This window comes from Aristolochia californica, unplaced genomic scaffold (genome assembly GCF_029961685.1).
Source record: "Aristolochia californica isolate CCGP_79_NKW_82.1479 unplaced genomic scaffold, dmAriCali1.0.hap1 SCAF_7, whole genome shotgun sequence".
Lineage (NCBI taxonomy): Eukaryota > Viridiplantae > Streptophyta > Magnoliopsida > Piperales > Aristolochiaceae > Aristolochia > Aristolochia californica.
This window is the reverse complement of record NW_027182268.1, coordinates 23,416,300-23,560,478: the sequence shown is the minus strand read 5'-3', so window position 1 is coordinate 23,560,478 and position 144,179 is coordinate 23,416,300.

Below are 144,179 nucleotides of genomic sequence, written 5' to 3'. Positions count from 1 at the left end.
CGTAAACAAAAAAGGCAAATAGATCACAACAAATTGAAAATTTTATAGTTGATGTACGGAAAAAATTTAAAACAATAAAAAAAGTAAATAAATAAAATTTATTCACACACCACAAATGAACACAAAAGTTTTGTTATCCAAGGTTGGGAAATTCCACTGGTCCAACCCTAATATCTTGGAATTTTACATGAAGGAGATTTTTTCTACACATGTTTTAAAAATGGATATGCATGCTAGAAACATGTTAAAGATTCAAATGAACTATGCATCCAAAGTTTTTAAAGAGAATAAAAAACGCTCATTATATTCTCAAGTGAACGTGCGGTGGATATTTGCCCGAGTCAAACAAGCCATTATTTTGCCCATTTGCAGAGTGTTAACCTAACAATCATAGATGATTGTAAACTGATTTATTATGCGTAACGGGCTATATTTTTGTACGAAATGACTTATGGATTGGAAGTCAACACTTAGTTAAAAATCGTTCGCCTCCCCTTTTTCCGATGAATGTAAAACCTCAGATATAAAAACAAAAAATTGCTTACAATCCCTAAAAGTTACAGACACTCTTTGGAATTATCTGTCTCTACATTTGTGCAATTTGCATTTCCATTTTAGATGTACACTTTTTTCTTAAATAAGAACTTTGTGTTTTCGCTCTCCCTTCATCCCGTAAAAAAAAAAGCCAAATAGAACACAACAAAATGAAAATTTTATAGTTGATGTATGGAAAAAATTTAAAACAGTAACAAATGTAAATAAATAAAATTTATGCACACACCACAAATGAACACAAAATTTTTGTTATCCAAGTTTAGGAAATTCCACTAGTCCAACCCTAATAGCTTGGAATTTTACATGAAGGAGATTTTTTCTACACATGTATTAAAAATGGATATGCATGCTTGAAACATGTTAAAGATTCAAATGACCTATGGATCCAAAGCTTTTAAAGAGAATAACAAACGCTCATTAAATTCTTAAGTGAACTTGCGGTGGGATATTTACCCCAGTCAAACATGCCATTATTTTGCCCATATGCAAAAGGCTGACATAACAATTATAGATGGTAGTAAAGTGATTTATCATGCGTCATGGGCTTTATTCTTTTAAAAAATGACTTATGGATTGAGAGTCAACACTCAGTTAAAAATCCCCTGCCTCCCCCTTTTCCCGACGATTGTAAAATCTCAGATATAAAAATGAAAAAGTGCCTACAATCCCTAAAAATTACAGACACTCTTTGGAATTATCTCTCTCTACATTTGTACATTGTACATTTCCATTTTAGATGTATACTTTTTTCTTAAATCAAAACATTGAGTTTTTTGCTCTCCCTTCATCCCGTGAACAAAAAAAAAAGTAAATAAAGAAAATTTAGTCACACACCACAAATGAACACAAAATCTTTGTTATCCAAGTTTTGGAAATTCCACTATTGCAACCCTAATAGCTTGGAATTTTACATGAAGGTGGATTTTTCTACACGTTTTGAAGATGGATATGCATGCTAGAAACATGTTAAAAATTCATATGACCTATAGATGCAAAGCTTTTAAAGAGAATAAAAAACGCTCATTAAATTCTGAAGTGAACGTGTGGTGGGATATTTACCGTAGTCTAACAAGTCATTAATTTTCCCAATTTCAAAAAGTTGACCTAACAATGATAGATGATTTTAAAGTAATTTATCATGCATAACGTGCTATATTATTGTAGGAAATGACACTTTTTTCTTAAATGAAACTTTTATAGTTGATGAATCGAAAAAATTTAAAACTATAAAAAATTTCTATAAAGAAAATTTATTCCCACACCACAAATGAACACAAAAGTGTTGTTATCCAAGTTTGGGAAATTCCACTAGTTTAACCCTAATTTCAAGGAATTTTACTAGAAAGAGATTTCTTCTACACATGTTTTAAAAATGGATATGCACATTTGAAACATGTTAAAGATGCAAATGAGCTATGGATGCAAAGCTTTTAAAGAGAATAAAAAACGCTCATTAAATTCTCAAGTGAACTTGCGGTGGGATATTTACCCGAGTCAAACTTGCCATTATTTTGCCCATTTAAAAAAGCCGACATACTAATCATAGATGATTGTAAAGTGACATGTCATTTGTAACGGGCTATAATTTTGTAAGAAATGACTTTTGGATTGGGAGTCAACACTCAGTTAAAAATCCCCAGCCTCCCCCTTTTCCCAACGATTGCAAAACCTGAGATATAAAAACAAAAAAGTGCTTACAATCCCTTAAAATTACAGAAACTCTTTGGAATTATCTCTCTCTACATTTGTGCATTGTGCTTTTCCATTTTCGTTGTACAGTTTTTTGTTAAATCAAAACATCGAGTTTTTCGCTCTCCCTTCATCCCGTAAACAAAAAAGGCAAATAGATCACAACAAAATGAAAATTTTATTGTTGATGGACGGAAAAAATTTAAAACAATAAAAAATAAAGTAAATATATTCACACACCACAAATGAACACAAAAGTTTTGTTATCCAAGTTAGGGAAATTCCACTAGTCCAACACTAATATCTTGGAATTTTACATAAAGGAGATTTTTTCTACACGTTTTAAAAATTGATATGCATACTAGAAACATGTTAAAGATTCAAATGACCTATGGATCCATAGCTTTTAAAGTGAATAACAAACGCTCATTAAATTCTCAAGTGAACGTGCGGTGGGCTATTTGCCTGAGTCAAACAAGCCATTATTTTGCCCATTTGCAAAAAGTTGACCTAACAATCATAGATGATTGTAAAGTTATTTGTCATGCATAACAGGGTATATTTTTGTAAGAAATGACTTATGGATTGGAAGTCAACAGTCAGTTAAAAATCCACCGCCTCCCCCTTTTCCCGACGATTGGAAAACCTTAGATTTAAAAAAGAAAAATTGCTTACGATCCGTAAAAATTACAGACAATCTTTGGAATTGTCTCTCTCTACATTTGTGCATTGTGCATTTCCATTTTAGATGTACACTTTTATCTTAAATAAGAACTTTGAGTTTTCGCTCTCCCTTCATCCCCTAGACAAAAATGGCAAATAGATGACAACAAAATAAAATTTTATAGTTGATGTGTGGAAAAAATTTAAGACAATAACTAATGTAAATAAAAAAATTTATTCACACACCACAAATGAACACAAAAGTTTTGTTATCCAATGTTGGAAAATTCCACTTGTCCAACCCTATTAGCTTGGAATTTTACATGAAGGAGATTTTTTCTACACATGTTTTAAAAATGGATATGCATGCTTGAAACATGTTAAACATTCAAATGACCTATGGATCCAAAGCTTTTAAACAGAATAACAAATGCTCATTAAATTCTCAAGTGAACGTGTGGTGGGATATTTACCCAAGTCTAACAAGTCATTATTTTGCCCTTTTTCAAAAATTTGACATAACAATCATAGATGATTGTAAAGTGATTTATCATGCGTAATGGGCTATATTTTTGTAAGAAATGACTTATGGATTGCAATTCAACATGCAGTTAAAAATCCCCCGCCACCCCCTTTTCCTAACGATTGCAAAACCTGAGATATAAAAACTACAAAGAACTTACAGTCCCTAAAAAGTACAGACACTCTTCGAAATTATCACCCTCTACATTTGTCCATTCTGCTTTTCCATTTTAGATGTACACTTTTTTCTTAAATCAAAATATTAAGTTTTTGCTCTCCCTTCATCCCAAAAACAAAATAGGCTTAAACCTCACAACAAAATGAAAATTTTAAAGTTGATGTATGGAAAAAATTGAAAAAAATAACAAATGTAAATAAAGAAAATTTATTCACACTCCACAACTGAACACAAAAGTTTTGTTATCCAAGTTTGGGAAATTCCACTAGTTTAACCCCAGTAGCTTGGAATTTTGCAAGAAAGAGATTTCTTCAACACATGTTTTAAAAATGGATATGCATGTTTGAAACATGTGAAAGATGAAAATGAGCAATGGATGCAAATCTTTTAATGAGAATAACAAACGCTAATTAAATTCTCAAGTGAACTTGCGGTGGGATATTTACCTGAGTCTAACAAGTCATTATTTTGCCCATTTTCAAAAAGTTAACCTAACAAAGATAGATGATTGTAAAGTGATTTTTCATGCATAACGGGTTATATTTTGGTAGGAAATGATTTATGGATTGCAAATCAACACTTAGTTAAAAATCCCCTGCCCCCCCTTTCCCGACGATTGTAAAACCTGAGATATAAAAATGAAAAAGAGCTTACAATCCCTAAAAAATACAGACACTCTTTGGAATTATCTCTCTGTACATTTGTGCATTGGGCTTTTCCATTTTAGATGTACACTTTTTTCTTAAATCAAAACATTAAGTTTTCGCTCTCCCTTCATCCCGAAAAGCAAAAAGGCAAAAACCTCACAACAAAATGAAAATTTTATAGTTGATGTATGGGAAAAATTTAAAACAATAACAAATGTAAATAAAGAAAATTTATTCACACTCCACAAATGAACACAAAAGTTTCGTTATCCAAGTTTGGGAAATTTCACTTGTTTAACCCTAATAGCTTGGAATTTTGCAAGAAAGAGATATCTTCTACCCATGTTTTAAAAATGGATATGCAAGTTTGAAACATGTTAAAGATGGAAACAAGCAATGGATGAAAAGCTTTTAAAGAGAAAAAAAAATGCTCATTAAATTCTCAAGTGAACTTGCGGTGGGATATTTACTCGAGTCAAACATGCCATAATTTTGCCCACTTACAAAAGGCTGACATAACAATCATAGATGATTGTAAAGTGATTTACCATGCATAACGGTCTATATTTTTGTAACCATTGACTTTTGGATTGGGAGTCAACACTCAGTTAAAAATCTCCTGCCTCCCCCTTTTCCCGACGATTGCAAAACCTGAGATATTAAAACGAAAAAGTGCTTACAATCCCTAAAAATTACAGACACTCTTTGGAATTCTCTCCATCTATATTTGTGCATTGTGCATTTCCATTTTAGATAACACTTTTTTCTTAAATCAAAATATTCAGTTTTTCGCTCTCCCTTCATCCTGTAAACAAAAAAGTGAAATAGATCACAACAAAATGAAATTTTTTTTGTTGATGTATGGAAAAAATTTAAAACAATAAAAAAAAGTAAATAAAGAAAATTTATTCACACACCACAAATCAACAAAAAAGTTTTGTTATCCTAGTTTATGAAATTCCACTAGTCCAACCCTAATATAGTGGAATTTTACATGAAGGAGATTTTTTGTACACATGTTTTAAAAATGGATATGCATGCTAGAAACATGTTTTAGATTCAAATGACCTATGGATCCAAAGCTTGTAAAGAGAATAAAAAACGCTCATTAAATTCTCATGTGAACGTGCGGTGGAATATTTGTCCGAGTCAAACAAACCATTATTTTCCTCTTTTTCAAAGAGTTGACGTAACAATCATAGATGATTGTAAAGTGATTTATCATGCATAACGGGCTATATTTTTGTAAGAAATGACTTATGGATTGGAAGTCAACACTCAGTTAAAAATCCCCCACCTCCCCCTTTTTCCCAATGATTGCAAAACCTTAGATATAAAAACGAAAAAGTGCTTACAATCCCTAAAAATTATAGACACTTTTTGGAATTATCTCTCTCTCCATTTTTGTATTTTGCATTTCCATTTTAGATATATACTTTTTTCTTTAATCAGAACTTTGAGTTTTCGCTCTCCCTTCATCTCAAAAACAAAAAAGGCAAATAGATCACAACAAAATAAAAATTTTATAGTTGATGTGTGGAAAAAATTTAAAACAATAACTAATGTAAATAAAGAAAATTTATTCACACACCACAAATGAACACAAAAGTTTTTTTTTCCAAGTTTTGAAAATTCCACTTGTCCAACCCTAATAGCTTGCAATTTTACATGAATTGAGATTTTTTCTACACATATTTTAAAAATGGATATGCATGCTTGAAACATGTTAAAGATTCAAATGACCTACGGATCAAAAGCTTTTAAAGAGAATAACAAACACTCATTAATTTCTCAAGTGAACGTGCGGTGGGATATTTACCCAGAGTCTAACAAATCATTATTTTGCCCATTTTCAAAAATTTGACCTAACAATCATAGATGATTGTAAAGTGATTGATCATGCGTAACGGGCTATATTTTTTTCAGAAATGACTAATGGATTGCAATTCAACACTCAGTTAAAAATCCCCCACCACCCCCTTTTTCTGACGATTGCAAAACCTGAGATATAAAAACTAAAAAGAGCTTACAATCCCTAAAAAATACAGACAGTCTTTGGAATTACCTCTCTCTACATTTGTGCATTGTGCTTTTCCATTTTATATGTACACTTTTTTCTTAAATCAAAACTTTCAGTTTTCGCTCTCCCTTCATCCTGAAAACAAAAAAGGCAAAAACCTCACAACAAAATAAAAATTTTATAGTTGATGTGTGGAAAAATTTTAAAACTATAACTAATGCAAATAATGAAATTTTATTCACACACCACAAATGAACACAAAAGTTTTGTTATCCAAGTTTGGGAAATTCCACTTGTCCAACCCTAATAGCTTTGAATTTGACATGAAGGAGATTTTTTCTACACATGTTTTAAAAATGGATATGCATGCTTGAAACATGTTAAAGATTCAAATGACCTATGGATCCAAAGCTTTTAAAGAGAATAACAAACGCTCATTAAATTCTCAAGTGAACTTGCGGGGCGATATTTACACGAGTCGAACAAGTCATTATTTTGCCCATTTTCAAAAATTTGACCTAACAATCATAGATGATTTTAAAGTGATTTATCATGCGTAACGGGCTATATGTTTGTAAGAAATGACTTTTGGATTGGGAGTCAACACACAGTTAAAAATTCCCCGCCTCCCCCTTTTCTCGACGATTGCAAAACTGAGATATAAAAACAAAAAACAGCTTACAATCCCTAAAAATTACAGACACTCTTTGGAATTATCTCTCTCTCCATTTGTGCATTGTGCATGTCCATTTTAGTTGTACACTTTTTTCTGAAATCAAAACTTTGATTTTTTTGCTTTCCCTTCATCCCATAAACAAAAAAGGCAAATAGATCACAACAAAATGAAAATTTTATTGTTGATGTACAGAAAAAATTAAAAATATAAAAAAAGTAAATAAAGAAAATTTATTCACACCCCATAAATGAACACAAAAGTTTTGTTATCCAAGTTTGGGAAAGTCCACTAGTCCAACACTAATATCTTGGAATTTTACAAGAAGGAGATTTTTTTTACACCTGTTTTAAAAATGGATATGCATGCTAGAAACATGTTAAAGATTCAAATGACCTATGGATCCAAATATTTTAAAGAGAATAATAAACGGTCATTAAATTCTCAAGTGAACGTGTGATAGATGCCATATTCTGACATGAGAACTAGGTTAATTATAATAGAATAACCTTTATAATTGTGTTATAGGTGGTTATTTATCGGTTTTCAAATGAAACGTGCATTTATTGAATTTGGCATTAATCACTGTCGATATTGCATATTTTTCTCTCCTGAATTATATTTCATTGTTTTGAAGGTTTATTTCTTTCTTAAATGATTTTTATGGATTCAATTATGGAATTTCAGGAGAATTTTGGTGGAGAAGGAGATATTTACCAAAATGCCCTTAGTAAAATGGAGGTATTTTTTGAGCGCAAATCATATTAAAAGAAAAGGAAAAATCATATTAAAGGGGGAGAGCATCGAGAGAAGAGGGGGGCCATCGACCAAAACAGAGGACGAGGGGACCGAAATAGGGGAAAACCCGAGAGAAGTTTGCCACCGTCGTTCGCCACGCCACTGTCGTCCACTGCCATCCGGCAACCGAGAATAGACCCGAAGAGAGCTCGATAGAGTCTCCGTCGCGGTGAGTTCGAATGTGCCAATTTCGTCTCACCAGGCTGAGAGGTGATCCAAGAGGGCTTCTCCGGTGCCAATCCCGCATTTCGACCATCCTCCAATGTCGATTACGTATTTCTGACCATTCCCGGAGCTATTTCGACTCCGACCGAGACTCGTGAGAGCCGGTTAGAGGACTTCAGCTCTGTTTCGTTCTTCACCAGACGTCACGTCCGTCCGTCGACTTCTATCCTTCGTTGTCAGCGTCGTCTCTACCTTCAGCCACTCACTCTTGCTACCTGAAGCCATCAATTTCAGGAAATTACAGCACCCGTGAGAACGAGTCTGCTGCCCGAGCGAGAGGAAGGAGAAGGGGAGTAATTCGTCATTTTTGAATTTAAGTTTTCTATAGTTTGAACTTAGGTCTTGAATGTTTATTAAATGTGATTTGATAATTAATGTTTATTGAATATTCGTTTTCCGAATATTTGATTAAATTAGCTAGTTAGGGTAGGATTATAATTTAGGTTGGATTTTGGTATTTTAATCCGATTTTTGTCTTTCACTCAATGCGCTTGAGAGAGGCACGAATCACCGTAAAATCCAGAGTTGACGTTTCCTATTGTGCAAGTAGTTAAAAAGATGATTGCTTGATAATTTAGGATATAATTAGTGTTTAGTTCAGATTAATTCATCATATTTGGTTAGGCTAGTTGACTGAACAATACACAAATTTCAGTCCTCCCTGTGGATATGACCCTCGCTTCCTACTAAATTACATGAACGATTCATACGCTTACGAGGTATAAAAGTTGATGTAATTAAATTTTACATCAACGTGCGGTGGGATATTTGCCAGAGTTAAACAAGCCATTAATTTGCCCATTTTCAAAAAATTGACCTAACAATCAAGATGATTGTAAAGTGATTTTTCAAGCGCAACGGGCTATATTTTTTTAAGAAATGACTTACGGATTGGAAGTCAACACTCAGTTAAAAATCCCCCGCCTCCCCCTTTTCCAGACGATTGCAAAAACTTAGATATAAAAACGAAAAAGTGCTTACGATCCCTAAAAATTACAAACACACTATGGAATTATCTCACTCTACATTTGTGCATTGTGCTTTTCCATTTTAAATGTACACTTTTTTCTTAAATCAAAACTTTGAATTTTCCCTCTCCCTTCATCCCGAAAACAAAAAAGGCAAAAACCTCACAACAAAATGAAAATTTTGTAGTTGATGTATGGAAAAAATTTAAAACAATAACAAATGTAAATAAAGAAAATTTATTCACAAAACACAAATGAACCGAAAAGTTTTGTTATCCAATTTTGGGAAATTCCACTAGTTTAACCCTAATAGCTAGGAATTTTACAAGAAAGAGATTTCTTCTACACATGTTTTAAAAATGGATATGCATGTTTGAAACATGTTCAAGATGCAAATGAGCTATGAATGCAAAGTTTTTAAAGTGAATAACAAACGCTCATTAAATTCTCAAGTAAACTTGCGGTGGGATATTTACCCCAGTCAAACATGCCATTATTTTGCCCATTTGTAAAAAGTTGACATAACAATCATAGATGATTGTAAAGTGATTTATCATCAGTAATGGCTATATTTTTTTAAGAAATGAGCTATGGATTGGAAGTCAACACTCAGTTAAAAATCCCCCGCTTCCTCCTTTTCCCAACGATTGCAAAACCTTAGATTTAAAAAACAAAAAGTGCTTACAATCCCTAAAAATTACAGACACACTTTGGAATTATCTCTCTCTACATTTGTGCATTGTGCATTTCAATTTTAGATGGACACTTTTTTCTTAAATCAGAACTTTGAGTTTTCGCTCTCCCTTCATCCTGTAAACAAAATAGGCAAATTGATTACAACAAAATGAAAATTTTATAGTTGATATATGGAAAAAATTTAAAATAATAAAAAATTTAAATAAATAAAATTTATTCACACACCACAAATGAACACAAAAGTTTTGTTATCCATGTTTGGGAAATTCCACTAGTCCAACACTAATATCTTGGAATTTTACATGAAGGAGATTTTTTCTACACCTGTTTTAAAAATGGATATGCATGCTAGAAACATGTTAAAGATTCAAATGACCTATGGATCCAAAGCTTTTAAAGAGAATAACAAATGCTCATTAAATTCTCAAGTGAACGTGCGGTGGGATATTTGCCCGAGTCAAACAAGTCATTATTTTGCCCACTTCGAAAAATTGACCCAACAATCATAAGTGATTGTAAAGTGGTTTGTCATGCGTAACAGGCTATATTTTTTAAAGAAATGACTTATGGATTGGAAATCAACACTCAATTAAAAATCCCCCGCCTCCCCCTTTTCCCGACGATTGCAAAACTTTAGATATAAAAACTAAAAAGTGCTTACGATCCCTAAAAATTACAGACACTCTTTGGAATAATCTCTCTTTAAATTTGTGCATTGTGCGTTTCAATTTTAGATGTACACTTTTTTATTAAATCAAAACTTCGTGTTTTTCGCTCTCCCTTCATCCCGTAAACAAAAAAGGCAAATAGATCTCAACAAAATGAAAATTTTATTGTTTATGTATGGAAAAAATTTAAAACAATATAAAAAGTAAATAACAAAAATTTATTCACACACTACAAATGAACACAAAAGTTTTGTTATCCAAGTTTGGGAAATTCCACTAGTCCAACACTAATATCTTGGAATTTTACATGAAGGAGATTTTTTCTACACCTGTTTTAAAAATGGATATGCATGCTAGAAACATGTTAAAGATTCAAATGACCTATGGATCCAAAGCTTTTAAAGAGAATAACAAACGCACATTAAATTCTCAAGTGAAAGTGCGGTGGGATATTTGCCTGAGTCAAAGAAGCCATTATTTTGCCCATTTTCAAAGGGTTGACCTAATAATCATAGATGATTGTAAACTGATTTATTATGCATAACGGGCTATATTTTTGTAAGAAATGACTTATGGATTGGAAGTCAACACTCAGTTAAAAATCCTATGCCTCCTCCTTTTCCCGACTATTGCAAAAACTTAGATATAAAAATGAAAAAGTGCTTACAATCGCTAAAACTTATAGACACTCTTTGGAATTATCTCTCTCTACATTTGTGCATTGTGCAATTCCATTTTGGAAGTACACTTTTTTCTTAAATCAGAACTTTGAGTATTCACTCTCCCTTCATCCCGTAAACAAAATAGGCAAATAGATCACAACCAAATGAAAATTTTATAGTTGATGTATGGAAAAAATTTAAAACAATAACAAATTTAAATAAAGAAAATTTATTCGCACACCACAAATCATCTCAAAAGTTTTGTTATCCATGTTTGGGAAATTCCACTAGGCCAACCCTAATAGATTGGAATTTTACGTGAAGAAGATTTTTTCTACATATGTTTTAAAAAGGGATATGCATGCTTGAAACATGTTAAATATTCAAATGACCTATGGATCCAAAGCTATTAAAGAGAATAACAAACGCTCATTAAATTCTCAAATGAACGTGTGGTGGGATATTTACCCGAGTCTAACAAGTCATTATTTTTCCCATTTTCAAAAATTTGACCTAAAAATCATAGATGAATGTAAAGTGATTTATCATGCATAAAGGGCAATATTTTTGTATGAAATGACTTATGGATTGCAATTCAAAACTCAGTTAAAAATCCCCCGCCTCCCCCTTTTCCCAACGATTGCAAAACCTGAGATATAAAAACTATAAAGAGCTTACAATCCCAAAAAAATACAGACACTCTTTGGAATTATCTCTTTCTAAATTTGTGCATTGTGATTTTACATTTTAGATGTATACTTTTTTCTTTAATCAAAACTTTAATTTTTCGCTCTCCCTTCATCACGAAAACAAAAAAGGCAAAAAACTCCAAACAAAATGAAAATTTTATAGTTGATGTATAGGAAAAATTTAATAAAATAAAAATGTAAATAAATAAAATTTATTCACACACCACAAATGAACACAAAAGCTTTGTTATCCAAGTTTGGGAAATTCCACTAGTTTAACCCTAATAGCTTGGAATTTTACAAGAAAGAGATTTCTTCTAGACATGTTTTAAAAATGGATAAGCTTGTTTGAAACATGTTAAAGATGCAAAGGAGCTATGGATGCAAAGCTCTTAAAGAGAATAACAAACGCTCATTAAATTCTCAAGTGAACTTGCTGTGGGATATTTACCCGAGTCAAACATGCTATTATTTTGCCCATTTGAAAGAAGCTGACATAACAATCATAGATGATTGTAAAATTATTTATCTTGCATAACGGGCTATATTTTTTGAAGGAAATGACTTTTCGATTTGGAGTCAACCCTCAGTTAAAAATCCCCCGCCTCCCCCTTTTCCCTACGATTACAAAACCTGAGATATATAAACGAAAAACTTCTTACAATCCCTAAAAATTAAAGACACTCTTTGGAATTATCTCTCTCTACATTTGTGCATTGTGCATGTCCATTTTAGATGTACACTTTTTTCTTAAATCAAAACTTTGAGTTTTTCGCTCTCCCTTCATCCCGTAAACAAAAAAGGCAAATAGATCACAACAAAATGAAAATTTTATTGTTGATGTATGGAAAAAATATAAAACAATAATAAAAGTAAATAACAAAAATTTATTTACACACCACAAATGAACACAAAAGTTTTGTTATCCAAGTTTGGGAAATTCCACTAGTCCAACACTAATATCTTTGAATTTTACATGAAGGAGATTTTTTCTACACCAGTTTTAAAAATGGATATGCATGCCAGAAACATGTTAAAGCTTCAAATGACCTATGGATCCAAAACTTTTAAAGAGAATAACAAACACTCATTAAATTCTCAAGTGAACGTGCGGTGGAATATTTTCCTGAGTCAAACAAGCCATTATTTTGCCCACTTTCAAAAAATTGACCCAACAATCATAGATGATTGTAAAGTGGTTTGTCATGCGTAACGGGCTATATTTTTTTACGAAATGACTTATGGATTGGAAATCAACACTCAGTTAAAAATCCTCTGCCTCCCCCTTTTCCCAACGATTGTAAAACCTTAGATATAAAAACTAAAAAGTGCTTACGATCCCTAAAAATTACAGACACTCTTCGGAATAATCTCTCTCTAAATTTGTGCATTGTGCATTTCTATTTTAGATGTACACTTTTTTCTTAAATCAAAACTTCGAGTTTTTCGCTCTCCCTTCATCCCATAAACAAAAAAGGCAAATAGATCACAACAAAATGAAAATTTTATTGTTGATGTATGGAAAAAATTTAAAACAATAAAAAAAGTAAATAACGAAAATTTATTCACACACCCCAAATGACCACAAAAGTTTTGTTATCCAAGTTTGGGAAATTCCACTAGTCCAACACTAATATCTTGGAATTTTACATGAAGGTTTTTTCTACATCTGTTTTAAAAATGGATATGCATGTTAGAAACATGTTAAAGATTCAAATGACCTATGGATCCAAAGCTTTTAAAGAGAATAACAAATGCTCATTAAATTCTCAAGTGAATGTGCGGTGGGATATTTGCCCGAGTCAAACAAGCCATTATTTTGCCCATTTTCAAAGACTTGACCTAACAATCATAGATGATTGTAAACTGATTTATTATGCGTAACGGGCTATATTTTTCTAAGAAATGACTTATGGATTGGATGTCAACACTCAGTTAAAAATCCTCTGCCTCCCCCTTTTCTTGACTATTGCAAAACCTTAGATATAAAAACGAAAAAGTGCTTACAATCGCTAAAAATTATAGACACTCTTTGGAATTATCTCTCTCAACATTTGTGCATTGTGCATTTCAATTTTAGAATTATAATTTTTTCTTAAATCAGAACTTTGAGTTTTCACTCTCCCTTCATCCCGTAAACAAAACAGGCAAATAGATCACAACCAAATGAAAATTTTATAGTTGATGTTTGGAAAAAATTTAAAACTAAAAAATGTAAATAAAGAAATTTTATTCACACACCACAAATGAACACAAAAGTTTTGTTATCCAAGTTTGGGAAATTCCACTAGTTTAAACCTAATAGCTTGGAATTTTACAAGAAAGAGATTTCTTCTACACATGTTTATAAAATGGATATGCATGTTTCAAACATGTCAAAGATGCAATTGAGCTATGGATGCAAAGCTTTTCAAGAGAATAACAAACACTCATTAAATTCTCAAGTGAACTTGCCGTGGGATATTTACCCGAGTCAAACATTCCATTATTTTTCCCATTTGCAAAATGCTGACAAAACAATCATAGTTGATTGCAAAGAGATTTATCATGCATAACGGGCAATATTTTTTTAAGAAATGACTTTTGGATTGGAAGTCAACACTCAGTTCAAAATCCTCCGCCTCCCCCTTTTCCCGACAATTGCAAAACTGTAGATATAAAAACGAAAAAGTGCTCACAATCCCTAAAAAATACAGACACTCTTTGGAATTATCTCTCTCTAAATTTGTGCATTGTGCTTTTCCATTTTAAATGTACACTTTTTTCTTAAATCAAAACTTTAAGTTTTCACTCTCCCCTCATCCAGAAAAGAAAAAAGGCAAAAAGCTCACAACAAAATGAAAATTTTGTAGTTGATGTGAGGAAAAAATATAAAAAAATTAAGAATGTAAATAAAGAAAATTTATTCACACCCCACAAATGAACTCAAAATTTTTGTTATCCATGTTTGGGCAATTCTACTAGTTTAACCCTAATAGCTTGGAATTTTACAAGAAAGAGATTTCTTCTACACATGTTTTAAAAATGGATATGCATGTTTGAAACATGTAAAAGATGCAAATGAGCTATGGATGCAAAGCTCTTAAAGAGAATAAGAAACACTCATTAAATTTTCAAGTGAACTTGCGGTAGGATATTTACCCGTGTTAATCATGCCCTTATTTTTCCCATCTGCAAAAGGGTGACATAACAATCATAGATGATTGTAAAGTGATTTTTCATGCGTAACCGGCTATATTTTTGTAAGAAATGACTTTTGGATTGGGAGTCAACACTCAGTTAAAAATGCCCCGCCTCCTCCTTTTCCCGATGATTGTAAAACCTGAGATATAAAAACGAAAAAGTGCTTACAATTCCTAAAATTTACAGACACTCTTTGGAATTATCTCTCTCTACAATTGTGCATTGTGCAATTCCTTTTTAGATGTACACTTTTTTCTTAAATTTAAACTTTGAGTTTTTCGCACTCCCTTCATCCCGTAAACAAAAAAGGCAAATAGATCACAACAAAATGAAAATTTTATAGTTGATGTATGGAAAAAATTTAAAACAGTAAAAAAAGTAAATAAAGAAAATTTATTCACACACCACAAATGAACACAAAAGTTTTGTTATCCAAGTTTGGGAAATTCCACTGGTCCAACCCTAATATCTTTGAATTTTACATGAAGGAGATTTTTTCTACACATGTCTTAAAAATGGATATGCATGCTAGAAATATGTTAAAGATTCAAATGAACTATGCATCCAAATTTTTTAAAGAGAATAACAAACGCTCATTATATTCTCAAGTGAACGTGCGGTTGATATTTTCCCGAGTCAAACAATATATTATTTTGCCTATTTGCAAAGTGTTGACCTAAGAATCATAGATGATTGAAACTGATTTATTATGCGTGACGGGCTATATTTTTGTAAAAAATTACTTATGCATTGGAAGTCAACACTCAGTTAAAAATCCTTCGCCTCCCCCTTTTCCCGACGATTACAAAACCTTAGATATAAAAACGAAAAAGTGCTTACAATTACTAAAAATTACAGACACTCTTTGGAATTATTTGTCTCTACATTTGTGCAAGGTGCATTTCCATTTTAGACGTACACTTTTTTCTTAAATCCAAACTTTGAGTTTTCGCTATCCCTTCATCCCGTAAAAAAAAAGGTAAATAGATCACAACAAAATGAAAATTTTAAAGTTGATGTATGGAAAAAATTTTAAAAAATAAAAAATGTAAATAAATAAAATTTATTCACACACCACAGATGAACACAAAATTTTTGTTGTCCAAGTTTGGGAAATTCCACTAGTCCAACCCTAATAGCTTGGAATTTTACATGAAGGAGATTTTTTCTACACATGTATTAAAAATGGATATGCATGCTTGAAACATGTTAAAGATTCAAATGACCTATGGATCCAAAGCTTTTAAAGAGAATAACAAACACTCATTAAATTCTCAAGTGAACTTGCGGTGGGATATTTACCCGAGTCAAACATGCCATTATTTTGCCCATTTGCAAAAGGTTGACATAACAATTATAGATGGTAGTAAAGTGATTTATTATGCGCAATGGGTTTTATTTTTTTAAGAAATGACTTTTGGATTGAGAGTCAACACTCAGTTAAAAATCCCCCGCCTCCCCCTTTTCCCGACGATTGTAAAATCTCAGATATAAAAACGAAAAAGTGCCTACAATCCCTAAAAATTACAGACACTCTTTGGAATTATCTCTCTCTACGTTTTTACATTGTGCATTTCCATTTTAGATGTATAGTTTTTTCTTAAATCAAAACTTTGAGTTTTTCGCTCTCCCTTCATCTCGTAAACAAAAAAGACAAATAGCTCACAACACAAGGAAATTTTTTTAGTTGATGAATGGAAAAAATGTCAAACAATAAAAAAACTAAATAAAGAAAATTTATTCACACACCACAAATGAACACAAAAGCTTTGTTATCCAAGTTTTGGAAATTCCACTATTGCAACCCTAAGAGCTTGGAATTTCACATGAAGGTGATTTTTTCTACACGTTTTGAAAATGGATATGCATGCTAGAAACATGTTAAAAATTCAAATGACCTATGGATCCGAAGCTTTTAAAGAGAATAACAAACGCTCATTAAATTCTCAAGTTAACATGTGGTGGGATATTTACCTGAGTCTAACAAGTCATTATTTTTTCCAATTTCAAAAAGTTGACCTAACATTGATAGATGATTGTAAAGTGATTTATCATGTGTAACAGGCTATATTTTTTTAGGAAATGACATATGGATTGCAAATGAACACTCTGTTAAAAATCCCCCACCTCCCCTTTTCCCGACGATTGCAAAACCTGAGATATAAAAATGAAAAAGGTGCTTACAATCCCTAAAAAATACAGACACTCTTTGGAATTATCTCTCTCTATATTTGTACATTGTGCTTTTCCATTTCAGATGTACACTTTTTTCTTAAATCAAAACATTAATTTTTCGCTCTCCCTTCATCCTGAAAACAAAAAAGGCAAAAACCTCACAACAAAATGAAAATTTTATAGTTGATGTATGAAAAAAAAATTAAAACAATAAGAAATGTAAATAAATAAAATTTATTCACACTCCACAAATGAACACAAAAGTTTTGTTATCTAAGTATGGGAAATTCCACTAGTTTAACCCTAATAGCTTGGAATTTTACAAGAAATAAATTTCTTCTACACAATTTTTAAAAATGGATATGCATGTTTGAAATATGTTAAAGATACAAATGAGCTATGGATACAAAGATTTTAAAGAGAATAACAAACACTCATTAAATTCTCAAGTGAACTTGCAGTGGGATATTTACCCGAGTCAAACATGCCATTATTTTGCCCATTTGCAAAAGGTTGACATAACAATTATAGATGGTAGTAAAGTGATTTATCATGCGCAATGGGTTTTATTTTTTTAAGAAATGACTTTTGGATTGAGTGTCAACACTCAGTTAAAAATCCCCCGCCTCCCCCTTTTCCTGACGATTGTAAAATCTCAGATATAAAAACGAAAAAGTGCCTACAATCCCTAAAAATTACAGACACTCTTTGGAATTATCTCTCTCTACATTTGTACATTGTGCATTTCCATTTTAGATGTACAGTTTTTTCTTAAATCAAAACTTTGAGTTTTTCGCTCTCCCTTCATCTCGTAAACAAAAAAGACAAATAGCTCACAACACAAGGAAATTTTTTTAGTTGATGAATGGAAAAAATGTCAAACAATAAAAAAACTAAATAAAGACAATTTATTCACACACCACAAATGAACACAAAAGCTTTGTTATCCAAGTTTTGGAAATTCCACTATTGCAACCCTAAGAGCTTGGAATTTCACATGAAGGTGATTTTTTCTACACGTTTTGAAAATGGATATGCATGCTAGAAACATGTTAAAAATTCAAATGACCTATGGATCCAAAGCTTTTAAAGAGAATAACAAACACTCATTAAATTCTCAAGTTGACATGTGGTGGGATATTTACCTGAGTCTAAAAAGTCATTATTTTTCCCAATTTCAAAAAGTTGACCTAACATTGATAGATGATTTTAAAGTGATTTATCATGTGTAACGGGATATATTTTTTTAGGAAATGACATATGGATTGCAAATCAACACTCTGTTAAAAATCCCCCACCTCCCCTTTTCCCGACGATTGCAAAACCTGAGATATAAAAATGAAAAAGGTGCTTACAATCCCTAAAAAATACAGACACTCTTTGGAATTATCTCTCTCTATATTTGTGCATTGTGCTTTTCCATTTCAGATGTACACTTTTTTCTTAAATCAAAACATTAAGTTTTCGCTCTCCCTTCATCCTGAAAACAAAAAAGCCAAAAACCTCACAACAAAATGAAAATTTTATAGTTGATGTATGAAAAAAATTTAAAACAATAAGAAATGTAAATAAAGAAAATTTATTCACACTCCACAAATGAACACAAAAGTTTTGTTATCCAAGTATGGGAAATTCCACTAGTTTAACCCTAATAGCTTGGAATTTTACAAGAAATAAATTTCTTCTACACAAATTTTAAAAATGGATATGCATGTTTGAATTATGTTAAAGATGCAAATGAGCTATGGATACAAAGATTTTAAAGAGAATAACAAACACTCATTAAATTCTCAAGTGAACTTGCGGTTGGATAATTACCCGAGTCTAACATGGCATTATTTTGCCCATTCGCAAAAGGCTGACACAACAATCATAGATGATTGTAAACTGATTTGTTATGCCAAATGGGCTATATTTTTTTAAGAAATGACTTATGGATTGGAAGTCAACACTCAGTTAAAAGTCCACTGCCTCCCCCTTTTCCCGACTATTGTAAAACCTTAGATATAAAAACGAAAAAGTGCTTACAATCCGTAAAAAATACAGAGACTCTTTGGAATTATCTCTCTCTACATTTGTGCATTGTGTATTTCCATTTTAGATGTACACTTTTTTCTTAAATCAGAACCTTGAGTTTTCGCTCTCCCTTCATCCCGTAAACAAAACAGGCAAATTGATCACAACAAAATGAAAATTTTATAGTTGATGTATGGAAAAAATTTAAAACAATAAAAAATGAAAATAAAGAAAATTTATTCACACACCACAAATGAACACAAAATTTTTGTTATCCAAGTTTGGGAAATTCCACTAGTTTAACCCTAATAGCTTGGAATTTTACAAGAAAGAGATTTCTTCTACACATTTTTTAAAATGGATATGCATGTTTCAAACATGTTAAAGATGCAAATGAGCTATGGATGCAAAGCTTTTCAAGAGAATAACAAACACTCATTAAATTCTCAAGTGAACTTGCAGTGGGATATTTACCCGAGTCAAACATTCCATTACTTTTCCCATTTGCAAAATGCTGACATAACAATCATAGATGATTGTAAAGAGATTTATCATGCGTAACGGGCAATATTTTTTGTAAGAAATGACTTTTGGATTGGAAGTCAACACTCAGTTAAAAATCCTCCGCCACCCCCTTTTCCCGACAATTGCAAAACTGTAGATATAAAAACAAAAAAGTGCTTACAATCCCTAAAAAATACAGACACTCTTTGTAATTATCTCTCTCTAAATTTGTTCATTGTGCTTTTCCATTTTAAATGTACACTTTTTTCTTCAATCAAAACTTTAAGTTTTCGCTCTCCCCTCATCCAGAAAAGAAAAAAGGCAAAAGGCTCACAACAAAATGAAAATTTTGTAGTTGATGTGAGGAAAAAAATATAAAAAAATTAAGAATGTAAATAAAGAAAATTTATTCACACCCCACAAATGAACACAAACGTTTTGTTATCCATGTTTGAGAAATTCTACTAGTTTAACCCTAATAGCTTGGAATTTTACAAGAAAGAGATTTCTTCTACCCATGTTTTAAAAATGGATATGCATGTTTGAAACATGTAAAATATGAAATGAGCTATGGATGCAAAGCTCTTAAAGAGAATAAGAAACACTCATTAAATTTTCAAGTGAACTTGCGGTGGGATATTTACCCGTGTTAATCATGCCCTTATTTTTCCCATCTGCAAAAGGGTGACATAACAATCATAGATGATTGTAAAGTGATTTTTCATGTGTAACGGGCTATATTTTTGTAAGAAATGACTTTTGGATTGGGAGTCAACACTCAGTTAAAAATGCCCCGCCTCCTCCTTTTCCCGATGATTGTAAAACCTAAGATATAAAAACGAAAAAGTGCATACAATTCTTAACATTTACAGACACTCTTTGGAATTATCTCTCTCTACAATTGTGCATTGTGCATTTCCTTTTTAGATGTACACTTTTTTCTTAAATTAAAACTTTGAGTTTTTCGCACTCCCTTCATCCCGTAGACAAAAAAGGCAAATAGATCACAACAAAATGAAAATTTTATAGTTGATGTATGGAAAAAATTTAAAACAATAAAAAAAGTAAATAAAGAAAATTTATTCACACACCACAAATGAACACAAAAGTTTTGTTATCCATGTTTGGGAAATTCCACTGGTCCAACCCCAATATCTTGGAATTTTACATGAAGGAGATTTTTTCTACACATGTTTTAAAAATGGATATGCATGCTAGACACATGTTAAAGATTCAAATGAACTATGCATCCAAATTTTTTAAAGAGAATAACAAACGGTCATTATATTCTCAAGTGAACGTGCGGTTGATATTTGCCCGAGTCAAACAAGCTATTATTTTGCCCATTTGCAAAGTGTTGACCTAAGAATCATAGATGATTGTAAACTGATTTATTATGCGTGACGGCTATATTTTTGTAAAAAATGACTTATGCATTGGAAGTCAACACTCAGTTAAAAATCCTTCGCCTCCCCCTTTTCCTGACGATTGCAAAACCTTATATATAAAAACGAAAAAGTGCTTATAATCCCTAAAAATTACAGACACTTTGGAATCATCTGTCTCTACATTTGGGCAATGTGCATTTCTATTTTAGACGTACACTTTTTTCTTAAATCAGAACTTTGAGTTTTCGCTCTCCCTTCATCCCGTAAAAAAAAAGGTAAATAAATCACAACAAAATGAAAAATTTTAAAGTTGATGTATGGAAAAAATTTTAAAAAATAAAAAATGTAAATAAATAAAATTTATTCACACACCACAGATGAACACAAAATTGTTGTTGTCCAAGTTTGGGAAATTCCACTAGTCCAACCCTAATAGCTTGCAATTTTACATGAAAGAGATTTTTTCTACACATGTATTAAAAATGGATAAGCATGCTTGAAACATGTTAAAGATTCAAATGACCTATGGATCCAAAGATTTTAAAGAGAATAACAAACGCTCATTAAATTCTCAAGTGAACGTGCGGTGGGATATTTGCCCGAGTCAAAGAAGCCATTATTTTGCCCATTTTCAAAGGGTTAACCTACCAATCATAGATGATTGTAAACTGATTTATTATGCGTAACGGGCTATATTTTTGTAAGAAATTACTTATGGATTGGAAGTCAACACTCAGTTAAAAATCCTATGCCTCCTCCTTTCCCCAACTATTGCAAAACCTTAGATATAAAAATGAAAAAGTGCTTACAATCGCTAAAAATTATAGACACTCTTTGGAATTATCTCTCTCTACATTTGTGCATTGTGCATTTCGATTTTAGAACTACACTTTTTTCTTAAATCAGAACTTTGAGTATTCGCTCTCCCTTCATCCCGTAAACAAAACAGGCAAATAGATCACAACCAAATGAAAATCATATAGTTGATGTATGGAAAAAATTTAAAACAATAGCAAATTTAAATAAAGAAAATTTATTCACACACCACAAATCATCTCAAAAGTTTTGTTATCCATGTTTGGGAAATTCCACTAGGCCAACCCTAATAGGTTGGAATTTTACGTGAAGAAGATTTTTTCTACACATGTTTTAAAAAGGGATATGCCTGCTTGTAACATGTTAGAGATTCAAATGACCTATGGATCCAAAGATTTTAAAGAGAATAACAAACGCTCATTAAATTCTCAAGTGAACGTGCGGTGGGATATTTACCCGAGTCTAAAGAGTCATTATTTTGCCCATTCTCAAAAAGTTGACCTAAAAATCATAGATGAATGTAAAGTGATTTATCATGCATTAAGGGCTATATTTCTGTATGAAATGACATATGGATTGCAAATCAACACTCTGTGAAAAATCCCCCACCTCCCCTTTTCACGACGATTGCAAAACCTGAGATATAAAAATGAAAAAGGTGCTTACAATCCCTAAAAAATATAGACACTCATTGGAATTATCTCTCTCTATATTTGTGCATTGTGCTTTTCCATTTCAGATGTACACTTTTTTCTTAAATCAAAACATTAAGTTTTCGCTCTCCCTTCATCCCGAAAACAAAAAAGCCAAAAACCTCACAACAAAATGAAAATTTTATAGTTGATATATGAAAAAAATTTAAAACAATAAGAAATGTAAATAAAGAAAATTTATTCACACTCCACAAATGAACACAAAAGTTTTGTTATCCAAGTATGGGAAATTCCACTAGTTTAACCCTAATAGCTTGGAATTTTACAAGAAATAAATTTCTTCTACACCAGTTATTAAAATGGATATGCATGTTTGAAATATGTTAAAGATGCAAATGAGCTATGGATGCAAAGATTTTAAAGAGAATAACAAACACTCATTAAATTCTCAAGTGAACTTGCGGTTGGATAATTACCCGAGTCTAACATGGCATTATTTTACCCATTTGCAAAAGGCTGACACAACAATCATAGATGATTGTAAAGTTATTTATCATGCGTAACAGGCTATAATTTTGTAAGAATTGACTTTTGGATTGGGAGTCAACACTCAGTTAAAAATCCCCTGCCTCCCACTTTTCCCGACGATTGCAAAACCTGAGATATAAAAACGAAAAAGTGGTTAAAATCCCTAAAAATTATAGACACTCATTGGAATTATCTCTCTCAACATTTGTGCATTGTGCATTTCCATTTTAGATGTACACTTTTTTCATAAACCAAAACTTTGAGTTTTTCGCTCTTCCATCATCCTGTAAACAAAAAAGGGAAATAGATCATAACAAAATGAAAATTTTATAGTTGATGTATGAAAAAAATTAAAAAAAAATTAAAATTAAATAAATAAAATTTATTCACACACCACAAATGATACAAAATTTTTTTTATCCAAGTTTGGGAATATCCACTAGTCCAACCCTAATATCTTGGAATTTTACATGAAGGAGATTTTTTTTACCTATGTTTTGAAAATGGATATGCATGCTAGAAACATGTCAAAGTTTCAAATGACCTATGCATCCATAGCTTTTAAAGAGAATAACAAAAGCACAATAAATTCTCAAGTGAACTTGCGGTGGGATATTGGCCTGAGTCAAACAAGACATTATTTTGCCCATTTTTAAAGAGTTGAACAGACAATCATAGATGATTGTAAACTTATTTATTATGCGAAATGGGCTATATTTTTGTAAGAAATGACTTATGGATTGGAAGTCAACACTCAGTTAAAAGTCCACTGCCTCCCCCTTTTCCCGACTATTGCAAAACCTTAGATATAAAAATGAAAAAGTTCTTACAATCCGTAAAAATTACAGAGACTCTTTGGAATTATCTCTCTCTACATTTGTGATTGTGTATTTCCATTTTAGATGTACACTTTTTTCTTAAATCAGAACTTTGAGTTTTCGCTCTCCCTTCATCCCGTAAACAAAATAGGCAAATTGATCACAACAAAATGAAAATTTTATAGTTGATGTATGGAAAAAATTTAAAACAATAAAAAATATAAATAAATAAAATTTATTCACACACTACAAATGAACACAAAAGTTTTGTTATCCATGTTTGGGAAATTCCACGAGTCCAACACTAATATCTTGGAATTTTACATGAAGGAGATTTTTTCTACACCTGTTTTAAAAATGGATATGCATGCTAGAAACATGTTAAAGATTCAAATGACCTATGGATCCAAAGCTTTTAAAGAGAATAACAAACGCTCATTAAATTCTCAAGTAAACGTGCGGTGGGATATTTGCCCGAGTCAAACAAGCCATTATTTTGCCCACTTTGAAAAAATTGACCCAACAATTTTAGGTGATTGTAAAGTGGTTTGTCATGTGTAACGGGCTATATTTTTGAAAGAAATGACTTATGGATTGGAAATCAACACTCAGTTAAAAATCCCCCGCCTCCCGCTTTTCCCGATGAATGCAAAACCTTAGATATAAAAACTAATAAGTGCTAACAATCCCTAAAAATTACAGACACTCTTTGGAATAATCTCTCTTTAAATTTGTGCATTGTGCATTTCAATTTTAGATGTACACTTTTTTATTATATCAAAACTTCGAGTTTTTTGCTCTCCCTTCATCCCGTAAACAAAAAAGGCAAATAGATCACAACAAAATGAAAATTTTATTGTTGATGTATGGAAAAAATTTAAAACAATATAAAAAGTAAATAACTAAAATTTATTCACACACCACAAATGAACACAAAAGTTTTGTTATCCAAGTTTGGGAAATTCCACTAGTCCAACACTAATATCTTGGAATTTTACATCAAGGAGATTTTTTCTACACCTGTTTTAAAAATGGATATGCATGCTAGAAACATGTTAAAGATTCAAATGACCTATGGATCCAAAGCTTTTAAAAAGAATAACAAACGCTCATTAAATTCTCAAGTGAACGTGCGGTGGGATATTTGCCCGAGTCAAAGAAGCCATTATTTTGCCCATTTTCAAAGGGTTGACCTAAGAATCATAGATGATTGTAAACTGGTTTATTATGCATAACGGGCTATATTTTTGTAAGAAATGACTTATGGATTGGAAGTCAACACTCGGTTAAAAATCCTATGCCTCCTCCTTTTCCCAACTATTGCAAAACCTTAGATATAAAAATGAAAAAGTGCTTACAATCGCTAAAAATTATAGGCACTCTTTGGAATTATCTCTCTCTACATTTGTGCATTGTGCATTTCCATTTTAGAAGTACACTTTTTTCTTAAATCAAAACTTTGAGTATTCGCTCTCCCTTCATCCCGTAAACAAAACAGGCAAATAGATCACAACCAAATGAAAAGTTTATAGTTGATGTATGGAAAAAATTTAAAACAATAACAAATTTAAATAAAGAAAATTTATTCACACACCACAAATCATCTCAAAAGTTTTGTTATCCATGTTTGGGAAATTCCACTAGGCCAACCCTAATAGGTTGGAATTTTACGTGAAGAAGATTTTTTCTACACATGTTTTAAAAAGGGATATGCATGCTTGTAACATATTAAAGATTCAAATGACCTATGGATCCAAAGCTTTTAAAGAGAATAACAAACGCTCATTAAATTCTCAAGTGAACGTGCGGTGGGATATTTACCCGAGTCTAAAGAATCATTATTTTGCCCATTTTCAAAAAGTTGACCTAAAAATCAGAGATGAATGTAAAGTGATTTATCATGCATAAAGGGCTATATTTTTGTATGAAATGACTTCTGGATTGCAATTCAAAACTCAGTTATAAATCCCCCGCCTCCCCCTTTTCCCGATGATTGCAAAACCTGAGATATAAAAACTAAAAAGAGCTTACAATCCCTAAAAAATACAGACACTCTTTGGAATTATCTCTTTCTAAATTTTTTCATTGTGCTTTTCCATTTTAGATGTATACTTTTTTCTTTAATCAAAACTTTAAGTTTTCGCTCTCCCTTCATCCCGAAAACAAAAAAGGCAAAAAACTCAAAACAAAATGAAAATTTTATAGTTGATGTATAGGAAAAATTTTAAAAAATAAAAATGTAAATAAATAAAATTTCTTCACACACCACAAATGAACACAAAAGTTTTGTTATCCAAGTTTGGGAAATTCCACTAGTTTAACCCTAATAGCTTGGAATTTTACAACAAAGAGATTTCTTCTACACATGTTTTAAAAATGGATATGCTTGTTTGAAACATGTTAAAGATGTAAAGCTCTTAAAGAGAATAACAAACGCTCATTAAATTCTCAAGTGAACTTGCGGTGGGATATTTACCCGAGTCAAACATGCCATTATTTTGCCCATTTGGAAAAAGCTGACATAACAATCATAGATGATTGTAAAACTATTTATCTTGCATAACGGGCTATATTTTTGTAAGAAATTACTTATGGATTGAAAGTCAACACTCAGTTAAAAATCCTCTGCCTCCCCCTCTTCCTGACTATTGCAAAACCTTTGATATAAAAACGAAAAAGTGCTTACAATCGCTAAAAATTATAGACACTCTTTGGAATTATCTCTCTCAACATTTGTGCATTGTGCATTTCCATATTAGAAGTATAATTTTTTCTTAAATCAGAACTTTGAGTTTTCGCTCTCCCTTCATCCCGTAAACAAAACAGGCAAATAGATCACAACCAAATGAAAATTTTATAGTTGATGTTTGGAAAAAATTTAGAACAATAACAAATGTAAATAACGCAAGTTTAGTCACACACCACAAATGAAGACAAAAGTTTTGTTATCCAAGTTTGGGAAATTCCACTAGTTTAACCCTAAAAGCTTGGAATTTTACAAGAAAGAGATTTCTTCTACACATTTTTAAAATGGATATGCATGTTTCAAACATGTTAAAGATGAAAATGAGCTATGGATGCAATGCTTTCAAGAGAATAACAAACACTCATTAAATTCTCAAGTGAGCTTGCGGTGGGATATTTACCCGAGTCAAACATTCCATTATTTTTCCCATTTGCAAAATGCTGACATAACAATCATAGATGATTGTAAAGAGATTTATCATGCGTAACGGGCAATATTTTTGGAAGAAATGACTTTTGGATTGGAAGTCAACACTCAGTTAAAAATCCTCCGCCTCCCCCTTTTCCCGACAATTGCAAAACTGTAGATATAAAAACGAAAAAGTGCTTACAATCCCTAAAAAATACAGACACTCTTTTGAATTATCTCTCTCTAAATTTGTGCATTGTGCTTTTCCATTTTAAATGTACACTTTTTTCTTAAATCAAAACTTTAAGTTTTCGCTCTCCCCTCATCCAGAAAAGAAAAAAGGCAAAAAGCTCACAACAAAATGAAAATTTTGTAGTTGATGTGAGGAAAAAATATAAAAAAATTAAGAATGTAAATAAATAAAATTTATTCACACCCCAGAAATGAACAGAAAAGTTTTGTTATCCATGTTTGGGAAATTCTACTAGTTTAACCCTAATTGGTTGGAATTTTACAAGAAAGAGATTTCTTCTACACATGTTTTAAAAATGGATATGCATGTTTGAAACATGTAAAAGATGCAAATGAGCTATGGATGCAAAACTCTTAAAGAGAATAAGAAACACTCATTAAATTTTCAAGTGAACTTGCGGTGGGATATTTACCCGTGTTAATCATGCCCTTATTTTTCCCATCTGCAAAAGGGTGACATAACAATCATAGATGATTGTAAAGTGATTTTTCATGTGTAACGGGCTCTATTTTTGTAAGAAAAGACTTTTGGATTGGGAGTCAACACTCAGTTAAAAATGCCCCGCCTCCTCCTTTTCCCGATGATTGTAAAACCTGAGATATAAAAACGAAAAAGTGCTTACAATTCTTAAAATTTACAGACACTCTTTGGAATTATCTCTCTCTACAGTTGTGCATTGTGCATTTCCTTTTTAGATGTACATTTTTTTCTTAAATTAAAACTTTGAGTTTTTCTCACTCCCTTCATCTCGTAAACAAAAAAGGCAAATAGATCACAACAAAATGAAAATTTTATAGTTGATGTATGGAAAAAATTTAAAAAAATAAAAAAAGTAAATGAAGAAAATTTATTCACACACCACAAATGAACACAAAAGTTTTGTTATCCAAGTTTGGGAAATTCCACTGGTCCAACCCTAATATCTTGGAATTTTACATGAAGGAGTACTTTTTCTACACATGTCTTAAAAATGGATATGCATGCTAGAAACATGTTAAAGATTCAAATGAACTATGAATCCAAATTTTTTAAAGAGAATAACAAACGCTCATTATATTCTCAAGTGAACGTGCGGTTGATATTTGCCCGAGTCAAACAAGCTAATATTTTTCCCATTTGCAAAGTGTTGACCTAAGAATCATAGATGATTGTAAACTGATTTATTATGCCTGACATGCTATATTTTTGTAAAAAATGACTTATGCAATGGAATTAAACACTCAGTTAAAAATCCTTCGCCTCCCCCTTTTCTCGACGATTGCAAAACCTTAGATATAAAAACGAAAAAGTGCTTACAATCCCTAAAAATTACAGACACTCTTTGGAATTATCTGTCTCTACATTTGTGCAATGTGCACTTCCATTTTAGACGTACACTTTTTTCTTAAATCAGAACTTTGAGTTTTTGCTCTCCCTTCATCCCGTAAAAAAAACGATAAATAGATGACAACAAAATGAAAATTTTAAAGTTGATGTGTGGAAAAAATTTTAAACAATAAAAAATGTAAATAAATAAAATTTATTCACACACCACAGATGAACACAAAATTTTTGTCGTCCAAGTTTGGGAAATTCCACTAGTCCAACCCTAATAGCTTTGAATTTTACATGAAGGAGATTTTTTCTACACATGTATTAAAAATGGATATGCATGCTTGAAACATGTTAAAGATTCAAATGACCTATGGATCCAAAGCTTTTAAAGAGAATAACAAACACTCATTAAATTCTCAAGTGACCTTGCGGTGGGATATTTACCCGAGTCAAACATGCCATTATTTTACCCATTTGCAAAAGGTTGACATAAAAATTATAGATGGTAGTAAAGTGATTTATCATGCGCAATGGGTTTTATTTTTTTAAGAAATGACTTTTGGATTGAGAGTCAACACTCAGTTAAATATCCCCCGCCTCCCCCTTTTCCTGACGATTGTAAAATCTCAGATATAAAAACGAAAAGGTGCCTACAATCCCTAAAAATTACAGACACTCTTTGAAATTATCTCTCTCTACATTTGTACATTGTGCATTTCCATTTTAGATGAACAATTTTTTCTTAAATCAAAACTTTGAGTTTTTCGCTCTCCCTTCATCCCGTAAACAAAAAAGACAAATAGCTCACAACACAAGGAAATTTTTTTAGTTGATGAATGGAAAAAATGTAAAACAATAAAAAAAATAAATAAAGAAAATTTATTCACACACCACAAATGAACACAAAAGCTTTGTTATCCAAGTTTTGGAAATTCCACTATTGCAACCCTAAGAGCTTGGAATTTCACATGAAGGTGATTTTTTCTACACGTTTTGAAAATGGATATCCATGCTAGAAACATGTTAAAAATTCAAATGACCTATGGATCCAAAGCTTTTAAAGAGAATAACAAACGCTCATTAAATTCTTAAGTGAACATGTGCTGGGATATTTACCTGAGTCTAACAAGTCATTATTTTTCCCAATTTCAAAAAGTTGACCTAACATTGATAGAGCAAAATGCAAAAATGTAGAGAGAGATAATTCCAAAGAGTTTCTGTATTTTTTAGGGATTGTAAGCTCTTTCTAATTTTTATATCTCAGGTTTGGCAATCGTCGGGAAAACGTGGTGGCGGAGGAATTTTAACTGAGTGTTGAATTGCAAACCATAAGTCATTTCTTACAAAAATATAGCCCGTTAGGCAGGATAAATCACTTTACAATCATTTAGGATTGTTAGGTCAAATTTTTGAAAATGGGAAAAATAATGACTTGTTAGACTCGGGTAAATATCCCACCGCACGTTCACTTGAGAATTTAATGACCGTTTGTTATTCACTTTAAAAGCTTTGGATCCATAGGTCATTTGAATCTTTAACATGTTTCAAGCATGCATATCGATTTTGAAAACATGTGTAGAAAAAATCTCCTTTATGTAAAATTCCAAGCTATTAGGGTTGGACAACTGGAATTTCCCAAACTTGGATAAAAAAACCTTTGTGTTCATTTGTGGTGTGTGAATAAATTTTCTTTATTGACATTAGTTATTGTTTTAAATTTTTTTCACACATCAACTATAAATTTTTTATTTTGTTCTGATCTATTTGCCTTTTTTGTTTACGGGTTGAAGGGAGAGAAAAAACTCAAAGTTCTGATTTAAGAAAAAAGTGTACATCTAAAATGGAAATGCTCAATGCACAAATGTAGAGAGAGATAATTCCAAAGAGTGTCTGTAATTTTTAGGGATCATAAGCACTTTTTCATTTTTATATCTAAGGTTGTGCAATCGTCGGGAAAAGGGGAAGGCGGGGGATTTTTAACTGAGTGTTGAATTCCAATCAATAAGTCATTTCTTTCAAAAATATAGCCCGTTATGCATGAAAAATAACTTTACAATCATCTATTATTGTTAGGTATACTTTTTGAAAATGGGCACAATAATGGCTTGTTTGACTCTGGCAAATATCCCACCGCACGTTCACTTGAGAATTTAATGAGCATTTGCTATTCTCTTTAAAAGCTTTGGATCCATAGGTCATTTGAATCTTTAACATGTTTCTAGCATGCATATCCATTTTTAAAACATGTGTAGAAAAAATCTCCTTCTTGTAAAATTCCAAGATATTAGAGTTGGACTAGTGGAATTTCCCATACTTGGATAACAAAACTTTTGTGTTCATTGGTATTGTCTGAATAAATTTTCTTTATTTACATTAGTTATTGTTTTAAATTTTTTCCATACATCAACTACAAAATTTTCATTTTGTTGTGAGCTTTTTGCCTTTTATGTTTACGGGATGAAGGGAGAGCGAAAACTCTAAGTTTTGATTTAAGAAAAAAGTGTACATCTAAAATTGAAAAGCCCAATGCAAAAATTTAGATAGAGATAATTCAAAAGATTGTCTATATTTTTTAGGTATTGTAAGCTCTTTATTGTTTTTATATCTCAAGTTTTGCGATCATCAGGAAATGGAGGTGGCGGGGGATTTTTAACTGAGTGTTGAATTGCAATCCATAAGTCTTTTCTTACAAAAATATAGCCCTTTATGCATGACAAATCACTTTACAATCATCAATGATTGTTAGGTCAAATTTTTGAAAATGGGCAAAATAATGACTTGTTAGACTCGGGTAAATATCCCACCACACGTTCACTCTAGAATTTAATGACGTTTGTTATTCTCTTTAAAAGCTTTGGATCCATAGGTCATTTGAATCTTTAACAAGTTTCAAGCACGCATATCCATTTTTAAAACATGTGTAGAATAAATCTGTAAAATTCCAAGCTATTAGGGTTGGACATGTGGAATTTCCCAAACTTGGATAACAAAAATTTTGTGTTCATTTGTGGTGTGTGAATAAATTTTCTTTATTGACATTAGTCATTGTTTTAAATATTTTCCACACATCAACTTTTAAATTTTTATTTTGTTGTGATCTATTTGCCTTTTTTGTTTACGGGATGAAGGGAGAGTGAAAACTCAAAGTTCTAATTTAAGAAAATAACTGTACATCTAGAATGGAAATGCACAATGCACAAATGTAGAGAGAGATAAGTCCAAAGAGTGTCTGTAATTTGTAGGTATCGTAAGAAGTTTTTCGTTTTTATATCTAAGGTTTTGAAATCGTCGAGAAAAGGGGGAGGCGGGGGATTTTTAACTGAGTGTTGACTTCCAATCCATAAGCCATTTCATTCAAAAATATAGCCCGTTACGCATGACAAATCCCTTTACAATCATCTATCATTGTTAGGTAAACTTTTTGAAAATGGGCACAATAACGGCTTGTTTGACTCGGGCAAATAACCCACCGCACGTTCACTTGATAATTTAATGAGCGGTTGTTATTCTCTTTAAAAGCTTTGGATCCATAGGTCATTTGAATCTTTAACATGTTTCTTGCATGCATATCCATTTTTAAAACATGTGTAGAAAAAATCTCCTTCATGTAAAATTCCCTGATATTAGTGTTGGACTAGTGGAATTTCCCAAACTTGGATAACAAAACTTTTTTGTTCATTTGTGGTGTGTGAATAAATTTTATTTATTTACTTTTTTTATTGTTTTAAATTTTTTACGTACATCAACAATAAAATTTTCATTTTTTTGTGATCTATTTGCCTTTTTTGTTTACGGGATGAAGGGAGAGCGAAAAACTCGAAGTTTTGATTTAAGAAAAAATTTTACATCTAAAAATGAAATGCACAATGCACAAATGTAGAGAGAGATAATTCCAAAGAGTGTCTGTAATTTTTAGGGATGGTAAGCACTTTTCCATTTTTATATCTCAGGTTTTGCAATCGTCGGGAAATGGGGGAGGCGGGCGATTTTTAATTGAGTGTTGACTCCCAATCCAAAAGTCATTTCGTACAAAAATATAGCCCGTTGCGCATGATAAATCACTTTACAATCATCTATGATTTTTATGTCAGCTTTTTGCAAATGGGTAAAATAATGGATTGTTTGACTCGGATAAAATACACACCAAAAGTTCACTTGAGAATTTAATGAGCGTTTGTTATTCTCTTTAAAAGTTTTCCATCCATAGCTCATTTGCATCTTTAGCATGTTTCAAACATGCATATCCATGTTTAAAACATGTCTAGAAATAATCTTTTTCTTGTAAAACTCCAAGCTATTAGGGTTAAAGTAGTGGAATTTCCCAAACTTGGATAACAAAACTTTTGTGTTGTGTATATAAATTTTCTTTATTTACATTCGTTATTGTTTTAAATCTTTTCCATACATCAACTATAAAATTTTCATTTTGTTGTGAGCTTTTTGCCTTTTTTGTTTTCGGGATGAAGGGAGAGCGAAAACTCAAAGTTTTGATTTAAGAAAAAAGTGTACATCTAAAATGGAAAAGCACATTGCACAATTGTAGGGAGAGATAATTCCAAAGAGTGTCTGTATTTTTTAGGTATTGTAAGCACTTTTATGTTTTTATATGTCAGTTTTGCAATCGTCGGGAAAAGGGGGTGGCGGGGGATTTTTAACTGAGTGTTGAATTGCAATCCATAAGTATTTCCTTAAAAAAATATAGCCCGTTATGCATGATAAATCACTTTACCAACATCTATAATTGTTAGGTCAAATTTTTAAAAATGGGCAAAATAATGACTTGTTAGACTCGGGAATATATCCCACCGCACGTTCACTTGAGAATTTAATGAGCGTTTGTTATTCTCTTTAAAATCTTTGGATCCATAGGTCATTTGAATCTTTAACATGTTTCAACCACGCATATCCATTTTTAAAACATGTGTAGAAAAAATCACCTTCATGTAAAATTCCAAGCTAGTCGGGTTGGACAAGTGGAATTTCCCACATTTGGATAAAAATACTTTGGTGTTCATTTGTGGTGTGTGAATCAATTTTATTTATTGACATTAGTTATTGTTTAAATTTTTTCCACACATTAACTATAGAATTTTTATTTTGTTGTGATCTATTTTCTTTTTTTGTTTACGGGATAAAGGGAGAGCGAAAAACTCGAAGTTTTGATTTAAGAAAAAATTTTACATCTAAAAATGAAATGCACAATGCACAAATGTAGAGACAGATAATTCCAAAGAGTGTCTGTAATTTTTAGGGATTGTAAGTACTTTTCCATTTTTATATCTCAGGTTTTGCAATCGTCGGGAAACGGGGGAGGCGGGCAATTTTTAATTGACTGTTGACTCCCAAACCAAAAGTCATTTCTTACCAAAATATAGCCCGTTACTCACGATAAATCACTTTACAATCATCTATGATTGTTATGGTTGCCTTTTGAAAATGGGCAAAATAATGGCTTGTTTGACTCGGGTAAATATCCCACCGCAAGTTAACTTGAGAAACCTGAGAATTTAATGAGCGTTTGTTATTATCTTTAAAAGCTTTACATCCACAGATCATTTGAATCTTTAACATGTTTCTAGCTTGCACATCCATTTTTAAAACATGTGTAGAAAAAATCTTACTTGTAAAATTCCAAGCTATTAGGATTCAACTAGTGGAATTTTCCAAACTTGGATAGGAAAACTTTTGTGTTCATTTGTGTTGCGTGAATAATTTCTTTATTTACATTAGTTATTGCTTGAAATTTTTTCTATACATCAACTATAAAATTTTCATTATGTTGTGAGCTTTTTGCCTTTTTTGTTTTCGGGATGAAGTGAGAGCGAAAACTCAAAGTTTTGATTTAAGAAAAAAGTGTACATCTAAAATGGAAAAACAATATGCACAAATGTAGAGAGAGATAATTCGAAAGAGTGTCTGAATTTTTTAGGGATTGTAAAGTCTTTTTAATTTTTATATCTCAGGTTTTGCAATCGTCGGGAAAAGGGGGTGGCGGAGGATTTTTAACTGAGTGTTGAATTGCAATCCATAAGTCATTTCTTTAAAAAATATAGCCCGATACGGATGACAAATCACATTACAATCATCTATGATTGTTAGGTATACTTTTTGAAAATGGGCAAAATAATGGCTTGTTTGACTCGAGCAAATATCCCACCGCACATTCACTTCAGAATTTAATGAGCGTTTGTTAATCTCTTTAAAAGCTTTGGATCCATAGATCTTTTGAATCTTTAACATGTTTCTAGCATGCATATCCATTTTTAAAACATGTGTAGAAAAAATCTCCTTCGTGTAAAATTCCAAGAAATTAGTGTTGGACTAGTGGAATTTCCCAAACTTGGATAACAAAACTTTTGTGTACATTTCTGGTGTGTGAATAAATTTTCTTAATTTAATTTTTTTATTGTTTTAAATTTTTTCCGTACATAAACAATAAAATTTTCATTTTGTTGTGATCTATTTTCCTTTTTTGTTTACAGGATGAAGGGAGAGCGAAAAACTCGATGTTTAATTTAAGAAAAAAGTGTACACCTAAAATAGAAATGCACAATGCACAAATGTAGAGAGAGCTAATTCCAAAGAGTGTCTGTAATTTTTAGGGATTGTAAGCACTTTTTCTTTTTTATATCTCAGGTTTTGCAATCGTCGGGAAAAGGGAGAGGCGGGGGATTTTTAATTGAGTGTTAACTCCCAATCCAAAAGTCATTTCTTACAAAAAATATAGCCCGTTACGCTTGATAAATCAATTTACAATCATCTATGATTGTTATGTGAGCTTTTTTTTCAAATGGACAAAATAATGGATTCTTTGACTCGGGTAAATATCCCACCGCTAGTTCACTTGAGAATTTAAAGAGCATTTATTATTCTCTTTAAAAGCTTTGCATCCATAGCTCATTTGCATCTTTAACATGTTTCAAACATGCATATCCATTTTTAAAACATGTGTAGAAGAAATCTCTTTCTTGTAAAATTCCAAGCTATTAGGGTGAAACTAGTGGAATTTCCCAAACTTGGATAACAAAACTTTTGTGTTCATTTGTGTCGTGTGAAAAGAATTTCTTTATTTACATTTGTAATTGTTTTAAATTTTTTCCATACATCAACTAAAAAATTTTCATTTTGTTGTGAGCTTTTTGCCTTTTTTGTTTTTGGGATGAAGGGAGAGTGAAAACTCGAAGTTTTGAATTAAGAAAAAAGTGTACATCTAAAATGGAAAAGCACAATGCACAAATGCAGAGAGAGATAATTCCAAAGAGTGTCTGTATTTTTTAGTGATTGTAAGCTCTTTTTAGTTTTTATATCACAGGTTTTTTGATCGTCGGGAAAAGGGGGTGGGGGGGGGGGGGGGATTTTTAACTCCATGTTGAATTGCAATCCATAAGTCATTTCTTACAAAAATATAGCCCGTTACGCATGATAAATCACTTTACAATCAACTATGATCGTTAGGTCAAATTTTTGTAAATGGGCAAAATAATGACTTGTTAGACTCAGGTAAATATCCCACCGTACGTTCACATGAGAATTTAATGAGCGTTTGTTATTATCTTTAAAAGCATTGGATCAATAGGTCATTTGAATCTTTAACATGTTTCAACCATGCATATCCATTTTTAAAATATGTGTAGAAAAAATCTACTTCATGTAAAATTCCAAGCTATTAAGCTTGGACTAGTGCAATTTCCCAAACATGGATAACAAAAATTTTGTGTTCATTTTTTGTGTGTGAATAAATTTTCTTTATTGACATTAGTTATTGTTTTAAATTTTTTCCACACATGAACTATAAAATTTTTATTTTGTGTTGATCTATTTGCCTTTTTTGTTTACGGGATGAAGGGAGAGCGAAAACTCAAAGTTCTGATTTAAGAAAAAAGTGTACATCTAAAATGGCGATGCACACTGCACAAATGTTGAGAGAGATAATTCCAAAGAGTGTCAGTAATTTTTAGGGATCGTAAGCAATTTTTTGTTTTATATCTAAGGTTTTGCAATCGTCCGGAAGAGGGGCAGGCGGGGGATTTTTAACTGAGTGATGACTTCCAATCCATAAGTGATTTCTTTCAAAAATATAGCCCATTACGCATGACAAATCACTTTACAATCATCTATGATTGTTTGGTCAAATTTTTGAAAATGGGCAAAATAATGTCTTGTTTGACTCGAGAAAATATCCCACCGAATGTTCACTTGAGAATTTAATGTGCGTTTGTTATTCTCTTTAAAAGCTTTGGATCCATAGATCATTTGAATCTTTAACATGTTTCTAGCATGCATATCAATTTTTAAAACATGTGTAGAAAAAATCTCCTTCGTGTAAAATTTCAAAATATTACTGTTGGACTAGTGGAATTTCCCAAACTTGGATAACAAAACTTTTGTGTTCATTTGTGGTGTGTGAATAAATTTTCGTAATTTAATTTTTTTATTGTTTTAAATTTTTACCGTACATCAACAATAAAATTTTCTTTTTGTTGTGATCTATTAGCCTTTTTTGTTTACGGGATGAAGGTAGAGCGAAAAACTCGAAGTTTTGATTTAAGAAAAAAGTGTACATCTAAAACAGAAATGCACAATGCACAAATGTAGAGAGAGATGATTCCACAGAGTGTCTGTAATTTTTAGGAATTGTAAGCACTTTTTTGCTTTTATATCTCAATTTTTGCAAACATCGGGAAAAGGGGGAGGCGGGGGATTTTTTACCGAGTGTTGACTTCCAATCCATTAGTTATTTCTTACAAAAATATAGCCCGTTATGCATGATATATCACTTTACAATCATCTATGATTATTACCTCAGTTTTTTGCAAATGGGCAAAATAATGGACTGTTTGACTCGGGTAAATATCCCACTGCAAGTTCACTTTAGAATTTAATGAGCGTTTGTTATTCTCTTTAAAAGCTTTGCATCCATAGATCATTTGCATCTTTAACATTTTTCAAACATGCATATCCATTTTTAAAACATGTGTAGAAGAAATCTCTTTCTTGTAAAATTCCAAGCTATTAGGGTTAAACTAGTGGAATTTCCCAAACTTGGATAACAAAACTTTTGTGTTCATTTATGTGTGTGAATAAATTTTCTTTATTTACTTTTTTATTTTTTTAAATTTTTTCCTTACATCAACGATAAAATTTTCATTTTGTTGTGATCTATTTGCCTTTTTAATTTACAGGATTAAGGGAGCGCGAAAAACTCAAAGTTTTGATTTAAGAAAAAAGTGTACATCTAAACTGGAAATGCACAATGCACAAATGTAGAAAGAGATAATTCCAAAGAGTGTCTGTAATTTTTAGGGATTGTAAGCACTTTTTTCGTTTTTATATCTCAGGTTTTGCAATCATCGGGAAAAGGGGGAGGCGAGGGATTTTTAACTAGGTGTTGATTACCAATCCAAAAGTCTTTTCTTACAAAAATATAGCCAGTTACGCATGATAAATCACTTTAAAATCATCTATGTTTGTTATGTCAGATTTTTGCAACTGGGCAAAATAATGGATTGTTTGACTCGGGTAAATATCCCACCGCAAGTTCTCTTAAGAATTTAATGAGCGTTTGTTATTCTCTTTAAAAGCATTGGATCAATAGGTCATTTGAATCTTTAACATGTTTCAACCTTGCATATCCATTTTTAAAATATGTGTAGAAAAAATCTCCTTCATGTAAAATTCCAAGTTATTAAGCTTGGACTAGTGCAATTTCCCAAACTTGGATAACAAAACTTTTGTATTCATTTGTAGTGTGTGAATAAATTTTCTTTATTGACATTAGTTATTGTTTTAAATTTTATTCCACACATCAACTATAAATTTTTTATTTTGTGTTGATCTATTTGCCTTTTTGTTTTTGGGATGAAGGGAGAGCGAAAACTCAAAGTTGTGATTTAAGAAAAAAGTGTACATCTAAAATGGCGATGCACACTGCACAAATGTTGAGAGAGATAATTCCAAAGAGTGTCCGTAATTTTTAGGGATCGTAAGCAATTTTTTGTTTTTATATCTAAGGTTTTGCAGTCGTCGGGAAGAGGGGCTGGCGGGGAATTTAATGTGTGTTTGTTATTCTCTTTAAAAGCTTTGGATCCATAGATCATTTGAATTTTTAACATGTTTCTAGAATGCATATAAAATTTAAAAACAAGTGTAGAAAAACTCTCCTTCATGTAAAATTCAAAGATATTAGTGTTGGACTAGTGGAATTTCCCAAACTTGGATAAAAACACTTTTCTGTTTATTTGTGGTGTGTGAATAAATTTTCTTAATTTACTTTTTTTATTGTTTTAAATTTTTTCCGTACATCAACAATAAAATTTTCATTTTGTTGTGATCTATTAGCCTTTTTGGTTTACCGGATGAAGGTAGAGTTTAAGAAAAAAGTGTACATCTAAAATGGAAATGCACAATTCACAAATGTAGAGAGAGATAATTCCATAGAGTGTCTGTAATTTTTAGGGATTGTAAGTACTTTTTCGTTTTTATATCTCAGGTTTTGCAATCGTCGGGAAAAGGGGGAGGCGAGGGATTTTTAACGTGGTTTTGATTACCAATCCAAAAGTCATTTCTTACAAAAATATAGCCCGTTATGCATAATAAATCACTTTAAAATCATCTATGTTTGTTATGTCAGATTTTTGCAAATGGGCAAAATAATGGATTGTTTGACTCGGGTAAATATCCCACCGCAAGTTCACTTGACAATTTAATGATCGTTTGTTATTATCTTTTAAAACTTTGCATCCATAGCTCATTTGCATCTTTAACATATTTCAAACATGCATATCCATTTTTAAAACATGTGTAGAAGAAATCTCTTTCATGTAAAATTTCAAGCTATTAGGGTTAAACTAGTGGAATTTCCCAAACTTGGATAACAAAACTTTTGTGTTCATTTGTGTTGTGTGAATAAATTTTCTTTATTTACATTAGATATTGTTTTAATTTTTTTCAATACACCAACTATAAAATTTTCATTTTGTTGTGAGCTTTTTGCCTTTTTTGTTTTCGGGATGAGGGAGAGCGAAAACTCAAAGTTTTGATTTAAGAAAAAAGTTACATCTAGAATGGAAATGCAATATGCACAAATGTAGAGAGAGATAATCCAAAGAGTGTCTGTATTTTTTAGGGATTGTAAAGTCTTTTTAATTTTTATATCACATGTTTTATAATCGTCGGGAAAAGGGGGTGGCGGAGGATTTTTAACTGAGTGTTGAATTGCAATCCATAAGTCATTTGTTATGTGAGCTTTTTTTTCAAATGGGCAAAATAATTGATTGTTTGACTCGGGTAAATATCCCACCGCAAGTTCACATGAGAATTTAATGAGCATTTGTTATTCTCTTTAAAAGCTTTGCATACATAGCTCATTTGCATCTTTAACATGTTTCAAACATGCATATCCATTTTTAAAACATGTGTAGAAGAAATCTCTTTCTTGTAAAATTCCAAGCTATTAGGGTTAAACTAGTGGAATTTCCCAAACTTGGATAACAAAAATTTTGTGTTCATTTGTGTTGGGTCAAAAAAATTTCTTTATTTACATTTGTAATTGTTTTAAATTTTTTTCATACATCAACTATAAAATTTCCATTTTTTTGTGAGCTTTTTTCCTTTTTTGTTTTCGGGATGAAGGGAGAGTGAAAACTCCAAGTTTTGAATTAAGAAAAAAGGATACATCTAAAATGGAAAAGCACAATGCAAAAATGTAGAGAGAGATATCATAGGTTTTCAAGTATTTTTAGGGATTGTAAGCCCTTTTTAGTTTTTATATCACAGGTTTTGCAATCGTCGGGAAAAGGGGGTGGGGGGGGGGGGGGGGGGGGGGGGGGGATGTTTAACTGAGTGTTGAATTGCAATCCATAAGTCATTTATTACAAAAATATAGCCTGTTACGCATGATAAATCACCTTACAATCATCTATGATTGTTAGGTCAAATTTTTGAAAATGGGCAAAATAATGACTTGTTAGACTCGGGTAAATATCCCACCGTACGTTCACTTGAGAATTTAATGAGCGTTTGTTATTCTCTTTAAAATATTTGGATCAATAGGTCATTTGAATCTTTAACATGTTTCAACAATGCATATGCATTTTTAAAACACGTGTAGAAAAAATCTCCTTCATGTAAAATTCCAAGCTATTAGGGTAAGACTAGTGCAATTTCCCAAACTTGGATAACAAAACTTTTGTGTTCATTTGTGGTGTGTGAATAAATTTTCTTAATTTACTTTTTTTATTGTTTTAAATTTTTTCCGTACATCAACAATAAAATTTTCATTTTGTTGTGATCTATTAGCCTTTTTTGTTTACGGGATGAAGGTAGAGCGAAAAACTCGAAGTTTTTATTTAAGAAAAAATTGTATATCTAAAATAGAAATGCACAATGCACAAATGTAGAGAGAGATAATTCCAGAGAGTATCTGTAATTTTTAGGGATTGTAAGCACTTTTCTGCTTTTATGTCTCAGGTTTTGCAATCGTCAGGAAAATGGGGAGGCGGGGGATTTTTTACTGAGTGTTGACTTCCAATCCATAAGTTATTTCTTAAAAAAATATAGCCCGTTACGCATGATAAAACACTTTAAAATCATCTATGATTGTTATGTCAGCTTTTTGCAAATGGGCAAAATAATCGACTGTTTGACTCAGGTAAATATCCCACTGCAAGTTCACTTGAGAATTTAATGAGCGTTTGTTATTCTCTTTAAAAGCTTTGCATCCATAGCTCATTTGCATCTTTAACATGTTTCAGACATGCATATCCATTTTTAAAACATGTGTAGAAGAAATCTCTTTCTTGTAAAATTTCAAGCTATTAGGGTTAAACTAGTGGAATTTCCCAAACTTGGAGAACAAACTTTTTTGTTCATTTATGTGTGTGTATAAATTTTCTTTATTTAATTTTTTATTGTTTTCAATTTTTTCCGTACATCAACGATAAAATTTTCATTTTGTTGTGATCTATTTGCCTTTTTTGTTTATGGAATGAAGGGAGCGCGAAAAACTCGAAGTTTTGATTTAAAAAAAAAGTGTACTTCTAAAATGGAAATGCACAATGCACAAATGTAGAGAGAGATCATTCCAAAGACTGTCTGTAATTTTTAGGGATTGTAAGCACTTTTTCGTTTTTATATCTCAGGTTTTGCAATCGTGGGGAAAAGGGGGAGGCGGGGGATTTTTAACTGAGTGTTGATTACCAATCCAAAAGTCATTTCTTACAAAAATATAGCCTATTACACTTGATAAATCACTTTAAAATCATCTATGTTTGTTATGTCAGATTTTTGTAAATGGGCAAAATAATGGATTTTTTGACTCGGGTAAATATCCCACCGCAAGTTCACTTGAGAATTTAATGAGCGCATGTTATTCTCTTTTAAAAGCTTTGCATCCATATCTCATTTGCATCCTTAACATGTTTCAAACATGCATATCCATTTTTAAAACATGTGCAGAAGAAATCTCTTTCATGTAAAATTCCAATCTATTAAGGTTAAACTAGAGGAATTTCCCAAACTTGGATAACAAAACTTTTGTGTTCATTTGGGTTTGTGAATAAATTTTCTTTATTTACATTAGTTATTGTTTTAAATTTTTTCAATACATCAACTATAAAATTTTCATTTTGTTGTGAGGTTTTAGCCTTTTTTGTTTTCCGGATGAGGGAGAAAGAAAACTCAAAGTTTTGATTTAAGAAAAAAGTGTACATCTAAAATGGAAAAGCAATATGCACAAATGGAGAGAGAGATAATTCCAAAGAGTGTCCGTATTTTTTAGGGATTGTGAAGTCTTTTTAATTTTTATATCTCAGGTTTTGCAATCGTCGGGAAAAGGGGGTGGCGGAGGATTTTTAACTGCGTGTTGAATTGCAATCCATAAGTCATTTCTTAAAAAAATATAGCCTGTTACGCATGACAAACCACATTACAAGCATCTATGATTGTTAGGTCAACTTTTTGAAAATTGGCAAAATAATGGCTTGTTTGACTCGGGCAAATATCCCACCGCACATTCACTAGAGAATTTAATGACCGTTTGTTATTCTCTTTAAAACCTTTGGATCCTTAGATCATTTGAATTTTTAACATGTTTCTGGCATCCATATCCATTTTCAAAACATGTGTAGAAAAAATCTCCTTCGTGTAAAATTCCAAGAAATTAGTGTTGGACTAGTGGAATTTCCCAAACTTGGATAACAAAACCTTTGTGTTCATTTGTGGTGTGTGAATAAATTTTCTTAATTTACTTTTTTTATTTCTTTAAATTTTTTCCGTACGTAAACAATAAAATTTTCATTTTGTTGTGATCTATTTGCCTTTTTTGTTTACGGGATGAAGGTAGAGCGAAAAACTCGATGTTTTTATTTTAGAAAAAAGTGTACAACTAAAATAGAAATGCACAATGCACAAATGTAGAGAGAGATAATTCCAAAGAGTGTCTGTAATTTTTAGGAATTTTAAGCTCTTTTTTGCTTTTATATCTCAGGTTTTTCAATCGTGGGGAAAAGGGGGAGGCGAGGGATTTTTTACTGGGTGTTGACTTCCAATCCATTAGTTATTTCTTACAAAAATATAGCTCATTACGCATGATAAATCACTTTACAATCATCTATGATTGTTATGTCTGCTTTTTGCAAATGGACAAAATAATGGACTGTTTGACTCGGGTAAATATCCCACTCCAAGTTCACTTTAGAATTTAATGAGCGTTGTTATTCTCTTTAAAAGATTTGCATCCATAGCTCATTTGAATCTTTAACATGTTTCAAACATACATATCCATTTTTAAAACATGTGTACAAGAAATCTCTTTCTTGTAAAATTCCAAGCTATTAGGGTTAAACTAGTGGAATTTCCCAAACTTGGATAACAAAACTTTTGTGTTCATTTGTGTTGTGTGAATAAATTTTATTTATTTACATTAGTTATTGCTTTAAATTTATTCAATACATCTACTATAAAATTTTCATTTTGTTGTGAGCTTTTTGGCTTTTTTTTTTCGGGATGAGGGAGTGCGAAAACTCAAATTTTTTATTTAAGAAAAAAGTGTACATCTAAAATGGAAATGAACAATGCACAAATGTAGAGAGAGATAATTTCAAAGAGTGTCTGTAATTTTTAGGGCTTGTAAGCACTTTTTCGTTTTTATATCTCAGGTTTTCCAATCGTCGGGAAAAGAGGGAAGCGGGGGATTTTTAACTGAGTGTTGATTACCAATCCAAAATTCATTTGTTACAAAAATATAGCCCATTACGCATGATAAATCACTTTAAAATCATCTATGTTTTTTATGTCAGATTTTTGCTAATGGGCAAAATATTGGATTGTTCGACTCGGGTAAATATCCCACCGCAAGTTCACTTGAGAATTTAATGTGTTTGTTATTCTCTTTTAAAAGCTTTGCATCCACAGCTCATTTGCATATTTAACATGTTTCAAACATTCTTGTCCATTTTTAAAACATGTGTAGAAAAAATCTCTTTCTGGTAAAATTCCAAGCTATTAGGGTTAAACTAGTGGAATTTCCCAAACTTGGATAACAAAACTTTTGTGTTCATTTGTGTTGTGTGAATAAATTTTCTTTATTTACATTATTTATTGTTTTAAATTTTTTCTATAAATCAACTATAAAATTTTCATTTTTTTGTGAGCTTTTTGTCTTTTTTGTTTTCGGGATGAGGGAGAGCGAAAACTCAATGTTTTGATTTAAGAAAAAAGTGTACATCTAAAATGGAAAAGCAATATGCACAAATGTAGAGAGAGATAATTCCAACGAGTGTCTGTATTTTTTAGGGATTGTAAAGTCTTTTTAATTTTTATATCTCAGGTTTTGCAATCGTCGGGAAAAGGGGTCTGCGGAGGATTTTTAACTGAGTGCTGAATTGCAATCCATAAGACATTTATTACAAAAATATAGCCTGTTACGCATGACAAATCACATTACTATCATCTATGATTGCAAGGTATACTTTTTGAAAATGGGAAAATAATGGCTTGTTTGACTCGAGCAAATATCCCACCGCACATTCACTTGAGAATTTAATGAGTGTTTGTTATTCTCTTTAAAAGCTTTGGATCCATAGATCATTTAAATCTTTAACATGTTTCAAGCATGCATATCCATTTTTAAAACATGTGTAGAAAAAATCTCCTTCGTCTAAAATTCCTAGAAATTAGTGTTGGACTAGTGGAATTTCCCAAACTTGGATAACAAAACTTTTGTGTTCATTTGTGGCGTGTGAATAAATTTTCTTAATTTAATTTTTTTATTGTTTTAAGTTTTTTTCCGAACATAAACAATAAAATTTTCATTTTGTTGTGATCTATTTGCATTTTTTGTTTTCGAGATTAAGGAAGAGCGAAAAACTCGATGTTTTTACTTAAGAAAAAAGTGTACATTTAAAATAGAAATGCACAATGCAAAAATGTAGAGAGAGATAATTCTAAAGAGTGTCTGTAATTTTTAGGGATTGTAAGCACTTTTTCGTTTTTATTACTCAGGTTTTGCAATCGTCGGGAAAGGGAGAGGCGGGGGATTTTTAACTGAGTGTTAACTCCCCATCCAAAAGTCATTTCTTACAAAAGTATAGCCCGTTACGCATGATAAATCACTTTAGAATCATCTATGATTGTAATGTGAGGTTTTTTTTTCAATTGGGCAAAATAATGGATTGTTTGACTCGGGTAAATATCCCACCGCAAGTTCATTTGAGAATTTAATGAGCGTTTGTTATTCTCTATAAAAGCTTTGCATCCATAGCTCATTTGCATTTTTAACATGTTTCAAACATGCATGTCCATTTTTAAAACATTTGTAGAAGAAATCTCTTTCTTGTAAAATTCCAAGCTATTAGGGTTAAACTAGTGCAATTTCCCAAACTTGGATAACAAAACTTTTGCGTTCATTTGTGTTGTGAGAATAAATTTTATTTATTTACATTAGTTATTGTTTTAAATTTTTTCAATACATCAACTATAAAATTTTCATTTTGTTGTGAGCTTTTTCCCTTTTTTTTTTTTTCGGGATGAGGGAGAGCGAAAACTCAAAGTTATTATTTAAGAAAAATGTGTACATCTAAAATGGAAAAGCAATATGCACAAATTTAGAAAGAGATAATTCCAAATAGTTTCTGTATTTTTTAGGGATTGTAAAGTTATTTTAATTTTTATATCTCAGGTTTTGCAATCGTCAGGAAGAGGGGGTGGCGGTAGATTTTTAACTGAGTGTTGAATTGCAATCCATAAGTCATTTCTTACAAAAATATAGCCCGTTATGCATGAAAAATCACATTACAATCATCTATGATTGTCAGGTATACTTTTTGAAAATGGGCAAAATAATGGCTTGTTTGACTCGGGCAGATAGCCCACCGCACATTCACTTGAGAATTTAATAAGCGTTTGTTATTCTCTTTAAAAGCTTTGGATCCATAGATCAATTGAATCTTTAACATGTTTCTAGCATGCATATCCATTTTTCAAATATGTGTAGAAAAAATCTCCTTCGTGTAAAATTCAAAGAAATTAGTGTTGGACTAGTAGAATTTCCCAAACTTGGATAACAAAACTTTTGTGTTCATTTGTGGTGTGTGAATAAATTTTCTTTATAGATATTAGTTATTGTTTTAATCTTTTTCCAAACATCAACTATAAATTTTTTATTTTGTGTTGATCTATTTCCCTTTTTTGTTTACGGGATGGAGGGAGAGCGAAAAACTCAAAGTTCTGATATAAGAAAAAAGTGTACATCTAAAACGGCAATGGACACTGCACAAATGTTGAGAGAGATAATTCTAAAGAGTGCCTGTAATTTTTAACCATTGTCAGCAATTTTTTGTTTTTATATCTAAGGTTTTGCAATCGTCGGAAGAGGAGCAGGCGGGGGATTTTTAACTAAGTGTTGACTTCCAATCCATAAGTCATTTCTTACAAAAATGTAGCCCGTTACACATGACAAATCACTTTACAATCATCTATGATTGTCAGGTCAACTTTTTGAAAATGGGCAAAATAATGGCTTGTTTGACTCGGGTAAATATCCCACCGCTCGTTCACTTGAGAATTTAATGAGTGTTTGTTATTCTCTTTAAAAGCTTTGGATCCATAGATCATTTGAATCTTTAACATGTTTCTAGCATCCATATCAATTTTTAAAACATGTGTAGAAAAAATGTCCTTCGTGTAAAATTCCAAGATATCAGTGTTGGACTAGTGGAATTTCCCAAACTTGGATAACAAAAATTTTGTGTTCATTTGTGGTGTGTGAATAAATTTTCTCAATTTACTTTTTTTATTGTTATAAATTTTTTCCGTACATCAACAGTAAAATTTTCATTTTGTTGTGATCTATTACCCTTTTTTGTTTACGGGATGAAGGAAGAGCGAAAAACTCGAAGTTTTGATTGAAGAACAAAGTGTACATCTAAAATAGAAATGCATAATGCACAAATGTAGAGAGAGATAATTCCAAAGAGTGTCTGTATTTTTTAGGGATTGTAAGCACTTTTTAGTTTTTATATCATAGGTTTTGCAATCATCGGGAAAAGGGGGATGGGGGGGGGATATTTAACTGATTGTTGAATTGCAATCCATAAGTCATTTCTTTCAAAAATATAGCCCGTTACGCATGATAAATCACTTTCCAATCATCTATGAATGTTAGGTCAAATTTTTGAAAATGGGCAAAATAATTACTTGTTAGACTCGGGTAAATATCCCATCGTACGTTCACTTGAGAATTTAATGAGTGTTTCTTATTCTCTTTAAAAGTTTTGGATCAATAGGTCATTTGAATCTTTAACATGTTTCAACCATGCATATCCATTTTTAAAACATATGTAGAAAAAATCTCCTTCATGTAAAATTCCATGTACTAGGGTTGGGCTAGTGCAATTTCCCAAACTTGGATAACAAAATTTTTGTGTTCATTTGTGGTGTGTGAATAAATTTTCTTTATTGACATTCGTTATTGTTTAAAATTTTTTCCACTCATCAACTATAAAATTTTTATTTTGTGTTGATCTATTGGCCCTTTGTGTTAAGGGGATGAAGGGAGAGCGAAAACTCAAAGTTCCGATTTAAGAAAAAAGTATACATCTAAAATGGCATGCACACTGCACAAATATTGAGAGAGATAATTCCAAAGAGTGTCTATAATTTTTAGGGATCGTAAGCAATTTTTTGTTTTTATATCTAAGGTTTTGCAATTATCAGGAAGAGAGGCGGGCGGGGGATTTTTAACTGAGTGTTGACTTCCAATCCATAAGTCATTTCTTACAAAAATATAGCCCGTTATGCATGACAAATCACTTTACAATCATCTATGATTGTTAGGTCAACTTTTCGAAAATGGGAAAAATAATGGCTTGTTTGACTCGGGCAAATATCCCACCGCACGTTCACTTGAGAATTTAATGAGCGTTTGTTATTCTCTTTAAAAGCTTTGGATCCATAGATCATTTGAATCTTTAACATGTTTCTAGCTTGCATATGAATTTTTAAAACATGTGTAGAAAAAATCTCCTTCATGTAAAATTCCAAGATATTAGTGTTGGACTAGTGGAATTTCCCAAAATTGGATAACAAAACTATTGTGTTCATTTGTGGTGTGTGAATAAATTTTCTCAATTTAATTATTTTATTGTTTTAAATTTTTTCTGCACATACACAATAAAATTTGCTTTTTGTTGTGATCTATTAGCCTTTTTTATTTACGGGATGAAGGTAGAGTGAAAACTCGAAGTTTTGAATTAAGAGAAAAGTGTACATCTAAAATTGAAAAGCTCATTACACAAATGTAGAGAGAGGTAATTCCAAAGAGTGTCTGTATTTTTTAGGGATTGTAAGCTCTTTTTAGTTTTTATATTATAGGTTTTGCGATCGTCGGGAAAAGGGGGAGGGGGGGGGGGGGGGGGGGGGGGGGATTTTTAACTGAGTGTTGAATTGCAATCCATAACTCATTTCTAACAAAAATATAGCACGTTACACATGATAAATCATTTTCCAATCATCTATGATTGTTAGGTCAAATTTTTGAAAATGGGCAAAATAATGACTTGTTAGACTCGGGTAAACATCCCACCGTACGTTCACTTGAGAATTTAAAGAGCATTTGTTATTCTCTTTAAAAGATTTGGATCAATAGGTCATTTGAATCTTTAACATGTTTCAACCATGCATATCCATTCTTAAAACATGTGTAGAAAAAATTTCCTTCGTGTAAAATTCCAAGCTATTAGGGTTGGACTAGTGCAATTTCCCAAACTTGGATAACAAAACTTTTGTGTTCATTTGTGATGTGTGAATAAATTTTCTTTATTGACATTCGTTATTGTTTTAAATTTTTTCCACACATCAACAATAAAATTATTATTTTGTGTTGATCTATTTGCCTTTTTTTTTAACGGGATGAAGGGAGAGTGAAAACTCAAAGTTCTGATTTAAGAAAAAAGTGTACAACTAAAATGGCAATTCACAATGCACACATATTGAGAGAGATAATTCCAAAGAGTGTCTGTAATTTTTAGGGATCGTAAGCAATTTTTTGTTTTTATATCTAAGGTTTTGCAATCATCGGGAAGAGGGGCAGGCGGGGGATTTTTAACTGAGTGTTGACTTCCCATCCATAAGTCATTTCTTACAAAAATATAGCCCGTTACGCATGAAAAATCACTTTACAATCATCTATGATTGTTAGGTCAACTTTTCGAAAATGGGAAAAATAATGGCTTGTTTGACTCGGGCAAATATCCCACCGCACGTTCACTTGAGAATTTAATGAGCGTTTGTTATTCTCTTTAAAAGCTTTGGATCCATAGATCATTTGAATCTTTAACATGTTTCTAGCGTGCATATGAATTTTTAAAACATGTGAAGAAAAAATCTCCTTCATGTAAAATTCCAAAATATTAGTGTCGGACTAGTGGAATTTCCCAAACTTGGATAACAAAACTATTGTGTTCATTTGTGGTGTGTGAATAAATTTTCTCAATTTACTTTTTTTATTGTTTCAAATTTTTTCCGTACATACACAATAAAATTTGCTTTTTGTTGTGATCTATTAGCCTTTTTTGTTTATGGGATGAAGGTAGAGTGAAAACTCGAATTTTTGAATTAAGAGAAAACTGTACATCTAAAATTGAAAAGCACAATGCACAAATGTAGACAGAGGTAATTCCAAAGAGTGTCTGTATTTTTTTAGGGATTGTAAGCTCTGTTTAGTTTTTATATCTTAGGTTTTGCAATCGTCGGGAAAAGGGGGGGGGGGGGGGGGGGGGGGGGGGATTTTTAACTGAGTGTTGAATTTCAATCCATAAGTCATTTCTTACAAAAATATAGCCCGTTACGCATGATAAATCACTTTCCAATCATCTATGTTTGTTAGGTCAAATTTTTGAAAATGGGCAAAATAATGACTTGTTAGACTCGGGTAAACATCCCACCGTACGTTCACTTGAGAATTGAATGAGCATTGGTTATTCTCTTTAAAAGCTTTGGATCAATAGGTCATTTGAATATTTAACATGTTTCAACCATGCATATCCATTCTTAAAACATGTGTAGAAAAAATTTCCTTCGTGTAAAATTCCAAGCTATTAGGGTTGGACTAGTGCAATTTCCCAAACTTGGATAACAAAACTTTTGCGTTCATTTGTGGTGTGTGAATAAATTTTCTTTATTGACATTCGTTATTGTTTTAAATTTTTTCCACACATCAACTATAAAATTTTTATTTTGTGTTGATCTATTTGCCTTTTTTTTAACTGGATGAAGGGAGAGCGAAAACTCAAAGTTCTGATTTAAGAAAAAAGTATACAACTAAAATGGGAATGCACAATGCACACATATTGAGAGAGATAATTCCAAAGAGTGTCTATAATTTTTAGGGATCGTAAGCAATTTTTTGTTTTTATATCTAAGGTTTTGCAATCATCGGGAAGAGGGGCAGGCGGGGGATTTTTAACTGAGTGTTGACTTCCAATCCATAAGTCATTTCTTACAAAAATATAGCCCGTTACGCATGACAAATCACTTTACAATCATCTATGATTGTTAGGTCTACTTTTCGAAAATGGGAAAAATAATGGCTTGTTTGACTCGGGCAAATATCCCACCACACATTCACTTGAGAATTTAATGAACGTTTGTTATTCTCTTTAAAAGCTCCGGATCCATAGATCATTTGAATCTTTTACATGTTTCTAGCATGCATATCAATTTTTAAAACATGTGTAGAAAAAATCTCCGTCGTGTAAAATTCCAAGATATTAGTGTTGGACTAGTGGAATTTCCCAAACTTAGATAACAAAACTTTTGTGTTCATTTATGGTGTGTGAATAAATTTTCTCAATTTAATTTTTTTATTGTTTTAAATTTTTTCCGTACATACCCAAGAAAATTTTCATTTTGTTGTGATCTATTACCCTTTATTGTTTACGGGATGAAGGTAGAGCGAAAAACTCGAAGTTTTGATTTAAGAAAAAAGTGTACATCTAAAATAGAAATGCGCAATACACAAAAGTAGAGAGAGATAATTCCAAAGAGTGTTTGTAATTTATAGGGATTGTAAGCACTTTTTTTCTTTTGTATCTCAGGTTTTGCAATCGTCGGGAAAAGGGGGAGGCGGGGGGATTTTTTTTCTGAGTGTTGACTTCCAATCCATATGTTATTTCTTACAAAAATATAGCCGGTTACGCATGATAAATCACTTTACATTCATCTATGATTGCTAAGTTAGCTTTTTGCAAATGGGCAAAATAATGGACTGTTTGACTCGGGTAAATATCCCACAGCAAGTTCACTTGAGAATTTAATGAGCGTTTGTTATTCTCTTTAAAAGCTTTGCATCCATAGCTCATTTGCATCTTTAACATGTTTCAAACATGCATATCCATTTTTAAAACATTTGTAGAAGAAATCTCTTTCTCGTAAAATTCCAAGCTATTAGGGTTAAACTAGTGGAATTTCCCAAACTTGGATAACAAAACTTTTGTGTTCATTTATGTGTGTGAATAAATTTTCTTTATTTACTTTTTTATTGGTTTAAATTTTTTTCGTACATCAACAATAAAATTTTTATTTTGCTGTGATTTATTTGCCTTTTTTGTTCACGAGATGAAGGGAGCGCGAAAAACTCGAAGTTTTGATTTAAGAAAAAAGTGTACATCTAAAATGGAAATACACAATGCAAAAATTAAGAGAAAGATAATTCCATAGAGTGTCTGTAATTTTAGGGATTGTAAGCCCTTTTTCATTTTTATATCTCAGGTTTTGCAATCGTTGGGAAAAGGGGGAGGCGGGGGATTTTTAACTGAGTGTTGGTTACCAATCCGAAAGTCATTTCTTACAAAAATATAGCCCGTTACGCATGATAAATCACTTTAAAATCATCTATGTTTGTTATGTCAGTTTTTTGCAAATGGACAAAATAATGGATTGTTTGACTCGGGTAAATATCCCACCGCAAGTTCACTTGAGAATTTAATGAGCGTTTGTTATTCTCTTTTAAAAGCTTTGCATCCATAGCTCATTTGCAGCTTTAACATGTTTCAAACATGCATATCCATTTTTAAAACATGTGTAGAAGAAATCTATTTCTTGTAAAATTCCAAGCTATTAGGGTTAAACTAGTGGAATTTCCCAAACTTGGATAACAAAACTTTTGTGTTCATTTGTGTTGTGTGAATAAATTTTATTTATTTACATTAGTTATTGTTTTAAAATTTTTCAATACATCAACTATAAAATTTTCATTTTGTTGTGATCTATTAGCCTTTTTTGTTTACATGATGAAGGTAGAGCGAAAAACTCGAAGTTTTGATTTAAGAAAAATTGTCTATCTAAAATAGAAATGCAAAATACACAAATGTAGAGAGAGATAATTCCAGAGAGTATCTGTAATTTTTAGGGATTGTAAGCACTTTTCTGCTTTTATATCTCAGGTTTTGCAATCGTCAAGAAAAGGGGGAGGCGGGGGACTTTTTACTGAGTGTTGACTTCCAATCCATAAGTTATTTCTTACAAAAATATAGCCCGATACGTATGATAAATCACTTTAAAATCATCTATGATTGATATGTCAGCTTTTTGCAAATGGGCAAAATAATAGACTGTTTGACTCAGGTAAATATCCCACTACAAGTTCACTTGAGAATTTAATGAGTGTTTGTTATTCTCTTTAAAAGTTTTGCATCCATAGCTCATTTGCATCTTTAACATGCTTCAAACATACATATCCATTTTCAAAACATCTGTAGAAGAAATCTCTTTCTTGTAAAATTCCAAGCTATTAGGGTTAAACTAGTGGAATTTCCCAAACTTGGAGAACTAACTTTTTTGTTCATTTATGTGTGTGAATAAATTTTCATTATTTAATTTTTTATTGTTTTAAATTTTTTCCGTACATCAACGATAAAATTTTCTTTTTGTCGTGATCTACTTGCCTTTTATTTTTTACGGGATGAAGGGAGCGCGAAAAACTCGAAGTTTTGATTTAAGAAAAAAGTGTACAACTAAAATGGAAATGCACAATGCACAAATGTAGAGAGAGATAATTCCAAAGAGTATCTGTAATTTTTAGGGATTGTAAGCACTTTTTCTTTTTTACATCTTTGGTTTTGCAATCGTCGGGAAAAAGGGGAGGCATGGGATTTTTAACTGAGTGTTTATTACAAATCCAAAAGTCATTTCTTACAAAAATATAGCGCGTTACACTTGATAAATCACTTTAAAATCATCTATGTTTGTTATGTCAGATTTTTTCAAAAAGGCAAAATTATGGATTGTTTGACTCGGGCAAATATCCCACCGCACGTTCACTTGAGAATTTCATGTGCGTTTGTTATTCTCTTTAAAAGCTTTGGATCCATAGATCATTTGAATCTTTAACACTTTTCAAGCATGCATATCAATTTTTAAAATATGTGTAGAAAAAATCTCCTTCGTGTAAAATTCCAAGATATTAGTGTTGGATTTGTGGAATTTCCCAAACTTGGATAACAAAACTTTTGTGTTCATTTGTGGTGTGTGAATAAATTTTCTTAATTTACTTTTTTTATTGTTTAAAATTTTTCCGTACATCAACAATAAAATTTTCATTTTGTTGGGATCTTGTAGCCTTTTTGGTTTACGGGATGAAGGTAGAGCGAAAAACTCGAATTTTTGATTTAAGAAAAAAGTGTACATCTAAAATAGAAATGCACAATGCACAAATGTAGAGAGAGATAATTCCAAAGAGTGTCTATAAGTTTTAGGAATTGTAAGCACTTTTTTGCTTTTATATCTCAGTTTTTGCAATCGTCGGGAAAAGGGGGAGCCGGGGGATTTTTTACTGAGTGTTGACTTCCAATCCATTAGTTATTTCTTACAAAAATATAGCCCGTTACGCAAGGTAAATCACTTTACAATCATCTATGATAGTTATGTCAGCTTTTTGCAAATGGGCAAAATAATGGACTGTTAGACTCGGGTAAATATCCCACAGCAAGTTCACTTTAGAATTTAATGAGCGTTTGTTATTCTCTTTAAAAGCTTTCCATCCATAGCTCATTTGCATATTTAACATGTTTCAAACATGCATATCCATTTTTAAAACATGTGTAGAAGAAATCTCTTTCTTGTAAAATTCCAAGCTATTAGGGTTCAACTAGTGGAATTTCCCAAACTTGGATAACAAGGCTTTTGTGTTCATTTATGTGTGTGAATAAATTTTATTTATTAACTTTTTTATTGTTTTAAATTTTTTCCGTTCATCAACGATAAAATTTTCATTTTGTTGTGATCTATTTGCCTTTTTTTTTTTACGAGATGAAGGGAGCGCGAAAAACTCGAAGTTTTGATTTAAGAAAAAAGTGTACATCTAAGAGGGAAATGCACAATGCAAAAATGTAGAGAGAGATATTCCATACAGTGTCTATAATTTTTTGGGATTGTAAGCACTTTTCCGTTTTTATATCTCAGGTTTTACAATCGTGGGGAAAAGGGGGAGGCGGGGGATTTTTAACTGAGTATTGATTACCAATCCAAAAGTCATTTCTTACAAAAATATAGCCCGTTACGCATGATAAATCACTTTAAAATCATCTATGTTTGTTATGTCAGATTTTTGCAAATGGGCAAAATAATGGATTGTTTGACTCGGGTAAATATCCCACCGCAAGTTCACTTGAGAATTTAATGAGCGTTTGTTATTCTCTTTTAAAAGTTTTGCATCCATAGCTCATTTTCATCTTTAACATGTTTCAAACATGCATATCCATTTTTAAAACCTGTGTAGAAGAAATCTCTTTCTTGTAAAATTCCAAGCTATTAGGGTTAAACTAGAGGAATTTCCCAAACTTGGATAACAAAACTTTTGTGTTCATTTGCGTTGTGTGAATAAATTTTCTTTATTTACATTAGTTATTGTTTTAAATTTTTTCAATACATCGACTATAAAATTTTCATTTTGTTGTGAGCTTTTTGCCTTTTTTTTTTCGGGATGAGGGAGAGCGAAAACTCAAAGTGTTGATTTAACAAAAAAGTGTACATCTAAAATAGAAATGCACAATGCATAAATGTAGAGAGAGATAATTCCAAAGAGAGTCTGTAATTTTTAGGGATTGTAAGCACTTTTTCATTTTTATATCTCAGGTTTAGTAATCGTCTAGAAAGGGGAGAGGCGGGGAATTTTTAGCAGAGTGTTAACTCCCAATATAAAAGTCATTTCTTACAAAAAAAATAGACCGTTATGCTTGATAAATCATTCTACAATCATCTATGATTATTATGTGAGCTTTTTTTTCAAAAGGGCAAAATAATGGATTGTCTGACTCGGGTAAATATCGCACTGCAAGTTCACTTGAGAATTTAATGAGCATTTGGTATTCTATTTAAAAGCTTTGCATCCATAGCTCATTTGCATCTTTAACATGTTTCAAACATGCATATCCATTTTTAAAACATGTGTAGAAGAAATCTCTTTCTTGTAAAATTTCAAGCTATTAGGGTTAAACTAGTGGTTTTTCCCAAACTTGGGTAACAAAACTTTTATGTTCATTTGTGTTGTCTGAAAAAAATTTCTTTATTTACATTCATATTTTTTTTAAATTTTTTCCATACATCAACTATAAAATTTCATTTTGTTGTGTGATTTTTGCCTTTTTTTTTTCGGGATGGAGTGAAAACTCCCTGTTCTGAATTTAGAAAAAAGAGTACATCTAAAATGGAAAAGCACAATGCACAAATGTAGTGAGAGATAATTCCACAGAGTGTCTATATTTTTTAGGGATTGTAAGCACTTTTTAGTTTTTATCTCACAGGTTTTGTAATCGTCAGGAAAAGGGGGGGGGGGGGATGGGGGGGGGATTTTTAACTGAGTGTAGAATTGCTATCCATAAGTCATTTCTTACAAAAATATAGCCTGTTACGCATGATAAGTCACTTTACAATCATCTATGATTGTTAGGTCAAATTTTTGAAAATGGGCAAAATAATGACTTGTTAGACTCGAGTAAGTATCCCTCCGTACGTTCACTTGAGAATTTAATGAGCGTTTGTTATTCTCTTTGAAAGGTTTAGATCAATACATCATTTGAATCTTTAACATGTTTAACCATGCATATCCATTTTTTAAACATGTGTAGAAAAAATCTCCTTCATATAAAATTCCAAGCTATTAGGGTTGGACTTGTGCAATTTCCCAAACTTGGATAACAAAACTTTTGTGTTCAGTTGTGGTGTGTGAATAAATTTTTCTTTATTGACATTAGTTATTGTTTTAATTTTTTTCCACACATCAACTATAAAATTTTTATTTTGTGTTCATCTATTTCCCTTTTTTGTTTACGGGATGAAGGGAGAGCGAAAACTGAAGGTTCTGATTTAAGAAAAAAATGTACATCTAAAACGGCAATGCACACTGCACAAATGTTGAGATAGATAATTCCAAAGACTGTCTGTAATTTTTAGGGATCGTAAGCAATTTTTTTGTTTTTATATCTAAGGTTTTGCAATCGTCAGGAAGAGGGGCAGGCGGGGGATTTTTAACTGAGAGTTGACTTCCAATCCATAAATCATTTCTTACAAAAATATAGCCCATTATGCATGACAAATCACTTTACAATCATCTATGATTGTTAGGTCAACTTTTTGAAAATGGACAAAATAATGGCTTGTTTGAGTCGGGTAAATATCCCACCGCATTTTCACTTGAGAATTTAATGAGTGTTTGTTATTCTCTTTAAAAGCTTTGGATCCATAGATCATTTGAATCATTAACATGTTTCTAGCATGCATATCAATTTTTAAAACATGTGTAGAAAAATCCTCCTTCGTGTAAAATTCCAAGATATTAGTGTTCGACTAGTAGAATTTCCCAAACTAGGATAACAAAACTTTTGTGTTCATTTGTGGTGTGTGAATAAATTTTTTTAATTTACTTTTTTTATTGTTTTAAATTTTTTCCGTACATCAAAAGTAAAATTTTCATTTTGTTGTGATCTATTAGCCTTTTTTGTTTACGGGATGTAGGTAGAGTCAAAACTCGAAATTTTGAATTAAGAAAAAAGTGTACATCTAAAATTGAAAAGCACAATGCACAAATGTAGAGAGAGATAATTCCAAAGAGTGTCTGTATTTTTTAGGGATTGTAAGCTCTTTTTAGTTTTTATATCATAGGTTTTGCAATCGTCGGGAAAAGGGGTTGGGGCGGGGGATTTTTAACTGAGTATTGAATTGCAATCCATAAGTCATTTCAAACAAAAATATAGCCCGTTATGCATGATAAATCACTTTCCAATCATCTATGATTTTCAGGTCAAATCTTTGAAAATGGGCAAAATAATGACTTGTTAGACTCGGCTAAATATCTCACCGTACGTTCACTTGAGAATTTAGTGAGCGTTTGTTATTCTCTTTAAAAGCTTTGGATCAATAGGTCATTTGAATCTTTAACATGTTTCAACCATGCATATCTATTTTTAAAACTTGTGTAGAAAAAATCTCCTTCATGTAAAATTCCAAGCTATTAGGGTTGGACTAGTGCAATTTCCCAAACTTGGATAACAAAACTTTTGTGTTCATTTGTGGTGTGTGAATAAATTTTCTTTATTGACATTCGTTATTGTTTTAAATTTTTTCCACACATCAACTATAAAATTTTTATTTTGTGTTGATCTATTAGCCTTTTTTGTTAATAGGATGAAGGGAGAGCGAAAATTCAAAGTTCTGATTTAAGAAAAAAATGTAGATCTAAAATGGGATTGCACACTGCACAAATATTGAGAGAGATAATTCCAAAGAGTGTTTGTAATTTTTAGGGATCGTAAGCAATGTTTTTGTTTGTATATCTAAGGTTTTGCAATTATCGAGAAGAGGGGCAGGCGGGGGATTTTTAACTGAGTGTTGACTTCCAATCCATAAGTCATTTCTTTCAAAAAATATAGCCCATTACGCATGACAAATCACTTTACAATCATCTATGATTGCTAGGTCAACTTTTTGAAAATGGGAAAAATAATGGTTTGTTTGACTCAGGCTAATATCCCACCGTCCACTTGAGAATTTAATGAGCTTTTGTTATTCTCTTTAAAAGCTTTGGATCCATAGATCATTTGAATCTTTAACATTTTTCTAGCATGCATATCAATTTTTAAAACATGTGTAGAAAAAATCTCCTTCGTGTAAACTTCCAAGATATTAGTGTTGGACTAGTGGAATTTCGCATACTTGGATAACAAAACTTTTGTGTTCATTTGTGGTGGTGTGAATAAATTTTCTCAATTTACTTTTTTTATAGTTTTAATTTTTTTCCGTACAGACACAATAAAATTTTCATTTTGTTGTGATCTATTACCCTCTTTTGTTTACAGGATGAAGGTTGAGCAAAAAACTCGAAGTTTTGATTTAAGAAATAATTGTAGATATAAAATAGAAATACACAATGGACAAATGTAGAGAGAGATAATTCCAAAGTGTGTCTGTAATTTGTAGGGATTGTAAGCACTTTTTTGCTTTTATATCTCAGGTTTTGCAATCGTCTGGAAAAGGGGGAGGCGGGGGCTTTTTTACTGAGTGTTGACTTCCAATCCATAAGTTATTTCTTACAAAAATATAGCCCGTTACGCATGATAAATCACTTTAAAATCATCAATGACTGTTATGTCACCTTTTTGCAAATGGGCAAAATAATGGATTGTTTGACTCAGGTAAATATCCCACCGCAAGTTCACTTGACAATTTATTGAGCGTTTGTTATTCTCTTTTAAAAGCTTTGCATCCATAGATCTTTTGCATCTTGAACATGTTTCAAACATGCATATCCATTTTTAAAACATGTGTAGAACAAATCTCTTTCTTGTAAAATTCTAAGGTATTAGGGTTAAACTAGTGGAATTTCCCAAAATTGGATAACAAAACTTTTGTGTTCATTTGTGTTGTGTCAATAAATTTTCTTTATTTACATTAGTTATTGTTTTAAATTTTTTCAATACATCAACTATAAAATTTTCATTTTGTTGTGATCTTTTTGTCTTTTTTGTTTTCGGGATGAGGGAGAGCGAAAACTCAAAGTTTTGATTTAAGAAAAAAGTTTACATCTAAAATGGAAAAGCAATTTGCACAAATGTAGAGTGAGATAATTCCAAAGAGTGTCTGTATTTTTTAAGGATTGTAAAGTCTTTTTAATTTTTATAACTCATGTTTTGCAATCGTCGGGAAAAGGGGTGGTGGAGGATTTTGAACTGAGTGTTGAATTTCTTACAAAAATATAGCCCATTACGCATGACAAATCACATTACAATCATCTATGATTGATAGGTATACTTTTTGAAAATGGGCAAAATAATGGCTTGTTTGACTCGGGCAAATATCCCACCGCACATTCACTTGAGAATTTAATGAGCGTTTGTTATTCTCTTTAAAAGCTTTGGATCCATAGATCATTTGAATCTTTAACATGTTTCAAGCATGCAAATCCATTTTTAAAAGATGTGTAGAAAAAATCTCCTTCGTGTAAAATTCCAAGAAATTAGTGTTGGCCTAGTGGAATTTCCCAAACTTGGATAACAAAACTTTTATGTTCATTTGTGGTGTGTGAATAAATTTTCTTAATTTACTTTTTTTCTTGTTTTAAATTTTTTCCGTACATAAACATTAAAATTTTCATTTTGTGGTAATCTATTTGCCTTTTTTGTTACGGGATGAAGGGAGAGCGAAAAACTCAATGTTTTTATTTAAGAAAAAAGTGTATATCTAAAGTAGAAATGCACAATGGACAAATGTAGAGAGAGATAATTCCAAAGAGTGTCTGTAATTTTTAGGGATTGTAAGCACTTTTTTGTTTTTATATCTCAGGTTTTGCAATCATCGGGAAAAGGGAGAGGCGGGGGATTTTTAATTCAGTGTTAACTCCCAATCCAAAAGTCATTTCTTACAAAAATATAGCCCATTACGCTTGATAAATCACTTTAAAATGATCTATGATTGTTATGTGAGATTTTTTTTCAAATGGGCAAAATAATGGAATATTTGACTCGGGTAAATATCCCAACGCAAGTTCACTTGAGAATTTAATGAGCGTTTGTTATTCTCTTTAAAAGCTTTGCATCCATACCTCATTTGAATCTTTAACATGTTTCAAATATGCATATCCATTTTTAAAACATGTGTAGAAGAAATCTCTTTCTTGTAAAATTCCAAGCTATTAGGGGTTAAACTAGTGGAATTTCCCAAACTTGGATAACAAAACTTTTGTGTTCATTTGTGTTGTGTGAAAAAAATTTCTTTATTTACATATGTAATTGTTTTAAATATTTTCCATACATCAACTATAAAATTTTCATTTTGTTGTGAGCTTTTTGCTTTTTGTGTTTTCGGGATGAAGGGAGAGTGAAAGCACAAAGTTTTGAATTAAGAAAAAAGTGTACATCTAAAATGGAAAAGCACAATGCACAAACGTTGAGAGAGATAATTCCAAAGACTGTCTGTAATTTCTAGGGATCGTAAGCTATTTTTTGTTTTCATATCAAAGGTTTTGCAATCATAGGGAAGAGGGGCTGGCGGGGGATTTTTAACTGAGTGTTGACTTCCAATCCATCAGTCATTTCTTACAAAAATATAGGCCGTTACGCATGACAAATCACTTTACAATCATCTATGATTATTAGGTCAACTTTTTTAAAATGGGCAAAATAATGGCTTGTTGGACTCGGGCAAATATCCCACCGCACGTTCACTTGAGAATTTAATGAGCGTTTGTTATTCTCTTTAAAAGCTTTGGATCCATAGATCATTTGAATCTTTAAGATGTTTCTAGCATGCATATATATTTTTAAAACATCTGTAGAAAAAATCTCTTTCGTGTAAAATTCCAAGATATTAGTGTTGGACTAGTGGAATTTCCCAAACTTGGATAAAAAAACTTTTGTGTTCATTTGTGGTGTGTGAATAAATTTTCTTAATTTACTTTTTTTATTGTTTTAAATTTTTTCCGTACATCAACAATAAAATTTTCATTTTGTTGTGATCTATTAACCTTTTTTGTTTACGGGATGATGGTAGAGCGAAAAACTCGAAGTTTTGATTTAACAAAAAAGTGTACATCTAAAATAGAAATGCACAATGCACAAATGTAGAGAGAGATAATTCCAAAGAGTGTCTGTAATTTTTAGGGATTGTAAGCACTTTTTTGCTTTTATATCTCAGGTTTTGCAATCGTCGAGAAAAGGGGGAGGTGGGGCATTTTTTACTGAGTGTTGACCTCCAATCCATAAGTTATTTCTTACAAAAATATAGCCCGTTACGCATGATAAATCACTTTACAATCATCTATGATTGTTATGTCAGCTTTTTCCAAATGGGCAAAATAATCGACTGTTTGACTCGGGTAAATATCCCACTGCAAGTTCACTTGAGAATTTAAATAGCGTTTGTATTCTCTTTAAAAAATTTCCATCCATAGCTCATTTGCATCTTTAACATGTTTCAAACATGCATATCCATTTTTAAAACATGTCGAAGAAATCTCTTTCTTGTAAAATTCCAAGTTATTAGGGTTAAACAAGTGGAATTTCCCAAACTTGGATAACAAAACTTTTGTGTTCATTTATGTGTGTGAATAAATTTTATTTATTATTTTTTTATTGTTTTAATTTTTTTCCGTAAATCAACGATAAAATTTTCATTTTGTTGTGATCTATTTGCCTTTTTTGTTTACGGGATGATGAGAGCGTGAAAAACTCCAAGTTTTGATTTAAGAAAAAAGTGTACATCTAAAATGGAAATGCACAATGAACAAATGTAGAGAGAGATAATTTCAAAGATAGTCTGTAATTTTTAGGGATTTTAAGCACTTTTTCATTTTTATATCTTTGGTTTTCCAATCGTCGGGAAAAGGGGGAGGCGGGGGATTTTTAATTGAGTGTTGATTACCAATCCAAAAGTCATTTCTTACAAAAATATAGTCCGTTATGCATGATAAATCACTTTAAAATCATCTATGTTTGTTATGTGAGATTTTTGCAAATGGGCAAAATAATGGATTGTTTGACTCGGGTAAATATCCCACCGCAAGTTCACTTGAGAATTTAATGAGTGTTTGTTATTCTCTTTTAAAAGCTTTGTATACATAGCTCATTTGCATCTTTAACATGTTTCAAACATGCATATCAATTTTTAAAACATGTGTAGAAGAAATCTCTTTCTTGTAAAATTCCAAGCTATTAGGGTTAAACTAGTGGAATTTCCCAAACTTGGATAACAAAACTTTTGTGTTCATTTGTGTTGTGTGAATAAATTTTCTTTTTTTACATTAGTTATTGTTTTAAATTTTTTCAATACATCAAGTACAAAATTTTCATTCTGTTGTGAGCTTTTTGCCTTTTTTGTTTTCGGGATGAAGTGAGAGCGAAAATTCCAAGTTTTGAATTAAGAATAAAGTGTACATCTAAAATAGAAATGCACAATGCACAAATGTAGAGAGAGATAATTCCAAAGAGTGTCTGTAATTTTAAGGGATTTTAAGCACTTTTTTATATCTCAGGTTTCGCAATCGTCGGGAAAAGGGAGAGGCGGGGGATTTTTAAATGAGTGTTAACTCCCTATCCCAAAGTCATTTCTTAAAAAAATATAGCCCGTTACGCTTGATAAATCACTTTACAATCATCTATGATTGTTATGTGAGCTTTTTTTTCAAATGGGCAAAATAATGGATTGTTTGACTCGGGTAAATATCCCACCCCAGGTTCACTTGAGAATTTAATGAGTGTTTGTTATTCTCTTTAAAAGCTTTGCATCCATAGCTCATTTGCATCTTTCACTTGTTTCAAACATGCATATCCATTTTTAAAACATGTGTAGAAGAAATCTCTTTCTTGTAAAATTCCAAGCTATTAGGGTTAAATTAGTGGAATTTCCCAAACTTGAATAACAAAACTTTTGTGTTCATTTGAGTTGTGTGAAAAAAATTTCTTTACTTACATTTGTAATTGTTTTAAATTTTTTCCATACATCAACTATAAAATTTTCATTTTCTTGTGAGCTTTTTGTCTTTTTTGTTTTCGGGATGAAGGGAGAGTGAAAACTCCAAGTTTTGAATTAAGAAAAAAGTGTACATCTAAAATGGAAAAGCATAATGCACAAATGTAGATAGAGATAATTTCCAAAGAGTGTCTGTATTTTTTAGGGATTGTAAGCTCTTTTTAGTTTTTATATCACAGGTTTTGCAATCGTCGGGAAAAGGGGGTGGAGGGGGGGGGGGGGGGGGGGGGGGGGTGTTTAACTGAGTGTTGAATTGTAATCCAGAAGTCAGTTCTTACAAAAATATAGCCCGTTACGCATGATATATCACTTTACAATCATCTATGATTGTTAGGTCAAATTTTTGAAAATGGGCAAATTAATGACTTGTTAGACTCGAGTAAATATCCCACCGTATGTTCACTTGAGAATTTAATGAGCGTTTGTTATTCTCTTTAAATGCTTTGGAACAATAGGTCATTTGAATCTTTAACATGTTTCAACTATGCATATCCATTTTTAAAACATGTGTAGAAAAAATCTCCTTGATGTAAAATTCCAAGCTATTAGGGTTGGACTAGTGCAATTTCCCAAACTTGGATAGGAAAACTTTTGTGTTCATTTATGGTGGGTGTATAAATTTTCTTTATTGACACTAGTTATTGTTTTAAACTTCTTCCACACATCACCTATAAAATTTTTATTTTGTGTTGATCTATATTCCTTTTTTGTTTACGGGATGAAGGGAGAGCGAAAACTCAAAGTTCTGATTTCAGAAAAAAGTGTACATCTAAAATGGCAATGCACACTGGACAAATGTTGAGAGAGATAATTCCAAAGAGTGTCTGCAATTTTTAGGGATCGTAAGCAATTTTTTGTTTTTATATCTAAGGTTTTGCAATCGTCGGGAAGAGGGGCTGGCGGGGGATTTTTAACTGAGTGTTGACTTCCAATCCATAAGTCATTTCTTACAAAAATATAGCCCGTTACGCATGATAATTCACTTTACAATAATCTATGATTGTTAGGTCAACTTTTTGAAAATGGGCAAAATAATGGCTTGTTTGACTCGGGCAAATATCCCACCGCACATTCACTTGAGAATTTAATGAGCATTTGTTATACTCTTTAAAAGCTTTGGATCCATAGATCATTTGAATCTTGAGCATGTTTCTAGCATGCATATCAATTTTTAAAACATGTGTAGAAAAAATCTCCTTCGTGTAAAATTCCAAGATATTAGTTTTTGGACTAGTAGAATTTCCCAAACTTGGATAACAAAACTTTTGTGTTCATTTGTGGTGTGTCAATAAATTTTCTTAATTTACTTTTTTTATTGTTTTAAATTTTTTCCGTACATCAACAATCAAATTTTCATTTTGTTGTGATCTATTAGCCTTTTTTGTTTACGGGATGAAGGTAGAGGGAAAAACTCGAAGTTTTGATTTAATAAAAAAGTGTACATCTAAAATAGAAATGCACAATGCACAAATGTAGAGAGAGATAATTCCAAAGAGTGTCTATAATTTTTAGGGATTGTAAGCACTTTTTTACATTTATATCTCAGGTTTTGCATTCGTCGGCAATAGGGGGAGACGGGGGATTTTTTACTAAGTGTTGACTTCCAATTCATAAGTTATTTCTTAAAAAAATATAGCCCATTACACATGATAAATCACTTTACAATCATCTATGATTGTTATGTCAGCTTTTTGCAAATGGGAAAAATAATGGACTGTTTGTCTTGGGTAAATATCCCACTAAAAGTTCACTTGAGAATTTAATGAGTGTTTGTTATTCTATTAAAAACTTTGCATCCATAGCTCATTTGCATCTTTAACATGTTTCAAACATGCATATCCATTTTTAAAACATGTGTAGGAGAAATCTCTTTCTTGTAAAATTCCAAGCTATTAGGGTTAAACTTGTGGAATTTCCCAAACTTGGATAACAAAACTTTTGTGTTCATTTATGTGTGTGAATAAATTTTATTTATTTAATTTTTTATTGTTTTAAATTTTTCCGTTCATCAACAATAAAATTTTCATTTTGTTGTGATCCATTTGCCTTTTTTGTTTACGAGATGAAGGGAGCGCGAAAAACTCGTAAGTTTCTATTGAAGAAAAAAGTGTACATCTAAAATGCAAATGCACAATGAACAAATGTAGAGAGAGATAATTCCATAGAGTGTCGGTAATTTTTAGGGATTGTAAGCACTTTTTCGTTTTTATTTCTCAGGTTTTGCAATTGTCGGGAAAAGGGGGAGGCGGGGGATTTTGAACTGAGTGTTGATTACCAATCCCAAAGTCATTTCTTACAAAAATATAGCCCGTTACGCATGATAAATCACTTTAAAATCATCTATGTTTGTTATGACAAATTTTTGCAAATGGGCAAAATAATGGATTATTTGACTCGGGTAAATATCCCACCACAAGTTCACTTGACAATTTAATGAGCGTTTGTTATTCTCTTTTAAAAGCTTTGCATCCATAGATCTTTTGCATCTTTAACATGTTTCAAACATGCATCTCCATTTTTAAAACATGTGTAGAAGAAATCTCTTTCTTGTAAAATTCCAAGCTATTAGGGTTAAACTAGTGGAATTTCCCAAACTTGGATAACAAAACTTTTGTGTTCATTTGTGTTGTGTGAATAAATTTTCTTTATTTACATTTGTTATTGTTTTAAATTTTTTCAATACATTAACTATAAAATTTTCATTTTGTTTTGAGCTTTTTATCTTTTTTGTTTTCGGGATGAGGGAGAGCGAAAATTCAAAGTTTTGATATAAGAAAAAAGTGTACATCTAAAATGGAAAAGCAATATGCACAAATATAGAGTGAGATAATTCCAAAGAGTGTCTGCATTTTTTAGGGATTTTAAAGTATTTTTAATTTTTATAACTCATGTTTTGCAATCGTCGGGAAAAGGGGTGGCGGAGGATTTTGAACTGAGTGTTGAATTGCAATCCATAAGTCATTTCTTACAAAAATATAGCCCGTTACGCAAGACAAATCACATTACAATCATCTATGATTGTTAGGTATACTTTTTGAAAATGGGCAAAATAATGGCATGTTTGACTCGGGCAAATATCCCACTGCACATTCACTTGAGAATTTAATGAGCGTTTGTTATTCTCTTTAAAAGCTTTGGATCCATAGATCATTTGAATCTTTAACATGTTTCTAGCATGCAAATCCATTTTTAAAACATGTGTAGAAAAAATCTCCTTCGTGTAAAATTCCAAGAAATTAGTGTTGGACTAGTGGAATTTCCCAAACTTGGATAACAAAACGTTTATGTTCATTTGTGGTGTGTGAATAAATTTTCTTAATTTAATTTTTTTATTGTTTTAAATTTTTTTCGTACATAAAAATTAAAATTTTCATCTTGTTGTGATCTCTTTGCCTTTTTTGTTACGGGATGAAGGGAGAGCGAAAAACTCAATGTTTTTATTTAAGAAAAAAGTGTATATCTAAAATAGAAATGCACAATGCACAAATGTAGAGAGAGATAATTCCAAAGAGTGTCTGTAATTTTTAGGGATTGTAAGCACTTTTTCTTTTTTATATCTCAGGTTTTGCAATCATCGGGAAAAGGGAGAGGCGGGGGATTTTTAATTCAGTGTTAACTCCCAATCCAAAAGTCATTTCTTACAAAAATATAGCCCGTTACACTTGATAAATCACTTTAAAATCATCTATGATTGTTATGTGAGCTTTTTTTTCAAATGGGCAAAATAATGGAATATTTGACTCGGGTAAATATCCCAACGCAAGTTCACTTGAGAATTTAATGATCGTTTGTTATTCTCTTTAAAAGCTTTGCATCCATAGCTCATTTGCATATTTAACATGTTTCAAACATGCATATCCATTTTTAAAACTTGTGTAGAAGAAATCTCTTTCTTGTAAAATTCCAAGCTATTAGGGTTAAACTAGTGGAATTTCCCAAACTTGGATAACAATACTTTTGTGTTCATTTTTGTTGTGTGAAAAAAAATTTCTTTATTTACATTTGTAAATGTTTTAAATATTTTCCATACATCAACTATAAAATTTTCATTTTGTTGTGAGCTTTTTGCCTTTTTTGTTTTCGGGATGAAGGGAGAGTGAAAGCACAATGTTTTGAATTAAGAAAAAAGTGTACATCTAAAATGGAAAAACACAATGCACAAATATAGAGAGAGATAATTCCAAAGAGTGTCTGTATTTTTTTGGGATTGTAAGCTCTTTTTAGTTTTTATATCATAGGTTTTGCAATCGTCAGGAAAAGGAGGTAGGGGGGGCTGGGAGGATTTTTAACTGAGTGTTGAATTGCAATCTATAAGTCATTTCTTACAAAAATATGGCCCGTTACGCATGATAAATCACTTTCCAATCAGCTATGATTGTTAGGTCAAATTTTTGAAAATGGGCAAAATAATGACTTGTTAGACTCGGATAAATATCCCACCGTACGTTCACTTGAGAATTTAATGAGCGTTTGTTATTCACTTTAAAATCTTTGGATAAATAGGTCATTTGAATCTTTAATATGTTTCAACCATGCATATCCATTTTTAAAACATGTGTAGAAAAAATCTCCTTCATGTAAAATTCCAAGCTATTAGGGTTTGACTAGTGCAACTACCCAAACTTGGATAACAACACTTTTCTGTTCATTTGTGGTGTGTGAATAAATTTTCTTTATTGACTTTCGTTATTGTTTTAAATTTTTTCCACACATCAACTATAAAATTTTTATTTTGTGTTGATCTATTTGCCTTTTTTGTTTACGGGATGAAGGGAGAGCGAAAAGTCAAAGTTCTGATTTCATAAAAAAGTGTACATCTAAAATGGCAATGCACACTGCACAAACGTTGAGAGGGATAATTCCAAAGAGTGTCTGTAATTTTTAGGGATCGTAAGCAATTTTTTTTTTTTATATCTAAGGTTTTGCAATCATCGGGAAGAGGGGCAGGCGGGGGATTTTTAACTGAGTGTTAACTTCCAATCCATAAGTCATTTCTTACAAAAATATAGCCCGTTACGCATGAAAAATACTTTACAATCATCTATGATTGTTAGGTCAACTTTTTGAAAAAGGGCAAAATAATGGCTTCTTTGACTCGGGCAAATATCCCACCGCATGTTCACTTGAGAATTTAATGAGCGTTTGTTATTCTCTTTAAAAGCTTTGGATACATAGATCATTTGAATCTTTAAGATGCTTCTAGCATGCATATCAATTTTTAAAACATCTGTAGAAAAAATCTCTTTCGTGTAAAATTCCAAGACATTAGTGTTGCACTAGTGGAATTTCCCAAACTTGCATAACAAAACTTTTGTGTTCATTTGTGGTGTGTGAATTAATTTTCTTAATTTACTTTTTTTATTGTTTTAAATTTTTTCCGTACATCAACAATAAAATTTTCATTTTGTTGTGATCTATTAGCCGTTTTTGTTTACGGGATGAAGGTTGAACTAAAAACTCAAAGTTTTGATTTAAGAAAAAAGTGCACATCTAAAATAGAAATGCACAATGCACAAATGTAGAGAGAGATAATTCCAAAGAGTGTCTGTAATTTTTAGGGATTGTAAGCACTTTTTTGCTTTTATATCTCAGGTTTTGCCATCGTCAGGAAAAGGGGGAGGTGGGGGAATTTTTTACTGAGTGTTGACTTCCAATCCATAAGTTATTTCTTACAAAAATATAGCCCGTTTCGCATGATAAATCACTTTACAATCATCTATGATTTTTATGTCAGCTTTTTGCAAATGGGCAAAATAATCGGCTGTTTGACTCGGGTAAATATCCCACTGCAAGTTCACTTGAGAATTTTAATAGCGTTTGTTATTATCTTTAAAAACTTTCCATTCATACCTCATTTGCATCTTTAACATGTTTCAAACATGCATATCCATTTTTAAAACATGTGTAGAAGAAATCTCTTTCTTGTAAAATTCCAAGCTATTAGGGTTAAACTAGTGGAATTTCCCAAGTTTGGATATCAAAACTTATGTGTTCATTTATGTGTGTGAATAAATTTTCATTATTTACTTTTCTATTTTATTAAATTTTTTCCGTACATCAACGATAAAATTTTCATTTTGTTGTGATCTATTTGCCTTTTTTGTTTACAGGAAGAAGGGAGCGCAAAAAACTCGAAGTTTAGATTTAAGAAAAAAGTGTACATCAAAAATTGAAATGCACAATGCACAAATGTAGAGAGAGATAATTCCAAAGAGTGTCTGTAATTTTTAGGGATTGTAAGCACCTTTTCGTTTTTATATCTCAGGTTTTACAATCGTCGGGAAAAGGGGGAGGCGGGGGATTTTTAACTGAGTGTTGATTCCCAATCCAAAAGTCATTTCTTACAAAAATATAGCCGTCATGCATGATAAATCACTTTAAAATCTTCTATGATTGTTATGTCAGATTTTTTTAAATGGGCAAAATAATCGATTGTTTGACTCGGGTAAATATCTCACCACAAGTTCACTTGAGAATTTAATCAGCTTTTGTTATTCTCTTTTAAAAGATTTACATCCATGGCTCATTTGCATCTTTAACATGTTTCAAACATGCATATCCATTTCTAAAACATGTGTAGAAGAAATATCTTTCTTGTAAAATTTCAAGCTATTAGGGTTAAACTCGTAGAATTTCCCAAACTTGGATAAGAAAACTTTTGTGTTCATTTGTGTTGTGTGAATGAATTTTCTTTATTTACATTAGTTATTGTTTTAAATTTTTTGAATACATCAACAATAAAATTTTCATTTTGTTGTGAGCTTTTTGCATCTTTTGTTTTTGGGATGGAGGGAGAGCGAAAACCCAAAGTTTTGATTTAAGAAAAAAATGTACATCTAAAATGAAAAAGCACAATGCACAAATGTAGAGAGAGATAATTCCAAAGTGTGACTGTACTTTTTAGGGATTGTAGCACTTTTTAGTTTTTCTATCTCATGTTTTGCAATCGTCGGGAAAAGGGGTGGCGGGTGATTTTTAACTGAGTGTTGAATTGCAATCCATAAGTGATTTCTTACAAAAATATAGCCCGTGACGCATGATAAATCACTTTACAGTCATCTATGATTGTTAGGTCAAATTTTTAAAAATGGGCAAATTAATGACTTGTTAGTTATTGTTTAAAATTTTTTCCACACATCAACTATAAAATTTTTATTTTGTTGTGGTCTAATTCCCTTTTTTTTTTACGGGATGAAGGGAGAGTGAAAACTCAAAGTTCTGATTTAAGAAAAAAGTTTACATCTAAAATAAAAATGCACAATACACAAATGTAGAGAGAGATAATTCCAAAGAGAGTCTGTAATTTTTAGGGATCGTAAGCACTTTTTCATTTTTATATCTAACGTTTTGCATTCGACGGGAAAAGGGGGAGGCGGGGGATTTTTAACTGAGTGTTGACTCCCAATCCGAAAGTCATTTCTTAAAAAAATATAGCTTGTTACGCAAGATAAATCACTTTACAAGCATCTATGATTGTTATGTCTGCTTTTTGCAAATGGGAAAAATAATGGATTGTGTGACTTGGGTAAATATCCCACCGCAAGTTCACTTGAGAATTTAATGAGCTTTTGTTATTCTCTTTAAAATATTTGCATCAATAGCTCATTTGCAACTTTAACATGTTTCAGACATGCATATCCATTTTTAAAACATGTGTAGAAGAAATCTATTTCTTTTAAAATTCCAATATATTACGGTTAAACTAGTGGATTTCCAAAACATGGATAAAAAAAACTTTGGTGTTCATTTGTGTTGTGTGAATAAATTTTCTTTTTTTACATTTGTTATTGTTTTAAATTTTTTCCATATATAGACTATAAATTTTTATTTTGTTGTGAGCTTTTTGCCTTTTTTGTTTTCGGGATGAAGGGAGAGTGAAAACTCAAAGTTTTGATTTAAGAAAGAAGTGTACATCTAAAATGGAAAAGCACAAAGGACAAATGTAGAGAGTGATAATACCAAAGAGTGTCTATATTTTTTAGGTAATGTAAGCTTCATTTAGTTTTTATATCTTAGGTTTTGCAATCGTTGGGAAAAGGGGGTGGCGGGGGATTTTTAACTGAGTGTTGAATTGCAATCTATAAGTCATTTCTTACAAAAATATAGCCCGTTACGCATGATAAATAATTTTACAATCATCTCTGATTGTTAGGTCAAATTTTTGAAAATGGGCAAAATAATGGCTTGTTAGACTTGGGAAATATCCCACCGCACGTTCACTTGAGAATTGAATGAGCGTTTGTTATTCTCTTTAGAAGCTTTGGATCCCTAGGTCATTTGAATCTTTAACATGTTTCTAGTATGCATATCCAATTTTTAAAACATGTGTAGAAAAAAGCACCTTCATGTAAAATTCCAAGATATTAGTGTTCGACTAGTGGAATTTCCCAAACTTGAATAACAAAACTTTTCCGTTCATTTGTGGTGTGCGAATTTTCTTTATTTAATTTTTTTATTGTTTTAAATTTTTTCCGTCCATAAAAAATAAAATTTTCATTTTCTTGTGATCTATTTGCCTTTTGTGTTCATTTGTGTTGTGTGAATAAATTTTTTTTTTTTTTACGTTAGTTATTGTTTTAAATTTTTTCCATACATCAACTATAAAATTTTCATTTTGTTGTGAGCTTTTTGCCTTTTTTGTTTTCGGGATGAAGGGAGAGCGAAAACTCAAAGTTTATATTTAAGAAAAAAGTGTACATCTAAAATGGAGATGCACAATCCACATATGTAGAGAGAGATAATTCCAAAGAGTGTCTGTAATTTTTAGGGATTGTAGCACTTTTTCGTTTTTAAATCACAGGTTTTGCAATAAACGGGAAAAGGGGGAGGAGGGGGCTTTTTAACTGAGTGTTGAGTACCAATCCAAAAGTCATTTCTTACAAAAATATAGCCCATTACGCATGATAAAACACTTTACAATCATCTATGATTTATATGTCAGCTTTTTGCAAATGGGCAAAATAATGGATTGTTTGACTCGGGTAAATATCCCACCGCAAGTTCACTTGAGACTTCAAAGAGTGTTTGTTATTCTCTTTAAAAGCTTTGCATCCATAGCTCATTTGCATCTTTAACATGTTTCTAACATGCATATCCATTTTTAAAACATGTTTAGAAGAAATCTCTTTCTTGTAAAATTCCAAGCTATTATGGTTAACTATAAAATTGGATAACAAAACTTTTGTGTTCATTTGTGTTATGTGAATAAATTTTCTTTATTTACATTTGTTATTGTTTTAAATTTTTTCCATACATCAACTATAAAATTTTCATTTTGTTGTGAGCTTTTTGCCTTTTTGTTTTCGAGATGATGGGAGAGCGAAAACTCAATGTTTTGATTTAAGAAAAAAGTGTACAAAAAAAAATGAAAAAGCACAATGCACATATGTAGGGAGAGATAATTCCAAAGAGTGTCCGTATTTTTTAGGGATTGTAAGGTCTTTTTAGTTTTTATAACTCAGGTTTTGCAATCATTGAGAAAAGGGGGTGGCGGGGAATTTATAACTGAGTGTTGAATTGCAATGCATAAGTCATTTCTTACAAGAATATAGCCCGTTACGCATGATTAATCACTTTACAATCGTCTATGATTGTTTGGTCAGCTTTTTGCAAATGGGCAAAATAATGGATTGTTTGATTCGTGTAAATATCCCACTGCACGTTCACTTGAGAATTTATTGAGCGTTTGTTATTCTCTTTAAAATCTTTGGATCCATAGGTCATTTGTATCTTTAACATGTTTCAAGCATGCATATAAATTTTTAAAACATGTGTAGAAAAAATCTCCTTCATGTAAAATTCCAAACTATTAGGGTTGGACAAGTGGAATTTCCCAAACATGGATAACAAACTTTTCTGTTCATTTGTGGTGTGTGAATAAATTTCTTTATTGACATTAGTTATTGTTTTAAATGTTTTACACACATCAACTATAAAATTGTTTATTTTGTTGTGGTCTATTTGCCATTTTTGTTTACGGGATGAAGATAGAGCGAAACCTCAAAGTTCTGATTTAAGAAAAAAATGTATATCTAAAATGGAAATGCACAATGCAAAAATGTAGAGAGAGATAATTCCAAAGAGTGTCTGTAATTTTTAGGGATGGTAAGCACTTTTTACTTTTTATATCTAAGGTTTTGCAATCGTCGGGAAAAGGACAAGGCGGGGGATTTTTAACTGAGTGTTGACTTCCAATCCATAAGTCAATTCTTACAAAAATATAGCCTGTTACGCATGACAAATCACTTTACTATCATCTATGATTGTTAGGTCAACTTTTTGAAAATGGGCAAAATAATGACTTGTTAGACTCGAGTAAATATCCCACCACATGTTCACTTGAGAATTTAATGAGCGTTTGTTATTCTCTTTAAGAGCTTTGGATCCATAGGTCATTTGAATCTTTAACATGTTTCAAGCATGCATATCCATATTTAAAACATGTGTAGAAAAAATTTCCTTCATGTAAAATTCCAATCTATTAGGGTTGGACAAGTGGAATTTCCCAAACATGTGAATAAATTTTATTTATTGACATTAGTTATTTTTTTAACATTTTTCTACAAATCAACTAAATTTTTTTTATTTTGTTGTGATCTATTTGCCCTTTTTGTTTACCATATGAAGGCGAGCAAAAATTTAAAGTTCTGATCTAAGAAAAAAGTGTACATCTAAAATGGAAATGCACAATGCACAAATGTAGAGAGAGATAATTCCAAGGACAATCTGTAATTTTTAGGGATCGTAATCACTTTTCATTTTTATATCTAAGGTTTTGCAATCGCCGGGAAAAGGGGGAGGCGGGGGATTTTTAACTAAGTGTTGACTTCCAATCCATAAGTCATTTCTTACAAAAATGTAGCCCGTTACGCATGACCAATCACTTTACAATCATATATGATTGTTAGGTCAACCTTTTGAAAATGGGCAAAATAATGGTTTGTTTGACTCGGGCAAATATCCCACCGCACGTTCACTTGAGAATTTAATGAGCGTTTATTATTCTCTTTAAAGGCTTTGGATCCATAGATCATTTGAATCGTTAACATGTTCCTAGCCTGGATATCCATTTTTAAAACATGTGTAGAAAAAATCTCCTTCGTGTAAAATTCCAAGATATTAGTGTTGGACTAGTGGAATTTCCCAAACTTGGCTCACAAAAATTTTGTGTTCATTTGTGGTGTGCGAATAAATTTTCTTAATTTAATTTTTTATATTTTTTATTTTTTCCGTAGATCAACAATAAAATTTTCATTTTGTTGTGATCTATTAGCCTTTTTTGTTTACGGGATGAAGGTAGAGCGAAAAAATCAAAGTATTGATTTAAGAAAAAAGTGTACATCTAAAATTGAAATGCGCAATGCACAAATGTAGAGTGAGATAATTCCAAAGAGGGTGTTTAATTTTTAGGGATTGTAAGCACTTTTTCGTTTTTATTTCTCAGGTTTTACAATTGTTAGGAAAAGGGGGAGGCAGGTGATTTTTAAATGAGTGTTAACTCCCAATCCATAATTCATTTCTTACAAAAATATAGCCCGTTACGCATGATAAATCACTTTACAATAATCTATGATTGTTATGTCAGCTTTTTGCAAAAGCGCAAAATAATGGATTGTTTGACTCGGGTAAATATCCCACCGCAAGTTCACTTGAGAATTTAATGAGCGTTTGTTATTCTCTTTAAAAGCTTTGCATCCATAGCTCATTTTCATCTTTAACTTGTTTCAAACATGCATATCCATTTTTAAAACATGTGTAGAGGAAATCTCTTTCTTGTAAAATTCCAAGCTATTAGGGTTAAACTAGTGGAATTTCCCAAAACTTGGATAACAAAACTTTTGTGTTCATTTGTGTTGTGTGAATAAATTTTTTTTTTTTTACGTTAGTTATTGTTTTAAATTTTTTCCATACAACAACTATAAAATTTTCATTTTGTTGTGAGCTTTTTGCCTTTTTTGTTTTCAGGATGAAGGGACAACGAAAAATCAGAGTTTTGATTTAAGAAAAAAGTGCACATCTAAAATGGAAAAGCACAATGCACATATGTAGAGAGAGATAATTCCAAAGAGTGTCTATATTTTTAAGGGATTGTAAGCTCTTTTTAGTTTTTATATCTCAGGTTTTGCAATCGTCGAGAATGGGGGGTGGCGGGGAATTTATAATTGAGTATTTAATTGCAATGCATAAGTCATTTCTTACAAGAATATAGCCCGTTACACATGATAAATCACTTTACAATCATCTATGATTGTTAGGTCAGCTTTTTGCAAATGGGCAAAATAATGGATTGTTTGACTCGGGTAAATATCCCACCGCACGTTCACTTGAGAATTTAATGAGCGTTTGTTATTCTCTTTAAAATCTTTGGATCCATAGCTCATTTTTATCTTTAACATGTTTCAAGCATGCATATCAATTTTTAAAACATGTGTAGAAAAAATCTCCTTCATGTAAAATTCGAAGCTATTAGGGTTGGACAAGTGGAATTTTCCAAACATGGATAACAAACTTTTGTGTTCATTTGTGGTGTGTGAATAAATTTCTTTATTGACATTAGTTATTGTTTTAAATTTTTTCCACCCCTCAACTATAAAATTTTTTATTTTCTTGTGATCTATTTGCCATTTTTGTTGGGATGAAGGGAGAGCGAAACCTCAAAGTTCTGATTTAAGAAAAAAGTGTATATCTAAACTGGGAATGCACAGTGCACAAATGAAGAGAGAGATAATTCCAAAGAGTATCTATAATTTTAAGGGATCATAAGGACTTTTTCATTTTAATATCTAGGTTTTGCAATCGTCGGGAAAAGGAGGAGGCAGGGGATTTTTAACTGAGTGTTGACTTCTAATCCATAAGTCAATTCTTACAAAAATATAGCCTGTTACGCATGACAAATCACTTTACAATCATCTATGATTGTTTGGTCAACTTTTTGAAAATGGGCAAAATAATGACTTGTTAGACTCGGGTAAATATCCCATCGCACGTTCACTTGAGAATTTAATGAGCGTTTGTTATTCTCTTTAAGAGCTTTGGATCCATAGGTCATTTGAATCCTTAACATGTTTCAAGCATGCATATCCATATTTAAAACATGAGTAGAAAAAATTTCCTTCATGTAAAATTCCAATCTATTAGGGTTGGACAAGTGGAATTTCCCAAACTTAGATAACAAAACTTTTGTGTTCATTTGTGGTGTGTGAAAAATTTTCTTTATTGATATTAGTTATTTTTTTTAAATTTTTCTACAAATCAACTAGAAAATTTTTATTTTGTTGTGATCTATTTGCCCTTTTTGTTTACCATATGAAGGGCGAGCGAAAACTCAAAGTTCTGATCTAAGAAAAAAGTGTACATCAAAAATGGAAATGCACAATGCACAAATGTAGAGAGAGATAATTCCAAGGAGTGTCTGTAATTTTTAGGGATCGTAAGCACTTTTTCGTTTTTATATCTAAGGTTTTGCAATTGTAGGGAAAAAGGGGAGGCTGGGGATTTTTAACAAAGTGTTGACTTCCAATCCATAAGTCATTTCTTACAAAAATGTTGCCCATTACGCATGACAAATCACTTTACAATCATCTATGATTGTTTGGTCAACCTTTTGAAAATGGGCAAAATAATGGCTTGTTTGACTCGGGTAAATATCCCACCGCACCTTCACTTGAAAATTTAATGAGCGTTTGATATTCTTTTTAAAAGCTTTGGATCCATAGATCATTTGAATCTTTAACATGTTTCTAGCTTGCATATCCATTTTTAAAACATGTGTAGAAAAAATCTCCTTCGTGTAAAATTCCAAGATATTAGTGTTGGGCTAGTGGAATTTCCCAAACTTGGATAACAAAACTTTTGTGTTCATTTGTGATGTGTGAATAAATTTTCTTAATTTAATTTTTTTTATTTTTAATTTTTTCCGTACATCAGCAATAAAATTTTCATTTTGTTGTGATCTATTAGCCTTTTTGGTTTACGGGATGAAGGTAGAATGAAAAAATCAAAGTTTTGATTTAAGAAAAAAGTGTACATCTAAAATAGAAATGCAATTGTCGAGAAAAGGGGGAAGAGGGGAATTTTTAACAGTGTTAACCCCCAATTCAAAAGTCATTTCTTACAGAATATAGCCCGTTACGCATGATAAATCACTTAACAGTCATCTATGATTGTTATGTCAGTTTTTTGCAAATGGGGAAAATAATGGATTGTTTGACTCGGGTAAATATCCCACCGCAAGTTCATTTGGGAATTTAATGAGCGTTTGTTATTCTCTTTAAAAGCTTTCCATCCATAGCTCATTTGCATCTTTAACATGTTTCAAACATGCATATCCCTTTTTAAAACATGTATAGAAGAATTCTTTTTCTTGTAAAATTCCAAGCTATTAGGGTTAAACTAGTGGAATTTCCCAAACTTGGATAGCAAAACTTTTGTTTTAATTTATGTGTGTGAATAAATTTTATTTATTTACTTTTTTATTGTGTTAAATTTTTTTCGTCCATCAACAATAAAATTTTCATTTTGTTGCGATCTATTTACCTTTTTTGTTTACTGGATGAAGGGAGAGCGAAAAACTCGAAGTTTTGATTTAAGAAAAAACTGTACATCTAAAATGGAAATGTACAATGCAAAAATGTAGAGAGAGATAAATCCAAAGAGTGTCTTTAATTTTTAGGGATTGTAAGCACTTTTTCGTTTTTATATCTCAGGTTTTCCAATCGTCGGGAAAAGGGGGAGGCAGGGGATTTTTAACTGAGTGTTGATTCCCAATCCAAAAGACATTTCTACAAAAATATAGCCCGTTACGCATGATAAATCACTTTAAAATCATCTATGATTTTTATGTCAGATTTTTTCAAATCGGCAAAATAATGGATTGTTTGACTCGGGTAAATATCCCACCGCAAGTTCACTTGAGAATTTAATAAGCATTTGTTATTCTCTTTAAAAGCTTTGCATCCATAGCTCATTTGCGTCTTTAACATGTTTCAAACATGCATATCCATTTTTAAAACATGTGTAGAAGAAATCTCTTTCTTGTAAAATTCCAAGCTATTAGGGTTAAACTAGTGAAATTTCCCAAACATGGATAACAAAACTTTTGTGTTCATTTGTGCTGTGTGAATAAATTTTCTTTATTTACATTAGTTATTGTTTTAAATTTTTTCCATACATCAACTATAAAATTTTCATTTTGTTGTGAGCTTTTTGACTTTTTTGTTTTCGGGATGAAGGGAGAGCGAAAACTCAAATTTTTGATTTAGGAAAAAAGTGTACATCTAAAATGGAAAAGCACAATGCACAAATGTCGAGAGAGATAATTCCAAAGTGTGTCTGTATTTTTTGGGGATTGTAAGCTCTTTTTAGTTTTTATATCTCAGGTTTTGGAATCGTCGAGAAAATGGGGTGGCGGGGGATTTTTAACTGAGTGTTGAATTGCAATCCATATGTCATTTCTTACTAAAATATAGCCCGTTACGCATGATAAATTACTTTACAATAATCTATGATTGTTAGGTCAAATTTTTGAAAATGGGCAAAATAATGACTTATTAGACTCGTGAAAATATCCCACCGCACGTTCACTTGAGAATTTAATGAGTGTTTCAAGCATCTTTAAAAAATTTATTTGGATCCATAGTTCATTTGGATCCATAGTTCATTTGAATCTTTAACATGTTTCAAATCTACACATAGTTCATTTGGATCCATAGTTCATTTGAATCTTTAACATGTTTCAAGCATGCATATCCTTTTTTAAAACATGTGTAGAAAAAATCTCCTTCATGTAAAATTCCAAGCTATTAGGGTTGGACAAGTGGAATTTCCCAAATTTGGACAACAAAAATTGTGTTCATTTGTGGTGTGTGAATAAATTTTCTTCATTTAAATTAGTTATTATTTTAAATGTGTTCCACACATCAACTATAAATTTTTTATTTTGTTGTGGTCTATTTCCCTTTTTTGTTTACAGGATGAAGGGAGAGCGAAAACTTCAAGTTCTGATTTAAGAAAAAATGTATATCTAAAATGAAAATGCACAATGCAAAAATGTAGAGAGAGATAATTCCAAAGATTGTCTGTAATTTTTATGGATCGTAAGCACTTTTTCGTTTTTCTAGCCAATGTTTTGCAATCGTCGGGAGAAGGGGGAGGTGGTGGGTTTTTAACTGAGTGTTGACTTCCAATCCATAAGTCATTTCTTACAAAAATATAGCCCGTTATACATGTCAAATCACTTTACAAACATCTCTGATTGTTAGGTCAACTTTTTGAAAATGGGCAAAATAATGGCTTGTTTGACTTGGGCAAATATCCCACCGCACGTTCACTTGAGAATTTAATGCACGTTTGTTATTCTCTTTAAAAGATTTGGATCCATAGGTCATTTGAATCTTTAACATATTTATAGCATGTGTAGAAAAAATCTCCTACATGTAAAATTCCAAGATATTAGTGTTGGACTAATGGAATTTCCCAAACTTGGATAACAAAACTTTTGCATTCATTTGTGGTGTTTCAATAAAATTTTTTTATTTACTTTTTTTTATTTTTTTAATTTTTTTCGTACTTAAACAATAAAATTTTTATTTTGTTGTAATCTATTTGCCTTTTATGTTTACGGGATGAAGGGAGAGCCAAAAACTCGAAGTTTTGATTTAAGAAAAATGTGTAAATCTAAAAGGGAAATGCACAATGCACAAATATAGAGAGAGACAATTCCAAAGAGTGTCTGTAATTTTTAGGGATTGTAAGCACTTTTTCGTTTTTGTATCTTAGGTTTTGCAATGTCGGTAAAAGGGGGAGGCCGGGGAATTGTAACTGAGTGTTGAATCCCAATCCAAAAGTCATTTCTTATAAAAATATAGCCCGTTACGCATGATAAATCACTTTACAATCATCTATGATTGTTATATCAGCCTTTTGCAAAAGGGAAAATAAAGGTTTGTTTGACTCGGGTAAATATCCCACCGCAAGTTCACTTTAGAATTTAATGAGCGTTTGTTATTCACTTTAAAAGCTTTGCATCCACAGCTCATTTGAATCTTTAACATGTTTCAAGCATGAATATCCATTTTTTAAACATGTGCAGAAAAAATCTCCTTCTTGTAAAATTCCAACCTATTAGGGTTAAACTAGTGGAATTTCCCAAACTAGGATTACAAAACTATTGAGTTCATTTGAGTTGTGTGAATAAATTTTCTTCATTTACATTTGTTATTGTTTTAAATTTCTTCCATACATCAATTGTAAAATTTTCATTTTGTTGTGAGCTTTTTGCCTTTTTTGTTTTCGGGATGAAGGGAGAGCGAAAACTCAAAGTTTTGATTTAAGAAAAAAGTATACATCTAAAATCGAAAAGCACAATGCACATATGTAGAGAGAGATAATTCCAAAGAGTGTCTAAAATTTTTAGGGATTGTAGCACTTTTTTGTTTTTATATCTCAGGTTTTGCTATAATCGGGAAAAGGGGGAGGTGGGGGCTTTTTAACTGAGTGTTGACTCCCAATCCAAAAGTCATTTCTTACAAAAATATAGCCCGTTACACATGATAAATCACTTTACAATCATCTATGATTGTTATATCGGCTTTTTGCAAATGGGCAAAATAATGGATTGTTTGACTCGGGTAAATATCCCACCACAAGTTTACTTGAGAATTCAATGAAAGTTTGTTATTCTCTTTAAATGCTTTGCATCCATAGCTAATTTGCATCTTTAACATGTTTCAAACATGCATATCCATTTTTAAAACATATGTAGAAGAAATCTCTTTCTTGTAAAATTCCAACCTATTATGGTTAAACTAGTGGAATTTCCCAAACTTAGATAACAAAACTTTTGTGTTCATTTGTGTTGTGTGAATAAATTTTCTTTATTTAAATTTGTTATTGTTTTAATTTTTTTCCATAGATCAACTATAAAATTTTCATTTTTTTGTGAGCTTTTTGCCTTTTTTTTTTTCGGGATGAAGGGAGAGCGAAAACTCAATGTTTTGATTTAAGAGAGAAGTGTACATCTAAAATGGAAAAGCACGATGCACATATTTAGAGAGAGATAATTCCAAAGAGTGTCTTTATTTTTAAGGAATTGTAAGCTCTTTTTAGTTTTTATATCTCAGGTTTTGCAATCATCGAGAAAAGTGGGCGGCTGGGAATTTATAACTGAGTGTTGCATTACAATCCATAAGTCATTTCTTACAAGAATATAGCCCGTTACGCAAGATAATTCACTTTACAATAATCTATGATTGTTAGGTCAGTTTTTTGCAAATGGGCAAAATAATGGATTGTTGGACTTGGATAAATATCCCACCGCACGTTCACTTGAGAATTTAATGAGCGTTTTTTATTCTCTTTAAAATCTTTGGATCCATAGGTCATTTGTATCTTTAACATGTTTCAAGCATACATATCAAATTTTAAAACATGTGTAGAAAAAATCTCCTTTATGTAAAATTCGAAGCTATTAGGGTTGGACAAGTGGAATTTCCCAAACATGGATAACAAACTTTTGTGTTCATTTGTGCTGTGAGAAAAAAGTTTCTTTATTGACATTAGTTATTGTTTTAATTTTCCACACATCAACTATAAAATTTTTATTTATTTGTGATCTATTTGCGTTTTTTGTTTACGGGATGAAGGGAGAGTGAAACCTCAAAGTTCTGATTTAAGAAAAAATTGTACATCTAAAATGGAAATCCACAATGCACAAATGTAGAGAGAGATAATTCCAAAGTGTGTCTATAATTTTTAGGGATCGTAAGCACTTTTTCGTTTTTATATCTAAGGTTTTGCAATCCTCGGGAAATGGTGGAGGCGGTGGATTTTTAATTGAGTGTTGACTTCCTATCCATAATTCAATTCTTACAAAATTATAGCATGTTATGCATGACAAATCACTTTACAATCATCTATGATTGTTAGGTTAACTTTTTGAAAATGGGCAAAATAATAACTTGTTAGACACGGGCAAATATCCCACCGCACGTTCACTTGAGAATTTAATGAGCGTTTGTTATTCTCTTTAAGAGCTTTGGATCCATAGGTCATTTGAATCTTTAACATACTTCAAGCATGCATATCCATTTTTAAAACATGTGTAGAAAACATCTCCTTCATTTAAAATTCCAATCTATTAGGGTTGAACATGTGGAATTTCCCAAACTTGGATAACAAAACTTTTGTATTCATTTGTGGTGTGTGAATAAATTTTCTTTATTGACATTAGTTAATTTTTAAAAAATTTTCTACAAATCAACTAGAAATTTTTTATTTTGTTGAGATCTATTTGCCCTTTTTGTTTACCGTATGAAGGGCGAGCGAAATCTCAAAGTTCTGATCTAAGAAAAAAGTGTACATCTACAATGGAAATGCACAATGCACAAATGTAGAGAGAGATAATTCCGAGTGTCTGTAATTTTTAGAGATCGTAAGCACTTTTTCGTTTTTATATCAAAGGTTTTGCCATCATCGGGAAAAGAGGGGAGGTGGGGGATTTTTAACTAAGTGTTGACTTCCAATCCATAAGTCATTTCTTACAAAAATGAAGCCCGTTACGCATGACAAATCACTTTACAATCATCTATGATTGTTAGGTCAAATTTTTGAAAATAGGCAAAATAATGGCTTGTTTGACTCGGGCAATATCCCCCCCCACGTTCACTTGAGAATTTAATGAGCGTTGCTTATTCTCTTTAAAAGCTTTGGATCCATAGGTCATTTGAATCTTTAACATGTTTCTAGCATGCATATCCATTTTTAAACTTGTGTAGAAAAAATCTCCTTCATGTAAAATTCCAAGATATTAGTGTCGGACTAGTGGAATTTCCGAAACTTGGATAACAATACATTTGTGTTCATTTGTGGTGTGTGAATAAATTTTATTTTCTATATTTTTTTATTGTTTTAAAATTTTTTCCGTACATCAACAATAAAATTTTTATTTTGTTGTGATCTACTTGCCTTTTTTGTTTAAGGGATGAAGGGAGAGTGAAAAACTCAGAGTTTTGATTTAAGAAAAAATTGTACATCTAAAATGGAAATGCACAATGCACAAATGTCGAGAGAGATAATTCCAAAGAGTGTTTGTAATATTTAGGGATTGTAAGCACTTTTTCGTTTTCATATATCAGGTTTCGCAATCGTCGCAAAAAGGGGGAGGCGAGGGATTTTTAACTGAGTGTTGACTCCCAAACCAAATGTCATTTATTACAAAAATATTGCCCGTTACATATGATAAATCACTTTAAAATCATCTATGATTGTTATGTCAGCTTTTTGCAAATGGGCAAAATAATGGACTGTTTGACTCGGGTAAATATCCCACCGCAAGTTCACTTGAGAATTTATTGAGCGTTTGTTACTATCTTTAAATGCGTTGCATCCATAGCACATTTGAATCATTAACATGTTTCAAACTAGCATATCCACTTTTAAAACATGTGTAGAAAAAATCTCCTTCATATAAAATTCCAAGCTATTGGGTTGGAGAAGTGAAATTTCCCAAACTTGGATAACAAAACTTTTGTGTTCATTTGTGGTGTGTGAATAAATTTTGTTTATTGGCATTAGTTATTGTTTTAAATTTTTTCCACACATCAACTATAAAAATTTTATTTTGTTGTGATCTATTTGGCATTTTTGTTTACGGGATGAAGGGAGAGCGAAAACTCAAAGTTTTTATTTATGAAAATGGGCAAAATAATGGATTGTTGGACTCGGATAAATATCCCATCGTACGTTCACTTGAGAAATTAAGGAGCGTTTGTTATTCTCTTTAAAAGCTTTGGATCCATAGGTCATTTGAATCTTTAACATGTTTCAAGCATGAATATCCATTTTTAAAACATGTGTAGAAAAAATCTCCTTCAAGAAAAATTCCAAGCTATTAGAGTTGTACAAGTGGAATTTCCCAAACTTGGATAACAAAACTTTTGTGTTCATTTGTGGTATATGAATAAATTTTCTTTATTGACATTAGTTATTATTTTAAATTTTTTCCACACATCAACTATAAAATTTATATTTTGTTGTGATCTATTTGCCTTTTTCTGTTTACAGGATGAAGGGAGAGCGAAAACTTCAAGTTCTGATTTAAGAAAAAAGTGTACATATAAAATGGAAATGCACAATGCAAAAATATAGAGAGAGACATTCCAAAGAGTGTCTGTAATTTTTAGGAATCGTAAGCACATTTTCGTCTTTATATCTCAGGTTTTGCAATCGTCATGAAAAGATGAGGCAGGGGATTTTTAACTGAGTGTTGACTCCCAATCCAAAAGTCATTTCTTACAAAAATATAGCCCGTTACGCATGATAAATCACTTTACAATCATCTATGATTGTTTTGTCAGCTTTTTGCAAATGGGTAAAATAATGGATTGTTTGACTCGGTTAAATATCCCACCGCAAGTTCACTTGAGAATGTAATGAGTGTTTGTGATTCTCTTTAAAAGATTTGCATCCATAGCTCATTTGCATCTTTAACATGTTTCAAGCATGCATATCCATTTTTAAAACATGTGTAGAAGAAATCTTCTTCTTGTAAAATTCAGATCCATTAGGGTTAAACTAGTGGAATTTCCGAAACTGTGATAAGAAAAATTTTGTATTCATTTGTGTTGTGTGAGTAAATTTTCTTTATTTACATTTGTAATTTTTTTAAATTTTTTCCATACATCAACTATAATATTGTCATTTGGTTGTGAGCTTTTTGCCTTTTTTCTTTTCGGGATAAAGGTTGAGCGAAAGCTGAAAGGTTTGATTTAAGAAAAAAATGTACATCTAAAATTTAAAACCACAATGTAAAAATGTAGAGAGTGATAATTCCAAAGAGTTTTTGTATTTTTTAGGGATTGTAAGCTCGTTTTAGTTTTTATATCTCAGGTTTTGTAATCATCGGGAAAAGGGGGTGGTGGGGGATTTTTAACTGACTGTTGAATAGCAATCCATAAGTCATTTCTTAAAAAAAATATAGCCCGTAATTCATGAAAAATCACTTTACAATCATCTTTGATTGTTAGATCAAATTTTTGAAAATGGGCAAAATAAAGACTTGTTAGAAACGAGTTAATATCCCCCGCACGTTCACTTGAGAATTTAATCAGCGTTTGTTATTCTCTTTAAAAGTTTTGGATCCATAGGTCATTTTAATCTTTAACAAGTTTCAAGCATGCATATCCATTTTAAAAAACATGTGTAGAAAAAATCTCCTTCATGTAAAATTCCAAGCTTCTAGGGTTGGACAAGTGGAATTTCCCAAACTTGGATAACAAAACTTTTGTGTTCATTTGTGGTGTGTGAATAAATTTTATTTCTCGACATTACTTATTGTTTTAAATTATTTCCACACATCAACTATAAAATTTTTATTTTGTTGTGATCTATTTGCCTTTTTTGTTTACGGGATGAAGGGAGAGCGAAAACTCAAAGTTCTGATTTAAGAAAAAAGTGTACATCTAAAATGGAAAGGCACAATCCACAAATGTAGAGAGAGATAATTCCAAAGAGTGTCTGTAATTTTTAGGGATCGTAAGCACTTTTTTGTTTTTATATCTAAGGTTTTCCAATCGTCGAGAAAAGGGGGAGGCGGGGGATTTTTAACTGAGTGTTGACTTCCAATCCATAAGTCGTTTCTTACAAAAATATAGCCCGTTACACATGACAAATAACTTTACAATCATCTATGATTGTTAGGTCAACTTTTTGAAAATGGGTAAAATAATGGCTTGTTTGACTCGGGCAAATAATCCACCTCACGTTGACTTGAGAACTTAATGAGCGTTTGTTATTCTCTTTAAAAGTTTTGGATCCATAGGTCATTTGAATCTTTAACATGTTTCTAGCATGCATATCCATTTTTAAAACATTTTTAGAAAAAATCTCCTTATTGTAAAATTCCGCGATATTATTGTTGGACAAGTGGAATTTCAAAAATATGGATAACAAAACCATTGTGATCATTTGTGGTGTGTGAATTAATTTTCTTTATTTACTTTTTTTACTGGCTTAAATTATTTCCGTACATCAACAATAAAATTTTCATTTTGTTGTGATCTATTTGCCTTTTTTGTTTACGGGATGAAGGGAGAGCGAAAAAATCAAACTTTTGATATAAGAAAAAAATGTAAATGTGCAAAAATGTATAGAGAGATAAATCCAAAGTGTGTTTGTAATTTTAGGGATTGTAAGCACTGTTTCGTTTTTATATCTCAGGTTTTGCAATCGTCGGGAAAAAGGGAGGGCGGGGATTTTTAACTGAGTGTTGACTCCCAATCCAAAAGTCATTTCTAACAAAAATATAGCCCGTTACGCATGATAAATCACTTTACAATCTATGATTGTTATGTCAGCTTTTTTCAAATGGGCAAAATAATGGATTGTTTGACTTGGGCAAATATCCCACCGCAAGTTCACTTGAGAATTTAATGAGCGTTTGTTATTCTCTTTAAAATCTTTGCATCCATAGCTCATTTGAATCTTTAACATGTTTCTAGCACGCATATCCATTTTTAAAACATGTGTAGAAAAAATCTCCTTCTTGTAAAATTCCAAGCTATTAGGGTTAAACTAGTGGAAGTTCCCAAACTTGGATAACAAAACTTTTGTCTTCATTTGTATTGTGTGAATAAATTTTTTTTATTTACATTTGTTATTTTTTTAAATTTTTTTCCATACATCAACTATAAAAGTTCCTTTTTGTAGTGAGCTTTTTGCCTTTTTTTTTTTGGGATGAAAGGAGAGCGAAAACTCAAAGTTTTGATTTTAGAAAAAAGTGTACAACTAAAATGGAAATGCACAATGAAAAAATGTAGAGAGAGATAATTCCAAAGAGTTTCTCTATTTTTTAGGGATTGTCAACTCTTTTTAGTTTTTATATCTCAGGTTTTGCAATTGTCGGGAAAAGGGGGTGGCGGGTGATTTTTAACTGAGTGTTGAATTGCTATCCATAAGTAATTTCTTACTAAAATATAGACTGTTACGCATGATAATTCACTTTACAATCATCTATGATTGTTAGGTCAACTTTTTGAAAATAGGCAAAATCACGACTTGTTAGACTCGGGTAAATATCCCCCCACACATTCACTTGAGAATTTAATGAGCATTTGTTATTCTCTTTAAAAGCTTTGGATGCATTGGACATTTGAGTCTTTACATTGTTTCTAGCTTGCATATCCATTTTTAAAATATGTGTAGAAAAAATATCCTTCATGTAAAATTCCAAGCTATTAGGGTTGGACAAGTGGAATTTGCCAAACTTGGATAACAAAACTTTTGTGTTCATTTGTGGTGTGTGAATAAATTTTTTTTATTGACATTAGTTATTGCTTTATATTTTTTCCACACATCAACTATAAAATTTTTATTTTTTTGTGAACTATTTGCCTTTTTTGTTTACGGGATGAAGGGAGAGCGAAAACTCAAAGTTCTGATTTAAGAAAAAAGTATACATCTAAAATGGAAATGCACAATGTACAAATGTAGAGAGAGATAATTCCAAAGATTGTCTATAATTTTTAGGGATCGTAAGTACTTTTTTGTTTTTATATCTAAGTTTTTGCAATCGTCGGGAAAAGGGGGAGGCGCGGGATTTTTAACTGAGTGTTGACTTCCAATCCATAAGTCATTTCTTACAAAAAATATAGCCCGTTACTCATGACAAATCACTTTACAATCATCTATGATTGTGAGGTTAACTTTCAGAAAATGGGGAAAATAATGGCTTGTTTGACTCGGGCAAATATTCCACTGCACGTTCACTTGAGAATTTAATGAGCGTTTGTTATTCTCTTTAAAAGCATTTGATACATAGGTCATTTGAATCTTTAACATGTTTCTAGTATGCATATCCATTTTTAAAGCATGGGTAGAAAAAATCTCCTTCATGTAAAATTCCAAGATATTAGTGTTGGGCTAGTGGAATTTCCCAAACTTGGATAATAAAACTTTTGCGTTCTTTTGTGGTGTAAGAATAAATTTTCTTTGTTAACTTTTTCATTGTTTAAAATTTTTTCTGTACATCAACAATAAAATTTTCATTTTGTTGTGATCTATTTGCCATTTTTTTTACAGGATGAATGGAGAGAGAAAATCTCAAACTTTTGATTTTAGAAAAAAGTGTACATCTAAAATGGAAATGCACAATGTACAAATTTAGAGAGAGATAATTCAAAAGAGTATCTTTAATTTTTAGGGATTGTAAGCACTTTTTCATTTTCATATCTTAGGTTTTGCAATCTTCTGGAAAAGGGGGAGGCGGGGATTTTTAACTGAGTGTTGCCTCCAATTCCATAAGTCATTTCTTACAAAACTATAGCCCGTTACGCATGATAAATCGCTTTACAATCATTTATGATTGTTATGTCAGCTTTTTATAAATGGGCAAAATAATGGATTGTTTGACTCTGGTAAATATCCCACCGCAAGTTCATTTGAGAATTTAATGAGGGTTTGTTATTCTCTTAAAAAGCTTTGCATCCATAGCTCATTTGTATCTTTAACATGTTTCAAACATGCATATCCATTTTTAAAACATGTGTCGAAAAAATCTCCTTCATGTAAAATTCCAAGATATTAGTGTTGGACTAGTGGAATTTCCCAAACTGGGATGACAATACTTTTGTGTTCATTTGTGGTGTATGAATAAATTTTCTTTACTTACTTTTTTTATTGTTTTAAATTTTTTCCAGACATCAACAATAAAATTTTCATTTTTTTGTCATCTATTTGCCATTTTTGTTTGCGGGATGAAGGGAGAGCGAAAAACTTGAACTTTTGATTTCTTTCCATACATCAACTATAAAATATTCATTTTGTTGTGAGCATTTTGCCTTTTTTTTCGGGATGAAGGGAGAGCGAAAACTTAAAGTTTTGATTTAAGAAAAAAAGTGTACATCTTAAAAGGGAAAGCACAATGCACAAATATAGAGAGAGATAATTCCAAAGATTGTCTGTACTTTTTAGGGATTGTAAGCTTTTTTTAGTTTTTATATCTATGGTTTTGCAATCATCGGGAAAAGGGGGAGGTGAGGGATTTTTAATTGAGTGTTGAATTGCAATACATAAGTCATTTCTTACGAAAATATAACCCGTTACGCATAATAAATCACTTTACAATCATCTATTATTGTTAGGTCAACTTTTTGAAAATGGGCAAACTAATGACTTGTTAGACTTGGGTAAATATCCCACCGCACGTTCACTTGAGACTTTAATGAGCATTTATTTTTCTTTTTAAAAGCCTTGGATCCATAGGTCATTTGAATCATTAAAATGTTTCAAGCATGCATGTCCATTTTTAAAACATTTGTAGAAAAAATTTCCTACAAGTAAAATTCCAAGCTGTTTGGGTTGGACTAGTGGAATTTCCCAAACTTGGATAACAAAACTTTTGTGTTCATTTGTGGTGTGTGAATAAATTTTCTTCATTTTAATTTTTTTATTGTTTTAAATTTTTTCTATACATCAACTATAAAATTTTCATTTTGTTGTGATCCATTTACCTTTTTTGTTTACGGGATGAAGGGAGAGCGAAAAACTCAAAGTTTTGATTTAAAAAAAAATTGTACATCTAAAATGGAAAGGCACAATGCACAAATGGAGAGAGACATAATTCTAAAGAGTGTCTGTAATTTTTATGGACTTTAAGTGCTCTTTCGTTTTTATATCTAAGGTTTTGCAATCGTCGTGAAAAGGAGGAGGCGGGGGATTTTTAACTGAGTGTTGACCCCCAATCCAAAAGTCATTTCTTAAAAAAATATAGCCCATTACGCATGATAAATCACCTTACAATCATCTATGATTTTTATGTCAGCCTTTTGCAAATGGGCAAAATAATGGCATGTTTGACTCAGGTAAATATCCCACCGCAAGTTCACTTGAGAATTTAATGAGCGTTTGTTATTCTATTTAAAAGCTTTGCATCCATATCTCATTTGCATCTTTAACCTGTTTCAAACATGCATATCCATTTTTAAAACATCTGTAGAAGAAATCTCTTTGTTGTAAAATTCCAAGCTATTAGGGTTAAACTAGTGGAATTTCCCAAACTTGGATAACAAAATTTATGTGTTTATTTGTGGTGTGTGAATAAATTTTCTTTATTTACATTTTTATTGTTTTAAATTTTTTTCATACATCAACTATAAAATTTTCATTTTGTTGTTAGCTTTTTGCCTTTTTTGTTTACAGGATGAAGGGAGAGCGAAAACTTAAAGTTTTGATTGAAGAAAAAAGTGTACATCTAAAATGGATCAGCACAATGCACAAATGTAGAGAGAGATAATTCCAATGAGAGTCTGTATTTTTTAAGGATTATAAGCTATTTTTAGTTTTTATATCTCAGGTTTTGCAATCGTTAGGAAGAGGGGGAAGCAGGGGATTTTTAACTGAGTGTTGAATTGCAATCCTTGAGTCATTTCTTCCACAAATTTAGCCCGATACGCATGATAAATCACTTTACAATCAACTATGATTGTTAGGTCAACCTTTTGAAAATGGGCAAAATAATGACTTGTTTGACTAGGGTAAATATCCCATCGCACGTTCACTTGAGAATTTAATGTGCGTTTGTTATTCTCTTTAAAAGCTTTGAATCCATAGGATATTTGAATCTTTAACATGTTTCAAGCATGCATATCCATTTTTAAAACATGTGAAGAAAAAATCTCTTTCACGTAAAATTCCAAGCTATTAGGGTTGGACTAGTGGAATTTCCCAAACTTGGATAACAAAACTTTTGTGTTCATTTGTGGTGGTTGAATAAATTTTATTTATTTACATTTATTATTGTTTTAAATTTTTTCCGTACATCAACTATAAAATATTTATTTTGTTGTGATCTATTTGCCTTTTTTGTTTACGGGATGAAGGGAGAGCGAAAACTCAAAGTTCTGATTTAAGAAAAAAGTGTACATCTAAAATGGAAATGCACAATGCACAAATGTAGAGAGAGATAATTCCAAAGAATGTCTGTAATTTTTTGGGGATGTAGGCACTTTTTCGTTTTTATATCGAAGGTTTTCTATTGTCGGGAAATGGGGGAGGCGGGGGATTTTGAACTGAGTGTTCACTTCCAATCCATAAGTCATTTCTTACAAAAATATAGCCAGTTACGCATGATAAATCACTTTACAATCATTTATGATTGTTAGGTCAACTTTTTGAAAATGGGCAAAGTAATGGCTTGTTTGACTCGGGCAAATATCCCACAGCACGTTCACTTGAGAATTTAATGTGCTTTTGTCATTCTCTTTAAAAGCTTTGGATCCATAGGTCATTTGAATCTTTAACTTGTTTCTAGCATGCATATCCATTTTTAAAACATGTGTACAAAAAATCTTCTTCATGTAAAATTCCATGATATTAGGGTTGGACTAGTGGAATTTCCCAAACTTGGATAACAAAACTTTTGTGTTCATTTTTGTTGTGTGACTAAATTTTCTTTTTTAAATTTTTTTATTGTTGTAAAATTTTTCCATACATCATCTAAAAAATTTTCATTTTGTTGTGATCTATTTGCCTTTTTTGTCTACGGGATGAAGGGAGAGCGAAAAACCCAAAGTTTTGATTTAAGAAAAAAGTGTACATCTAAAATTGAAATGCACAATTCACAAATGTTGAGAGAGATAATTCCAAAGAGTGTCTGTAATTTTTAGGGATTGTAAGCAGTTTTTCGTTTTTATATCTCTGGTTTTGCAATTGTCGGGAAAAGGGGGAGTCGGGGGATTTTCAACTGAGTGTTGACTCCCAATCTGAAAGTCATTTTTTACAAAAATATAGCCCGTTACGCATAATAAATTACTTTACAATCATCTATGAATGTTATGTGAGCCTTTTAAAAATGGCCAAATTAATGGCAAGTTTGACTCGAGTAAATATCTTACCGCAAGTTCACTGGAGAATTTAAAGAGCGTTTGTAATTCTCTTTAAAAGCTTCGCATCCATAACTCATTTGCATCTTTAACATGTTGGAAGCATTCATATCCATTTTTAAAACATGTGTAGAAGAAATCTCTTTCTTGTAAAATTCCAAGCTATTGGGGTTAAACTAGTGGAATTTCCCAAACATGGATAACAAAACTTTTGTGTTCATTGGTGGAGTGTGAATAAATTTTCTTTATATACATTTCTTATTTTTTTAAATTTTTTCCATACATCAATGATAAAATTTTCATTTTGTTGTGAGCTTTTTACCATTTTTGTTTTCGGGATGAAGGGAGAGCGAAAACACAAAGTTTTGATTTAAGAAAAAAAGTGTACATCTAAAATGTAAAAGCACAATGCACAAATGTAGAGAGGGTAAATTCCAAAGAGTGTCTGTATTTTTAGGGATTGTAAGCACTTTTTCGTTTTTATATATCAGGTTTTGCAATCGTCGGGAAAAAGGGGAGGCGGGGGATTTTTAACTGAGTGTTGACTACCATTCCAAAAGTCATTTCTTCCAAAAATATATCCCGTTATGCATAATAAATCACTTTACAATCATCTGTGATTGTTATGTCAGCCCTTTGAAAATGGGTAAAGTAATGGTATGTTTGACTCGGGTAAATATCCCACCGCAAGTTCACTTGAGAATTTAATGAGCGTTTGTTATTCTCTTTAAAATCTTTGCATCCATAGGTCATTTGAATCTTTAAAATGTTTCAAGCATGCATATAAATTTTTAAAACATGTGTAGAAAAAATCTCCTTCATGGAAAATTCCAAGCTATTTGGGTTGGACAAGTGGAATGTCCCAAACTTGGATAACTAAACTTTTGTGTTCATTTGTGGTGTGTGAATAAATTTTCTTTATTTACATTTTCTATTGTTTTAAATTTTTTTATACATTAACTCTAAAATTTTCATTTTGTTTTATCTATTTTCCTTTTTGGTTTACAGGATGAAGGAGAGCGAAAACTCAAAGTTCTAATTTAAGAAAAAAGTGTACATCTAAAATAGAAATGCACAATGCACAATGCACAAATGTAGAGAGAGATAATTCCAAAGTGTGTCTACAATTTTTAGGGATTGTCAGCACTTTATCTTTTTTATATGTAAGGTTTTGCAATCGTCGGGAAAAGGGGGAGGCAGGGGATTTTTAACTGAGTGTTGATTTCAAATCCATAAGTCATTTCTTACAAAAATTGAGTCCGTTACGCATGATAAATCACTTTACAATCATCTAAGATTGTTAGGTCAACATTTGGAAAATGGGAAAAATAATGACTTGTTTCACTCGGGCAAATATCCCACCACATTCACTTGAGAATTTAATGAGCGTTTGTTATTCTCTTTAAAATCTTTGGATCCATAGGTCATTTGAATCTTTAACATGTTTCTAGCATGCATAATCATTTTTAAAACCTGTGTTGAAAAAATCTCCTTCATGTAAAATTCCAAGATATTAGGGTTGGACCAGTGGAATTTCCCAAACTAGGATAACAAAACTTTTGTGTTCATTTGTGGTGTGTGAATAAATTTTCTTTATTTAATTTTTTCATTGTTTTAAATTTTTTTCCATACATCAACTATAATATTTTCATTTTGTTGTGATCAATTTGCCTTTTTTGTTTAAGGGATGAAGGGTGAGCGAAAAACTCAAAGTTTTTATTTAAGAAAAAAATGTGCATCGAAAATGGAAATGCACAATGCACAAATGTAGAGAGAGATAATTCAAAAGAGTGACTATAATTTTTAGGTTTTGTAAGCACTTTTTTGGTTTTATATCTCAGGTTTTTTTATCGTTGGGAAAAGGGGGAGGCATGGGATTTTTAACTTAGTGTTGACTCCCTATCCAAAAGTAATTTATCACAAAAACATAGCCCGTTACGCATGATAAATCACTTTACAATCATCTATGATTGTTATGTCAGATTTTTAAAAATGGGCAAAATAATGGCATGTTTGACTCGCGTAAATATCCCACCGCAAGTTCACTTGAGAATTTATTGAACGTTTGTTATCAAAAGCTCATTTGCATCTTTAACATGTTTCAAACATGCATATCCATTTTTAAAACATGTGTAGAAGAAATATCTTTCTTTTAAAATTCCAAGCTATTAGGGTTAAACTAGTAGAATTTCCCAAACATGGATAACAAAACTTTTGTGTTCATTTGTGGTGTGTGAATAAATATTCTTTATTTACATTTGTTTTTGTTTTAAATTTTTTCCTTAAATCAACTATAAAATTTTCATTTTTTTGTGAGCTTTTAGCCTTTTTTGTTTTCGGGTTGAAGGGAGTGCGAAAATTCAAAGTTTTGATTTAAGAAAAAGTGTACATATAAAATTGAAAAGCACAATGCACAAATGTAAAAAGAGATATTTCCAAAGAGTGTCTGTATTTTTTAGGGATTGTAAGCTCTTTTTTGTTTTTATATCTCAGGTTTTGCAATCGTCGGGAAAAGGGGGAGGCGGGGGATTTTTTACTGAGTGTTGACTTCCAATCCATAAGTTATTTCTTACAAAAATAATGCTCGTTACGCATGATAAATCACTTTACAATCATCTATGATTGCTTGGTCACCTTTTTGAAAACGGGCAAATATCCCACCGCACGTTCACTTGAGAATTTATTGAGCGTTTATTATTCTTTTTAAAAGCTTTGGATCCATAGGTCATTTGAATCTTTAACATGTTTCTAGCATGCATATCCATTTTTAAAACATGTGTTGAAAAAATCTCCTTCTTGTAAATTTCCTAGATATTAGGGTTGGATTAGTGGAATTTCCCTAACTTGAATAACAAAAATTTTGTGTTCATTTGTGGTGAATGAATAAATTTTCTTTATTTACTTTTTTATTGTTTAAAATTTTTTCCATACATCAACTATAAAATTTTTATTTTGTTGTGAACTATTTCCCTTTTTGTTTTACGGGATAAAGGGAGAGCGAAAACTCAAAGTCCTGAATTAAGAAGAAAGTGTACATCTAAAATGGAAATTCACAATGCACAAATGTAGAGAGAGATAATTCCAAAGAGTGTCTGTAATTTTTACTTATTGTAAGCACTTTTTCGTTTTTATATCAAAAGTTTTGTAATCGTCGGGAAAAGGGGTTGTTGGCAGGGGATTTTTAACTGAGTGTTGAGTTCCAATCCATAAGTCATTTCTTACAAAAATATAGCCTGCTACGCATGATAAATCAGTTTACATCATCTATGATTGTCAGGTCAACTTTTTCAAAATGGGCAAAATAATGGATTGTTTGACTCGAGCAAATATCCCACCGCACGTTCACTTGAGAACTTAATGAGGATTTTTTATTCTCTTTAAAAGCTTTGGATCAATAGGTCATTTGAATCTTTAACATGTTTCAAGCATGCATATCTATTTTGAAAACATGTGTACAAAAAATCTCCTTCATGTAAAATTTCAAGATATTAGGGTTGGACTAGTGGAATTTCCCAAACTTGGATAACAAAACTTTTGTGTTCATTTTTGGTGTGTCAATTAATTTTTTTATTTAATTTTTTATTGTTTTAAATTTTTTCCATTCATCAACTCTACAATTTTCATTTTGTTGGGATCTATTTGCCTTTTTTGTTTACGGGATGAAAGGAGAGTGAAAAACTCAAAGTTTTTATTTAAGAAAAAGTGCACATCTAAAATGGAAATGCACAATGCACAAATGTAGAGAGAGATAATTCACAAGAGTGTCTGTTATTTTCAGGGATTGTAAGCACTTTTTCTTTTTTATATCTCAGTTTTGCAATCGTCGGGAAAAGGGGGAGGCGAGGGATTTTTAACTGAGTGTTGACTTCCAATCCAAAAGTCATTTCTTACAAAAATATAGCCCGTTATGCATGATAAATAACTTTACAGTCATCTATGATTGTTATGTCAACCTTTTGCAAATGGGCAAAATAATGGTATGTTTGACTCGGGTAAATATCCCACCGCAAGTTCACTTGAGAATTTAATGAGCGTTTGTTATTCTCTTTAAAAGCTTTGCATCCATAGCTCATTTCATCTTTAACATGTTTCAAACATGCATATCCATTTTTAAAACATGTGTAGAAGAAATCTCTTTCTTGTAAAATTCCAAGCTGTTAGGGTTAAACTAGTGGAATTTCCCAAACTTGGATAACCAAACTTTTGTGTTCATTTGTGGTGTGTGAATAAATTTTCTATATTTACTTTTCTTATTGTTTAAACTTTTTTCCATACATCAACTATAAAATTTTTATTTTATTGTGAGCTTTTGGCCTTTTTTGTTTTCAGGATGAAGGGAGAGCGAAAACTTAAAGTTTTGATTTAAGAAAATAGTGTGCTTCTAAAATGGAAAAGCACAATGCACTAATGTAGAGAGAGATAATTCGAATATGTGTCTGTATTTTTTAGGGATTGTAAACACTTTTTTCGTTTTTATATCTCAGGTTTTGTAATCGTCAGGAAAAAGGGAAGCCGGGGGATTTTTAACAGTGTTGAATTACAATCCACAAGTCATTTATTACAAAAATATAGCCCGTTATGCATGATAAATCACTTTACTATCATCTTTGATTGTGAGGTCAATTTTTTGAAAATGGGCAAAACAATGACTTGTTAGACTCGGGTAAATATCCCACCAGACGTTCACTTGAGAATTTAATGAGCGTTTGTTATTCTCTTTAAAAACTTTGGATCCATAGGTCATTTTAATCTTTAACATGTTTGAAATTTGCATATCCATTTTTAAAACATGTGTAGAAAAAATCTCCTTCTTGTAAAATTCCAAGCTATTAGGGTTGGACAAGTGGAATTTATCAAACTTGGATAACAAAACTTTTGTGTTCATTTGTGTGTGTGAGTAAAATTTCTTTATTTATTTATTTTATTGTTTTAAATTTTTTCCATATATCAACTATAAAATTTTCATTATGTTGTGATCTATTTGCCTTTTTTGTTTACGGGATGAAGGGAGAGCGAAAAACTCAAAGTTTTGATTCAAGAAAAAAGTGTACATATAAAATGGAAATGCACAATGCACAAATGTAGAGAGAGATAATTCCAAAGAGCAACTGTATTTTTGAGGGATTGTAAGCACTTTTTCGTTTTTATATCTCAGGTTTTGCAATCGTCTAGAAAAGGGGGAGGCGGGGGTTTTTTAAGTGAGTGTTGGCTCCCAATCCAAAAGTCATTTCTTAAAAAAATATATCCCATTACGCATGATAAATCATTTTACAATCATCTATGATTGTTAGGCCAACTTTTTGAGAATGGGCAAACTAATGACTTGTTAGACTCGGGAAAATATCCCACCGCACGTTCACTTGAGAATTTAATGAGCATTTGTTATTCTCTTTAAAAGCTTGGCAGCCATAGCTCATTTGAATCTTTAACATGATTCAAGCATGCATATCCATTTTTAAAAAATGTGTAGAAAAAATCTCTTTCATGTAAAATTCCAAGCTATTAGGGTTGGACTAGTGGAATTTCCCATACTTGGATAACAAAATATTTGTGTTCATTTGTGGTGTGTGAAAATTTTTCTTTATTGACATTTGTTATTGTTTAAAATTTTTTGCATACATCAACTATTAAATTTTCATTTTGTTGTGATCTATATGCCTTTTTTGTTTACGGGACGAAGGGAGAGCGAAAAACTAAAAGTTTTGATTTAAGAAAAAAATGTACATCTAAAATGGAAATGCACAATGCAGAAATGTAGAGAGAGATAATTCCAAAGAGTGTCTGTAATTTTTAGAGATTGTAAGCACTTTTTCGTTTTTATATCTCAGGTTTCGTAATCGTCGGGAAAGGGGGAGGCGGGGGATTTTTAATTAAGTGTTGACTCCAAATTCGAATGTCATTTCTTACAAAAATATAGACAGTTATGCTTGATAAATCACTTTACAATCATCTATGATTGTTATGTCAACTTTTTGAAAATGGGCAAAATAGTGGCTTGTTTGACTCGGGCAAATATCCCATCGCACGTTCACTCAAGAATTTAATGAGCATTTGTTATTCTCTTTAAAAAATTTATTTATTTATTTATTTTATTGTTTTAAATTTTTTCCATACATCAACTATAAAATTTTCATTTTTTTGTGACCTGTTTGCCTTTTTTGTTTACGTGATGAAGGGAGAGCGAAAAACTCAAAGTTATGATTTAAGAAAAAAGTGTACATCTAAAATGGAAATGCACAATTCACAAATGTAGAGAGTGATAATTCCAAAGAGTGTCTGTAAGTTTTAGGGATTCTAAGCACTTTTTTGTTTTTATATCTCAGGCTTTGCAATCGTCGGGAAAAGGGGGAGGTGGGGGATTTTTAACTGAGGGTTGACTCCCAATCCAAAAGTCGTTTCTTACAAAAATATAGCACGTTATGCATGATAAATCGCTTTACAATCATCTATGATTGTTATGTTAGCCTTTTGCAAATGGGCAAAATAATGGCATGTTTGACACGGGTAAATATCCCACTGCATGGTCACTTGAGAATTTAATGAGGGTTTGTTATTATCTTTAGAAGCTTTTCATCCATAGCTCATTTGCATATTTAACATGTTTCAAACTTGCATATCCATTTTTAAGACATGTTTAGAAGAAATCTCGTTCGTGTAAAATTCTAAGCTATTAGGGTTAAACGAGTGGAATTTCCCAAAGTTGGATAACAAAACTTTTGTGTTCATTTGTGCTGTGTGAATAAATTTTCTTTATTTAAATTTGTTATTGTTTTAATTATTTTCCATACATCCACTATAAAATTTTCATTTTGTTGCGAGCTTTTTGCCTTTTTTGTTTTCTAGAAGAAGGGAGAGTGAAAACTTAAAGTTTTGATTTACGAAAAAGGTGTACATCAAAAATGGAAAAACACGATGCACAAATGTAGAGAGAGATAATTCAAAAGAGTGTCTGTATTGTTTAGCAATTGTAAGCTCTTTTTAGTTTTTATATCTTAGGTTTTTCAAACGTCGGGAAAAGGGGGAGCCGAGGGATTTTTAACTGAGTGTTGACTTCCATTCGAAAAGTCATTTCTTACAAAAATATATCCCATTATGCATGATAAATCACTTTAAAATCATCTATGATTGTTATGTCAGCCTTTTGTAAATGGGCAAAATAATGGCATGTTTGACTCGGGTAAATATCCCACCGCAAGTTCACTTGAGAATTTAATGAGCATTTGTTATTCTCTTTAAAAGCTTTGGATCAATAGCTCATTTCCTCTTTAACATGATTCAAACATGCATATCCAATTTTAAAACATGTGTAGAAGAAATCTCTTTCTTGTAAAATTCCAAGCCATTAGGGTTAAACTAGTGGATTTTCCCAAACTTGGATAGCAAAACTTTTGTGTTTATTTGTGGTGTGTGAATAAATTTTCTTTCTTTAAATTTGTTATTGTTTTAAATATTTTCCATACATCAACTATAAAATTTTCTTTTTGTTGTAATCGATTTGCCTTTTTTGTTTACGGGATGAAGGGAGAGCGAAAACTCAAAGTTCTGATTTAAGAAAAAAGTGTACATCTAAAATGGGAATGCACAATGAAGAAATTTAGGGAGAGATAATTCCAAAGAGTGTCTATAATTTTTAGGGATTGTAAGAACTTTTTCGGTTTTATATCTAAGGTTTCGCAATCGTCGGGAAAATGGGGAGGTGGGGGATTTTTAACTGAGTGTTGTCTTTCAATCAATAAGTCATTTCTTGCAAAAATATAGACCGTTACACATGATAAATCACTTTACAATCATCTATGATTGTTAGGAAAACTTTGTGAAAATGGGCAAAATAATGGCTAGTTTGACTCGGGCAAATGTCCCACTGCACGTTCACTTGAGAATTTAATGAGCGTTTGTTATTCTCTTTAAAAGCTTTGGATCCATAGGTCAATTGAATCTTTAACAAGTTTCTATCATGCATATCCATTTTTAAAACATGTGTACAAAAAATCTCCTTCAAGTAAAATTCCAAGATATTAGGGTTGCACTAGTGGAATTTCCCAAACTACGATAACAAAAGTTTTGTGTTCATTTGTGGTGTGTGAATAAAATTTCTTTATTTAATATTTTTATTTTTTTAAATTTTTTCCATACATCAAGTATAAAATTTTCATTTTTGTTTTTGTGATCTGTTTGCCTTTTTTGTTTACAGGATGAAGGGAGAGCAAAAAACTCTACGTTTTGATTTAAGAAAAAAATGTACATCTAAAATGGAAATTCACAATGCACAAATGTAGAGAGAGATAATTCCAAAGAGTGTTTGTAATTTTTAGTGATTGTAAGCACTTTTTCGTTTTTATATCTCAGGTTTTGTAATCGTCGGGAAAAGGCGAGACGGGGGATTTTAAACTGAGTGTTGACTCCCAATCACAAAATCATTTCCTAAAAAAATATAGCCCATTACGCATGATAAATCACTTTAAAATCATCTATGATTGATAGGTCAACTTTTTGAAAATGGGCAAAATAATGACTTGTTTGACTCCGACAAATATCCCACCGCACGTTCATTTGAGAATTTAATGAGCATTTTTTATTCTCTTTCAAAGCTTTGGATCCATAGGTCATTTGAATCTTTAACATGTTTCTAGCATACATATCCATTTTTAAAACATGTGTAGAAAAAATCTACTTCATATTAAATTGCAAGATATTAGGGTTGGACTAGTGGAATTTCCCAAACTTGGATAACAAAACTTTTGTGTTCATTTGTGTGTGTGAATAAAATTTCTTTATTTACTTTTTTTATTGTTTTAAATTTTTTCCATACATCTACTATAAAATTTTCATTATGTTGTGATCTATTTGCCTTTTTTGTTTACTGGATGAAGGGAGAGCGAAAAACTCAAAGTTTTGATTTAAGAAAAAAGTGTACATATAAAATGGAAATGCACAATGCACAAATGTAGAGAGAGATAACTCTAACATGTGACTGTATTTTTTAGGGATTGTAAGCACTTTTTCATTTTTATATCTCAGGTTTTCCAATCGTTGGGAAAAGGGGGAGGCGGGGGATTTCTAACTGAGGGTTGACTTCCAATACATAAGTCATTTCTTACAAAAATATAGCCCGTTACGCATGAAAATCACTTTACAATCATCCATCATTCTTAGGTCAACTTATTGAAATTGGGCACAATAATGACTTGTTTTACTCGGGCAAATATCCCAACGCACGTTCGCTTGAGAATTTAATGAGTGGTGGTTATTCTCTTTAAAAGCTTTGGATCCATAGGTCATTTGAATTTTTAACATCTTTCTAGCATGCATATCCATTTTTAAAACATGTGTAGAAAAAATCTCCTTCATGTAAAATTCCAAGATATTAGTGTTGGACTAGTGGAATTTCCCAAACATGGATAACAAAACTTTTGTGTTCATTTGTGGTGTGTGTATAAATTTTCTTTATTTAATTTTTTTATTGTTTTAAATTTTTTCCGTACATCAAAAGTAAAATTTTCATTTTGTTGTGATCTATTTGCTTTTTTTGTTTACGGGATGAAGTGAGAACGAAAAACTCGATGTTTTGATTTAAGAAAAAATTGTACATCTAAAATGGAAATGCACAATGCACAAATGTAGAGAGAGATAATTCCAAAGAGTGTCTGTATTTTTAAGGGATTGTAAGCACTTTTCCATTTTTATATCTTAGGTTTTGCAATTGTTGGGAAAAGGGGGAGGCGGGCGATTTTTAACTGAGTGTTGACTCCCGATCAAAAATTCATTTCTTACTAAAATATAGCCAGTTACGCATGATAAATCAGTTTACAATCATCTATGATTGTTATGTTAGCTTTTTGCAAATCGGCAAAATAATGGATTGTTTGACTAGGGTAAATATCCCACCGAAAGTTCACTCGAGAATTTAATGAGCATTTTTTATTCTTTTTAAAAGCTTTGCATCCATAGCTCATTTGCATCTTTAGCATGTTTCAAACATGCATATCCATTTTTAAAACATGTGTAGAAGAAATCTCTTTCTTGTAAAATTTCAAGCTATTAGGGTTAAACTAGTGGAATTTCCCAAACTTGGATAACAAAACTTTTGTGTTCATTTGTGTTGTGTGAATAATTTTTTTTTTTAAATTTTTTATTGTTTTAAATTTTTTCCATACATCAACTATAAAATTTTCATTTTGTTGTGAGTTTTTTGCCTCTTTTGTTTTCGGGATGAAGGGATAGCGAAGGCTCAAAGTTTTGATTTAAGAAAAAAGTGTACATCTAAAATGGGAAAGCACAATGCACAAATGTAGAGAGAGATAATTCAAAAGAGGGTCTATAATTTTTACCTATTGTAAGCTCTTTTTAGTTTTTATATGTAAGGTTTTGCAATCGTCGGGAAAAGGGGGTGGCGGGGGATTTTTAACTGAGTGTTGAATTGCAATCCATAAGTCATTTCTTACAAAAATATAGCCCGTTACGCATGATAAATCACTTTACAATCATCTATGATTGTTAGGTCAAATTTTTGACAATGGGCAAAATAATGACTTGTTAGACTCGGGTAAATATCTTCATCACGTTCACTTGAGAATTTAATGAGCATTTGCTATTCTCTTTAAAACTTTGGATCCATACGTCATTTGAATCTTTAACATATTTCAAGCATGCATATCCATTTTTAAAACATGTGTAGAAAAAATCGCCTTCATATAAAATTCCAAGGTATTAGGGTTGGACAAGTGGAATTTCCAGAACTTGGATAAAAAACCTTTTTAGTTCATTTGTGGTGTGTGAGTAAATTTTCTTTATTGACATTAGTTATTGTTTAAATTTTTTCCACACATTAACTATAAAAATTTTATTTTGTTTTGATTTATTTGCCTTTTTTTTTACGGGATGAAGGGAGAGCAAAAACTCAAAGTTCTGATTTAAGAAAAAATTGTACATCTAAAATGGAAATGCACAATGCACAAATGTAGAGAGAGATAATTCCAAAGACTGTTTGTAATTTTTAGGGATCGTAAGCACTTTTTTGTTTTTATATATAAGGTTTTGCAGTCGTCGAGAAAAGATGGAGGCGGGAGATTTTTAACTGAGTGTTGACTTCTAATCCATAAGTCATTTCTTACATAAATATAGCCCGTTACACATGAGAAATCACTTAACAATCATCTATCATTATTAGGTCAACTTTTTTAAAATGGGCACAATAATGGCTTGTTTGACTCGGGAAAATATCCCACCGCACGTTCACTTGAGAATTTAATGAGCGTTTGTTATTCTCTTTAAAAGCTTTGGATCCATAGGTAATTTGAATCTTTAACTTGCTTCTAGCATGCACATCCATTTTTAATACATGTGTAGAAAAAATCTCCTTCATGTAAAATTCCAAGATATTAGTGTTGGACTAGTGGAATTTCCCAAACTTGGATAACAAAACTTGTGTTCATTTGCGTTGTGTGAATAAATTTTATTTTTTTATTTTTTTATTGTTTAAATTTTTTCCGTACATCAGCAATAAAATTTTCATTTTGTTGTGATCTATTTGCATTTTTAGTTTATAGGAAGAAGGGAGAGCGAAAAACTCGAAGTTTTGATTTAAGAAAAAATTGTAAACCTAAAATGGAAATGCACAATGCACAAATGTAGAGAGAGGTAATTCCAAAGAGTGTCTGTAATTTTTAGAGATTGTAAGCACTTTTTCGTTTTTATATCTCAGGTTTTGCAATCGTCGGGAAAAGGGGGAGGCGGAGGATTTTTAACTGAGTGTTGACTCCCAATCCAAACGTCATTTCTTACAAAAATATAGCCCGTTACACATGATAAATCACATTACAATCATCTATTATTGTTATGTCAGCTTTTTGCAAAAGGGAAAACTAATGGCATGTTTGACTCGGGTAAGTATCCCACCGAGAGTTAACTCAAGAATTTAAATGAGCATTTGTTATTGTCTTTAAAAGCTTTGCATCCATAGCTCAATTGCATCTTTAACATGTTTCAAACATGTATATCCATTTTTAAAAAATGTGTAGAAAAAATCTCTTTCTTGTAAAATTCCAAGCTATTAGGGTTAAACTAGTGGAATTTCCCAAACTTGGATAACAAAACTTTTGTGTTTATTTGTGTTGTGTGAATAAATTTTCTATATTTTCATTAGTTATTGCTTGAAATTTTTTCTATACATCAACTATAAAATTTTCATTTTGTTGTGAGCTAAAACTCAAAGTTTTGATTTAAGAAAAAAGTGTACATCTAAAATGGAAAAGCACAATGCACAAATGTAGGGAGAGAAAATTCCAAAGAGTGTCTGTATTTTTTAGGGATTGTAAGCTCTTTTTTATTTTTATATCTCAGGTTTTGCTATCATCGGGAAAAGGGGGTGGCGGAGGATTTTTAACAGAGTGTTGAATTGCAATCCATAAGTCATTTCTTACAAAAATATAGCCCGTTAGGCATGATAAATCACTTTACAATAATCTATGATTGTTAGGTCAAATTTTTGAAAATGGGCAAAATAATGACTTGTGAGACTTGGGTAAATATCCCACCGCACGTTCACTTGAGAATTTAATGAGCGTTTGTTATTCTCTTTAAAAGCTTTGGATCCATAGGTCATTTGAATCTTGAACATATTTCAAGCATACATATCCATTTTTAAAACATGTGTAGAAAAAATCTCTTTCATGTAAAATTCCAACCTATTACTGTTGGACTAGTGGAATTTCCCAAACTTGGATAAAAAAATATTTGTGTTCATTTGCGGTGTGTGAATAAATTTTCTTTATTGACATTAGTTATTTTTTTAAATTTTTTGCACACATCCACTATAAAAATTTTATTTTGTAGTGATCTATTTGCCTTTTTTGTTTACGGATTGAAGGGAGAGCAAAAACTCAAAGTTCTGATTTAAGAAAAATGTATACATCTAAATTGGAAATGCACCATGCACAAATGTTGAGAGAGATAATTCCAAAGAGTGTCTGTAATTTTTAGGGATCGTAAGCACTTTTTCGTTTCGATATCTAAGGTTTTGCAATCTTCGGGAAAAGGGCGAGGTTGGGGATTTTTAACTGAGTGTTGACTTCCAATCCATAAGTCATTTCTTACAAAAATATAGCCCGTTACGCATGACAAATCGCTTTACAATCATCTATGATTGTTAAGAATACTTTCTGAAATTGGGCACAATAATCGCTTGTTTGACTCGGGGAAACATCCCACCGCACGTTCACTTGAGAATTTAAAGAGCGTTTGTTATTCTCTTTAAAATCTTTGGATCCATAGGTCATTTGAATCTTCAACATGTTTCTAGCATGCATATCCATTTTTAAACCATGTGTAGAAAAAATCTCCTTTATGTAAAATTCCAAGATATTAGTGTTGGAGTAGTGGAATTTCCCAAACTTGGATAACAAAACTTTTTTGTTCATTTGTGGTGTGTGAATAAATTTTCTTTATTTACTTTTTCTAAGGTTTTAAATTTTTTCCGTACATCAACAATAAAATTTTCATTTTGTTGTGATCTATTTGCCTTTTTTGTTTACGAGATGAAGGGAGAGCGAAAAACTCCAAGTTTTGATTTAAGAAAAGTGTACTTCTAAAATGGAAATGCACAATGCAAAAATGTAGAGAGAGATAATTCCAAAGAGTGTCTGTAATTTTTAGGGATTGTAAGCACTTTTCCATTTTTGTATCTCAAGTTTTGCAATTGATAGGAAAAGGGGGTGGCGGGCGATTTTTAACTGAGTGTTGACTCCCAATCCAAAAGTCATTTCTTACAAAAATATAGCCCATTACGCATGATAAATCAGTTTACAATCATCTATGACTGTTATGTTAGCTTTTTGCAAATGGGCAAAATAATGGATTGTTTGACTCGGGTAAATATCCCACCGAAAGTTCACTCGAGAATTTAATGAGCATTTGTTATTCTTTTTAAAAGCTTTGCATCCATAGCTCATTTGCATCATTAGCATGTTTCAAATATGCACATCCATTTTTAAAACATGTCTAGAAGAAATTTCTTTCTTGTAAAATTCCAAGCTATTAGGGTTAAACTAGTGGAATTTCCCAAACTTGGATAACAAAACTTTTGTGTTCATTTTTGGTGTGTGAATAAATTTTCTATATTTACTTTTCTTATTGTTTAATTTTTTTTCCATACATCAACTATAAAATATTTATTTCGTTGTGACTTTTTTGCCTTTTTTGTTTTCGGGATGAAGGGAAAGCGAAAACTCAATGTTTTGATTTAAGAAAAAAGTTTACATCTAAAATGGAAAAGCACAATGCACAAATGTAGAGAGAGATAATTCAAAAGAATGTCTGTAATTTTTAGTTATTGTAAGCTCTTTTTAGTTTTTATATGTCAGGTTTTGCAATCGTTGGGAAAAGGGGGTGGCGGGGGATTTTTAACATAGTGTTGAATTGCAATCCAGAAGTCATTTCATACAAAAATATAGCCCGTTGCGCATGATAAATCACTTTACAATCATCTATGATTGTTAGGTCAAAAATTTGAAAATGGGCAAAATAATGATTTATAAGATTCAGGTAAATATCCTCTGCACGTTCACTTGAGAATTTAATGAGCGTTTGTTATTCTTTTTAAAAGCTTTGGATCCATGCGTCATTTGAATCTTTAACATATTTCAAGCATTCATATCCATTTTTAAAATATGTGTAGAAAAAACCACCTGCATATAAAATTCCAAGGTATTAGGGTTGGACAAGTGGAATTTTCAGAACTTGGATAAAAAAACTTTTGTGTTCATTTTTGGTGTGTGAGTAAATTTTCTTTATTGACATTTGTTATTGTTTAAATTTTTTCCACACATTAACTATAAAAATTTTATTTTGTTGTGATTTATTTGCCTTTTTTGTTTACGGGATGAAGGGAGAGAGAAAACTCAAAGTTCTGATTTAAGAAAAAATTGAACATCTAAAATGGAAATGCACAATGGACAAATGTAGAGAGAGATAATTCCAAAGACTGTCTGTAATTTTTAGGGATCCTAAGCACTTTTTCGTTTTTCTATATAAGGTTTTGGAATCGTCGAGAAAAGATGGAGGCGGGGGATTTTTAACTGAGTGTTGACTTCCAATCCATAATTCATTTCTTATAAAAATATAGCCCATTACGCATGGTAAATTACTTAACAACCATCTATTATTATTAGGTCAGCTTTTTGAAAATGGGAAAAATAATGTCTTGTTTGACTCGGGCAAATATCCCACTGCACGTTCACTTGAGAATTTAATGAGCGTTTGTTATTCTCTTTAAAAGCTTTGGATCCATAGGTCATTTGAATCATTAAGTTGTTTTTAGCATGCATATCCATTTTTAAAAAATGCGTAGAAAAAATCTCCTTCATGTAAAATTCCTAGATATTAGTGTTGGACTAGTGGAATTTTATTTAATGGTGTGTGAATAAATTTTATTTATTTACTTTTTTTATTGTTTTAAATTGTTTCCGTACATCAACAATAAAATTTTCAATTTGTTGTGATCTATTTGCCTTTTTTGTTTACAGGATAAAGGGAGACCAAAAAACTCGAAATTTTGATTTTAGAAAAAAGTGTACATCTAAAATGAAAATACACAATGCACAAATGTAGAGAGAGATAATTCCAAAGAGTGTCTGTAATTGTTAGGGATTGTAAGCACTTTTTCGTTTTTATATCTCAGGTTTTGCAATCGTCGGGAAAAGGGGGAGGCGGTGGATTTTTAATTGAGTGGTGACTCCCAATCCAAAAGTCATCTCTTACAAAAATATAGCCCGTTACGCATGATAAATCACTTTAAAAAAATCTATGATTGTTATGTCAGCTTTTTGCAAATGGACAAAATAACGTCATGTTTGACTCGGGTAAATATCCCACCACAAGTTCACTTGAGAATTTAATGAGCGTTTGTTATTCTCTTTAAAAGCTTTCGATCCATAGCTCATTTGCATCTTTAACATGTTTCAAACATGCATATCTATTTTTAAAACATGTGTAGAAGAAATCTCTTTCTTGTAAAATTCCAAGCTATTAGGGTTGAACTAGTGGAATTTCCAAACTTGGATAACAAAACTTTTATGTTCATTTGTGTTGTGTGAATAAATTTTCATTATTTACATTAGTTATTGCTTGATATTTTTTTTATACATCAACTATAAAATTATCATTTTGTTGTGAGCTTTTTGCCTTTTTTGTTTTCGGGATGAAGTGAGAGCGAAAACTCAAAGTTTTGATTAAAGAAAAAAGTGTACATCTAAAATGGAAAAGCAAAATGCACAAATGTAGAGAGAGATAATTCCAAAGAGTGTCTTTATTTTTTAGGGATTGTAAGCTCTTTCTAATTTTTATTTCTCAGGTTTTGCAATCGTCGGGAAAAGAAGATGGCGGAGGATTTTTAACTGAGTGTTGAATTGCAATCCATAAGTATTTTTCTTACAAAAATATAGCCCGCTAGGCATGATAAATCACTTTATAATCATTTTTGATTGTTAGGTAAAATTTTTGAAAATGGGCAAAATAATGAATTGTTAGACTCGGGTAAATATCCCACCACACGTTCACTTGAGAATTTAATGAGCGTTTGTTATTCTTTTTAAAAGCTTTGGATCCATAGGTCATTTGAATATTTAACATGTTTCAAGCATGCATATCCATTTTTAAAACATGTGTAGAAAAAATCTCCTTTATGTAAAATTCCAAGCTATTAGGGTAGGACAAGTGGAATTTCCCAAACTTGGATAAAAAAACGTTTGTGCTCATTTGTGGTGTGTGAATAAATTTTCTTCATTCACATTAGTAATTGTTTTAAATTTTTTCCCCACATCAACTATAAAATTTTTATTTTGATGTGATCTATTTGCCTTTTTTGTTTACGGGTTGAAGGGAGAGCAAAAACTCAAAGTTCTGATTTAAGAAAAAAGTGTACATCTAAAATGGAAATGCACAATGCACAAATGTAGAGAGAGATAATTCCAAAGAGTGTCTGTAATTTTTAGGGATCGTAAGCACTTTTTCGTTTTTATATCTAAGGTTTTGCAATCGTCGGGAAAAGGGGAAGGCGGGGGATTTTTAACTGAGTGTTGAATTCCAATCAATAAGTCATTTCTTTAAAAGTTATAGCCCGTTATGCATAAAAAATCACTTTACAATCATCTACGATTGTTAGGTAAACTTTTTGAAAATGGGCACAATAATGGCTTGTTTGACTCTAGCAAATATCCCACCGCACGTTCACTTCAGAATTTAATGAGCGTTTGTTATTCTCTTTAAAAGCTTTGGATCCATAGGTCATTTGAATGTTTAACATGTTTCTAGCATGCATATCCATTTTTAAAAAATGTGTAGAAAAATCTCCTTCTTGTAAAATTCCAAGATATTAGAGTTCGACTAGTGGAATTTCCCATACTGGATAACAAAACTTTTGTGTTCAATGGTATTGTCTGAATAAATTTTCTTTATTTACATTATTTATTGTTTTAAAATTTTTCCATACATCAACTATAAAATTTTCATTTTTTTGTGAGCTTTTTGCCTTTTTTGTTTCTGGGATGAAGGGAGAGCGAAAACTCAAAGTTTTGATTTAAGAAGAAAGTGTACATGTAATATTGAAAAGCACAATGCACAAATTTAGGCAAAGATAATTCCAAAGATTGTCTGTATTTTTTAGGTATTGTAAGCTCCTTATAGTTTTTATATCTGAAGTTTTACGATCATCGGGAAAAGGGGGTGGCAGGGGATTTTTAACTGAGTGTTGAATTGCAATCCATAAGTCTTTTCTTACAAAAATATAGCCCGTTACACATGATAAATCACTTTAAAATTATCAATGATTGTTAGGTCAAATTTTTGAAAATGGGCAAAATAATGACTTGTTAGACTCGGGTAAATATCCCAACGCATGTTCACTCTAGAATTTAATGAGCATTTGTTATTCTCTTTAAAAGCTTTGTATCCATAGGTCATTTGAATCTTTAACAAGTTTCAAGCACGCATATCCATTTTTAAAACATGTGTCGAATAAATCTCCTTTATGTAAAATTACAAGCTATTAGGGTTGGACAAGTGGAATTTCCCAAACTTGGATAACAAAACTTTTGTGTTCATTTGTGGTGTGTGAATAAATTTTCTTTATAGAAATTAGTTATTGTTTTAAATATTTTCCACACATCAACTTTAAAATTTTTATTTTGTTGTGATCTATTTGCCTTTTTTGTTTACGGGATGAAGGGAGAGCAAAAACTCAAAGTTCCTATTTAAGAAAAAAAGTGTACATGTAAAATGGAAATGCACAATGCACAAATGTAGAGAGAGATAATTCCAAAGAGTGTCTGTAATTTTTAGGGATCGTAAGGGGGAGGCGGGGGATTTTTAACTGAGTGTTGACTTCTAATCCATAAGTGATTTCTTACAAAAATATAGTCCGTTACGCATGACAAATCCCTTTACAATCATCTATCATTGTTAGGTGAACTTTTTGAAAATGGGCACAATAATGGCTTGTTTAACTCGGGCAAATAACCCACCGCACGTTCACTTGAGAATTTAATGAGCGGTTGTTATTCTCTTTAAAAGCTTTGGATCCATGGGTCATTTGAATCTTTAACATGTTTCTAGCATGCATTTCCATTTTTAAAACATGTGTAGAAATAATCTCCTTCATGTAAAATTCCAAGATATTAGTGTTGGACTAGTGGAATTTCCCAAACTTGGATAACAAAACTTTTTTGTTAATTTGTGGTGTGTGAATAAATTTTATTTATTTACTTTTTTTATTATTTAAATTTTTTCCGTACATCAACAATAAAATTTTTATTTTGTTGTGATCTATTTGCCTTTTTTGTTTACGGGATGAAGGGAGGGTGAAAAACTCGAAGTTTTTATTTATGAAAAAATTTTACATCTAAAAATGAAGTGCACAATGCACAAATGTAGAGAGAGATAATTCCAAAGAGTGTCTGTAATTTTTAGGGATTGTAAGCACATTTCCATTTATATATCTCAGGTTTTGCAATCGTCGAGAAACGGGGGAGGTGAGCAATTTTTAATTGAGTGTTGATGCCCAATCCAAAAGTCATTTCTTACAAAAATATAGCCCTTTACGCATGATAAATCAGTTTACAATCATCTATGATTATTATGTCAGCTTTTTGCGAATGGGTAAAATAGTTGATTGTTTGACTTGGGTAAAAACCCCACCGAAAGTTCACTTGAGAATTTAATGAGAGTTTTTTATGCACTTTAAAAGCTTTGCATCCATAGCTCATTTGCATCTTTAGCATGTTTAAAACATGCATATCCATTTTTAAAACATGTGTAGAAGAAATTTTTTTTTTTTTTAAATTCCAAGCTATTAGGGTTAAAGTAGTGGAATTTCCCAAACTTGGATAACTAAACTTTGGTGTTGTGTATATAAATTTTCTTTATTTACATTTTTTATTGTTTTAAATTTTTTCCATACATCAACTATAAGATTTTCATTTTGTTGTGAGCTTTTTGCCTTTTTTGTTTTCGGGATGAAGGGAGATCGAAAACTCAAAGTTTTGATTTACGAAAAAAGTGTACATCTAAAATGGAAAAGCACAACGCACAAATGTAGGGAGAGATAATTCCAAAGAGTGTCTGTATTTTTTAGGTATTGAAAGCACTTTTTAGTTTTTATATGTCAGGTTTTGCAATGGTTGGGAAAAGGGGGTGGCGGGGGAGTTTTAACTGAGTGTTGAATTGCAATCCATAAGTCATTTCTTACAAAAATATAGCTCATTAGGCACTATAAATCACTTTACAATCATCTATGATTGTTAGGTAAATTTTTTGAAAATGGGCAAAATAATGACTTGTTAGACTCGGGTAAATATCACACTGCACGTTCACTTGAGAATTAAATGAGCGTTTGTTATTCTCTTTAAAAGCTTTGGATCCATACGTCATTTCAATCTTTAACATGTTTCAAGCATGCATATCCAGTTTTATAACATGTGTAGAAAAAATCACCCTCATGTAAAATTCCAAGCTATTAGGGTTGGACAAGTGGAATTTCCCACATTTTGATAAAAATACTTTGGTGTTCATTTGTGGTGTGTGAATAAATTTTCTTTGTTGACATTAGTTATTGTTTAAATTTTTTCCACACATTGCCGTTAAAATTTTTACTTTATTGTGATCTATTTGCCCTTTTTGTTTACGGGCTGAAGGTAGAGCGAAAATTCAAAGTTCTGATGAAGAAAAAATTGTACATCTAAAATGGAAATGCACAATGTACAAATGTAGAAAGATATTACTCCGAAGACTGTCTGTAATTTTTAGGGATCGTAAGCACTTTTTCGTTTTCATATATAAGTTTTTGCAATTGACGGGAAAAGGGGGAGGCGGTGGATTTTTAACTAAGTGTTGACTTCCAATCCAAAAGTCTTTTCTTACAAAAATATAGCCCGTTACACATGATAAATCACTTTACAATCATCTATAATTTTTATGTGAGCTTTTTGCAAATGGGCAAAATAATGTCATGTTTGACTCGGGTAAATATCCCACCGCAAGTTAACTTGAGAATTTAATGAGTGTTTGTTATTCTCTTTAAAAGCTTTGCATCCATAGCTCATTTGCATCTTTAACATGTTTCAAACATGCATATCCATTTTTAAAACATGTGTAGAAGAAATCTTTCTTGTAAAATTCCAAGCTATTAGGGTTCAACTAGTGGAATTTTCCAAACTTGGATAGGAAAACTTTTGTGTTCAATTGTGTTGTGTGAATAAATTTTCTTTATTTACATTAGTTATTGCTTGAAATTTTTTCTATACATCAACTATCAAATTATCATTTTGTTGTGAGTTTTTTGCCTTTTTTGTTTTCAAGAAGTAGTGAGAGCGAAAACTCAAAGTTTTGATTTAAGAAAAAAGTGTACATCTAAAATGGAAAAGAAATATGCCCAAATGTAGAGAGAGATAATTCCAAAGAGTGTCTGTATTTTTTAGGGATATTAAAGTCTTTTTAATTTTTGTATCTCAGGTTTTGCAATCGTCGGGAAAAGGGGGTGGCGGAGGATTTTTAACTGAGTGTTGAATTGCAATCCATAAGTCATTTCTAAGAAAAATATAGCCCGTTACGCATGACAAATCACATTACAATCATCTATGATTGTTAGGTATACTTTTTGAAAATGGGCAAAATAATGGCTTGTTTGACTCGGGCAAATATCCCACCGCACATTCACTTGAGAATTTAATGAGCATTTGTTATTCTCTATAAAATCTTTGGATCCATAGATCATTTGAATCTTTAACATGTTTCTAGCATGCATATCCATTTTTAAAACATGTGTCGAAAAAAACTCCTTTGCGTAAAATTCCAAAAAATTAGTGTTGGACTAGTGGAAATTCCCAAACTTGGATAACAAAACTTTTGTGTTCATTTCTGGTGTGTAAATAAATTTTCTTAATTTAATTTTTTTATTTTTTTAAATTTTTTCCGTACATAAACAATAAAATTTTCATTTTGTTGTGATCTATTTGCCTTTTCTGTTTACGGGATGAAGGGAGAGCAAAAAACTCGATGTTTATATTTAAGAAAAAAGTGTACATCTAAAATAGAAATACACAATGCAAAAATTTAGAGAGAGATAATTCCAAAGAGAGTCTGTAATTTTTAGGGATTGTAAGCACTTTTTCATTTTTATATCTCAGGTTTTGCAATCGTCGAAAAAAGGGAGAGGCGGGGGATTTTTAACTGAGTGTTAACTCCCAATCCAAAAGTCATTTCTTACAAAAATATACACTTGATAAATCACTTTACAATCATCTATAATTGTTATGTGAGCTTTTTTTTCAAATGGGCAAAATAATGGATTGTTTGACACGAGTAAATATCCCACCGCTAGTTCACTTGAGAATTTAATGAGCGTTTCTTATTCTCTTTAAAAGCTTCGCATCCATAGCTCATTTGCATCTTTAACATGTTTCAAACATGCATATCCATTTTTAAAACATGTGTAGAAGAAATCTCTTTTTTGTAAAATTCCAAGCTATTAGGGTTAAACTAGTGGAATTTCCCAAACTTGGATAACAAAACTTTTGTGTTCATTTGTGTTGTGTGAAAAAAATTTCTTTATTTACATTTGTAATTGTTTTAAATTTTTTCCATACATCAACTATAAAATTTTAATTTTGTTGTGACCTTTTTGCCTTTTTTTTTTCGGGATGAAGGGAGAGTGAAAACTCCAAGTTTTGAATTAAGAAAAAAGTATACATTTAAAATGGAAAAGCACAATACACAAATGTAGAGAGAGATAATTCCAAAGAGTGTCTGTATTTTTTAGGGACTGTAAGCCCTTTTTAGTTTTTATATCACCGGTTTAACAATCGTCGAGAAAATGGGGTGGGGGGGGGGGATTTTTAACTCAGTGTTGAATTGCAATCCATAAGTCTTTTCTTACAAAAAAATAGCCCGTTACGCATGATAAATCACTTTACAATCATCAATGATTGTTAGGTCAAATTTTTGAAAATGGGAAAAATAATGAGTTGTTAGACTCGGGTAAATATCCCACCGTACGTTCACTTGAGAATTTAATGAGTGTCTGTTATTCTCTTTAAAAGATTTGGATCAATAGGTCATTTGAATCTTTAACATGTTTCAACCATGGATATCCATTTTGAAAACATGTGTAGAAAAAATCTCTTTCATGTAAAATTCCAAGCTATTAGGGTTGGACTAGTGCAGTTTCCCAAACTTGGATAACAAAACTTTTGTATTCATTTGTGGTGTGTGAATAAATTTTCTTTCTTGACATTAGTTATTGTTTTAAATTTTTTCCACACAACAACTATAAAATTTTTATTTTGTGTTGATCTATTTGCCTTTTTTGTTTACGGAATGAAGGGAGAACGAAAACTCAAAGTTTGGATTTAAGAAAAAAATAGTACATCTAAAATGGAAATGTACAATGCACAAATGTAGAGAGAGATAATTCCAAAGAGTGTCTGTACTTTTTAGGGATCGTAAGGGGGAGGCAGAGGATTTTTAACTGAGTGTTGACTTCCTATCCATAAGTCATTTCTTACAAAAAAATAGCTTGTTACGCATGACAAATCCCTTTACAATCATCTCTCATTGTTAGGTCAACTTTTTCAAAATGGGCAAAATAATGGCTAGTTTAACTCAGGCAAATATCCCACTGCACGTTCACTTGAGAATTTAATGAGCATTGCTTATTCTATTTAAAAGCTTTGGATCCATAGATCACTTGAATCTTTAACATGTTTCGAGCATGCATATCATTTTTTAAAATTTGTGTAGAAAAAATCTCCTTCGTGTAAAATTCCAAGAAATTAGTGTTGGACTAGTGGAATTTCCCAAACTTGGATAACAAAACTTTTGTGTTCATTTGTGGTGTGTGAATAAATTTTCTTAATTTACTTTTTTTATTGTTTAAAATTTTTTCCGTACCTCAACTATAAAATTTTCATTTTGTTGTGATTTATTAGCATTTTTTGTTTATGGGATGAAGGTAGAGCGAAAAACTCGAAGTTTTGATTTAAGAAAAAAGTGTACATCTAAAATAGAAATGCACAATGCATATATGTAGAGAGAGATAATTCCAAAGAGTGTCTGTAATTTTTAGGGATTGCAAGCACTTTTTTCCTTTTATATCTCAGGTTTTGCAATCTCAAAGTTTTGATTTAAGAAAAAAGTGTACATCTAAAATGGAAAAGCAATATGCACAAATGTAGAGAGAGATAATTCCAAAGAGTGTCTGTATCTTTTAGGGAATGTAAAGTCTTTTTAATTTTTATATCTCAGGTTTTGCATTCGTTGGGAAAAGGGGATGGCGGAGGATTTGTAACTGAGTGTTGAATTGCAATCCATAAGTCATTTCTTACAAAAATATAGCCCGTTACGAATGACAAATAACATTACAATCATCTATGATTGTTATGTATACTTTTTGAAAATGGGCAAAATAATGGCTTGTTTGACTCGGGCAAATATCCCACCACACATTCACTTGAGAATTTAATGAGCGTTTGTTATTCTCTTTAAAAGCTTTACATCCACAGCTCATACATGTTTCAAACATGCATATCCATTTTTAAAACGTGTAGAAGAAATCTGTTTCTTGTAAAATACCAAGCTGTTAAGGTTAAACTAGTGGAATTTCCGAAACTTAGCTAATAAAACTTTTTTGTTCATTTATGTGTGTGAATAAATTTTCTTTATTTAATTTTTTTCCGTACATCAACGATAAAATTTTCATTTTTTTGTGATCTATTTGCCTTTTTTGTTTACGGGATGAAGGGAGCACGAAAAACTCGAAGTTTTGATTTAAGAAAAAAGTATACATCTAAAATGGAAATGCTCAATGCAAAAATGTAGAGAGAATTAATTCCAAAAAGTGTCTGTAATTTTTGGGGATTGTAAGCACTTTTTTGTTTTTATATCTCAGGTTTTGCAATCGTCGGGAAAGGGGAGAGGCGGGGGGATTTTTAACTGAGTGTTGATTACCAATCCAAAAGTTATTTCTTACAAAAATATAGCCCGTTACGCATGATAAATCACTTTAAAATCATCTATTTTTGTTATGTCAGATTTTTGCAAATAGGCAAAATAATGGATTGTTTGACTTGGGTAAATATCCCACTGCAAGTTCACTTTAGACTTTACTGAGCGTTTGTTATTATCCTTTAAAATCTTGGCATCCATAGCTCATTTGCATCTTTAACATGTTTCAAACATGCATGTCCATTTTTAAAACATGTGTAGAAGAAATCTCTTTCTTGTAAAATTCCAAGCTATTAGGGTTAAACTAGTGGATTTTACCAAACTTGGATAACAAAACTTTTGTGTTTATTTAGTGTCGTGTGAAAAAATTTTCTTTATTTACATTAGTTATTATTTTAATTTTTTTCAATACATCAACTATAAAATTTTCATTTTGTTGTGAGCGTTTTGCCTTTTTTGTTTTTGGGATGAGGGAGAGCGAAAACTCAAAGTTTTGATTTAAGAAAAAAACTGTACATCTAAAATGGAAAAACAACATGCAAAAATGTAGAGAGAGATAATTCCTAAGAGTGTTTGTATTTTTTAGGGATTGTAAAGTCTTTTTAATTTTTATATCTCAGGTTTTGCAATCGTCGGGAAAAGGGGATGGCGGAGGATTTTTAACTGAGTGTTGAATTGCAATCCACAAGCCATTTCTTACAAAAATATAGCCCATTATGCATGACAAATCACATTACAATCATCTATGATTGTTATGTATACTTTTTGAAAATGGGCAAAATAATGGCTTGTTTGACTCGAGCAAATATCCCACCGCACATTCACTTGAGAATTTAATGAGCGTTTCTTATTCTCTTTAAAAGCTTTGGATCCATAGATCATTTGAATCTTTTACATGTTTCTAGCATGCATATCCATTTTTAAAACATGTGTAGAAAAAATCTCCTTCATGCAAAATTCCAAGAAATTAGTGTTGGACTAGTGGAATTTCCCAAACTTGGATAACAAAACTTTTGTGTTCATTTTTGGTGTGTGAATAAATTTTCTTAATTAACTTTTTTTATTGTTTTAAATTTTTTCCGTACATAAACAATAAAATTTTCATTTTGTTGTGATCTATTTGCCTTTTTTGTTTACGGGATGAAGGGAGAGCGAAAAACTCGATGTTTTTATTTAAGAAAAAAGTGTACATTTAAAATAGAAATGCACAATGCACAAATGTAGAGTGTGATAATTCCAAAGAGTGTCTATAATTTTTAGGGATTGTAAGCACTTTTTCGTTTTTATATCTCAGGTTTTGCAATCGTCGGGAAAAGGGAGAGGCGGGGGATTTTTAACTGAGTGTTAACTGCCATTCCAAAAGTCATTTCTTACAAACATCTATGATTGGTATGTGAGCGTTTTTTTTCAAATGGGCAAAATAATGGATTGTTTGAGTCGGGTAAATATCCCACCGCATGTTCACTTGAGAATTTAATGAGCGTTCGTTATTCTCTTTAAAAGCTTTGCATCCATAGCTCATTTGCATCTTTAACATGTTTCAAACATGCATATCTATTTTTCAAACATGTGTAGAAGAAATCTCTTTCTTGTAAAATTCAAAGCTATTAGGGTTAAACTAGTGGAATTTCCCAAACTTTCAATAACAAAACTTTGCGTACAGTTGTGTTGTGTGAATAAATTTTCTTTATTTACATTAGTTATTGTTTTAAATTTTTTCAATACATCAACTATAAAATTTTCATTTTGTTGTGAGCGTTTTGCCTTTATTTTTTTTTCGGGATGAGGGAGAGCGAAAACTCAAAGTTTTGATTTATGAAAAAAGTGTACATCTAAAATGGAAAAGAAATATGCACAAATGTAGAGAGAGATAATTCCAAAGAGTGTTTGTATTTTTTAGGGATTGTAAAGTCTTTTTAATTTTTATATCTCAGGTTTTGCAATCGTCGGGAAAAGGGGATGGCGGAGGATTTTTTACTGAGTGTTGAATTGCAATCCATAAATCATTTCTTACAAAAATATAGCCCATTACGAATGATAAATCACTTTACTATCATCTATGATTGTTCGGTATACTTTTTGAAAATGGGCAAAATAATGGCTTGTTTGACTCGGGCAAATATCCCACCGCACATTCACTTGAGAATTTAATGAGCGTTCGTTATTCTCTTTAAAAGCTTTGGATCCATAGATCATTTGAATCTTTAACATGTTTCTAGCATGCATATCCATTTTTAAAACATGTGTAGAGAAAATCTCCTTCGTGTAAAATTCCAAGAAATTAGTGTTGGACTAGTGGAATTTCCACAACTTGGATAACAAAACTTTTGTGTTCATTTGTGGTGTTTGATTAAATTTTCTTAATTTACTTTTTTTATTGTTTTAAATTTTTTCCGTACATAAACAGTAAAATTTTCATTTTGTTGTGATCTATTTGTCTTTTTTGTTTTCGGGATGAAGGGAGAGCGAAAAACTCGATGTTTTTATTTGAGAAAAAAGTGTACATCTAAAATAGAAATGCACAGTGCACATATGTAGAGAGAGATAATTCCAAAGAGTGTGTGTAATTTTTAGGGATTTTAAGCACTTTTTCGTTTTTATATCTCAGGTTTTGCAATCGTCGGGAATAGGGAGAGGTGGGGGATTTTTAACTGAGTGTTAACTCCCAATCCAAAAGTCATTTCTTACAAAAAAAAAATAGCCCATTATGTTTGATAAATCACTTTACAATCATATATGATTGTTATGTGAGCTTTTTTTTCAAATGGGCAAAATAATGGATTGTTTGACTCGGGTAAAAATCCCACCGCAAGTTCACTTGAGAATTCAATGAGCGTTTGATATTCTGTTTAAAAACTTTTCACCCATGGCTCATTTCCATCTGTAACATTTTTCAAACATGCATGTCCATTTTTAAAACATGTGTAGAAGAAATCTCTTTCTTGTAAAATTCCAAGCTATTAGGGTTAAACTAGTGGAATTTCCCAAACTTAAATAACAAAACTTTTGTGTTCATTTGTGTTGTGTGAATCAATTTTATTTATTTACATTAGTTAATGTTTTAAATTATTTCAATATATCAACTACAAAATTTTCATTTTGTTGTGAGCTTTTTGCCTTTTTTGTTTTCGGAATGAGGGAGTGCGAAAACTCAAAGTTTTGATTTAAGAAAAAAGTGGAGATCTAAAATGGAAAAGCAATATGCACAAATGTAGAGAGAGATAATTCCAAAGATTTTTGTATTTTTTAGGGATTTTAAAGTCTTTTTAATTTTTATATCTCAGGTGTTGCAATCGTCGGGAAAAGGGGGTGGCGGAGGATTTTTAACTGAGTGTTAACTCCCAATCCAAAAGTCATTTCTTACAAAAAAAACATAGCCCATTACACTTGATAAATCACTTTACAATCATATATGATTGTTATGTGAGCTTTTCTTTCAAATGGGCAAAATAATGGATTGTTTGACTCGAGTAAAAATCCCACCGCAAGTTCACTTGATAATTCAATGAGCGTTTGATATTCTGTTTAAAAGCTTTGCATCCATAGCTCATTTGCATCTTTAACATGTTTCAAACATGCATGTCCATTTTTAAAACAAGCGTAGAAGAAATCTCTTTCTTGTAAAATTCCAAGCTATAAGGGTTAAACTAGTGGTATTTCCCAAACTTGGATAACAAACCTTTTGTGTTCATTTGTGTTGTGTGAATAAATTTTCTTTATTTACATTAGTTATTGTTTTAAATTTTTTCAATACATCAACTATAAAATTTTCATTTTGTTGTGAGTTTTTTGCCTTTTTTGTTTTCGGGATGAGGGAGAGCGAAAACGCAAAGTTTTTATTTAAGAAAAAAGTGTACATCTAAAATGGAAAAGCAATATACACAAATGTAGAGAGAGATAATTCCAAAGATTGTCTGTATTTTTTAGGGATTGAAAAGTCTTTTTAATTTTTATATCTCAGGTTTTGCAATCGTCGGGAAAAGGGGATGGCAGAGGATTTTTAACTGAGTGTTGAATTGCAATCCATAAGTCATTTCTTAAAAAAATATAGCCCGTTACACATGACAAATCACATTACAATCATCTATGATTGTTATGCATACTTTTTGAAAATGGTCAAAATAATGGCTTGTTTGACTCGGGCAAATATCCCACCGCACATTCACTTGAGAATTTAATGAGCGTTTGTTATTCTCTTTAAAAGCTTTGGATCCATAGATCTTTTGAATCTTTAACATGGTTCTGGTATGCATATCCATTTTTAAAACATGTGTAGAAAAAATCTCCTTCGTGTAAAAATCAAAGAAATTAGTGTTGGACTAGTGGAATTTCCCAAACTTGGATAACAAAACTTTTGTGTGCATTTGTGGTGTATGAATAAATTTTCTTAATTTACTTTTTTTATTGTTTTAAATTTTTTCCGTATATAAACAATAAAATTTTCATTTTGTTGTGAACTATTTGCCTTTTTTGTTTTCGGGATGAAGGGAGAGCGAAAAACTCGATGTTTTTATTTAAGAAAAAAGTGTACATCTACAATAGAAATGCACAGTGCAAAAATTTAGAGAGAGATAATTCCAAAGAGAGTCTGTAATTTTTAGGGATTGTATGCACTTTTTCGTTTTTATATCTCAGGTTTTGCAATCGTCGGGATAAGGGAGAGGCGGGAGATTTTTAACTGAGTGTTAACTTCCAATCCAAAAGTCATTTCTTATAAAAATATAGCCCGTTACGCTTGATAAATCACTTTACAATCATCGATGATTGTTATGAGAGCCTTTTTTTCAAATGTGCAAAATAATGGATTGTTTGACTCTGGTAAATATCCCACCGCAAGTTCACTTGAGAATTTAATGAGCGTTTCATATTATCTTTAAAAGCTTTGCACGCACAGCTCATTTGCATCTTTAACAGGTTTCAAACATGCATGTCCATTTTTAAAACATGTGTAGAAGAAATCTCTTTCTTGTAAAATTCCAAGCTATTAGGGTTAAACTAGTGGAATTTCCCAAACTTGGATAACAAAACTTTTGTGTTCATTTTTGTTGTGTGAATAAATTTTCTTTATTTACATTAGTTATTGTTTTAAATTTTTTCAATACATCAACTATAAAATTTTCATTTTGTTGTGAGGTTTTAGCCTTTTTTGTTTTCAGAATGAGGGAGAGCGAAAACTCAAAGTTTTGATTTAAGAAAAAAGTGTACATCTAATATGGAAAAGTAATATGCACAAATGTAGAGAGAGATAATTCCAAAGAGTGTCTGTATTTTTTAGGGATTGTAAAGTCTTTTTAATTTTTATATCTCAGATTTTGCAATCGTCGGGAAAAGGGGGTGCGGAGGATTTTTAACTGAGTGTTCAATTGCAATTCATAAGTCATTTCTTAAAAAAATATAGCGTGTTACGCCTGAAAAAATGTGTTGAAAAAATCTCCTTCGTGTAAAATTCCAAGAAATTTGTGTTGGACTAGTGGAATTTCCCAAACTTGGATAACAAAACTCTTGTGTTCATTTGTGGTTAGTGAATAAATTTTCTTAATTTAATTTTTTTAATGTTTTAAATTTTTTCTGTACATAAAAAATAAAATTTTCATTTTGTTGTGATCTATTTGCCTTTTTGTTTACGGGATGAAGGGAGAGCGAAAAACACAAAGTTCTGATTTCAGAAAAAAGTGTACATCTAAAATGGCAATGCACACTGCACAAATGTTGAGAGAGATAATTCCAAAGAGTGTCTGTAATTTTTAGGGATCGTAAGCAATTTTTTTTTTATATCTAAGGTTTTGCAATCGTCGGGAAGAGGGGCAGGTGGGGGATTTTTAACTGAGTGTTGACTTCCAATCCATAAGTCATTTCTTACAAAAATATAGCCCGTTACGCATGACAAATCACTTTACAATCATCTATGATTGTTAGGTCAACGTTTTGAAAATGGGCAAAATAATGGCTTGTTTGACTTGGGCAAATGTCCCACCGCACATTTACTTGAGAATTTAATGAGTGTTTCTTATTATCTTTAAAAGCTTTGGATCCATAGATCATTTGAATCTTAAACATGTTTCTAGCTTGGATATCAATTTTTAAAACATGTGTAGAAAAAATCTCGTTCGTGTAAAATTCCAAGATATTAGTGTTGGACTACTGGAATTTGCCAAACTTGGATAACAAAACTTTTGTGTTCATTTGTGGTATGTGATAAATTTTCTTAATTTACTTTTTTTATTGTTACATCAACAATAAAATTATCATTTTGTTGTGATCTATTAGCCTTTTTTGTTTACGGGATGAAGGTAGAGCGAAAAACTCGAAGTTTGATTTAAGAAAAAAGTGTACATCTAAAATAGAAATGTACAATGCACAAATGTAGAGATTGTGAGCACTTTTTTGCTTTTATATCTCAGGTTTTGCAATCATCGGGAAAAGGGGGAGGCGGGGGCTTTTTTACTGAGTGTAGACATCCAATCCATATGTTATTTCTTACAAAAATATAGCCCATTACACATGATAAATCACTTTACAATCATTTATGATTGTTATGTCAGCTTTTTGCAAATGGGCAAAATAATGGACTATTTGACTCGGGTAAATATCCCACTGCAAGTTCACTTGAGAATTTAATGAGCGTTTGTTATTCTCTTTAAAAGCTTTGCATCCATAGCTCATTTGCATCTTTAACATGTTTCAAACATGCACATCCATTTTTAAAACATCTGTAGAAGAAATCTGTTTCTAATAAAATTCCAAGCTATTAGGGTTAAACTAGTGGAATTTCCAAAACTTGGATAACAAAACTTTTTTGTTCATTTATGTGTATGAATAAATTTTCTTTATTTAATTTTTTATTGTTTTAAAATTTTTCAGTACATCAACGATAAAATTTTCATTTTGTTGTGATCTATTTGCCTTTTTTGTTTACAAGATGAAGGGAGCGCGAAAAACTCAACTTTGGATTTATGAAAAAAGTGTACATCTAAAAAGAAAATGCAGAATGCACAAATGTAGAGAGAGATAATTCGAAAAAGTGTCTGTAATTTTTAGGGATTGTAACCACTTTTTCATTTTTATATCTCAGGTTTTGCAATCGTCGGGAAAACGGGGTGGCAGGGGATTTTTAACTGAGTGTTGACTACCAATCCAAAAGTCATTTCTTTCAAAAATATAGCCCGTTACGCATAATAAATCACTTTAAAATCATCTGTGTTTGTTATGTCAGATTTTTGCAAATGGGCAAAATAATGGATTGCTTGACTCGGGTAAATATCCCACCGCAAGTTCACTTGAGAATTTAATGAGCGTTTGTTATTCTCTTTTAAAAGCTTTGCATCCATAGCTCATTTGCATCTTTAACATGTTTCAAACATTCATGTCCATTTTTAAAACATGTGTAGAAGAAATCTCTTTCTTGTAAAATTTCAAGCTATTAGGGTTAAACTACTGGAATTTCCCAAACATGGAAAACAAAACATTTGTGTTCATTTTTGTTGTGTGAATAAATTTTCTTTATTTACATTTGTTACTGTTTTAAATTTTTTCAATGCATCAACTATAAAATTTTCATTTTGTTGTGAGCGTTTTGCCGTTTTTGTTTTCGGGATGAGGGAGAGTGAAAACTCAAAGTTTTGATTTAAGAAAAAAGTGTAGATCTAAAATGGAAAAGCAATATGAACAAATGTAGAGAGAGATAATTCCAAAGAGTGTCTGTATTTTTAAGGGATTGTAAAGTCTTTTTAATTTTTATATCTCAGGTTTTGCAATCGTCGGGAAAAGGGGGCGGCGGAGGATTTGTAACTGAGTGTTGAATTGCAATCCATAAGTCATTTTTTACAAAAATATAGCACGTTACGCATGAAAAATCACATTACAATCATCAACGATTGTTTGGTATAATTTTTGAAAATGGGCAAAATAATGGCTTGTTTGACTCGGGCAAATATCCCACCCCACATTCACTTGAGAATTTAATGAGCGTTTGTTATTCTCTTTAAAAGCTTTGGATCCATAGATCATTTGAATCTTTAACATGTTTCTAGCATGCATATCCATTTTTAAAACATGCGTAGAAAAAATCTCCTTCGTGTAAAATTCCAAGAAATTAGTGTTGGACTAGTGGAATTTCCCAAACTTGGATAACAAAAATTTTGTGTTCATTTGTGGTGTGTGAATAAATTTTCTTTATTTACTTTTTTTACTGTTTTAAATTTTTTCCGTTCATAAACAATAAAATTTTTGTTTTGTTGTGATCTATTTGCCTTTTTTGTTTTCGGGTTGAAGGGAGAGCGAAAAACTCAATGTTTTTATTTAAGAAAAAGTGTCATCTAAAATAGAAATGCACAATGCACAAATGTAGAGAGAGATAATTCCAAAGCGATTCTGTAATTTTTAGGGATTGTAAGCACTTTTTCGTTTTTATATCTCAGGTTTTGCAATCGTTGGGAAAAGGGAGAGGCTGGGGATTTTTAACTGAGTGTTAACTCCAAATCCAAAAGTCATTTCTTACAAAAATATAGCCCGTTATGCTTGATAAATCACTATACAATCATCTATGATTGTTATGTGAGCTTTTTTTTCAAATGGGCAAAATAATGGATTGCTTGACTCGGGTAAATATCCAACCGCAAGTTCACTTGAGGATTTAATGAGCGTTTGTTATTCTCTTTAAAAGCTTTGCATCCATAGCTCATTTGCATCTTTAACATGTTTCAAACATGCATATCCATTTTTAAAACATGTGTGGATGAAATCTCTTTCTTGTAAAATTCCAAGCTATTAGGGTTAAACTAGTGGAATTTTCCAAAATTGGATAACAAATCTTTTGTGTTCATTTGTGTTGTGTGAATAAATTTTCTTTATTTACATTACTTATTGTTTTAAATTTTTTCAATACATCAACTATAAAATTTTCATTTTGTTGTGAGCTTTTTGCCTTTTTTGTTTTCGGGATGAGGGAGAGCGAAAACTCAAACTTTTGATTTAAGAAAAAAGTGTACATCTGAAATGGAAAAGCAATATGCACAAATGTAGAGAGAGATATTTCAAAAGAGTGTCTGTATTTTTTAGGGATTGTAAAGTCTTTTTAATTTTTATATCTCAGGTTTTGCAATCGTCGGGAAGAGGGGATGGCAGAGGATTTTTAACTGAGTGTTGAATTGAAATCCATAAGTCATTTCTTACAAAAATATAGCCCGTTACGCATGACAAATCACTTTACAATCATCTACGATTGTTCGGTATACCTTTTGAAAATGGGCAAAATAATGGCTTGTTTGACTCGGGCAAATATCCCACCCCACATTCACTTGAGAATTTAATGAGTGTTTGTTATTCTCTTTAAAAGCTTTGGATCCATAAATCATTTGAATCTTTAACATGTTTCTAGCATGCATATCCATTTTTAAAACATGTGTAGAAAAAATCTCCTTCGTGTAAAATTCCAAGAAATTAGTGTTGGACTAGTGGAATTTCCCAAACTTGGATAACAAAACTTTTGTGTTCATTGTGGTGTGTAAATAAATTTTATTAATTTAATTTTTTTATTGTTTTAAATTTTTTCCGTACATTAACAATAAAATTTTCGTTTTGTTGTAATCTATTCGCCTCTTTTGTTTTCGAGATGAAGGGAGAGTGAAAAACTCGATGTTTTTATTTAAGAAAAAAGTGTACATCAAAAATAGAAATGCACAATGCACAAATGTAGAGAGAGGTAATTCCAAAGAGAGTCTGTAATTTTTAGGGATTGTAAGCATTTTCTCGTTTTTATATCTCAGGTTTTGCAATCGTTGGGAAAAGGGAGAGGCGGGGGATTTTTAACTGAGTGTTAACTCCCAATCCAAAAGTCATTTCTAACAAAAATATAGACCGTTACGCTTGATAAATCACTTTTTAATCATCTATGATTGTTATGTGAGCTTTTTTTTCAAATGGGCAAAATAATGGATTGTTTGACTCGGGTAAATATCCAACCGCAAGTTCACTTGAGAATTTAATGAGCGTTTGTTATTCTCTTTAAAAGCTTTGCATCCATAGCTCATTTGCATCTTTAACATTTTTCAAACATGCATGTCCATTTTTAAAACATGTGTAGAAGAAATCTCTTTCTTGTAAAATTCCAAGCTATAAGGGTTAAACTAGTGGAATTTCCCAAACTTGGATAACAAAACTTTTGTGTTCATTTGTGTTGTGTGAATAAATTTTCTTTATTTACATTAGTTATTGTTTTGAATTTTTTCAATACATCAACTATAAAATTTTCATTTTGTTGTGAGCTTTTGCGTTTTTTGTTTTCTGGATGAGGGAGAGCGAAAACGCAAAGTTTTTTCTTAAGAAAAAAGTGTAGATCTAAAATGGAAAAGCAATATGCACAAATGTAGAGAGAGATAATTCCAAAGAGTGTCTGTATTTTTTAGGGGTTGTAAAGTCTTTTTAATTTTTATATCTCAGGTTTTGCAATCGTCGGGAAAAGTGGGTGGCGGAGGATTTTTAACTGAGTGTTGAATTGCAATCCATAAGTCATTTCTTACAAAAATATAGCCCGTTACGCATGACAAATCAAATTACAATCATCTACAATTGTTTGGCATACTTTTTGAAAATGGGCAAAATAATGGCTTGTTTGACTCGGGCAAATATCCCACCCCACATTCACTTGAGAATTTAATGAGCGTTTGTTATTCTCTTTAAAATTTTTAGATCCATAGATCATTTGAATCTTTAACATGTTTCTAGCATGCATATCCATTTTTAAAACTTGCGTAGAAAAAATCTCCTTGGTGTAAAATTCCAAGAAATTAGTGTTGGAGTAGTGGAATTTCCCAAACTTGGATAACAAAACTTTTGTGTTCATTTGTGGTGTGTGAATAAATTTTATTAATTTACTTTTTTTATTGTTTAAATTTTTTCCGTACATAAACAATAAAATTTTTCATTTTGTTGTGATCTATTTGCCTTTTTTGTTTTCGGGTTGAAGGGAGAGCGAAAAACTCGATGTTTTTATTTAAGAAAAAAGTGTACATCTAAAATAGAAATGCACAATGCACAAATGTAGAGAGAGATAATTCCAAAGAGAGTCTGGAATTTTTAGGGATTGTAATCACTTTTTTGTTTTTATATCTCAGCAATGCACACTGCACAAATGTTGACAGAGATAATTCAGAAGAGTGTCTATAATTTTTTGGGATCGTATGCAATTTTTTGTTTTTATATCTAAGGTTTTGCAATCGTCGGGAAGAGGGGGAGGCGGGGGATTTTTAACTAAGTGTTGACTTCCAATCCATAAGTCATTTCTTACAAAAATAAACACCGTTACGCATGACAAAATGCTTTACAATCATCCATGATAGTTAGGTCAACTTTTTGAAAAATGGGCACAATAATGGCTTGTTAGACTCGGGAAAATATCACACCGCCTGTTCACTTGAGAATTTAATGAGCATTTGTTATTCTCTTTAAAAGTTTTGGATCCATAGATCATTTGAATCTTTAACATGTTTCTAGCATGCATATCAATTTTTAAAACATGTGTAGAAAAAAGCTCCTTCGTGTAAAATTCCAAAATATTAGCGTTGGACTAGTGGAATTTTGCAAACTTGGATAACAAAACTTTTGTGTTCATTTGTGGTGTGTGAATAAATTTTCTTAATTTACTTTTTTTATTGTTTTAAATTTTTTCCGTACGTCAACAATAAAATTTTCATTTTGTTGTGATCTATTACCTTTTTTTGTTTACGGGATGAAGGTAGACCAAAAAACTCGAAGTTTTGATTTAAGAAAAAAATGTACATCTAAAATAGAAATGTACAATGCACAAATGTAGAGAGAGATAATTCCAAAGAGTGTCTGTAATTTTTTAGGGATTGTAAGCACTTTTTTGCTTTTATATCTCAGGTTTTGCAATCGTCGGGAAAAGGGGGAGGCGGGGGATTTTTAACTACTGTTAGCTCCCAATCCAAAAGTCATTTCTTACAAAAATATAGCCTGTGACACATGATACATCACTTTACAATCATCTATGATTGTTATGTCAGCTTTTTCCAAATGGGCAAAATAATGGACTGTTTGCTCGTGTAAATATCCCACTTCAAGTTCACTTGAGAATTTAATGAGTGTTTGTTATTCTCTTTAAAAGCTTTGCATCCATAGCTCATTTTCATCTTTAACATGTTTCAAACATGCATATCCATTTTTTAAAACATGTGTAGAAGAAATGTTTTTCTTGTAAAATTCCAAGCTATTAGGGTTAAACTAGTGGAATTTCCCAAGCTTGGATAAAAAACTTTTGTGTTCATTTATGTGTATGAATAAATTTTCTTTATTTACTTTTTTATTATTTTAAATTTTTTCCGTACATCAACGATAAAACTTTCATTTTGTTGTGATCTATTTGCCTTTTTTGTTTTCGGGAAGAAGGGAGCGCAAAAAACTCAAAGTTTTGATTTAAGAAAAAAGTGTAAATCTAAAATGGAAATGCACAATGCACAAATGTAGATAGAGATAATTCCACAGAGTGTCTGTATTTTTTAGGGATTGTAAGCACTATTTCATTTTTATATCTCAGGTTTTGCAATCGTCGGGAAAAGGGGGAGGCGGGGGATTTTTAACTGAGTGTTGATTCCCAATCCAAAAGTCATTTCTTACAGAAATATAGCCCGTTACGCATGATCCATCACTTTAAAATCATCTATGATTGTTATGTCAGATTTTTGCAATTGGGCAAAATAATGGATTGTTTGACTCGGGTAAATATCCCACCGAGTGTTCACTTGAGAATTTTTTGAGCATTTGTTATTCTCTTTTAAAAGCTTTGCATCCATAGTTCATTTGCATCTTTAACATGTTTCAAACACGCATATCCATTTTTAAAACATGTGTAGAAGAAATCTCTTTCTTGTAAAATTCCAAGCTATTAGGGTTAAACTAGTGGAATTTCCCAAACTTGGATAATAAAACTTTTGTGTTCATTTGTGTTGTGTGAATAAATTTTCTTTATTTACATTACTTATTGTTTTAAATTTTTTAAATACATAAACTATAAAATTTTCATTTTGTTGTGAGGTTTTTGCGTTTTTTTTTTCGGGATGAAGGGAGACCGAAAACTCAAAGTTTTTATTTAAGAAAAAAGTGTACATCTAAAATGGAAAAGCACAATGCACAAATGTAGAGAGAGATAATTCCAAAGTGTGTCTGTATTTTTTAGGGATTGTAGCACTTTTTAGTTTTTATATCTCAGGTTTTGCAATCGTCGGGAAAAGGGGTGGCAAGTGATTTTTAACTGAGTGTTGAATTACAATCCATAAGTCATTTCTTACAAAAATATAGCCCGTTACGCATGATAAATCACTTTACAATCATCTATGATTGTTAGGTCAAATGTTTAAACATGGGCAAATTAATGACTTGTTTGTTATTGTTTAATATTTTTTCCACACTTCAAATAGAAAATTTTTATTTTGTTGTGGTCTAATTCCCTTTTTTTTTTTTACGGGATGAAGGGAGAGTGAAAACTCGAAGTTCTGATTTAAGAAAAAAGTGTACATCTAAAATGAAAATTCACAATGCATAAATGTAGAGAGAGTTAATTCCAAAGAGTGTCTGTAATTTTTAGGGGTCGTAAGCACTTTTTCGTTTTTATATCTAAGGTTTTGCAATCGATGGGAAAATGGTGAGGGGGGGATTTTTAACTGAGTGTTGACTCCCAATCCGAAAGTCATTTCTTACAAAAATATAGCCTGTTATGCAAGATAAATCACTTTACAAGCATCTATGATTGTTATGTCTGCTTTTTGCAAATGGGAAAAATAATGGATTGTTTGACTCGGGTAAATATGCCACCGCAAGTTCACTTGAGAATTTAATGAGCTTTTGTTATTCTCTTTAAAATATTTTCATCAATAGCTCATTTGCAACTTTATCATGTTTTAATCATGCATATCCATTTTTAAAACATGTGTAGAAGAAAACTCTTTCTTGTAAAATTCCAACATATTACGGTTATACTAGTGGAATTTCCAAAACATGGATAACAAAACTTTGGTGATTATTTGTGTTGTGTGAAAAATTTTCTTTTTTTACATTTGTTATTGTTTTAAAATTTTTCCATATATCAACTATGAATTTTCATTTTTTTATGAGCTTTTTGCCTTTTTTGTTTTCGAGATGAAGGGAGAGTGAAAACTCAAAGTTTTGATTTAAGAAAAAAGTGTACATCTAAAATGGAAAAGCACAAAGGAAAAATGTAGAGAGTGATAATTCCAAAGAGTGTCTATATTTTTTAGGGAATGTAAGCTTCCTTTAGTTTTTATATCTCAGGTTTTGCAATCGTCGGGAAAAGGGGGTGGCGGGGGATTTTTAATTGAGTGTTGAATTGCAATCCATAAGTCATTTCTTACAAAAATATAGTCTGTTACGCATGATAAATCACTTTACAATCATCTCTGATTGTTAGGTCAAATTTTTGAAAATGGGCAAAATAATGGCTTGTTTCACTCGGGCAAATATCCCACTGCACGTTCACTTGAGAATTGAATGAGCGTTTGTTATTCTCTTTAAATGCTTTGGATCCATAGGTCATTTGAATCTTTAACATGTTTCTAGCATGCATATCCAGTTTTAAAACATGTGTCAAAAAAATCTCCTTCATGTAAAATTCCACGATATTAGTGTTTGACTAGTGGAATTTCCCAAACTTGGATAACAAAACTTTTGCGTTCATTTGTGGTGTGTGAATAAATTTTCTTTATTTAATTTTTTTATTGTTTTAAATTTTTTCCGTACATAAACAATAAAATTTTCATTTTGTTGTGATCTATTTGCCTTTTTTTGTTTACGGGATTGGGATGAAGGGAGAGTGAAAAACTTGAAGTTTTGATTTAAGAAAAAATTTTACATCTGAAAATGAAATGCACGATGCACAAATGTAGAGAGAGATAATTCCAAAGAGTGTCTGTAACTTTTAGGGATTGTAAGCTTCTTTAAGTTTTTATATCTCTTGTTTTGCAATCGTCTGGAAAAGGGGGTGGCGGGGGATTTTAACTGAGTGTTGAATTGCAATCCATAAGTCATTTCTTACAAAAATATAGCCCGTTACGCATGAGAAATCACTTTACAATCATCTCGTATTGTTAGGTCAAATTTTTGAAAATGGGCAAAATAATGGCTTGTTTGACCTTGGCAAATATCCCACAGCAAGTTCACTTGAGAATTTAATGAGCGTTTGTTATTCTCTTCAAAAGCTTTGCATCCATAGCTCATTTTCATATTTAACATGTTTCAAACATGCATATCCATTTTTAAAACCTTTGTCGAAGAAATCTCTTTCTTGTAAAATTCCAAGATATTAGGGTTAAACTAGTGGAATTTCCAAAACATGGATAACAAAACTTTTGTGTTCATTTGTGTTGTGTGAAAAAAATTTATTTTTTTACATTTTTTAATGTTTTAAATTTTTTACATACATCAACTAAGAATTTTCATTTTGTTGTGAACTTTTTGCCTTTTTTTTTCGGGATGAAGGGAAAGTGAAAACTCAAAGTTTTGACTTAAGAAAAAAGTGTACCTCTAAAATGAAAAAGCACAATGGACAAATGTAGAGAGACATAATTCCAAAGAGTGTGTGTATTTTTTAGGGATTGTAAGCTTCTTTTAGTTTTTATATTTGAGGTTTTGCAATCGACGGGAAATGGGGGTGGCGGGGGATATTTAACTAAGTGTTGAATTCAATCCATAAGTCATTTCTTACAAAAATATAGCCTGTTACGCATGATAAATCACTTTACAATCATCTCCGATTGTTAGGTCAAATTTTTGAAAATGGGCAAAATAATGGCTTGTTTGACTTGGGCAAATATCCCACCACACGTTCTCTTGAGAATTTAATGAGATTTTGTTATTCTCTTTAAGAGCTTTGGATCCATAGGTCATTTGAATCTTTAACATGTTTCAAGCATGCATATCCATATTTAAAACATGTGTAAAAAAAATTTCCTTCATGTAAAATTCCAATCTATTAGGGTTGGACAAGTGGAATTTCCCAAACTTGGATAACAAAACTTTTGTGTTCATTTGTGGTGGGTGAATAAATTTTCTTTATAGACATTAGTTATTTTTTTAAAATTTTTCTACAAATCAACTAATTTTTTTTTATTTTGTTGTGATCTATTTGCCTTTTTTTATACCATATGAAGGGCGAGAAAAAACTCAAAGTTCTCATCTAAGAAAAAAGTGTACATCTAAAATGTGTCTGTATTTTTTAGGGATTGTAAGATCATTTTAGTTTTTATATTTCATGTTTTGCAATCGTCGAGAAAAGGGGTTGGCGGGGAATTTATAATTGAGTATTGAATTGCAATGCATAAGTCATTTCTTACAAGAATATAGCCCGTTACATATGATAAATAACTTTACAATCTTCTATGATTGTTAGGTCAGCTTTTTGCAAAAGGGCAAAATAATGGATTGTTTGACTCGGGTAAATATCCCACCGCACGTTCACTTGAGAATTTAATGAGCGTTTGTAATTCTCTTTAAAATCTTTGGATCCATAGGTCATTTGTATCTTTAACATGTTTCAAGCATGCATATAGATTTTTAAAACATGTGTAGAAAAAATCTCCTTCAAGTAAAATTCCAAGCTATTAGGGTTAGACAAGTGGAATTTCCCAAACATGGATAACAAACTTTTGTGTTCATTTGTGGTGTATGAATAAATTTCTTTATTGACATTAGTTATTGTTTTAAATTTTTTCCACACATCAACTATAAAATTTTTTATTTTTTTGTGATCTATTTGCCTTTTTTGTTTACGGGATGAAGGGAGAGCGAAACCTCAAAGTTCTGATTTAAGAAAAAAGTGTATATCTAAAATGGAAATGCACAATGCACAAATGTAGAGAGTGATAATTCCAAAGAGTGTCTATATTTTTGAGGGATCGTAAGCAATTTTTCCTTTTTATATCTAAGGTTTTGCAATCGTCGGGAAAAGGAGGAGGCGGGGGATTTTTAACTGAGTGTTAACTCCCAATCTCCTTCGTGTAAAATTCCAAGATATTTGTGTTCATTTGGGATGAGTGAAAATTTTCTTGATTTACTTTTTTAATTATTTTATTTTTTTCCGTACATCAACAATAAAATTTTCATTTTGTTGTGATCTATTAGCCTTTTTTGGTTACGGGATGAAGGTAGAACCAAAAAGTCAAAGTTTTGATTTAAGAAAATAGTGTACATCTAAAATAGAAATGCACAATGTACAAATGTAGAGAGAGAGATAATTTCAAAGAGTGTGTTTAATTTTTAGGGATTGTAAGCACTTTTTCGTTTTTATATCTCAGGTTTTCCAATGGTCGGGAAAAGGGGGAGGCGGGGGATTTTTAACTGAGTGTTAACTCCCAATCCAAAAGTCATTTATTAAAAAAATATAGCTCGTTACGCATGATAAATCACTTTAAAATCATCTATAATTATTATGTCAGCTTTTTGCAAATGGCAAAATAATGGATTGTTTGACTTGGGTAAATATCCCACCGCAAGTTCATTTGAGAATTTAATGAGCGTTTGTTATTCTCTTTAAAAGCTTTGCATCCATAGCTCATTTGCATCTTTAACACATTTCAAACATGCATATCCATTTTTGAAACATGTGTAGAAGAAATCTGTTTCTTGTAAAATTCCAAGTTATTAGGGTTAAACTAGTGGAATTTTCCAAACTTGGATAACAAAACTTTTGTGTTCATTTATGTGTGTGAATAAATTTTCTTTATTTACTTTTTTATTGTGTTAAACTTTTTCCGTCCATCAATATTAATATTTTCATTTTGTTGCAATCTATTTGCCTTTTTTGTTTACGGGATGAAGGGAGAATGAAAAACTCAATGTTTTGATTTAAGAAAAAAGTGTACATCTAAAATGGAAAAGCACAACGCACATATGTGGAGAGAGATAATTCCAAAATGCGTCTGTATTTTTTAGGGATTGTAAGATTTTTTTAGTTTTTATATCTCAGGTTTTGCAATCGTTGAGAAAAGGGGGTAGCGGGGAATTTTTAATTGAGTGTTGAATTGCAATGCATAAGTCATTTCTTACAAGAATATAGCCCGTTACATATGATAAATAACTTTACAATCTTCTATGATTGTTAGGTCAGCTTTTTGCAAAAGGGCAAAATAATGGATTGTTTGACTCGGGTAAATATCCCACCGCATGTTCACTTGAGAATTTAATGAGCGTTTGTTATTCTCTTTAAAATCTTTGGATCCATAGGTCATTTGTATCTTTAACATGTTTCAAGCATGCATATCAATTTTTAAAACATGTGTAAAAAAATCTCCTTCATGTAAAATTCCAAGCTATTAGGGTTGGACAAGTGGAATTTCCCAAACATGGATAACAAACTTTTGTGTTCATTTGTGGTGTGTGAATAAATTTCTTTGTTGACATTAGTTATAGTTTTAAATTTTTTCCACACATCAACTATAAAAGTTTTTATTTTGTTGTGATCTATTTACCTTTTTTGTTTACTGGATGAAGGGAGAGCGAAAGCTCAAAGTTCTAATTTAAGAAAAAAGTGTACATCTAAAATGGAAATGCACAATGCAAAAATGTAGAGATAGATAATTCCAAAGAGTGTCTGTAATTTTTAGGAATCGGAAGCAGTTTTTCCTTTTTATATCTAAGGTTTTGCAATCGTTGGGGAAAAGGAAGAGGCGGGGGATTTTTAACTGAGTGTTGACTTCCAATCCATAAGTCAATTCTTACAAAAATATAGCTTGTTACACATGACAAATCACTTTACAATCATCTATGATTGTTAGGTCAACTTTTTGAAAATAGGAAAAATAATGACTTGTTAGACTCGTGAAAATATCCCACCACTCGTTCACTTGAGAATTTCATGAGTGTTTGTTATTCTCTTTAAAATCTTTGGATCCATAGTTCATTTGAATCTTTAACATGTTTCAAGCATGCATATCCTTTTTTAAAACATGTGCAGAAAAAATCTCCTTCATGTAAAATTCCAGGCTATTAGGGTTGGACAAGTGGAATTTCCCAAACTTGGATAACAAAACTTGTGTTCATTTGTGGAGTGTGAATAAATTTTCTTTATTTACATTAGTTATTGTTTTAAATTTTTTCCACACATCAACTATAAAATTTTTATTTTTTTGTGGTCTATTTCCCTTTTTTGTTTACAGTATGAAGGGAGAGCGAAAGCTCAAAGTTCTGATTTAAGAAAAAAGTGTACATCTAAAATGGAAATGCACAATGCAAAAATGTAGAGATCGATAATTCCAAAGAGTGTCTGTAATTTTTAGGGATCGGAAGCACTTTTTCATTTTTATATCCAAGGTTTTGCAATCGTCAGGAAAAGGGGGATGCGGGGGATTTTTAACTCAGTGTTGACTTCCAATCCATAAGTCATTTCTTACAAAAATATATCCTGTTATGCATGTCAAATCACTTTACAATCATCTCTGATTGTTAGGTAGACTTTTTGAAAATGGGAAAAATAATGGCTTGTTTGACTTGGGCAAATATCCCACCGCACGTTCACTTGAGAATTTAATGCGCGTTTGTTAATCTCTTTAAAAGATTTTGATCCATAGGTCATTTGAATGTTTAACATGTTTCTAGCATTCATAACCATTTTTAAAACATGTGTAGAAAAAATTTCCTTCATGTAAAATTCCAAGATATTATTGTTGGACTAGTGGAATTTTCGAAACTTGGATAACAAAACTTGGATAACAAAACTTTTGCATTGTTTTAATTTTTTTCCTTACATAAACAATAAAATTTTCATTTTGTTGTGATCTATTTGCCTTTTATGTTTACGGGATGAAGGGAGAGCGAGAAACTCGAAGTTTTGATTTAAGAAAAAAGTGTACATCTAAAAGGGAAATGCACAATGCACAAATATAGAGAGAGACTATTTCAAAGAGTGTCTGTAATTTTTAGGGATTGTAAACACTTTTTCGTTTTTGTATCTTAGGTTTTGCAATCGTCGGGAAAAGGGGGAGGCCGGGAAATTGTATTTGAGTGCTGAATCCCAATCCAAAAGTCATTTCTTACAAAAATATAGCCCGTTACGCATGATAAATCACTTTACAATCATCTATGATTGTTATATCAGCCTTTTGCAAATGGGCAAAATAATGGTATGTTCGACTCGGGTAAATACCCCACCGCAAGTTCACTTTAGAATTTAATGAGCGTTTGTTATTCTATTTAAAAGCTTTGCATCCATATCTCATTTGAATCTTTAACATGTTTCAAACATGCATATCCATTTTTAAAACATCTGTAGAAGAAATCTCTTTCTTGTAAAATTCCAAGCTATTTGGGTTAAACTAGTGGAATTTCCCAAACTTGGATAACAAAATTTATGTGTTCATTTGTGTGTGTGAATAAATTTTCTTTATTAACATTTTTAATGTTTTAAATTTTTTCCATACATCAACTATAAAATTTTCATTTTGTTGTGAGTTTTTTGCCTTTTTTGTTTACGGGATGAAGGGAGGACGAAAACTTAAAGTTTTGATTGAAGAAAAAAGTGTACATCTAAAATGGATCAGCACAATGCACAAATGTAGAGAGAGATAATTCCAAAGAGAGTTTGTATTTTTTAGTGATTATAAGCCCTTTTTAGTTTTTATATCTCAAGTTTTGCAATCGTTAGGAAGAGGGGGAGGCGGGGAATTTTTAACTAATTGTTGAATTGCAATCCATATGTCATTTCTTACACAAATATAGCCCGATACGCATGATAAATCACTTTACAATCAACTATGATTGTTAGGTCAACTTTTTGAAAGTGGGCAAAATAACAACTTGTTAGACTAGGGTAAATATCCCACCGCACGTTCACTTGTGAATTTAATGTGCGTTTGTTATTCTCTTTAAAAGCTTTGGATCCATAGGACATTTGAATCTTTAACATGTTTCAAGCATGTATATCCATTTTTAAAACATGTGAAGAAAAAAATCTCCTTGATGTAAAATTCCAAGCTATTCGGGTTGGACTAGTGGAATTTCCCAAACTTGGATAACAAAACTTTTGTGTTCATTTGTGGTGGTTGAATAAATTTTCTTTATTTACATTTGTTATTGTTTTAAATTTTTTCCATACATCAACTATAAAATATTTATTTTGTTGTGATCTATTTGCCTTTTTTGTTTACGGGATGAAGGGAGAGCGAAAACTCAAAGTTCTGATTTAAAAAAAATGTGTACATCTGAAATGGAAATGCACATTGCACAAATGTAGAGAGAGATAATTTCAAAGAATGTGTGAAATTTTTTGGGGATGTAGGCACTTTTTCGTTTTTATATCTAAGGTTTTCAATCGTCGGGAAAAGGGGGAGGCAAGGGATTTTGAACTGAGTGTTCACTTCCAATCCATAAGTCATTTTTTACAAAAATATAGACCATTACACATGATAAATCACTTTACAATCATCTATGATTGTTAGGTTAACTTTTTGAAAATGGGCAAAATAATGGCTTGTTTGACTCAGGCAAATATCCCTTCGCACGTTCACTTGAGAATTTATTGAGCTTTTGTCAATCTCTTTAAAAGCTTTGGATCCATAGGTCATTTTAATCTTTAACTTGTTTCTAACATGCATATCCTAATTTGAAGATATTAGGGTTGGACTAGTGGAATTTCCCAAACTTGGATAACAAAACTTTTGTGTTCATTTTTGTTGTGTGAATAAATTTTCTTCTTCAAATTTTTTATTGTTGTAAAATTTTTCCATACATCATCTAAATAATTTTCAATTTGTTTGTGATCTATTTGCCTTTTTTGTTTACGGGATGAAGGGAGAGCGAAAAACCCAAAGTTTTGATTTAAGAAAAAAGTGTAAATCTAAAATGGAAATGCACAATGCACAAATGTAGTGAGAGATAATTCCAAAGAGTGTTTGTAATTTTTAGGGATTGTAAGCAATTTTTTGTTTTTATATCTCAGGTTTTGCAATCGTCTGGAAAAGATGAGGCAGGGGATTTTTAACTAAGTGTTGACTCCCGATCCAAAATTCATTGCTTAAAAAAATATAGCCCGTTACGCATGATAAATCACTTTACAATCATCTATGATTATTTTGTCAGCTTTTTGCAAATGGGCAAAATAATGGATTGTTTGACTCGGTTAAATATCCCACCGCAAGTTCACTTGAGAATTTAATGAGTGTTTGTTATTCTCTTTAAAAGCTTTGCATCCATAGCTCATTTGCATCTTTAACATGTTTCAAGCATGCATATCCATTTTTAAAACATGTGTAGAAGAAATCCCCTTCTTGTAAAATTTAGAGATATTAGGGTTAAACTAGTGGAATTTCTGAAACTTTGATAAGAAAACTTTTGTGTTCATTTGTGTTGTGTGAGTAAATTTTCTTTATTTACATTTGTTATTGTTTTAAATTTTTTCCATACATCAACTATAATATTGTCATTTTGTTGTGAGGTTTTTGCCTTTTTTCTTTTCGGGATAAAGGTAGAGCGAAAACTCAAAGGTTTGATTTAAGAAAAAAGAGTACATCTAAAATGGAAAGCCCCAATGTAAAAATGTAGAGAGAGATAATAACAAAGAGTTTCTGTATTTTTTAGGGATTGTAAGCTCATTTTAGTTTTTATATCTCAGGTTTTATAATCATCGGGAAAAAGGGGTGGTGGGGGATTTTTACCTGAGTGTTGAATAGCAATCCATAAGTCATTTCTTAAAAAAATATAGCCCGTTATGCATGAAAAAATCACATTAAAATATCTATGATTGTTAGGTCAAATTTTTGAAAATGGGCAAAATAATGCCTTGTTAGACTGGAGTTAATATCCCCCCGCACGTTCACTAGAGAATTTAATGAGCATTTGTTATTCTATTTAAAATTTTTGGATCCATAGGTCATTTGAATCTTTAACAAGTTTCAAGCATGCATATCCATTTTTAAAACATGTGTTGAAAAAATCTCCTTCATGTAAAATTCCAAGCTTCTAGGGTCGGACAAGTGGAATTTCCCAAACTTGGATAACAAAACTTTTGTGTTCATTTGTGGTGTGTGAATAAATTTTCTTTATTGACATTAGTTATTGTTTTAAATTTTTTCCACACATCAACTATAAAATTTTTATTTTGTTGTGATCTATTTACCTTTTTTGTTTACGGGATGAAGGGAGAGCGAAAACTCAAAGTTCTGATTTAAGAAAAAAGTGTACATCTAAAATAGAAATGCACAATGCACAAATGTAGAGAGAGATAATTCCAAAGAGTGTCTGTAATTTTTAGGGATCATAAGCACTTTTTTGTTTTTATATCTAAGGTTTTCCAATTGTCAGGAAAAGGGGGAGGCGGGGGATTTTTAACTGAGTGTTGACTTCCAATCCTTAAGTCGTTTCTTACAAAAATATAGCCCATTACGCATGACAAATAACTTTACAATCATCTATGATTGTTAGGTCAACTTTTTGAAAATGGGTAAAATAATGGCTTGTTTGACTCGTCCACCGCACATTCACTTGAGAATTTAATGAGCGTTTGTTATTCTCTTTAAAAGCTTTGGATCCATAGGTCATTTGATTCTTTAACATGTTTCTAGCATGCTTATCCATTTTTAAAACATTTGTAGAAAAAATCTCCTTCATGTAAAATTCCACGATATTATTGTTGGACTAGTGGAATTTCCAAAACATAGATAACAAAACAATTGTGTTCATCTTTTGTGTGTGAATAAATTTTCTTTATTTACTTTATTTACTGGTTTAAATTTTTTCCGTACATCAACAATAAAATTTTCATTTTGTTGTGACCTATTTGCCTTTTTTGTTTATGGGATGAAGGGAGAGCGAAAAACTCGAACTTTTGATTTAAGAAAAAAATGTAAATGTGTAAAAATGTTGAGAGAGATAAATCCAAAGTGTGTCTGTAATTTTTAGGGATTGTAAGCACTTTTTCGTTTTATATCTCAGGTTTTGCAATCGTGGGGAAAAGGGGGAGGCCAGGGATTTTTAACTGAGTGTTGACTACCAATCCAAAAGTCATTTATAACAAAAATATAGCCCATTACGCATGATAAATCACTTTACCATCATCTATGATTTTTATGTCAGCTTTTTGCAAATGGGCAAAATTATGGATTGTTTGACTTGGGTAAATATCCCACCGCAAGTTCACTTGAGAATTTAATGAGCGTTTGTTATTATCTTTAAAAGCTTTGCATCCATAGCTCATTTGAATCTTTAACATGTTTCAAGCATGCATATCCATTTTTAAAAGTGTGGAAAAAATCTCCTTCTTGTAAAATTCCATGCTATTAGGGTTAAACTAGTGGAAGTTCCCAAACTTGGATAACAAAACGTTTTGTGTTCATTTGTATTGTGTGAATAAATTTTTTTTATTTACAATTGTTTTTGTTTTAAAATGAAATGCACAATGCACAAATGTAGAGAGAGATAATTCCAAAGAGTATCTTTAATTTTTAGGGATTGTAAGCACTTTTTCATTTTCATATCTTAGGTTTTGCAATCGTCGGGAAAAGGGAGAGGCGGGGATTTTTAACTGAGCTTTGCCTCCAATTCCATAAGTCATTTCTTACAAAAATATAGCCAGTTATGCATGATAAATCGCTTTACAATCATCTATGATTGTTATGTGAACTTTTTGCAAATAGGCAAAATAATGGATTGTTTGACTCGGGTAAATATCCCACCGCAAGTTTATTTGAAAATTTAATGAGCGTTTGTTATTCTCTTTAAAAGCTTTGTATCCATAGCTCATTTGTATCTTTAACATGTTTCAAACATGCATATCCATTTTTAAAACATGTGTCGAAAAAATCTCCTTCATGTAAAATTCCAAGCTATTAGGGTTGGACATGTGGAATTTCCCAAACTTTGATAACAAAACTTTTGTGTTCATTTGTGGTGTATGAATAAATATTCTTCATTTAACTATAAACTATAAATGTTTTTCACACATCAACTATAAATTTTTTCTTTTGTTGTGATCTATTTGCCTTTTCTGTTTACGGAATGAAGGAGGAGCGAACAATCAAAGTTCTGATTTAAGAAAAAAATGTACATCTAAAATGGAAATGCACAATGCATAAATGTAGAGAGAGATAATTTCAAAGAATGTCTGTAATTTTTAGGGATCGTAAGCACTTTTTCGTTTTAATATATAAGGTTTTGCAATCGTCGGGAAAAGGGGGAGGCGCGGGATTTTTAACTGAGTATTGACTTCCAATCCATAAGACATTTCTTACAAAAATATAGCCCGTTACGCATGACAAATCACTTTACAATCATCAATGATTGTTAGGTCAACTTTTTGAAAATTGGCAAAATAATGGCTTGTTTTACTCGGGCAAATATCCCACTGCACGTTCACTTGAGAATTTAATGAGCGTTTGTTATTCTCTTTAAAAGCTTTGGATCCATAGGTCATTTGAATCTTTTACATGTTTCAAGCATGCATATCCATTTTTAAAATATGTGTAGAAAAAATCTCCTTCATGTAAAATTCCAAGCTATTACGGTTGGACAAGTGCAATTTCCCAAACATGGATAACAAAACTTTTGTTTTCATTTGTGGTGTGTGAATAAGTTTTCTTTATTGACATTAGTTATTGTTTTAAATTTTTTCCACACATCACCTATAAATGTTTTATTTTGTTGTGATCTACTTGCCTTTTTTGTTTACGGGATGAAGGAAGAGCGAAAACTCAAAGTTTTTTATTTAAGAAAATAGTGTACATCTAAAATGGAAATGCACAATGCACAAATGTAGAGAAAGATAATTCCAAAGAGTGTCTTTAACTTTTAGGGATCGTAAGCACTTTTTCGTTTTTATATCTAAGGTTTTGCAATCGTCGGGAAAAGGGGGAGGCGGAGGATTTTTAACTGAGTGTTGACTTCCAATCCATAAGTCTTTTCTTACAAAAATATAGCCCGTTACGCATGACAAATCATTGTACAATCATCAATGATTGTTAGGTCAACTTTTTGAAGATAGGCAAAATAATGGTTTGTTTGACTTGGCAAATATCCCACCGCACGTTCACCTGAGAATTTAATGAACGTTTGTTATTCTCTTTAAAAGCTTTGGATCCATAGGTCATTTGAATCTTTAACATGTTTCAAGCATGCATATCAATTTTTAAAACATGTTGAGAAAAAATCTACTTACAAGTAAAATTCCAAGCTATTAGAGTTGGACAAGTGGAATTTCCCCAACTTGGATAACAAAACTTTTGTGTTCATTTGTGGTGTGTGAATAAATTTTATTTATATACATTAGTTATTGTTTTAAATTTTTTCCACACATCAACTATAAAATTTTTATTTTGCTGTGATCTATTTGCCTTTTCGGTTTACAGGATGAAGGGAGAGCGAAAACTTAAATTTCTGATTTAAGAAAAAAGTGTACATCTAAAATGGAAATGTACAATCGTTGGGAAAAGGGGGAGGCCGGGGATTTTTAACTGAGTGTTGACTTCCAATCCTTAAGTTATTTCTTACAAAAATATAGCCCGTTACACAAGACAAATCACTTTACAATCATCTATGATTGTTAGGTTAACTTTCTGAAAATGGGCAAAATAATTCCTTATTTGACTCAGGCAAATATCCCACCGCACGTTCACTTTAGAATTTAATGACCGTTTGTTATTCTCTTTTAAAGCTTTGGATCCATAGGTAATTTGAACCTTTAACATGTTTCTAGTATGCATATCCATTTTTAAAACTTGTCTAGAAAAAATCTCCTTCATATAAAATTCCAAGATATTAGTGTTGGACTAGTGGAATTTTCCAAACTTGGATGACAAAACTTTTGTGTTCATTTGTGGTGAGTGAATAAATTTTCTTTATTTACTTTTTTTATTGGTTTAAATTTTTTCCGGACATCAACAATAAAATTTTCATTTTTTTTCATCTATTTGCCATTTTTGTTTACGGGATGAAGGGAGAGCGAAGAACTCGACCTTTTGATTTTTTTCCATACATCAACTACAAAATATTCATTTTGTTGTGAGATTTTTGCCTTTTTTTTTTTCGGGATGAAGGGAGAGCGAAAACTTAAAGTTTTGATTTAAGAAAAAAGTGTACGTCTAAAAAGGGAAAGCTCAATGCACAAATATAGAGAGAGATAATTCCAAAGATTGTCTGTACTTTTTAGGGATCGTAAGATTTTTTTAGTTTTTATATCTAAGGTTTTGCAATCGTCGGGAAAAGGGGGAGGCGTGGGATTTTTAACTGAGTGTTTAATTGCAATCCATAAGTCATTTCTTACAAAAATATAGCCCGTTACGCATGATAAATCACTTTACAATTATCTATGATTGTTAGGTCAACTTTTTGAGAATGGGCAAAATAATGACTTGTTAGACTCGGGTAAATATCGCACCGCACGTTCACTTGAGAATTTAATGAGCGTTTATTATTGTCTTTAAAATCCTTGGATACATAGGTCATTTGAATCATTAACATGTTTCAAGTATGCATATCCATTTTTAAAACATGTGTTGAAAAAAATTCCTACGAGTAAAATTCAAAGCTGTTTGGGTTGGACTAGCGGAATTTCCCAAACTTCGATAACAAAACTTTTCTGTTCATTTGTGGTGTGTGAATAAATTTTCTCTATTTTAATTTTTTTATTTTTTAAAATTTTTTCCATACATCAACTATAAAATTTTCATTTTGTTGTGATCCATTTATCTTTTTTGTTTACGGGATGAAGGGAGAGCGAAAAACCCAAAGTTTTGATTTAAGAAAAAATTGTACATCTAAAATGGAAAGGCACAATGCACAATTGGAGAGAGACATAATTATAAAGAGTGTCTATAATTTTTGGGGATTTTAAGCGCTTTTTCATTT